The 110,867-nt window shown below is 40.6% G+C and overlaps 1 protein-coding gene across 3 annotated transcripts; it reads right to left on the reverse strand.

The window, feature by feature from the left end:
• Positions 1 to 218: 218 nt before the first annotated feature.
• ARNT2 (aryl hydrocarbon receptor nuclear translocator 2) lies at positions 219 to 103,356 on the reverse strand. 3 transcript variants are annotated; one of them, XM_069866867.1, is made up of 20 exons: positions 103,262 to 103,356; positions 78,877 to 78,988; positions 72,751 to 72,798; positions 69,617 to 69,661; positions 66,837 to 67,050; positions 64,451 to 64,664; positions 45,766 to 45,868; positions 43,768 to 43,833; positions 43,386 to 43,471; positions 33,999 to 34,075; positions 31,623 to 31,757; positions 30,698 to 30,772; positions 26,458 to 26,609; positions 18,562 to 18,634; positions 18,280 to 18,403; positions 14,372 to 14,471; positions 11,613 to 11,751; positions 9,346 to 9,511; positions 6,662 to 6,798; positions 219 to 4,215 (listed from the first exon to the last, which is right to left on the reverse strand). In XM_069866867.1, the coding sequence occupies exons 1-20, from the start codon at positions 103,290 to 103,292 to the stop codon at positions 4,117 to 4,119; spliced, it is 2,196 nt and encodes a 731-aa protein (XP_069722968.1). In that variant the 5' UTR covers positions 103,293 to 103,356; the 3' UTR covers positions 219 to 4,116. The 3 variants fall into 3 exon arrangements, with proteins under 3 accessions (XP_069722968.1, XP_069722969.1, XP_069722970.1); XM_069866868.1 differs by lacking the exon at positions 103,262 to 103,356 and adding an exon at positions 84,634 to 84,832; XM_069866869.1 differs by lacking the exon at positions 69,617 to 69,661.
• Positions 103,357 to 110,867: the final 7,511 nt, after the last annotated feature.

Consider the following 110,867-nt stretch of genomic DNA (forward strand, 5'->3'; position numbering starts at 1 on the left):
ATTAACAACAGCTCATGACATTTTTATTTTAATGAAATTTAAAAAGGCAGTTATTAGTTATACATACACACAACTGATTCTGTACTTGTTAGTCATAAATATAGAACATTCAGAAGTACAAAATACACTTTATCCACAGCACAATTTCACATCAATATGAAGAGTTTAAACAGATAAGTAACCAAGTGCCTAACAATGACAGAAGCCCATTTTTGGAGTTGTTTTATTTTCTTTTTTTTATTTTTTTTAATGACCATTAATCTACACAAAGTAATCAGTGCCCGCAGTCATCTGTTCCATGAAATGCACTCTGGTTTAGAGTAGGAAAAGACTGACATCTTAAAGACAATTAGATGCCACCACCTTTTCTTCGCTCAATTAACAGAAACAAACCCTAAGCCCACATTCTCCTCCTCTCACAGCTAACAACTGTGAAAAATGGGACTCTGGCAAAAATTACCTGAAGCCAAACTTGAGCACTGCCAGGAAAAGTGAAAATATCTGTACTAGAAATTAGTCCACTCGATACCTTGCAAACAAAGAGCAACAGCAATATGACACCGATAAGGCATTAATGACAAAATGGCTATGTTATTCTCGAAAAAAGAGTACACCTATGTATAAAAATATATGTCATAGCAATTGGGTAAATCCAACACTATTTAACACTGTGCCAAAAGTAACTGAGAGTTAAAAAGGCAGTACTGCAAGAAGTATTTACAGTTTCACACTGTACTTCAAAAGAAAAAAGAAAGGCAACAAAGCTACAAATGGAACTATCTGATTAAAGCATCACTGTAGGTACTGCAGTAGCACTTGTAACAAGTAATGTGATGGAGTCTCTCTGGTTAAACAGGATTGCTTGTCTGAATAATGAATGTAAATATTCTAGTATCTAAAATCATCTCAGTCTACACACCTGCTCATTGAAGTAACTCACCTAGATCACTACTATCTGCCGTTTCTTGCTCCATCAAGTTTAAAACCCAAAAGATTCTGTTTCAAGATGCACTGTGTTTGCAACACAGTTTGATCAGAAATCACAGCTTTATTTCCAGCTTTAAAACTATGAAAGAAACAAGAAATCCACCACCTGTGAAATTCTGGAAACAGGCAGCAAAAGCGCCAGCAAGGCTACACTTATGGCACAAAACAAAAACATCAGCATTCCAAATGCACTTTATAACTTCAGCTATAGGATAAGTAAGTTGCTTTAGCAACCAAACACGTGACAAAAAGGTACAGCACAGCCAATTCTACACAGCTTTTTTGGCCACAAGACCTGGGACGAGGCTGTTTCAGAGGAGCAAGCCACTGACACGACACAGCAGGGCAGCACAGGATGCCCAGCAGCGGTAGCAAATGCTGAACTTGTTTGTTTGCTTGGTCAGAAGCAAAAAAAGTTGCCAACCTCTTTAAGCTCAAGAAGATCCCTCCTCGCTGGCTCAGGAATGGCAACCGAATGCCTCCCACATGGGTGTGGGAAAGTGCTGCAAAGATGGGATGGCCAGGAAGGGGAGGGGAGGAAGGATGGAAACGCCAAGAAGAAAGGCTTGGGATGGCTGAACAGAAATGGGGAATGATAATAGCTCACAGGGAAAACCCAAACTTGGCACTATCGGGACTGCCCCTTATCAGAGCAGCCATCCCCTTTCCCAACCAGAAAGGCAGAAGTGGTCTGCAAGAGAAGAAGCAGTCCATGCTCTGATGCCTCAGGCATATTGGCTTCAAAAAATAATACTGTATTTAAAAAACAACAATAAAGAGATGTGCTTGGAATTCTGCTAACACTTCTAACTGCACAACCTAATTCTGTACACAACAAGCCTCCTACAGTAGTATAAAAACCCTGGCACACTGAGGAAGTTATCACTGCTGATGTCAGGAGAAAGAAAATTACTTTAAAAATTATTTTTAGATCGAATTCAGGAACAAACGTAAATTATAAATATACTTAAAGCAGCTTGTTGGGTAAAATAAAACAGAGGAGCAGCATTTTTAAGATTATTTTTTCACTTTATGGAGCAACATTTAAAAAAACGTTTTTGAAGAACTGACATCTGTCATGTCTTCTGTGCAGAGATGCAAACTGCTCATCTACTGCTCTCCCCCTTGCGATCAGCCTCCTGCAGAAGAAAAGCCCTGCTGTACATACGCTGACCACCTCACTCAGCTGGCGCAGCAGTGAGGTGCCTTTTACAGACATCAATGAATTTCATTCTGGGACAGCAGAGCTTTCTCTGCCTGTCTAATTCAATGAGCAGTCATTTAGCCAGCAGCGTGAGTGGAAAGGGAGAAGGCTCCAAGAGAATAAACATCCATGTATTTAAAAGAATAGTGCATAAGCGCATGGCTTGCTCACCTAAGAAGGTATTTTCCCAGTCTATGGGAAAGAAGAGATACAAGTTTTTTGTTTGTTCTCAGCACGGTTTTGGTGAGGCAAGTACAGACCAGGAGATCTGAAGCCTCTCCAGTATGGCATCTACAGACATAAAAAAAATCCTAAAAAACAGAGTCCCTAGCCCCACTTGCACACAGGGTAAGAGATTGGTCCCAGATTTAGCAAGAGAAACAGTAGGAAGGACTCTTCTTGGATACTGAAAACTACATGCTGCCACCATCCAACCTCAAAAGTTATGAACATCCTGCATGCGTGAACTCTGGGCTCCTTGTCCTTCCTGAGTGCTTCTTTCTCTTCCCATCCCAGAAGAAGTGATCTGGATAAAAATGCTGACCTTACAACCTAATCTCTGTAACTTGTCACGCATATGAAATACTGAATTAAAAAAACCCCTTCTGCTACATTTTCGATGAAGACATATGGTAGGTGACTCACCCAAAAGGAAGGTGATTAACTTACCTCTGCAGAAAAGCATATAGCATTCAGAAAAGTCAAGAGTCCTTAATATACTTGGTAAGCTGAAAATTCCTTATTTAACAGAATAGGGTTAACAGGATTCAATAGAAGTGATTGCTTGGGAATCCAAGCAAAAATTCAAGTTATCACTGTGTACGCAGTGGGCAGTAGTCCCATTGTCATCTATTACTAATTCACTCTAAAAAAATTATACACTACAAAACCATCTTACTGCTTGCAGCAAATGAGCTGAATGATTTCCTAGTAATAGGCCACCACCTTGCACTGTTAAAATGTGAGGTTTCACAGTATAAAAAAGTACTTCACAGAGAGGAAATGCAGCTAATATAGAAAATGCAATCTTGATGTGTTTACAGTAATTTTTTTATGAGGCAATCTTTTTGGGAAAGCAAGAACAATAGAAATTAAAGCAGCCACTGAGAAATGTATAGAGTTATAGGCCTCAATTCAGTGCAAAACCAGACTAATAGCTTATGTAAGTAAATGTTTGTTCTGAATAGAGAACCACCTGAATTAAAAGTAAGAACACCTATGTGAAGTGATGGAGACTCCCACGGTATCTAAATCCTCCACATATATCATCAACTTTTTCAGTACGCTCCAGAACAGACCCTTTGTAAAGGCAAAAGAAATCAGTACAGGAAATCACTTCATACAGCACAAGATATACATAAAGTACCGAAATGTACACACATTCAAGTTTAAGTTAGAAAAGGCGGAGCTGAATCTTCTGGTGAGAAGAGGCCTACATTACGTTGCTTAATTTCATGTTTAAAGTGACCTAAAACTACAACAATCAAAGAAAACAGAATATTGTGTCTGCTTCCAGAAACTTAAGCTTAACACAAGGCATCAAAATTGAGCAGTAGGCACTGTAACAAGACATTACCTTACCTTTTCTCTGTTAGTCTTTGTTACTTCGTTATCTATTTAAAAATTACCATTCAAAGGAAATATTAGGTATCATTCACATTCAAATATTTAAGACTCAGAGATTTTTTTCTTTTTAAATCAAGCGAAGTTATTCATCTCTGAGGTAGATGATAATAAAATGTTAAAAAAAAAAAAAAATGGAGCCGTCAATGAACACTAACAAGTGCTGGAGCTCCTCTGTCGGCACTGACGTACCCCAAGGAGGAGAGAGCGAGCCCTACACCACTATCTGAAATATGAGAAAAGCAGAGCCAAAATTACATTTAAATGGCCTCGGAGAAGAACTTCCATTTCTGCTTTGCAAGCTACTCAGAAAATGGTGGAAACATGCCCAGGTCAGCAAAATCTTCAATGTTGTAATTGCCAGTACCCTGCGTCGGATCCCCCGGCATTGGCAGCATGTCCTGCATGATAAGGAAAAATCAAAGTGAAGTGTCACTTGCTAACACGTTATCCAGACACAAACTGTTTCCTTTTCATCTTTTCAGTGTAAAACCAGAGAAGGCCAAAGGTTAGATAAACATGGTGAAAACCAGACCTGAGCAGGGGCTGGGGCTAAGGTTCATGTCCGACTTGTGCAGGAGTGTTTCTGAATGGGAGGTAGGACTTTACCAGGGCAGAAGTTTTGGATTGCTCCTCTGAATAAGGCACATTTGAGCTGCCCCATACTCCTCCAAGGCTGAAACAACTCCCCTTGGAATGCATGGCAACATATGGAGAGAAGCATCCTCTCCAATTTCACTATATGGGAAGTATTTGACATTTCACAAACTCCTGCACCCTAGAGAAAGGAGCTCCTGCTGTATAAACATGGGTTTGTGGAGGGTCTCACCTCCTCTCCAGCACTCTGTATCTGAAGATATTACTGATCTTCATCCTCTAAAGAACGCTTAAGACTGCATATCCACCCCAGCTAACAAGGTGCCCAGGCAGCCTTCATGCATGTACAAAGGCAGAGGAAATAGCAGGAACTTCTCAGAAGAAACGGGATTTCATGATAATTGCTCCCACGTGTCTTGAGCCAAGTGAGGTCCCTGCAGGAGGCTTCAAAAAATACTCAACCTTTCCTCTCAGCTGGAGACCGAAGCCACAGGGGAAAGATATCCCTTGCTGAGAAAACCAGAGTTTATGCTTGCTTTTCCTGTCAGTCCTTACAATAATAAGATCTTACTGCAAAGCCAAGTTTTGCCAGGGATGGCTCATTATCCTTACAATAAAGCAAAATCTAAAGAGCAAAAAAGAAAGCTCACAGGATCTGCTCTATGAAGGAATAACTACTGAGAGCTGCTGTGTACTGAGGAGTTACCCCAAAATAAAGACAGATAAAAACTCATCTGAGGTCTCTGTACCATCCCTGTGGATGGTGGTGAGAGGCTGTGAACATAACTGGCAGTTTCTCAGTGGCCAGGGTCAGCCTTCATTTTCTGACCAAAACTTGCACTTATTTTATGTTTTCCCACATTCCTCCCTGGCCAAGGGGAATTTGCAGCTGCCACCGTCTGTTTAAATTTCCACCTCTGAAGGCATTTCTGCTGCTGGGGCCCCTGAGCCAAGGTCTCTTCTGGTGCAGACCCAGCAGAGTAGCTCCTCTCCTAAGAGTTTGCCTCTCTCCCTTTGTCCAGGGCTGGCTTCAGGCACGAACAGTCCAAGAAGCTTCTTGGAGGCCTTTGGACTAAGTTCATCCAAGTTTCTCATCACATCCAGCTATTGTCCTAATTCCCTCCAAGCGCAGAGTCACCTCTGAGAGCTCTGCAGGTGAACCTAGTTCTCCTTTGGCCTTCCTTCTCGTTCATTTCATAAAACATTTTCTGGGACAAAGAACTTGCCTGAGACAAAAGCAGACGCTGCTTGGAGCCCCGTGGCTCTGTGGGCCATCAGACCACACTGTCATCAGCTCCGTTGGAACTACCCTGTACGTGCTTTTGGGTTAATGTGTGTGCAAAGGGATTAAACTTTGTTTAAAGAGAGGGGTGCAACAGATTAACTGTGCCTGGGCCATGGGGTAAGAGCATGCAGACAGGTTACTCCAGATGTAGTGATGTTATCCTGTATATAAAGGAATAGTTTTATTCACCCCAGAATATCTTCAGACCAACAATTCTTCCTCAGTGTTCCTGTGAGCAACTGAGCATGAGTCTGGTCTTACAGGTAAATTTAGCTTCTAAAAGATAACGAGGTGCCCCACTTCTAAACCTTGCTTGGGGCTTAAACTGTCTTTTCTGCATTTATCTCCACTGTTTTGTTGCAAACTGCCTTCTTGATCTAATTTCAAAACAAGTTATACAGAGATCCTATTAGTTAACTTGCAAATTTAAGTTATCTGTAATGAAAGCCCAAATAATGAAGTTTTGAAATTAGTTGAAGAGGATTGTTTACCAGTTATCTGATATCTGAATGGGTATAACCTTAAAAAGTTACTGGCCACTATCTTCCATGCAGTATCAGATTGGTTTCCTGCTTGAGCTATTGAAGAATATTATACCAGTGTCTAATTGGACTTGACAGGGATTTTAGAGGCCAGCACCAGCATGTGACGGACAGTCTTTTTGCAACTATTTCATGGCTTCCCAGCAAAACACACAAGCCCTAAGTACAGGGGGGCAAAAAGAATGGAAGACAGCGCTTTACAACAACAAAGACACTGTTCTTCATCAGAAAACTAAACCATCTCAGTTGTAGCTAATGGCTGCTAATAGCAGTGCAAACTCACGGCAGCACAAACCCATGGCAGCACACAGCAAGAGGTAATTGCTTTAAGCCCTGATAGCACCCTGATCATTGAGGGCCACAGTTCTTTAACTCAGCAGTGAGAAACTGTCAGGACTTTGGGCTCAAGCTTATATTCCTCACCTGGAACACCTCGGTCTGACTGGGCTGTGGGTGCGAATGCTGGTCGCTGCTCTGCTGGTTGTGATGCTGGCTCTGCCACTGGGACCAGACTTCAGAAGGTCTCCCCTGGAACTGGCTGCTGCTCTGGCCACTTTCAGCTGGATCGGGACAAAAAGGGCAGAAGTCAGAAAGCAGCTCCTACAAAATGCCTGCCTGCTTTTGAGGCGTCATCCATCAATCTCCATGTCTGCAAATGAGCCTTAGAAAAAAAACTGTGAGTGACACCCAGCCCCTGCAGGGTGGAAGCTGAAGGGAGTTTCGGCCCTGACTGCAGGGTGGGGGCCAAGCCAGAGTAAAGTTCATTGCTGTGGCTGCACAGACAGGGCAGGGGAATTGCTCAGTAAAACACACAGTGAGACCACAAGCCAGGCACTGGGCATTCGCCACCATATTTTAATCACTAGTAAGGAATATTTGCCATTTCACTTAAAAACAAAACTGCATCACCTCAATGCTCTGTCTCTTTGAAAGATTCATTCTCGCAGAGCAGTGGGTGCACAGTTACCTGCTCATCTAAGAAGCACAATCTCAGATTTTATAGGCAGACAAAAGTAAGATCTACAGACAACCGCTGTACTGTACTCAATGCAGACATTGCTGTATTCAATGCAGACTATTGTTTGCTGGACTGTCTTGCCCTCCAATTTTACAGCTGCAAAATGATTAATTTAACATGCAGTTTATAGCAAATTATTATCCTGTTTGTATGGTGATGGTTTCTTAAAAGTCTGAGTCCATTCAAATTTCACAGAGAGTAATGTGAACAGCAAGGTTTTATGGTAAATACACTTAAAATGATAATTTCAGGGAGAAGGATTTAATAGTCTACCAGAAAAAAACCATGACGCCACATATGCTAATTACATCACCTACTACACGTACACTTTGCATGAGCAGTCACTTAATCTGGACTCATTTTACCTGTATTTCTACAGATTGCCCACAAATGTAACATTATTTTTCTATAATTTTCCTTCAATTATTTATAATGTCTCCTTCTAAGAACCAGCATTTTAGAAACCCTGCCACCAGACTTATGCTTTTCCTCCAATTATTGTCTCTTTTTTTCTTTTTTTCTCCATATAACTACTCATATTATTTGTGCCTACTTTCCTTCACTGCAGGGAGCCAAGCCCTGTACATCTGGTTCTCCCCACTTCCCAAATTCCCTGTGCCAAACACGTGTGCTACGTTGGGTCTCTGATAACCAGACTCAATCACGTCACATCAGTCACTACTCATCATCATGGCTTTAGAGAGGAAAGAAACACACGCTCAATCCAATCCTTTTGGCTACCAGCTAAACCCTGCAAAAGAGATAAAGTGAACATTTTACAGGAAAATAAACAGGCTGTAGTGACACATTTCTATCACATCTGATGTAGATAATCACAGCTCCTCCCTTACTGACATTACCATAATCAATAACTCAGCTGACTCAGAAACCCTGCAGCCATTTTATACAAACAAAATTCAAATAAGTTACCCTTTAAAAGAAAGCTGCAAGTTTGGGTTTTTTTTTTTTCCTTGGAACAATATATTGAAATTAACTCAGTGAGGCAAATGATGCTTCTTTTCAACAAAAAGGGTTACTGCCAGCCAGAGGTTCAAAATATTCATCTCTGTGAAGGCTGCGTTATTAATAGAATCCAAACTGATGTAGGTCAGGAAATGTTTCTCATTAGGTTAAAGGGTTCTTGCCAAGTAGCTTAGGCCTGAAATGCAAGGCTGTCTCGTAAACAAATGTACAAAGCCTGGTGGAAATGGAAATGGAGGCATGAATAAGCTCAGTGGGAAGGGCTCCATTACAATGCGCTTCTTCTAGGCAACGCAGCGCAGGTCTGCGCTCTGTAAGGCTGATCTACAACAGATTTGCACCAATTTTATCCTCAATGCATTATAGAAAAATGATACACATTAGCACACTGCTACCTATGCTACCTATGCACACTGTTATCAGCCAGCAACATTTTCCATGGACTACACATGCACACTGAGAGATTCATAAAGTTTTTGCTTTTGAATATTATTCTGCTGGCGGAGTGCAGAAAACTTATCAAAGGGTCATGCGTCAGGTCACCGACTGAAAGCCACTAAATTAGCATGTAATAGGAAAAGAAAACCATTTCAACACATGGCACCTACTCTGATTAGGTTAGTAGCAGTGTGGGTGCAAAAAAATCCTGTTTCCAGCCAAACTCCAACAAGCCATCTCAGGGCAAGAGGACGCCAGCATGCAGTCAGGGAAGTTGAAAAACTAAAAGAATGTGAATTTGTGCCATTTAAGTGTTCTCCTGAGAAGCGAAAAGAAACTGAGCCTGCTGACCACAATTTGGGAGGACATGTGCTAGTGCTATATGCAACTTTTGAATCTTTCATGACACCATCTACTGAAAAAAAAAAAAAAGCCCTCATAGCATAAACCACCACAATATTCTGAAGCATGTTGGATGTGGAGGAGATGCAGCATGGAGGGAATAGGTCATCTCAGTCCACTCTGCTCAACAGGAGAAAGCAAAACCCTTTCATTCCCTGGGCTTCCCAACCAACCCACCAAATCAACAGGCTGGAGGAGTTTTAATTCAGTTAACGCAGGAAGTTTTCATTTTTATGTGCGCTCCTGTGTCATGTCATTTAGAACTTACCAAACCCTGCACTTCGGTTTGCTAAGCTGGAGTAGGCATTCCCACTCGGGGAAGAGGTGGCTGGGCTGGAAAGGGGGCTGTATGACGATGGATCAGCTGGGTAGGTGTGACTTGTTCCAATCCCAAAGGGAGACGACTGAGCTTTGCCAGACTGAGATGGAATTTGCTGAGGAATAAGGGGTAAAAACAAAGGAATGAGTTTTATTGTTGAGGAACAGTATGGCAGACTCACTTTTAAACAACGTAACGTAGAGACTAAATACAATCTGCAGATGTGAACAGGCACGTTATTCCTGTCTCAGCCATATTTCATTTCTGTCAGAGCCAACTTATTGCTGTGTAAGGAACACAACAGACTATAAACCAACATTCATAGCTCTCCCGCTGATTGACTTGCGCAGATTCAGTACCAGCACTATTTGGAAAAACATGATTTCCCTCACCTCTACTACAAGGATTAATCTCAAACTGAACAGGTATAAAGAATTCACCTTTATCTGCCAGGTGTTTTGATTCTGCAGTGCCACTGTAAAATCACAGTTATCTGAATGCCTTGTAGGATATATGCAGTTCTCAGATGACCAGAGGCTCCACTGCTTGGGGGAAAACAGCCAAAGAATTTTCAAAGCTAATGAGCTGCTTTCTCTCTCTGCCTAAGAAGTACAGGCAGCAGAGTTATTCTGCCTTCTAAAAGGCTTATGAGGGAGTGTGAATCACCAGCCCCAGGAGAGAAGAAACAGTCTAACTTTACTTTAACTGGGCAGCTGAGTTCAAGGGTATTAAAAACCATCTTGCTGTCACTATCACCTACATAATGGCTTCACCATGGATTCTCCAAGAATGTTACACAAATGAATAAACACTGCAGACTGCTTAGAGACATGTACAACACGTACACTGAGACTAAGAGATGTGCAGTGTCTCATCCAGTATATGTAATATAATAATAATAGATAACGCTACAGACAAACTGCTTATAAACCAGTTCCCCATCACGACACATCCAGCAGTTCCAAGAAAAACTCAGTGCCTAACCAGTTCTACAAATGGAAATTACAGTTGATTTACATCTCTGGATATTTTTAATGATGCACACTGCTATTGGCAACCAATGCACTCAAGTGAAGCTATTCTCCTGGACAAATGAAGGGGAACTGGAAGAGGAAAAGAGATCCCAACAGGCATATAGAACGGTTAAGATACTATTAAGTCTTCAGCTTGGTGCCAAACTAAGAGACCGTACATTTCTAAAGGTTTCCATAATGAAAGTGAGAGCATGACATGTCGCATCTGCAAGGCTTAACCCTATTTTACTTTATTTATGATGGACGAGTGAATTCCAATTTCCCTATGCTCACATGCAATCTTTTTTGACTTGGACAGAATTGGACAGTATGAGGGATGAGTAACTTTTTTCAGTCATTTTTTTACAATCCTCCATATCATTAAAAAAAAAAAAGTCAACGCTACAACTGGATTTCATTAAACAGGTGTGCCAGAATAACCATGGCACACAGAGGGCTGGGCAGCATAACTGTGATTAATGTGGAAATAGTCAGTGTCCTCTTCAACATGCTATTCTAGCCTAGCGTACAATGGAAAGTCAACAGTGATTAAGAACAGCATTAATGATAAATCAAACATAATTATTTAACAGTCTTTGTCTTTAACAGAGTTTTTCGTTACACAGAATAAAAGGTAATTTCTAGGCTAACGTCGAGTGCTGCGCATCTCTTGAAGAGAAGTTTTGTTTCCTCCAGCACGTGACGCAGCGTGAGCTGCATCTGGCTGCACTAACAGAGGGGCAATGGGCTCTGTACCTCTGCTCTGAATTCATGCCTGGATTTGTATGTGCCCTTTTCTAATAACTTTGCTAACTGTGGATAACATCGCTGGGTGCAAGGCAATGAAAGATTTAATGCACAAGCTTAATACTAACGCCTAGCAGCTGTCTGCTTTTATTTAATTCAGTGCACATATAAAAAGAAGTGCAGAACCAAGACCTTCAACGGGGATTTATGTCAGTGTCACAACTGCCACTGTTATGAACACTACTACAAACTAAATGCAGTTGCACATAGCGCAGCTATCTCAAGTCATTATAACATGCCAAAGAATAGAAGCAGGAGAACTGGTTTGTCTCCAACCACAAATGATAGTGACAAAGTATGTTTAATCATGTTATAAATGGGGTTTACCAATTCTTCTGTAAAATACACAGACTGCAAATCTTATGACCGTGAAAATAAAACACCTTTAATCAATACCTGTCCTGGAAATGGTGGACGATTTCCTGTCCAGGCAACCTGACTCTGATTTAGCTGGCGAGAGATCTGTGTCAGATTCTGGCCTGTTGATGAAGAAGACTGGATGTCGTTCACACCAGGCACGTGTACCACAGACGAACTAGAGGAACAGAAACAGTATTTAATTTGTATGATATATTCTCAATGCACAAATAGTATTCCAGATGCAGAAATCTTGATAATCACATTAAAACTAGTTGTTCAATCCATCTTAATGAAAAACGACTTAAGACTTTCACAAAACTACGAGACATATTTGCATTCTAAAGTGTCAGTTCCAACAGACAGTGCAAATGATTTTGAATTACACTTCTACAATCTATTATAAAGGGCTTGTAAGAATAAAATCAGCCTAACACACAGTGCGTAAACACTCAGCTCCATACTAGTCTAGTATTTAATGCATTAATATAAAAACCTGCTCGCAGAGAGCACTCAGGCAGGTACTTAATTTTAAATTTGTGCTTAAAGTCGACAGTATTTAAGCATTTGCTCAAATGCCATCCTAAATGAAGATGTGCAAAAAGATAATACTTGTAAGTACTTCTTTATTTGTTTCCTGCCTGGGAAATGAAGAAGTGTATGTTATATATTAGAAATTTCAGCTTTTAATTCCAATTTTCACCAAGTGATGCTAAAAAGAGCATGCAGTTACATACTCAAGCAAAAGAATACTCAAGACATAAACTTAAACTAGTGTAAGAGCTTTGGATTTTTTTCCTAAAGTGTTTTCAAAGGAACTTGTTTATATTTTAGCTGTTTCCTAATTACTGAAATTCACTAGAGGCATTTCCCAGAATTCCTCATTAGAAGGAAAATTTCATGAAGGAATGCTCCATTTTACCATTTTATTCTCATGGAAGTCTCGAAAAACTGTATCTCTAGAACCACACATTGTGAATTTGTTTCCATACATCTTTATATATATAAAAATATCTATCTGCTATTTTACATGTCATGTATAAATGAAGACACAACATATAAAAATGCTTTTGTGCACCAATTGAAACAGCTTGCTCTTTTCTCCAGCCCTTTTCCTATTGTCTATTTTCACAATCATTTTACAGAGAAAGAAGGGAACAGACTGAGAAAAGAAGTAAACAAAGCTGAATAGAGAGGAAAGTAGGAATCTGAATCCTCTGAGAAGACTGACAAAATCTCTCCCAGAGTGGTAAGCAAAACGTGGCAGGCATTTGAATATGGGATTTATTATCCTGTCTTTCTTAAGCTGCCTAGAAGCACAGTGCGTGTTTAGAAACTCCTTGTGGAGTTTAATTTCTATTTTGTTTTATCTTATTTTTATTTCTTACTACCACAGAGTCTCCAAAGAGGGAAATGCGGATAAGAAAATCAATTTAAATCTGGCTAAACTCAGACGCATACAACAGCTGCTGGGAAGGGCTGGTCCTACTGCTGACACCTTCCCAGCTGGACTGGCAAGTCCCATCATCTAAGGGGCTTAGGCTGCATCTGGAATACATACTTTGAAATCAGGAGCCTCCAAAGTAGTGCCTAAAGGCTGCCAGGGCTCAGTGACCAAATGGACCAGCCTGGGGAGCATTCAAGGAGGATTGTTCATGGAGAGTGGAAATGCTGGCAGATTGTGTCATAATTTTATGTAATAGTATAGCAGTTGGAAAAAAGCTTTACTTAAACATCAGGAATTAACAAAGGAAACAAACAAAACACATGCCAAACCCCAAGACGGCAAGTCAACTGTTCAGTAATATACAATATCCAATTAAAAGACATTTAAATTTACTGCCCTAATCTGCCCCCCCACCCCATTATTCTTGGTTTTAAATTGACCAAATACATGCACAGGGACTTTATTTCTCCCCACTGAGATTATTAGCAATTATAACTTTAAGAACACATTGGTTTAAATAAAATTATCGTTTGCAGATGTTTTCTAATTCCTGGAACTGACAGCCTCTGAATGGCTGTTCCCTCACTTTCAGAGTCTTGGTTGTTCTAAAGCAGAAGAATGATACTTCAGTATCGCAGTCCCAGAACAATGACAGAAAAAGCAGTAAGGTAAATATAATCACTGTTACCACAATCTCAAAAAATGACTGGAAATGCAGGCAAACTCTTAAAACTTCAAATGAGCCAAATTTGTATTGCCAGCTGGTAGGCAACAAGGTGCACCCTGAATAACTCAAAAATGCCTTAGAAAATGCCAGATCACCACCTCATGTATTTGGAAGCTGCCTTAGAAAACTGTTCATGCCCGTGTCTCAGCCCTCACCAGGCACTATGGATCAAGCACCTCCCTGTTCCCTTTAACAAGCTGTCCGCACTGGTGCCCTCAAAGGCAGCCTGCTGAAGTACTGACAGCTCTGAGTGCAAAACAAATCTTTGCACCTTCTTTGTTTAGTTGAATGTTCTTCAGATCTGAGTGTGCCCCATTACCCCTCAGATTTATTTCCCTTCATGAGTTGATGATGCTTCTTAGCTTTTTTTCTGATTACATCATCACAGCAACAAATATCTACTTACTAGCCAGTATTTTTAACAGAGATATGCAAATCATCTCAGCTTGTAAGTCTAGCCTAAGTGCCAAGACTTAGACGTAGGTGTGAAGTGTATACAAGTAAAGTTCATTCATGCAAAGAAAACCCTTGGACCTTAGGTCAGTTTTGTTTCCACCAGATCAAAGGGGAACAGTCCCCTACTACTGACAGAAGCCAATATGTTCAGCATCTGGACTACAGTACCTGAAAGTCTTCCCCGAATGTCCTGGCTGAAATGGGCTTCCCTGCGAGTAAAGCTGCTGGTTTCCTGCTGTGGATGCCGATGCCATCATTTTTTTATCTGCTACAAAAAGAAAAACAAATCACAGAAAGAGAAAACTTTAGGGGATGAGAAAACAAAGGCAAAACTATTTAATGACAATAATAACGTACATATGCAGCAAGGACTGTTCTTCCCTCCTTAAAGCTTTACGAAGAAGCCCTGTGGAATATATTAAGAACGACACAAAAGGTCTATATGACAATTCAGTATGAAACTAGAGGCAGAGCTGCTTTGTGTCTACTTCATACCCTTTTACCAGGATGTATCTCATTAATGCTATTGTTTGCATGGAACATAACACTGGTATGTGCCCTCAAGTCACGCAGCCCAGACCTTCTCTGTGCCCACTGGAAGCTGCTCCTGATCACGCAGGCAGGAGTAGAATGGAGACAGTAGGGAGTGACAGGTGCACGAGTCCCAGCTACAGATCAGAAAGGGGAACAAAGGTTTTCTAGAAGAAAGATGGGAGAGTCTGTCCCATTAGTGGCCAGAGTGGAAAAGAAGAATGCCACATGAAACAAGCCTGGTCTGATGCACATGCACCTCCGTGGCCTACCTGGGGATGGCCTGTGCTTCTGAGTGTCTGTAAGACTTGGGCACTGGAGCTGTGGCAAGGCAAGACGCTAGACTCTTACAGATTTTGCTGTCCTACCCGTGCCTAGAGGGAGCCATGAAATAGGATGCAAGCATCCCAGTGGGGTGTAAGACAGACTAGTGTAGTGAGTAACACACATGCGGAGATGCCATTAACTTTTATAGTCTACTCTTAATGCAGCAACTGGAGATCAATCTCTAATTAAATGAAATGAGATTGGGTGAATGGTGTCCTTAATTTAATTTTCTGGCACTGGATTATTCCAAAGCCCAGAGAAACCTTATTACTACTACTTTTCTTAAAATAATTTAAAGGTCTGCTCCACCATCATCTTCTCACTTTCCTCATCTTCCCTTACTACCTCCAAATGCTAAACACCCCCCAGCTCACTGGTGGCTTTGTCATCATCTGTTGCTACGCGCCTCTGACAAGCCTAGAAATCAAGTCTGCCTCTTCATTTTCCTCTTCGCATTTTTTCAAATTCCCAGTCATTTCACAGGATTCTCTCCTGGACTCAAGTCACACTCAACTCATAAGTATTTTTTCATTTTCCCTAGTTTTTAGAGACCTTGTGAGTGTGGCCCACCAAATTCTTCCAACATACATCAGCTCATCTCTGTTACCTAAGTTCTTCCTATGTTATCTTCCTAACAAGGATCTAAGCTAGCATTCTCAAAGAAAAGTCACTTCAAATAAAGTGACAGGAGCCTGGGAGAAGTAGCACACATGCCACTGGTGCACGCTCTCACTACTTTTCCTCTGTAATGCAGAAATTTGTAGAAATTCCTCACTGGCTATATATTGTCCAGCATAGACATAGAGTCTGGTCTGCAAACATACAGTCCCGTATGAAAAAACCAAGGAGAACTGTGGAAAAGATCTACAGAAGGTTGTGTATGTAGTAGTAAGAATTGAGAATGGTTTGGGATATCCCTGAGAAGAAGAACAGATGATTTGGCCTTTCTTTCACTGATGTCATTCTTGCACAAGATGTCCTATTTTTCTAAGGCCACCCTTTACAGGGATACCAAACTCTCAGGGCTGGAAGTGATGGAGCCAAAATCCTGTGGGTGCTTTAGATATTTGAGAACAACTAACCAACAAAATTGAGAGTGCCCTAAATGAACTGGAATTCCTCAAGTGGAGCAGAGTTGCCATGGCACCTACCAGCGTCTGTGCCACAGGATGAAGCCAAGATAAAGGGAACAGCTAAACTAATAGCAAGCAGTTCAATCAGCTTTAAAATCTCTTTCCTGATTGCTCGTTAGCCTCCAGATCTGGCCCACATCTCTCCCAGCTGTATTCCCACTCAGAACTTTATGCACTTTATGTACGCTTCTCTGCTCTTACCTTTGGTACAGCACTGAGAACCTATTTTGTTTTGGTGTTTAACCTGCACACTTAAACCTGTTTCTCTCTAAACCCCATCATTGTACTGGTCAATGATATACCCTCCTCCCAGCAGGACCAGTGATTCTGCCTGCAGAACAAAAATCCTCTCTAAGCAGCACACCAAGCCACGCTTCAAGGCATTTGCATGAATTGGTGAAGACAGCCTTCCTCTTCCCACTTTTTTTTTTTTTATGTGTGCCCACTGCATGCAATTACGGCAACATTCACCCTATGTGAAACCTGTATTTTTACAGAATGTAGCAGAGAATGAGGTTGGGTATCAACATAATGCAAATGTCTTGTAGGCTGCATGCAGGTTTGCCAATATTGGTTTTGGACAGCATATCTCATCTCTGACTGTGAACCATCTCTTTTTACCATTCAGAGAAGACCTTAATCACTGCTCCCATGAGAAATTCAGACAGGGTGAATGTCCCAAAAAAAGCATAGTCTGTAAATTGATAAGAATGAAAAGAGAAATGGCATTTCCAAGAACATAACCTCACAGCTACCTCACAGCTTGCTAGACCCTTAACCTCAACCCCTCCTCACAAACAGTTGAGAGCTGCCTGAAAAAGAGCCAATAAGGCAGCCAAAAAGCAAGATGTTCTTGCTTGGAAAAGCACATTCTGGTGTTTAGGGCTGGAGTCTTGCTACCTCCTAATGAGCCTCTTTTATGGCCTCAGCTGTTGACTTCACTGTTAGAGTAGACGGATAAAGACGAAGAGGAATAAGACAGAAGTCTCAGTGACAGGAGGACAGCATATCAAGTCTATTTTGCAGTTACAGTGCCTTCTCCATTTAAAAAGGCCAAGCCAGACATAAGAAACCAATGCACTGAGGTCATCTCCCAACACCCCTGGAGTCAAACCCTGTGGGTCATTTCCTTCGTGCACTGCATGACACTTGCACATTGATTTATTTAAAACAAAAGTAAAAACTTTTCTTTTTCAGTGAGGAGAGTTAAGAACAATAAACAATTAATGAGTTCTTCCCTGAGCAGTGGAATTAATGAGCCTGGTTTCCTACAGATTATCCACCCCTTCAGCTGCCAGTCTTTTCGATGATTTCTGTTTGTTAGGACAACAGGCAGCACAGGCTTGGGCCTGTTTGAGTCAGATATATCTGCTTGACTGACCAGTTGCCAGCTACGTCTTCATACAGCGCTGGGAAACCCTTCAATGAGGGCACTCAGTAAGGACTCTGTCCTCAAGAAGTATCGAAGAACATACTGTTTCCGAGACTCCCATGACTATTAGAAGAACTGGCCAGCAAGTTCAAAAGGTGTGGGAAAAAGAGCAAGAATTCATCAACAGTGATTGGAAATGCCTCAACTGATCAGAAAACAAGTATATTATTACACTTCAAGGCAGCATATGCCTCTGAAAGAATCAATGCAAAAGCTGGTGATTTGATAAAAAACCCTGCATGCCTGTCTTAGGACTACATGGTAACTTTCTTAATCCATGTTTATTTAGAGAGATGAACTTGTATCTGCTGTTAAAGAAAGAAAATATATACTTAGAAACAGCAAGTTCTGCTCAGGATGCTTAGCATCTATGCACACTGCTTAAGCTGCCTGTGTGAAATGACAAAATAATCAAAACTAGGTAGCTCTGGTGACAAAAAAAACTGTTGTTCTCTGCTTGAATTTACTACTCATCAACTTTTGGGGAAATAGCAGCTAAACCCCAAATCTAGGAAATGTCCTGAAGGCTGACTTTGCTTGGAAATTTCTCTGCCATGTTGTAGTTTCTATTCATTCTCTCAAAGCTATGTTCCACATCTTGTAACCACACTTAACACAGTATTAAAAATTAAACATCAGAGACGTTCACTTACAAGCAGTTATTCCAGCAAACATCTCAGCAAATCTAGGATCTCTCTCCTGGGAGAAGATAGCATCAGGCTTTTCCACAGACTTTCCACTCTCATGAACGTTAGCTGATATACTTGGAACAGGCACCTGTTGAGATACACAAGCGAAGGCAATTCCCTCCGTTGTATTTGATGAAAAGGAATTCAGGGACAGTTACAATATATTTTTAATTTTTGCTGAAATCTGCCATTGCTTTATGTTTTAAAAGATCAGAGGCACAAAACCAAATACTTGAGAAATTTCACCTGAGATAAGTCATAGGATGACAGCCCATCTCTCTGATGTACTTCAAGTTCTGCTTGTTGCTGCTGAAGTTGTCTGCAAAGGAGACAAAATGACTTTGTTACAAAAAACAATTAAGATACAAAAATGAAGAGCCACAGTCTCCCATTTTATACTTTGAGTGAAACATTTCTCGGATGATTTGGTAAATCCTTTCCTTTGAGATTCATCCAGTTTTAAAGCCTTCTCATTGACAAAGCTTGCACCACAGGAACAGGGCACACGAAGCATTTTGCTGTAATAGTACAGAGACATAGGTGGGTAAGTAATGGAGGAGGGAATACAACCTGCTTATAAAGGATTTAAGAGTTCACAACTGAAAACCAAGAATGTCTTCCCTGTGTTAATGAGGAATACACTGGACCCCTTCACTGATCTTACTGGAGTCAACAGGAAGCTTGCAGTAACTTTAATGTAGAATTATGCCAGTCAATAAGTGATCAAAGCTCTGTCTGAAGCACGTCAGACCAAATGGAACAACCTGTTGAGCCAGAAAGAACTGCAGATAAATTCTTCTTTGTAATAAAACCTATTCAATGTGCTTTGGTTCTACTCTCTCCTCAGGATCCAAGTCGAGATTCTATTCCGTTTCAGAAAGCTTTTAAGGCAATAAATGTCCAGAAATAAATTGCTTCTGCTACTATGTAAAATCAAGTCATTACATAAAATAATTTTGTGTTGACAAATGCTACAGAAAACATGAGTCTCCTTTTCATGATGTTCAGTCAGAACTGAACAAAAAATATCCACTGCTTAAATGAGATAAAAATCACTGGAAGTAATAGCCTTAATCCAATTATATGAATTTAGGAAAAATTACATGTGCTGCAGCAATAGAAAAATACTTCAAAAGAAACTGCCAGAGCTAATAAACACTATGGGCCATATGCCAGAATGAAGAAAGAACTTCAGTGTTGAAAACTCTACAGATCCTTGAGAAGCACTTGATTTGTGGTCAGTGTCCGGTGCTGTTACTTAGCTATAACAATCCATGAATATCAACAGATAAAAGCATTGGAAGTCATGAGAATTAACCAACAGGTGACCCGTAGGGACAGCATGCAAGAGGTAGCAAGTCAGGCATATTCACATTCTACATGTGCAAATATTGCCTAGTTATAAAAATATACAGATCTTTTATATGTTTGTAATGTATCTAGCACAGTGATCATCTGAATCAGTTTCTTCACTTGCTTTTTTTTTTTTTTTAATTCTGAAAGGACACAAATTCAAAGCTCCAACTTAAAAAAAATAAGAGACATATTAATTGCTGCTATTGGAAATTTTGAAGTTACTGTAACAAGACAACTTCTACATAAAAAGTCATTGTGCAGTGCAATTTATGAGAAACAAACCCCAAACCTTTAAAATGAAAGGCAAAAGTGCTACTCACACATTAAGACCAGAAGTTTACCATTAAAACGTGAACTTCTCCTTTCCTTGTTGGGACTTATCCCATTCCTCTCTTTGTTTGCAGACAGACAAACCCAGCTTTGTCTGAGCACTGAGCTGGGATGGCAGCACGAGAGCCACACAATCGTGCCAGCACAGCACCAGGTTCAGGCTCTGCCCAGCTCTAGCCTGATCAAGCAACAGCCCTGAACAGCACGGCCACTGCATCAGTTCTGGGCCCCTCACCACAAGAAGGATGTTGAGGCTCTGGAGAGAGTCCAGAGAAGAGCAACAAAGCTGGTGAAGGGGCTGGAGAACAGGCCTTATGAGGAACGGCTGAGAGAGCTGGGGGTGTTTAGCCTGGAGAAGAGGAGGCTGAGGGGAGACCTCATTGCTCTCTACAACTACCTGAAAGGAGGTTGTGGAGAGGAGGGTGCTGGGCTCTTCTGCCAAGTGACAGGGGACAGGACGAGAGGGAATGGCCTCAAGCTCCACCAGGGGAGGTTCAGGCTGAACATTAGGAAAAAATTTTTCACGGAAAGTGTCATTGGGCACTGGAACAGGCTGCCCAGGGAGGTGGTTGAGTCACCTTCCCTGGAAGTGTTTAAGGCATGGGTGGATGAGGTGCTGAGGGACATGGTTTAGTGTTTGATAAGAATGGTTGGACTCGATGATCCAATTCATCTTTTCCAACCCGGTGATTCTATGATTCATGTTGAAAGCAGCTTGCAGTTACGACAACTGCAGATTTCCCTGTGAAAGGAAAGGCTCTGTCATGGCCATTATCTGCAGAAGCGCTGCTGCTGTGGAGAAGGCAGAGTCTCTTGCTCTGCTATGGGCCAACATCACAAAAGGCACTGAACCAGCCTCTCGAGTGACACTGGGAGGTTGCTGGCACTGCATCTCAAGGAAGGTTGCCTGTGTAATGACAAAAAGCCTCAGCAGCTGCGAAATTATCTAAATATTTTGCACCTTCCATTAGCAGTTGCTTTCTGTCATGTGGTCACAATAAGCAAGATTACTTCTGCCCTGAGGATGTGTGGGTAGCACACTATCTCCACGAAGCTCTGCTCAGTGATGCTAAAACTCAGAGATTAGCGTAAGAGTCAAACTGACAAGAAAGTAAGCTTAATAATTGCAACCGATAGTTGTCAGTAGTTTCAGCTTCTATATGTCTCTGGCCTCTTTCTGAAGGAAAAAACCTCACCTAATAGAGAAGAGTTATACACCGCATGGGTCTTCCCCAGAGAGACACTATAATGTGATGAGCAGTCATCGATGAGATTTTGCAAAATAGCAATCATGGATTTGAAACTCTGGAAAACTAGGACACATTTTTGGTCACAGACTTGAATTTTAGATTTTTATCCAAATAATCTTTTAAATATTGAGGTAGGTCGATCCAAATGCCAAGGGACTGAGAGACAAAGTTGCAGACAAAAGACAAATTAGGCACAAACTTGATGGGAACGTGAGGAACCACTCAAACAAGCAACTACAGCCAGTAACAAATTTTTCCATCCCTTGATCCTTTTCCAGAAGACATTTTTCTCAGACAACAGTCACTAGGCTCCATCAGGACAAAAATCTGACCTGCAACAAAGAGAAGATCAGAGTAGATAGCCAAAAACCTTCTGCTAGCCTTATAGAGTGATACACACATGATACACAGAATCACTTTTGTCCTATAAGTAACATGCAAAAAAGGTCAGTCCTACAGGTTCTTAGAGAGCCACATATTTTTCCACACTATTTTAGCCAACAGAAAATTCCAAAAAATTACCTCTGGAATGCAAAGAAATCCTTTGTTCACAAGCATAAAATGCATAGTTTTCCAACAGAACTATGGGAGGTGATTTTATCATGGCAAAGCTATGGGGAGGTTTTCCTAAATACCACTCTGTGGACAATAAACACCCATTAAATCCCGTTGTTAACGTGAAAGCTAATTACACTGTTTCATTTGTTTTTATTACCAACAACTCGCTGTGTGTGTCAATAAACAGCACATTAGGTCTCTTCTGTTCCGTATAAAGTATGTTTTCTTGATTCAGCCATATGCATACAAATGAGCCAAACAAAACAACATACTTAGTAGTTATTTGTTTTGTAGGCACTTCTCTAACTTAGTGCTCCTTTGCCCTTCTCTATCTTTCATCTCTAATACTTGTTAAGCTGCAGTACAATATAAATATATATTGTGTTAACAGCACTGAACTCTGGGAATAACCTCCAAATCCATTTCCTATAAAAATCAAGTACTTAAGTGTATCTTCCCTGAACCCTGTGCAAGCTATACCACGCTTAATTAAGATTGAAATGCAAAGCCATGTTAGCATCTTCTGCTCTTGTTTTTGCTGCTACAACAGTATAAATAGTTCACATCATAGAATCATAGAATAACCAGGTTGGAAGAGACGCACCGGATCAGCGAGTCCAACCATAATGATGCTTGAAATGATGCTTGAAACCTGAAAGAAGCTGTGCAGCAAGGCATGGATGAGCCAGCCAGGGAGAGCTGAGTGCTGCTGCCATGGTTGTTTCAGACCTTACTGTCTAACCAGCCCTCTAGACTGAACAGTCCACACATGCATGTCCCTTCAGTCATTGAACTGCAAGATCAGTTTGGAAAGATGATACAGGACAATGGTTTATTATCAGCTTGGGCAAATCTCAAACTGCATTCTGACTTTGAAACCAAAACCAAACTATCCTTCGTTTCAATTACACTTTCACAGCTTCAAAGAGTAAATGAAAGAAAATTCCTGGCTCTACAGGACACCCAACATAGCAAGTTCAGGTATTGTCTGTATCAACAGAGGATTCTGCCTGTACTGCAGGAACTCTTGGCTCACTCACAGTTCTGGTATGAAACTGGGAAAGCACTTGGCTTGAACAAGGAATGGTTCAGCAAATCTGAGGGTTTTGATACTTAACTCAAATTTACTTCAGTAAATGGAAAAAACTTTTCTTTTGAAAAGGGAAGATTCTGTGAAAGTTCCTTTGACATTGAAGAGAATTTCAGCCAAATTAATCTCTCTCTATGAATGCTGAAGTCACCTGTTCCTTTTCCAGGCATCAGAGTAACCATAAAAAGGATTTGAACTTTAAAATGAGCATTCTCTATGTTGAGAGAGAAACAATACTACTGTATCTCTACCAAGATATTTTTTATGTAATACAGGCGCATGTGCTTCTTGCCTCTGGTTTGGACAAAAAGGGAGTAATAAAAGCTTTGGGGCTGCCATCGTAAAATCTTCTTTCAGAAACTCTCGAAATCTCCCTCTTTTAGCCTACAGCTTCAATTCACCCCTTGAAAGTTTCTAACACCAGGGATCAGGTAGCCTACAGATGGCATGGAGATCATGAGAAAATAAGTCTTTAGCACCACTACCATAGACTGGCATTTCAGCAGAACAGTTGATCTTCTTAATATTTTGGTCCATGAGAATCCGAAACAGAAAGCACCTCTCCCACAAGCACAGGGTGATTCATCCAGCAGCCTGCCTCCAGCAGTGACCTGTGCCAACTCACTCCCAGTCAAAAATCTTGAGATTCAGGACAACTGTAGGATTCATAAATGAATGCAGGACTGTGAGGCTTTAAAAAACCAAAACACCAGAATTTCCATAAAGGTCAGAAAAATATCTTTCTTACAGATACATGTATGTAAAGACTTTCATATAGCTTTATCTGTTACTGTGACAGATTATTTTATTCAAATGCTGCTCTATGTGTATGTTAGATAAACGATGATCACAATTATTACTTCTTTTTGGAAATCAAACAGTCCCAACTATACAGGAAGATGTGGTCAAACAGGGGACTCTTCCTTTTGGCCAAATGCAGCACAAATGCTAAACGTTAAATGCTTCATTTCTCCAGGAAGTTTCTCTTGGATGACTACACCCAAGTGAAACTGAGAGAAGTTTTGTTTTCTTTTTTTCACAAGGAACTGAGTGAACATTTGAACCTAATCTTTCATTATCCTTCTGCACCAAAAGCAAATTTGGAAAGTTGACTGAAGCTCCCAAGGAGTATCTTTATTAAATACTGCTACCCCCAAAAAAAAACAAATCCAAAACCAAACCAAGCCACCACAACCACTAAATAATCAATTAATCCCTCCACAACTGGAACTACCACTGCCCTCTCCAGGCTTTCAGGAAAACGCTGTTCACTGATGAACTTGAGAGCTATTTCGTTAACATACACACACAGACGTATGTACTGTGGTGTGAAACGATCCTAAGTTAAGAACCGATTTAAACCAAGCTCTGTTGGCTCCATTGCCTTTTCAATTTCATGCTGAATTTTTGAGTGCCTCAGACCTGTGCGTTAGGGAGTTGGCACACACAGCCACAGACAAATCAGAACTTTTCTCTATGCAGAACTGCCTACAACTGCACCATGGAAGACACCCCTGCCTGGTCTCCATGCGAAGCATTTGTGCTGGACTCAGAGCATCCAATACTTCCACGACGTGTAAAGGTGGCCACGCACACTGGGGTCAGTGCTGAACAACCGGTCCCAGCAGGAGCTTAATGAGGAGGCGGAAATCAACAGTTACCATGACGTACAACTCCCCAAGGCATCTAGGAAATCAGAAGTCAAAACATGACCCCAGATGTGATAAAAAAATAAATACATCCATGAACAGGCAGGAACAACAGTACATTACAGTAAGCTCTCCTTGGAAATCTGTCTGAGAATTGGGAGAGAACATGGGGGAAAAACAGAAAACCACTTGAATAATACATTCTTTCCATTATTCAAATGCAGACATATAATGGGCTGTAACTTGCCATAAGACTAGAACATTTTCAACATGACAGGAAAGAGGGAACATCCTCTGTCAAAGTAGCAGCAGGCAACTTCCATATTAGGTCAACTTTTCTGGGTTGCTATTCAAACCTAGCAAGAGAAACGTAACAAGAGCCAGAAGCTGGCACAGTCCTATTCATCACAGTAAATGCTGTGATGCCAAACTGAACAGTATAGTGGAGGCTTGGAAAAAAACATTCTCAGAGTCAACACAACATAGGTCTGCAGCCCAACTTTTTCATCTGTGGACTCTTGGAAACAAAGCACAATTAAGCCAGCTTCAGACAGATATCAGAATTTGCTTTTTATTTTGCAGGCCTGTTTTGATATATAAGAAATATTTGGAAAAGAAATACAGGAGAGCAGAAATATGGAAATATTTACACTGTGCGCAGTGTAGACAGGGAGATACTAAGCTATCTGATTTCAAGACACGTTTGCTTGTTTTCAATGACCATAACTATTCAGTTCTTTAGGTCCAGCTTTTAGGGTATGCAGAAAAAACTGGGCAAAACGACTACAATGTTGGGTTTCAAATGCACGAAAGCACAGCCCTTCTAGCCCAGTTATGTGTCATTTCCAAAAAAGCAAGTCAAGGAACACCCAGAGACACTTACTAGCTTTCTAAGTTCAAATGCCAAAACTCTAGGAGTTTAGTTTTGCAAATGGAGCTCTCAGCACGCATCTCCACTAGCAGGCTGCTTGTTCAGCATTTCAATTACACAGTTTAACAGATTGACATCTTAAAACCAATAAATTCCTCTGAGCTAAAAACTTGGCAAAAAAAAAAAATAAAATCTTTATTTAGACCAGAAGCAGATTTTGCCTTAGAAATAGATTAATTTTATTCTGGAAAGACGAAATATTTGTAAAAAAAGCCCCACACTATAAAGCAATGGATTCCTCAAGATTAGCTTCTGCAGTTACTGGCTCAGAACTCAAGAGGCTTTGAAAGCTTCTCAGTTATACAGTGATGAACCTCCGCTATACTCCCAGGGTGACCTCACCCTAAGAGATCCAATGACAGATTTTTGGAAAGCATTAATTCAAAGACAGGATGATTCAATTCCCCTCTTAAGAGGAAGGGTTGGATCTGTCCCCATAGTTGGGGATATTCCACCAAATCTTAACACGAGTACCAGGAACTCTTCCCATTCAAGTGTACTAGAAAATCATTTTGTCAGCTTTGATAGGCCATGAGTATGCACAGGCCAAGGAGATGAGAGAATCCAGAACTATGGGATGGCATGGTCACAATGAACATGGACATGCAGTTTCTCTTTGGCTTAGGGATCAGGCCAACCTTCCTCCAATATCAGGACAGCTGGTGTGCGGCTGGAAGCTCTGTGCTAGCTTAGGGCAGCCTGGACTGAGATCAATGGGCTTGTCTAATGATATAACAGATAAGTGACGTTTCTCTCCCAGTGCAGCCAGGCCCTGGAAGCATAACAGGATAATGACACAGAAACAGCTACGCCGTGAGAACTCATGATGCAGAAAAACCTTGTTACAGACCATATTGCTACAGAGGAAGAAACGTAGCTAGAAACAGGCTACCAATAAACGAGAACGTGCTTTACAGCAAAAAGCAATGCTCAAATTCTTTCAAAACCACGCATACGAGCATCTGAAAAGGCACATACTTTACATTAGTGTTGGTGCAGATGATGTATTCAATTTCATCAGAATAAGGGTTCTGAAATGTGAAACTGCTGGTTCTGATCAGCATCCATTCCCGGTTTTTGGTGCGAAAACGATACATCACAGACAGGACTTGACCTTTCAGTTTCACAACCTGCAAAATCATTTGGAAAGGTTAACAGAAGGAGATTGCTACCTGCTGTGCAAATCAACAGTAAATATCAGTAACTGGTGTATGTTAAACTTGAATTGCAGAAAACTACGGACACAGCAAGTAGATTCTTAATCTGAAGAGAATAAGCAAAATCTGATACATGGTTGCAGCTATTTCCTTCAGAATTAAACCCTCATATTTTGTTGTATAAAGAACCATTTTCCAGCCTACACATAAGAATGATACAGATTCAGGACAACAAACAGGTTGTGCCATTATCCCAACAGCGGAGCTTTGATGGTTTTAACATGGAATGCTTATCGAGAGACTGACAGAAACCAAACTGAGGATCTTTTAAATGTTTACATTTAACTACACATTGCAGCTGAAACAAAAGCCCACAAGAACAAAATATTTTGAGGCTGACTATCTGCTTTTCTGCTTGGATCCTTAGGTATACAATTCATATATGTGATAACCAAATTACACTTCAGCATCAAAGTTTAGGATAACATTTAAACACAATGGGCTTTTTTTTAAGAAACCATATGTGGTCAGGTTTTTTTAATTCCCCAAACAAATTAGAAGACTCCTTACGATGGCAAAGTGCTACTAACAAACACTTGCTTCTGGCTTCCAAAAGAAGAAACAGTGAGCTACATTTTGCATGGAGAGAATACCAAAAAGCCACTATCTATTTTCATACTATAAATGAAAACGGAGAGCAAATTCATTGTTTGAACAGCCTAATTGTTTATAACTAAGAATCCGATGTCTGGCAGCACTCATTCTGCTTTTGGTAGCTGAAGTTTTGCTGAAGTCGATAGCTGGGCATCAAGTGAGAATTAAGAAGCAGCCAGCTAAAGAAATATGCTCAAAACAATACTTGTACATTGGCACGGTAACTGCATTTTAAGTGTTCTCTAACAACCTTGGTTTAAGTCAGAAGAAAATTTATATAGTTTCAAGTAATTCAGTGGGCACTTACCTAGGCTATCTGTCTATTTTTTATTGCTTTTCCACCAAGCTATCTCAGAGATGCCTCAGGGAAGGAAAGGGAAGATCTACTACAAATAAACACCACATCTTGTTGTGGATACTTAATCCTTATCCACTGGAATTTACTTTTTATTAGCTATCTGCAGCTCATATTTTCTAAAGGGAGAAAACCCAGTATTTACCTCCCTGCCTTTATCGACGAGCAATTGGATTAGGAAAAATGCTCTCATCCTTTTTCCAAAAGTCTGCATTTCAAATTGATCAGCTTGATACAGGATTACATGGAAAGAACGCAGTAGAAGAAATGAAAAGATTTAGCAATGCCCAGGAAAGTTCAAAATAAACTGAGATAAATGCCTTTTTATTTTATTTCTTTTTCAAATGCTTTTGTAGTTTGAGTTCAGTGAGTGACATTCTTTTATCAGCAATTTTCTACTACCACACCCAGGGTAAAAAACCCACAGAGCTTATGTATAAAGTATCCAATCTGAATACTACTGGATATCAAATAACTGTATTCTGGATCCTTTGATACTAAACCCTATTTGTTGATCTTGGCCTTGAGACTATCGTGTTCTGGCGTGATTTTCCCACCCTGATGAATGAATTTATCTTCGCAAGGAAGTAAAAGCTTTGAGATGGATACTGGCAATTGACCAAAACCTGCAAAATTCTCCCTCCCTCCCTCCTCCTGTTATGCACCAACCTGGTTCTGACACCGTCAGCAAATTGGAAATGTCAAGTTTTCAGAGGGTTTTAGAAGAAAAAGAGTTTATTGGAAATCACAGTTACCTTTTTAATGAAGAGAATTCTAAAGGCCAAACTAACAATAATAAAACAAACTGCAGTGATCTATTGTCCTGAAGTCTGAATTAAGCAAGCATTAATTCTTCATTAATATATAAAGCACAGAGATTGCTGGTGGGAAAATCTTGAACTTAAAACAGTGCAGGCAAACAAGACAGCACGAAAAATTTCAAAGCTAATGCTTAACTTTTACTTTCTTCCATTCTTTGGAAATAAAAACCACTTGGTGCACAGCTCAACTGTTTACTTCAGTCTGTTACTGCATGATTGAAATAACAACCCCAATCACACTGCTACTGTACTGAACAAAAATACACGTAAAAAGGAATTTCCTATTAAAGACAAAGCACAATATTTTCATAGACTGGACACAGGAACTTTCATTTCCAACCTGCAATCTTTTTCTGCTGCCTTTTTGTATGACCTTGAACAAATCATGTACGTCCCTGATGCAGCAAATCACTTATACACATGCCTAACAATGAGCAGTGACACTGAAGTCCCCAGCAACTGAGCCCAGGGACAGACTGGCAGCCTCCCACGGCCTGATCTCACTCTCAGTGAACACAGTGAGGACCAAGCCATTAACTTGAACGTTAGTTAGTCAGCTCTTCTGAGCCCCAGGCAATTGTTTCAGAGACGGATGTTTGACATGTTATTATCCAGCAGCTCTCTGTCTATGTCTCTTGGAGAAATTAGCAGAATCAATCATTTGGGCATCAGTGAAAAACAACATATGTGTTCTCACTGCTCTTCTTGAGCCACTGATGCGATCAGGCACAAGTTCAGGGAGCTCAACCAGCTGAAAGCTAGTACCATGCAAAAGCAATTAGCCCCTTAGCTAGCCTACCTGGCAAGTACATCTGCACTAGTTAGTAGCAGGATGGTTAGGAAGGGTAAAGAGGAGGTCAGGGAAGAAAGAAGAGGGTGAATAGGACCTGACTGCTGGTGCCAGCTATCCATGAAGTAGGTTCAGCTGCAGCATCACACCCGTGAACAAGGTGAGGCAGAGGTGCCCGGGTGTGGTGAGCTATTTCAAGCATCTAACTTTCACGGGCTTCTACCTGTGAATCAGTATCTTGAATTTATGTCTTTAGCTGCTGTTTGAACTCAGTCCACTCAAGGAACACTGAAGTGGATGCAGAGTGTTCAGTTTTTTCTGGTAGCTCACTGGTGGGACTTGTAGTCTTGGCTTGAAGTAGGGGATGGTGGGAAATAGCGCAGGAGTAGTGGTATTTTCCACGATCTCAAATACTTCGGTCAAGACCATAAAGTCAGTTTCACATTCTAGTCTATGGATACAGAACAGCATTTAACTGTTTTCTCCAGAGAGGCTTTTAAGGTTCCATTTTTGCAAAACATGCCTGAATAAATAGTTGGGAATACAAATTATTTTACAAGTCACTTCACATCCACATTTCATAGCTGAAAACAGATATCAACATCCAACATAAGATGGATCAAAAAAACTTGGTTGAGCTGTTGTCAGAAAATCTGGAACCACTTAGATCACCTGGACCTCAGTAACTGGTTAAAGATCTTATGCCATGCTTTCTAGTGCAGCAGGGAAGGCATTAAAAAGATCAGCAACAAGCAGAAGGCTTGGGGAAAGCACTCCTACCGTATGGCCCAGACCAATCTGAAACAGTAAGCTCTACAACAGAATAAAAGCCTTTGATACAGCTCATGAAAACATGGCCCACTATAAAAATGAATCAAAATCAGAAACTTTCCATATGTTGTATTTCCTTTGTTACTTCTACTTGCATTTCCACTCTTAAGAGAGAAAAGGGCCAGATTCTCTGATGATGTAAAGTGGTGTAACTCCATCAAAGGATATGAAGCACATCATCTAGGCTAGCAGACAATTTATGTCACAAACAATCCAGCATTACAGAGGGGTGCAACTACTTTCAAATCAACAGCCCATATTGGAAGGTAAATACTTCCAGTTACCACTTAGCACAGTGGGATCTACACCCGCATCTCCAAAACAGCTCTAACTGCACAGTGAACACTCAATTTATTTTTTTGTGAAAACAAAATATGTGACTAGGTGACTTATTTCTGAAAATACTGCCAAGACACGCTGCAGTTTAAACTAACACTCATGTTGCTTAACTGACTACTAACTGATCAACAGATTTTTTGTATCTTATCAACTCCTTCTCCAGCATAACAAAGAAAATACTGTGCAATATTAAATAAAAGCTACTTCTCTGAACAAAATATTAACAAACATAATAAATAAAATGTGGAATAAAAGGAACAGGGCACAGCACCTGTTGGAAACTCTCTCTCAAATGGCTTTGATCTTCAGGGTGGCAGAATTCTAAAATATCTTTCCCCAAAAGATCCTAGAATAAAACATAAAGCTGTGTAAAAAAACAAGCCACACCACAAACCCACATGCAGATCTTCAAGTAAACCTTGCAGACACTAGATTACCACCGTTAATGGAACTACTCAGTTAATCGTGGATGAATCATATAAACAAGGATTGTAGGCATCATGTCCAACATTACGTTCGTACTGTTCAACAGACGTAACTGTTTACAAATAGACATTACCATTTACAGTCTCTCTTGAAGAGACTGACATCTGCTACTACAACCCATTTTATAACACTAATTTTTGTAAAAAGTTACTATAAAGCTACCTAAAACCAAATTAAATGGGAAAAATAAATGAGCAAGAAATTGGTTTTGCCTCTAACTCCAAGTGTTGACAGTTATCCAAAGGAGAGTTGTGGCAATCAGGACTTCATTTACTATTCTGCTCAGTTCTGTGACTAGCCTCCTACTCAGAGGAGCAGATGTAAGCCTAAAGGAAAATAGTTGCCATAAACTATGTTTGCTTATTGTTCAATAGATTGGCAAAAGTAAAATCTAGAGGACTAAAATTATCTCCAAGCACTGTTAACTTTCTATCACAGAAATTTCTTTCACTGGAAAGCTGTGCAAGGTTTAAAGCATCTCGCTGCTAGAATTGTAATTACATCCAACAGGAACAAAAAGATACTCTAGCTAACAAAGGGGAAGACTATAAATTTTACAGCAGTGTGGACAGCAAAGAAAATTAAACAGCATTTACTGCATGATGTATGAGCTATAAATATTCCATGTTTTGCTGCTTTTGTTTTTATGCACAAATAGAATTTTCTTCCTTAGCTCTAACCAGTCTCCACATTTCCAGTGCCTCACTCACCTGGGGCTGGTAGCCAATGACACTGATGCACCTTGGGTCAACAAAGGTGATGACTCCATCAGAGTTGTGTCTGGACAAGAACTCAGTGGGGACCGACATGCCATTCATGTCCATGCACACTGGAGAGCTGGTTACCTAAGACCAATAAAATCCACAGAACAGTCACCGTAAGTCAAATTTGATTATATAATTAAAGCACAAAATCTGCTGGCAGATTGCTCACTACTGAAGGAAGTCATAAATAAAACAGCACCACAGATAAATGACACGCAACAGCCTTTAGTCTAGTTTGCAGGGCAAATATCACATCCCATAGCACCCACCTAGGCTTAATAGCACAGAGGGAAAACAAATACACCAGAAGTTCCCAAGAGGGAGGGATATATTGAGGATATGAGTACAGCTGGATTAATCTCCCTTTGTGGTATCCCATTAAAGTTAGGAATCCTGGTTCCTACCTTTGTCAAACAAGAATGAGACACTTGCAGAGGACAATTCAGTCACCCACTTTAGGATGGAAAAGGCCAAGTCATTATCTGTAGACATATCCAATAGGATCACTCAGACTAAACACTCAACTTTCAGGTGAGATGAACATCACCCGAAACACCGAGAAAATCTGAACAAAGTTCTCCAGTGTGTGAGGCAGGTGATACCAGGCCAGTCTTCCTATAAATGGGACCTGATAAGATGCATCCCAGAGTCCTGAGAATAATTGGCAGGTGTGGTTGCCAAGCTGCTCTCCACAATATTTAAAAAGTCATGGCAATCCAGAGAAAAGGGCAACGTTGTGCCCATTTTTAAAAAGGGCACAAAAGACGACTCTGGGAACTACCAGCCTGTCAGCCTCACCTCTGTGCCTGGAAAGATCATAGAACAGATCCTCCTAGAAGCTCTGCTAAAGCACATGCAGGACAGGGAGGTGATTAATGGCAGCCAGCAGGCACCCATGACGCGGGTGTTGGAACTTGATGATCTTTAAGGTCCCCTCCAACCCAAACTATTCTATGATTCAAATCTCATCAGGGAGAATGATTATTGATTAATTTCCAGCTCACTGGCTGAAACCTGTGCAATGAGGTCACAGGTGCAACTTCATATCCATTCATTCCTACCATGAGAACTTACAAATGAGAACTTACACAACTTCCAGAGCTATCTCTGTTGAGAAGGTCCTAATGCAAAAAGAGCAAAATCTACTTTTTTTTTTATGCCCCTCCACAGAGCCTCCTCTTGCCCTTCCTCACATACTCTGCTGGCTCTTCTAATGTAACAGATGTTTTGACACTCTACATGTTACTAATGTGATTTTCTCAGAAATTATCTTCCTCTGGCAGCTGTAACACATGAATCCCCATAAATTCCTTCCCTCCATTAGTGGAATACATAACCCTTGATTATAAGAGCATGATTAACCTAAAAAACATCATGCAATACTTTCGTAGCTCTGCCATTCCAATGGAGACACTGCAGAAATGCTAACACTTGCCATAACGAGCAGGCTGTTCACCTCAGATAAGAGGGGTTTGGCACCTGTGCTCTAACAAATGGGACATTCTACATTGTCAGAAGGAGCGATGCCATCCTAGCAGATGGCACTGAGCGCAGGCCAACGGAAGATCAACCAGGAGGCTCAAACAGGTTCACCCATGGCAGAATTCCTAGACTGGGAAGATAAAAAATAACCTCCCTGCTGCAGAGAAGGAGATTCACTGCAACTGCTTTAGTTCCCGCTCAAAACTCCTGTCAGCAATGGACAAAGGAAGAAATTTTAATACAGCAATTGCAACTGTCTGGACAAAAAGGAAGAAGAATTTTATTCTCACAGTTCCCTTAGCTGACATCACATCTGAATGCATAATACAATAAACGTCAAGATTTAAATTGTTATTTGCGAAGTGTATCTTGACTGCCTGATCTTTAACTTTTTCAGAATAATCTCTGCAATAAGTTTTTCATGTAGCTGATTAGCCAGAGAGAGCGAATGAAAGAAAGAACAGCAAGGAGCAAGTGTATCACTGGCTTTGGAAGCCATCAGTAGGATGGGTACCCCTGTGTTTCTCAACGTCTAGAATATGCCAGCCCTATGCACTCTAGAGAACAGCACGTCTGTACATACTGATCTGCCACGAGTGCCTTTCCAGCTGTTGTTGGTTTAAATACACACATGTACCAAAATCTCATTTTCATTTTGCTCTGTTGATATGTTCTAAACAAGCCCCTGGCTGCACACCAGCATCAAGGCACTTGATGTATTTTGGAGGCACATGAAAATTTACAGTCTAGTACAAGAACTTGGCACAAGTCCTTTACAACTAAAGCAAAAGACTGATTATTATTTCAGAAGTAGTTTATATAAAGAAAGATTGGCATTACCTGAAGCCTCCCTATCGCCACAAGGCAATATTTACTACCTTGTCCCACATCAGTGTCTTCTTCTGGTATAGTCATTCCTAGAGTAAACAATAACAAATACTGTTATAATTAGGAAATTGGGATGAGCAGAGACGCTGCTGGCTGTTTCTATACTACTCTAGATGCTCAAAACCATACAAAATAACCTTACTGTCTTATCTAGGATTCAGGCATGATCTCGGGGTTCAGATCAGATGACCTTTCTCAGTTGAGCTCAATCCTACATACTTCACATGCATATACAGTACCCACAGCAGCAATTTTGGCTACCGAAGACAAAGCAGAAGCAACAATTCAATTATACACTGAGATGGACGATAACATTTCCACGAGTACTGTTCCGCAGGCATGTTACTGGAACTATGTGGTCACTTAATATGGTCAGTGAACGCACACGATATTCAGTTTTCTTTGTGAACAGTACATCATAATGAGCCTTTAAAGCAAGGCGCAGCCTAGATTTGTCATTAACCTCATGTTCATATCTAACAGCTGGTTTTACTTTTTTCTATAATGGACTAAATCTGGGTCATTACGTTGAAAGACTGAAAAAATGCGGATGCTTTGCTAATAGTGCTTGTTTCTGTTGTGTAACAGGATTTTACAAACAAGAATAATTTCAAAACATACATATGTACTGTTTTCCATTCCAGAGTTTCATAAATAGGAACGTTTAGATTAGTCTTGTTTATTTGCTGGCTGGATAAGCCCTTAGTTGAGGTTATTTCCCAATACAGTTTTAAGATACCAATTTCCTATACAGCACTTCCAAAAACTCCTTCCAAGAGTGACGCTACTGACTTATTTTAAGTGATTTGAAAACTCTTTCACAAGGCTTTTCAAGGAATTCAGTCACAACAGGCAGTGAATCACTTAAGAAGCACTAGAGCATTAATGAAATTAACTGCAGAGCAGCTACCAATTATGAAACAACAGCTACTTTATTCTTAAAAATTATAATTCCCAACGTAAATCAATCTTTGCATCATGAAGAGGATAACAGCATACAACTTTCTTGGAAGATACCTGCTGACTGAAGTGGTCTCTGAAGGAAGTTATTTCATATCAAAATAATTCAATCTTATCTGTCAGTCAGCTTCTAAACAGCACTCTACAGGTATTTTTTAGTTCCCATTGAGCTATATAATGTAAAAAAATATACAAAGTATGAAACAAAAACCTGCATATTTTTGTATAATATCTTCAAACTCTTATTTGCAATGGAATTCATAGTCTAGGGAGTCTAACTTCATTTGCAGCCCACAACAGAAAGCTAGGATTATATCAGAAGATCCCAAGAGCTTTGCAGAGAAGAATTACTGTCCCTTCTAGTAAGTGGGAAATTGAGGTGAGTACAAATTTCAACATCACACACTACAAGAGCTGAGCAGAAACCCATTGTTTTCTACACAATGATTTTGCTATCCAGATACAAATTTGGCTCTAAATAACTCCTTAGCTTCTAAACCTCTGTGATATCCTCCACCAAAACCCAGGATAGTCCTCTGAAATGTTTTATAGAAGCTGCATGAGAAGATCAAGGTGGCAGTTTGCAACCTTAGGAGTACATTTAAGAAATCAATCATCATTTTAACCTAAGTTAAAAATACCATTGGAAGTAAACACCACATTATTTTTCAATTGAACACTACTTAGTACTTTCAATCAATGTTCCTCCATGGGTTACTAGAGACCCAAAATTTCACTCAAGATCATAGAGTCACAGAACTGTTTGGTTTGAAAAAAACTTTGAGATCATCTAACCTGGTCCACAACTAACCTATATTTATGACCACCTCACCTACCTGTCTTTTAAATGCCTCCAGGGATGGTGAGTCAACCACTTCCCTAAGCAGCCTCTGCCAGGGCCTGATAACCCCTTCCAGTCAGGATTTTTTTCCTAATATCTAATCAGAACCTCCCCTTGCGCAACTTGAGGCCATTTCCTCTCATCCTATCACTTGTTACTTGGGAGAAGATCCTTCACTTGATACACAACATCCTTGAAATGAAGACAACCAGCATTTTTCCCCCCATGGGACTGTTCTGCACTGCTGCGGTTAATCCTTCAAGCCATTAAATTGCAGAGCATTCTTTTGATATTTCACACCCTGCTATTCCAGTCTCTTTTCTGTTACAAACCAGTCAAACTACAAACAAGGGCCCAAACACAAATAAGTCCGACGTTCTGCGACACCAACATACCACGGAAAGCACAAACCACTGACACGAAACTACAGTTAAGAGATTCATATTACAGAAGCGTTTTGTTTTCCTTCCTTGCTGTGTTTATACACAGTCATTTCTTCAATACAAGACTCAGTAATTAGCTAACAACAGCTCCAATAGGCAAAGGAATTGTATCTGGTTGCCTCTTGAGAAAAAGAGAGAAAGTTACCCTGAAAAAGCAGCAGCACACATCTACTCAAAACTGTGTCTGCTTTAGACAAAATTTTGGCAGGCACAAGACTGCCATCTGCTTACAAACATGTGGGGTACCTGGAAAGGTGAGCTCCCCAAACTAAACCTAGAGTCTTCCACATCAGTGATTTTAAGTAGGTAGGAAATGGTTAACTGAGAATTGTGTGCAGCTTGCAGGGGATGATAACTAGAATCCAGCAGTTTTGCCTTCCAAAGGAGTGACTACAGGTGTGAACTGAGAGCAGGACAAATTAAATGATTCAATAGTTTAGGACAAAGCATAAGGATGCTGACTGCTGGAAAAGAAATGTAGCCATGCACAGAAACAACCACGGGAGGAAAGAAAACACTGGAGTAACGTAAGAGTTAACCTAACACTTTGGCTGGAGGATGGCAGCAGGCACTGCTTTTCTTTGGGAGATGGGATGAAAATTCTCTTGCTCCTCAGTGCTGAACTCCACACTTGAACTCCAAAACCTCCAAGCTCAACTGTCAGCTGAAAGAACAAACATTTTAAGAGCTGATGCCTGAAGTAATCATGGTTACATTCAGACAGGCTGGTACAGCTGGTCTGATTTCAAAGACGGTGAGTGATTCTACGTCTCACCACCTTCAGAGGATCTTCTTGGTGGATGCCAGGTACTTCTAAGAATGAGGCAACCCAGATACAGGGGCCTAATGAGGAGCGGCTGAGAGAGCTGGGGGTGTTTAGCCTGGAGAAGAGGAGGCTGAGGGGAGACCTCATTGCTCTCTACAACTACCTGAAAGGAGGTTGTGGAGAGGAGGGTGATGGCCTCTTCTCCCAAGTGACAGGGGACAGGACAAGAGGGAATGGACTCAAGCTCCGCCAGGGGAGATTTAGGCTGGACATTAGGAAAAAATTTTTCACAGAAAGGGTCATTGGGCACTGGAACAGGCTGCCCAGGGAGGGGGTTGAGTCACCTTCCCTGGAGGTGTTTAAGACACGGGTGGACAAGGCGCTGAGAGGCATGGTTTAGTGTTTGATAGGAATGGTTGGACTTGATGATCTGGTGGGTCTCTTCCAACCTGGTTATTCTATGATTCTAAGCACTGTTTTAAGGAAATAATTCTAGGCATTCTAGCTGGATAACTTTTACCACACGGTCTCTTTAAAATGAAGTTTGCCATTTGAGAAGCATAAATTTAAAGTATCCCTTGACTTCAAAAGCTTGTTCAATCATTTCCTTAGCAGCACAGTGTATTGCAAAGGACAGCAAAGACACTCAGCTGGATGGCTTCCACTTCGCATAATCTTTTTTCTGCAGCTTTCAACAACACTTTCCTTTTTAGGAACTTGGTCCATGCTTGCTACTGCCCAAATAAACTCAAAGCAACATAAACAATCTCCAAAATTAAACCTAGCTAAGAAACACCATTTCTGATGTCACTCTGCTGGCAAGAGAGGCTGTTGTTCTAATTTTCACCTTTTTTTTTTTTTTTTGCAAGATGGATTACATTTGGTCTGTAGAACACACTGGAAGATGCATTTGTTGGGTTATCCCACAAGACACCCTATGAATAAAAAACAATCTGTCTGGAATTAATCAATACACAACCTTGTGAGTTGCTGACCCTTCCCTAAAAGGGCTTACAGTAAAAATACACCAAAAGGATTGTCTGCTTGTCTGCAACGTAGGTGTCATCACTGACAGCATTACATAGAGGGAAATTGTTTTCTTTACTCGCTTGCTGAGAACTACAAAGTCTGAACTGGGGGTTAGCTAGTATATGAGATGCATTCATACAGAGATCTACTTTTGCTTTAGCATACTTTCTCTTAAACATACTCCAGCACAGATAGATAAATAAAGAGCTGTGTACTGTGCTTAGTATTAGTTTATCCAGCTCCTAACGTAATGTAACACTACTACTTAACATCACTAAGTACCACCAGTATCTACAAAAAGGTTGCAAAAGCCTGTATGAAAGCAGCCATGAAACTGGTATTTAGGAGGCATCAACAAAATAAACATACATCAGTTATTCACATTCTTTCGCTATAACCCTGTGAAAGGCTTTATTTCTCATCACCAAATATATGCTCCTCTTGAATAATAAATACAGTGCTGTGCTTATTCAAGTTAATATCAACAATTTGCAAAGCTAACCCTGCGACTGAGCATTACAAATAGAATGCTGTGCTGTTAGAGTTTATATTTAATTCCAAGTGTCTTTTATGCCAGCAAACAGTTTCCCACAGGGTAACGGCATGTGTTTGTGTGGACATAAGGAACTTTTTAGTTTTCCCAATGAGCTTCCAGTTGGCTCTAACAACAGAACAGCTTCATTTTCTGCCTTCTCTCTCTATCCTTATGCCCCAAGTTTTCTGCAAGATGCAAAAAAATGTTAGTAGATTTCACTACAATCAAAAGTGATTTATGAGACCTTTATGAGTCCTTAGAAGGAAGTAGTTTAAGTGTCAAGTGGTCACTAGCAATCCCCTGCTAATGCTTATCTCCATCAGAACCATTACTGACAGCTACGCGCCTGTGCTGCACTGCGTCGCTTTATCTTCCATATACAAACATGGAAAAAGACTTTCACAAAAAAAAGCTGTGGATGTTTACAGCATACCAAGGAAAAAACTCATGAAAAACCCCAAGGAAAACCAAATTTTTTAATTTTTTTTTTTTAAAAAAGGACTCTTAAAAGTTACAGCACTGCAAAGAATAGTCAAGCAACTGTTTTGTTTTGTATTGGGAGTACTTTGCACAAGCATCCAGTTTCTGGCCAAAACTTTAAAATAACCTAACAGCTTTGGCATGCTGTGGTTAAGACGTTACCGTAAGTCTGACTTGGAAGACTAAAATGTTTCTTTTTTAAGATAAAAAACTAAGGAGAAAAAAAATATTTCAACATTATATAAAGTTATCTGGGAGTTTTTGTTTCAAGTTTTTGAAATGAGTATCTACATAAGCCTTTCCTTCACTACTTGCTCTCCTGCATGTCCTAGCTTTGATTTGCAGAAAACTAGCAACATCCTGACAGACTACATCTTCTCTCTCCACCAAATATTTTCCATCAATTGTTATGGCATAAAAAAACCAACACCAAACTATTAGGAAAATAACATACGGATCACATAAGATTAATTCCCTTCCAGGAATGAGATGCTCCGAGGAGTGGGGGGGGGAGAGAGAGAAGAAAAGCAAATGGTTGCTTAAGTTGAAAACTGATCAGAAGGTCAGTATTTCTCAGTTTTGTGAGCAGTTATGAACTTGAAGCACTGCCTAGGCTAAGCATCGCACCAGGAGCAGAGGGACAAAGGCTGGAATTGGTGCTCAGCCAGTTTCAAACAAGGGTCTTTTTAACTTGTTCAAAATAATCCAACACTGCACTGTAATTATTTATCCTAACATACCATCCATATAAGAAAAGAACAATGTAGCTGGTTGGAACCTTGATCTGGAATATCTGACTCCTTTTTCTTTGACTTCCACATAACGTTTATCCTGATGCAGAGTCCAATATATAATTTCTGGGCATATAAGCGTGCAGGTATCATACTGTGGGTTTTACACTTAGTTTTCTTGCAGGCACAACGGAGGAAAATGCACAAACCCAGGCTGAATGGACTCCGCTCCTCAAGGCAGCTCTGTCTTTTCCCCTTGGCTCACTCACCCAGAGGCAAACACATATTATTAAAGGAACAGCCCAAGAGCTCATTTTCCAGGGGAACACAGTGCACAGGCTGCAGCACTCCTGGGGTCTGCTTTGTTCGGAAACACAGAGGAGGCAGGTGTTGCCCATGGGTCTTGCACACTCCGAGCTCAAGTCCATGCAGAGGATGAAGCATGATGCTTCCTGTATTTTCTCTCCAGTCTCTCAGTGAAAGGGGGGCTAAAAAAGTCCAGCTGCATGTGTTAAAGTGTTTTTATGATGACCACAGACCTGAGCCACAAAAGAACTTGCTTTCTACTTCAGAGCTCTGAAAAAAAAAACCCCAGTCCTTAAAATACACCACCATACTGATGCCAGCTGTCATTTGTTTCACTTGTTTAAAGAATTCCAATTATTTAAGAGACCTAGCATAGGCTACTCAGAGCCACAGCACTGTCAAACCTGACATTCCACCACACCAAGAATGATCACAGAACAGTTCTTGTCTTGATATTCCTGTATCAATACTGACTGCGTTATACTCAGCGTGGGACACTGACCACAGACAATGCAATACAACTCAGAAAGAGAAAATACCAGGTGCTAAAGAAATCAGATTAAGTACAGATTAAGTGCATTTGCTAAATATTTCTTATTTGTTTATGAAAGTATATTTTGTGTTGTATATAAATTGTATAATGCACATGCCACATTTCATGCTCTGATAGAAAAGGACATGAAGTTTATGTTAGAGTATCTACTTGGCAACTGAAAAATAAATGAAAATTATTTTTTCCACAACTGAATCTTTAAACTACTGTGATTTAGCACAAAAATATGTATTCTCAAGAATCCAGAGATGATGCAAAGGCCACGGGCTTGCTATTCTTTACCCGATTTGAACCAAAGTAATTTTATCAGACGGTAGAAAACCCTTAGCATATTCAATTACTGCTGCAGTTATTTCATTTGCTCTGCAGACAATGGTTGAACTACCATTGGAAATGAGAAGAAATGCAGTTATGTTGCCTCTTATTTACCCAAACATATCGCAGACCAATTCAGCCCATGGTTATTCCCATTCAGCTCCGAAAATCAATGGGTACATGACACCAACACAATGTGGGGAAGACTGGGAGGGCAAATAAACACTCATGAAAGAGGCCCTGATTCGTACTATATGCCCTGAAAAAGGCATTCAGGCATAACTACTATGAGCAACAACTTGGATGTTAACATAAAAGACCACTGAAATTCCGCACAAGGCTGTCAAAATCGAAAACATCCCCTAGGATTGTGCTACAGTTTGGAGGCATTAACATTGTGGAGGCGCATTGGATCTCATAAGGGAGCACCATGTGATTTTGAGGAGTGGAGTAATAGAAATGGGATGAAATTCAACATTACTAAATGCACAAGCATGCACTTGGGGACTAACAACAGTCACAAACTAAAGCAACAGAAATGGGACGAAAATTCATATTACTAACTGAAAGATCACACGATTCAAAACTATATTTGCTATAAACTGGAAGACCCTGAGTTGATAACCGAGAAAAAGGCAGCCTTGTATATATATCAAGTGATTAGGATGCCAGCAGAATGCACTGTAAAAAAGGATGCTATATTGTACACTGCCAGTCAAGATAAGAAATATCATTTTCATTACACATCACTACAATCTCACTTGGAGCAAGAGTATACAGTGCCAGCAACCCATATTTTGAAATGTTACATGAAAACATGAACAAGTGCACAGAGAAAAACACAAGGACAAAGAAGGGAATACATTGTAAGAATGGAGATTAGAAGAAATGGGCTGGTTTAACTGAGCAAAGTTAAGGCTGATGGGATGTGACCTCCTGGAAACGCATCACAACATTGGAGAGAGACAGACATAAGGCAGGAAAATTCTTGCTTGATCTTCAGTGAGATATAGTCCAAGAATACACGGGCATAAACTTCCCATAAACTGGAAATTAAGTGAGCTTGTTAAGCATGGGAGAGCAGTGAGGTTTTGGAAGAGCTGGAAACGGGGAAAATGCCTCACTAATGTAACCTGGAATTTACAATGTGACACCTGGGAACTAGGCCCTCAAAGACACAGAGGATCCTTCTCACCTCATGCTCCTGCACTGCAGTGCCCGCTGCCCTGCAGAAAAGGCAGCCGGTTATCATACGCTGCTGACGTTGTCACCTCGCAGTGACATGAGCTCATGCATTTGCAGCTCTGCATTAGCAACATCCACCCGAGGGGTGAGATCTCTTTAAATGTCCCATTACATGCAGCAAGCTTTTCATTCAAGCTAACCAAGGAGCTGAAAGAAATCTCATTTGACATACACAGCGTTCTCATTCTTTTGAAAAGAAATGAAACATTTTGACTCCTAGAGTACACTGCAGCAAATTAAAACCTATTAGCAACATAAGGGAGGTTTTCCTCTCTTCTGAAACTGCAGTTCAGCAGGAAATCAACAGGAAGTTCACATCCACACGCTACTGCACAGACTTGGTGCAAACCACCTCTTAGCATTCCTAATCCCTGGACAAATGTGATTTATGCCTGTGGTATATGACTGCAAAAGGGCAGGACAACTCCTGATTTGATTCATGCCAGCAGGCGCTGTCAGAGCGCAAACAGCCTCTTCAACTACTGCAAACGCCAAGGTCAACTAACCCAGTTCATGCTGATGTCTGGGTCAGCTCCACTGATTCCTCTTTGAATTTTTCAAAGGTAAATATTCCCATATGTGATACTGACTTAGAGTAGGTAAATGTTTTTCTCTGTAGTTCAAAGCAATATGCCAATACTTGTTTCCCAGAAAAACAACCTCAAAACTGAACTTATCAGGAACATCGAACGTTCCCCACTAACACCATCACTGTGGAGACCTGTGTGTCTGAACTGAAATTACATGTGTTCATACATAGGTGTTTACTACACAGTATTTAAACATAACAGCACTAGCTGTTCTTTTCTAGAGGTGCTTCGTGTTTACCTTCTTAAAATGAGGCCATTTTTATGTTGGTTTATCAGATGGAAAACTTCTGTCCCCAGCTGCTGTAATCCCACGTTACTGACAGCTTCTACAGCTCTCTGTGCTAATGAAACCAAAAAGGGTTTCACGTGGAAAAATGGGGAGGCCTGGAGTGAGTAACAATAGCTGATTTCTTGATATCAAAAGCTTCCCAAGATGAGACTGAATGGGTTACATCCCTGAAATTCAGCCTGCTTCTCTACCACAAAGGCATCCCAAGCCGGATTTTCAGCTGTCTGGCAGGTAGTTCAATGAGACAGATACACACCTGCCGGTGGCCAAGCCTTGATATAGCCCGTGCAATGGACAACAGCGTACTGTGCTTCACCTTCTTTTACTGGGCCAAGGCCATTCCTAAATGACAAGAAAACACAACAACATCACATTGATTGACATGCCAAAAAGCTTTACGTTTTTTAAACCACTACAAATGACGTACAGATACTTGTAAGTTAGAAACAACCATCAGCCTAGAGTTCTGCACTGTGTCAGCTTCATTACAAAGCCATCCAAGTCTTACCTGTTTTGCACAGAACTTCTTGGAAGTGCTGTGCTGTTTGTCCAGGTAGTCCTCCTTGACTAAGCATCATCCCAATGGAAAATGAGAGTGCTTAAGACAAATATTATTGCGGTAAATTAAGTAATAGTACCTGTATCGTTTTCTCATGGTGGTTATTCTGTTCAGAGGTAAATGATCCAGAGGAGCATTTCCACACCTAAAAGTAAATTAATATTTGAAAAGGCTCAAACCCAAATATAAATATCCAAGAGGAAAATGCATTTTAAGATCTTTATTACTATATATAAGTAGACAACGATGGATACTTATATCTGATAAAAAGTCACAGGTTTGTGTTTTCTGAGAACTTGCTTCTTCCACAGGCTGAGCTTTTCGGGTGTGCTACAAATATTTTTGTTATTTTATAAAGAAAAACAGAAGCAACTACAAAAAGATTCCCTCCCATGCCCCCAGACCTGAAGACTATTTGCAACAGATATTCTAAGAGAGGTTAAAGAATAGATATACTTCAAAATACTTTAAACAAGGGTGAAAACTATAGAAGAATGTAAGTCAGACCCCCAAATATCCACACAAAACAATCTCAGCATTCCAATTGCTTCCCTGGACAGAGCATTTCCACTACCATACACCAGCTGAAATGTTAATAGATATTAATCCAGTGTCTGCAAAAACAGACTACTTACACTGCCAAGCAACTTGGTGTAACATTTGTTCATTTATATTTTGTGATATTTCTAACTATGCCTAGCTGTATAATTTTAAAAATCCATTCAATGCTAAGTAAAGAGTTTGAACGGTAAAATCAGTTCATTTTAAATGGAAAAAAAAGAACAATAAAAGCAGTAATCACAAGGAAAGTTCACATTATTTGAGGCTCATTCTGCGCACACGGTTCTTCTTAATTTTTTTTTTTTAATACTGCCAAGGAGAAGGAATGAACAATTAAAATAAAATTTAAAATTACAAAAACAATGGGGTTACTGGCACGTATAAAATCACTGTCATGCACTGGAATTTACAGAATCAGGGTGCTAGGAAGCAACTGCAGTATGAAATGTTTTTTTTAAAAGCTGGCAAACAACTGTAAACAGGACAGCTGGGGGAAGAGAAAGCAATGCTTCAAGTATTTCTCTGCTAGGTTGTATTTCCTTTCCCACAATTAAGGGGGAAAAGAGATCCAAAGCTTTCAAGTCTAACCTTGCAGGTACGAAGTATATAAACACCCTAGAAAGGCACACAAGAGCCATACATTCAATTTCCTCACATGACTGGAAGAAAATCCACCATGTAACAAGCATCTGTTGTAATGCATCAAATATTTTGATTTTGGTGTTTGATTCCATAATAAATTTTGCATCACCCGTTTTCAACACATCCACTGGATATAGGCTGCCAATGCAATGATGGACTTTCCCCTCCTTACCACAGAGAGAAATTTATTGCTACAGTAACAGGCATTTTATCCCATTAGCACTACCAACAACAGAAGTGCCCACAAGCCCCTGTCAGAAGCACCAGGCAGGCAGATTTCTTTAGAGAAACCCAAGCAATGCAGAAGCTGGAAAATTGCAAAATAAAAACCCTCTAACAATTACTCATTTATCTAGCATCAATCAGCTGACATCTGCTTAATTCATACCAGGCTTAGGTTAATTCCTACATAGCTGGCAAGTTCACAACTGAATTCCTGTTTGTCTTCAAGATTCTTTTAATATTATTGGTTTGCTGAAAGAATACACAGAGTTGGGCTTTCACTACACTTGTGAAAGCTTTGTTCCCAAAGTATTGATTTGAATAATTTGACTAAGAGACAATAGCTTACATTCCAGGGGTGAAGTTGTCATGCAGTTCTTTGGGGAAAGTATTCTACACCCCATACCGATAAAAATAACTGCAATATACAAAAGAGGTGCTGTTCTGTCATTAATCTTAAAGGAAGGCAGGTTTCAGTTTTACTCCAATTTCAAAAGCAAGCATTCTGGAAATGGGAGTATGTCAGTACTGTTTGCTTGTTTTTTGTTTGCTTGCTTGTTTTTCAGCAAGGTCAAATCAGTGCAACAAAATGCCTGAAGTCTAATCTGAGATGGGACTGGAGCTATCACAAGAATACAAGGTAAATGTGTACCTCATCCTGCAAATGAAAGAGCGCCTTGATCCCATGCACATTCTCATCGAGGACTGCTGACCCTCCTTTTTTACCGTTCCAGTCTTCAAGTCCAAGATTCGTCCTAGAAAAGCAAGGGTGAGCATTCAGTACATAAACTTAATTCCATTTACTACAAAGTTGACAGTAAGATCATAAGGCAGAGGAGGCAGAGAAGACAATGGCAACAACCACAGCTTTTTGACTTCATTTGCTTGCGCCACTCTACCAGAACTGTGGATAAAGCAACATCATTGCCCTGACTGCTGCTCCTCTTTCCCTGTATTCTTGTACATACCCAGAACACCCTCTTCACTAACACCACCTCACATATTCAGGGCTGCAATGATGACAAGAACACATAAGACCAAGCTTTTCTCCTTGATAATGAGATACAGGATATGTTGCACCAGCAGTTGTGGTGGGGCCCATTCAGAATGGATAAAAACCTGACACACCAGCATATTTTTAAAGTTAATTTTCAGCTGGATCAGTGAGATGACCTGACTCACCACACAGCAACATGAGTCTATGCAAGGACCACAGCTGGTCCCTGTTGATCAGCATAAACTGACTACAATCTTCAGAATCTCACCCCACAGACAGCACTAAAAAGGGATGAGAGCAACCAAGTCATCTCAAGAGAGGAAAGGACAGAGAGAGTGCTGACACTCCTATGTAAGTTGAGGGAGGTCTCTATTAAAAGCCAAAGGCAGCAAGGCAGTAACAGATTAATCTTTTCATTCTCCTGAGACAAAACAGAAGACTGCAATTACTACAGACAGGTTCAGAACAATGATGGCAGAGTACAGGGCATCATCTAGAATCCCGTTGTTTATCACCAAAGAACTAACAGAATGGACTTTTGCATCTATAGTTCAATCGCTAACAGATGACTATAGAATCTTGCACATTAATTACACAGACTAGAAATGAATCACTGGCCCAGATATACAATGCCTCAGGGCTGGAGACAGCCACAGAAGTGATGGCTGGCAAGAGAAATGCAGTGGAACCGCTTCTAGACAATTAAATGAGAGCCCCCAGCACTGCCATGAGCAAACCTACATGTTTAAGGTAGGTACAGTATCTTTCCATTACTGAAACCAGACGACAAGTTTACAGCAGGGTAAGATACCAAAGCCTGACTGTGCTAAGTTGAAGAAATCATGCAGAATACATTCAAAATTTCCCTCATCATATTTCCTCAAAAGTCTCTGTCCAAAAATTAAGCTCTGAAATAATCCTATTGCCAAACATTAATTTCAGGATTAGTTTAACTGAAAATACTTGCTTCTATCTGTGAATGGGTATAAATTCACAATGAAACAGTTTAAGATCAGTATCTTAGATAAGGCACTAGACAGTACCATTTTTTTTCTTAGGTATACTAAAGAGTACTTCTGGAGGAAAGCCAGTCTTGTCAACAGAAGGTTGGACTGTGCCATTTGGTGAATCCCCAAGGTGTATGTCAGACGGTTAAGAAGTTAGCAAGCCGGTGACAAATTCCTAAAAGTGCTTCAGTTCAGAGCACTCAACTATATACTAATATATGTATGATTTGGGTGTGAGCTGGTAAAAGTCATATCACCGTATTTCTCACCTCAGTTACACTGACCCTATGATGTAGGACAGAATTGAGGTTCAAACACACTTCCCTTCCCTGAATCAGAGAAGTCTGCCTCTGTCTTATCCCTATATCCAAAGTTACAGTTTCCCACCCCCTCAACTAATCAAACAATTTGGAGTAAGAAAATATCATTAGGCAGGCGGCAAAGTGACTTTCGAATGAAGGCAGAATATGATGAAGCAAATAAAGACAGAATGTATGTGCAGGACCCAAGGACTGTCCTCATGAGCATACAGGCCAAATCAAACCATAAAAAGTATTTTTCTCTTTGGATACAATAACTTTGTCATACACATAAACAAATGAAGATTTTCTGTGCACTGTACCAATTCCAATATAAATTCCTGAAGTCACACGAATAATCAAAAAGCAGTGATGGTAAAACTACCTCCGACAGCTAACAGAATTGTCTCAGTTTTCATCGTCCAAGAGCATCTACAAAAATAAGTGTACTTCACAATTATGTGGCTGCTAAGTCTACAATTGCTGACACATGTTTCTTTGGCAAGTTCGGAACCCCCGACAACAAAAGTAATAGTTTTTAAATTTAGCTTTTTGTTTGGCAATGTCTGAGAAATATGTACCAGATAACAAATAGTAGTCTAAATTTTACCCTGACTTACAAAATCACTGCAGGAGGTATGTGGGGGTATGAGTCAGAGAAACGTTTGGTACAGAAATATTATGACAAAGCTCTCTCAGCAGCTTCTTTCAATAGTCCATCGAGCACATGCAGACCTTGCAGAGCTCCAACAACATAGTGCAGATCTTGATGAAGAACAAGCAGTTTGTGTCTCCCATACTATTAGAAACTTATATTTAAGTACATCTGATGTAAAAGTTGGTAATTATATTCTTATTAATAAGAAACATTCTAGGATGCAACTTCTACAAACTGAACTGTGCATACGTGCATTTTTTCATTTCTTCTTCTAGTTTCTTCAGAAGAAGAGTTTTAACAACCCAGTGCCACCACCAGCTGGATCCCTTACGAGCTTCCCCATAAACTGGTAATTGCATGCAGTTCATTTCCATGTTAAACTTCCCCTCCTCCAGCTCCAGACACAATCCTCAGATACTGCAAGGGCAGGATGTGTCTCTCCATCACAGCATTACTGTGACTGACACTGATGTTTTATTACTATTTACAGCAGCTGCACAACCTGGAGGAAACCAGAGTTTATCCTGCTACAAAAGAGAAAGCAAATAAATGAGCACAATACTTATTAAAACCAGCACATCAGTCTCCAGTTTGTCTGGGCAGAATTGATGATTTGTTGAAATATACCAACTGCAGCCCCAATTCAGACGGCAGCATTGCTTAAACCTGTAATAAACCAACTGTCCTCTGAGCAGGAATCCATCACGCGACCCAGGAACCTGATGTCAGCTGTCATTACAGGAAAGGGCTGTCAGAAGGGACCACAGAGGTCAGGAAAACGTGCAAGAGATTCATTATTTGAGTGAAATTAGAGAAGCCATATAAAGCTCTTCCCACTGAAGAGATAGTAGCCAATTCAAGTACTGAGGACAGATGCCAAAAACATTCCCTTTGTGTTATGCTGCAGCGTGTTTCCAAAGATGCTCTAAAATCGTTCTTAAAAAGATCAATGGGACAAATGTTCACATTGGCACTGATATGCCCCTTGTGCGTGCACACAGTGAATAGATTATGCATGAACCCTCCCCTTTAGGATCTCCACTTGCTACAGTGAATGTTCAAATACCTTCTCTGTGCTTGGAATGTTTGAGATGAACCTAAGCCAAGGATTGGCCCGGACCTACCGAAGTTCCTGGGGTTTCAAATCTGGGAGTTTGGCTCAAATCCATCTTTACACAATAGCACCAGCCTGTTAGAAATTTGTTCCTCCATGTTTAAGCACTGCCTGGTAAGGTTTATTGCCTGGTAATCAAACACAGTCTGTTCTTTGTTATTTTTTTTCAGTTCTTATCTCTTTTTTGTTGTTGTTGGGATTCAAAACTCCATGAGCTTTGAACACCTAATTCTACAACAAATGCCTTCTCTGCTGGATTTCCAGTTCCTAAAAATCCTACAGTCTGTAATTAGAAAGAAGGGCAACCTTCTGCAAAAATCTCAATGCAAGCTGAAATGGCTGTCTAAAAAAAAAAAATCAGATGGCATTCACATCCAGTTTGCAGCATGGAAATTCCCTTCTTTTGCAACAGAAGACTACTCTCTGTTTACAAGGATGACAAGCAATTTGTTTTGTCCTCGAGCACACAGGAATACATGATACAATTTTTCATTTCCCTATAACTCATCAGTAGACTGGCTGTTGTTGGGCACAGAATCTTGGACCTGATAAGGTCTGAATTAATATATGGATTCTCACCTCGCCCTCAATATCTTCAGCAACACAGAAAGTGTTGTGCTGTAGCTGATAGTGTTTTGTCTTACAAAGAACAAGTCAGATATTTCATAACTATTCTCAGCCACTGGATTGTCTAAATATTTCTTGCTAGGCAAAATAAAATAAAGGATAAACTAAGTTTAGTTTGGACAAAATAACAAAAGACGACTTTTGTGTTCATCAAAAATACTCCACAGGCAACTCGGGGTAAACAAACAGGACACAGAAACAATGCACCCAAAAATCCTTATGAAAACTAAAGACATATTTTTCTTACTAGAAAAACGGAAAAAGCAAGACAGGGATGCAGGAAAACAAGAGGAAATAATTAAAAATAAAAGCAAAGTAATGGTCAAGGTACAAGTGCTTCAGGACACGGCTCCAAATGTAAGCTGACCCTCAAACCGAAGGCTCAGAGAACAAAGGACTTCTTCTCTAGTGATGCGCTATTAGTACATTAAGTCTTTAGAAAGCAGTGGCAGAAATCATCTGCTGTGCTCTCAACTAAAACTACGAGTTGCCAGCCCACCACGCAGAAGCACAACACTGCAAACGAGCTATTTATCGTTTGTACAGAGGCACCACAGAGAAGTCTTCATCACTAGTGAGTGTAGCATTGAAAGGCAACTCTGCTACTGGACCTGAGGATATGAATAACGTGCATGAAGGCAGCAATCAATGTTGGACACTGACTCCACAACAGCTTGTACAGATGTAAGATACAGGTCACTGCTCGGGATCATCAATGAAGTCCCAGAGAAGGAAATGAAACTTCTTTTCTAAAGCTTTTTCATTTATCAACTTACACATACGCACCAACTATAGCTGAACATCCAGCTTTACACCAACTGTGGTATCCGGGAGGCAGAGGTCCTCTTGATAACAACAGATCCATTATAAATACATAAACAAAATGTCTTCAATAATAAGATTAAATAGCCTAAACATGATAAATTTATGTTAAATTACTCTTGATAAGCTCATGCCAGAGCAAAGCAATTATTCTACATTGATTAAAATTAAAGGAAAATGAAAAACTTTAAAAATGTATACCCTTACAATTGTAAGGGATAAAATTGTATCTCATGTTTAATGAAGCTCAGCAAGTGCTTTAAGCTCTATTAAGTTTAATAAATATACATCCACTCTGTGGATCCTAATATAAAAAAAATTACAGACTATCTAAGAACACATTAAGAATCAAAATTGAAATGTAAACACAGTATTTGTATGCTCTCTTTCCAGGAATTCACGTCTACATAAACCAGAAGCAGCTTGCAATTTACAAATAAAACAATAGATACATTAAAAAACAATGAAATCATGGTCACACAGCTCTTGTCTCAACTTTCTGGGTTTTATTACTTACATAAAGGCAATGTCCATAAAAGCAAAGATACATTTACTATGTACATAAACATATTAGAAGACACAGTCCCTGTCCTGAAAGCCCAAGTCCCTGCCGTACAAATGACAAGGTATCTACTGCAGGGCTGGTGAGACCAAGAACGACTGCCAGAGCACAGAAGAAAGCTGCTATTCATCCAAGTATCCTCTAAAAGCAGAGCATCCCTTCAGCAGCACACCAAAGACAGGAATTATGTGGAGTGAACACACCAAACAATACAATCCCAATAAAATTGCACCCATAAAAAATGCATCTCCATGGCCCCCCAGTAAGGGGAAAGCAAACACATGAGCAGTAAGAATAGCCTGGATGCTCAAACATAGTTGGAGTTAAGATCACCCTAATGTCAAATTACAAATGAAGTGCAGAACCACATGACTGGCATCAGTCATCAGGTTATGGGGTAGCACACACATGCAATGCCTTGTAGCCTGTTAGAATCATAGAATCATCAGGTTGGAAAAGACCCATTGGATCATCAAGTCCAACCATTCCTACCAAACACTAAACCATGCCTCTCAGCACCTCATCCACCCATGCCTTAAACACCTCCAGGGAAGGTGAATCAACCACCTCCCTGGGCAGCCTGTTCCAGTGCCCAATGACCCTTTCTGGGAAAAATATTTTCCTAATGTCCAGCCTAAATCTCCCCTGGTGGAGCTTGAGGCCATTCCCTCTCGTCCCGTCCCCTGTCACTTGGGAAAAGAGCCCAGCTCCCTCCTCTCCACAACCTCCTTTCAGGTAGTTGTAGAGAGCAATGAGGTCTCCCCTCAGCCTCCTCTTCTCCAGGCTAAACACCCCCAGCTCTCTCAGCCGCTCCTCATAAGGCCTGTTCTCCAGCCCCTTCACCAGCTTTGTTGCTCTTCCCTGGACTCGCTCCAGATCCTGAACATCCTTCTTGTGGTGAGGGGCCCATAACCGAACACAGGATTCAAGGAGCGGTCTCACCAGTGCCAAGCACAGAGGGAAAATAACCTCCCTCTGTTGTTTAATAAATCTCTGTTGTTTATTTTAATAACACTACTTCATATTTGCCAACTACTTCATTCTCTACAATAATCTACAAAGACACCAATTCTTGATAACATTTAAAACACATTGAGAGACCGTGAAGAATGCACAGATCTAGAAAGTAAGAGCTCAATGAGATTGTTCTTACAGAAGACATTTGCTAACTCGTGATGCTTAACTCATTCACAAACAACCTGAGCGTGCAGGCACTGGCACCGCTAACACACTGGCCCTTCCCTGCAGCAGAGGCAGCACCGCCCCATGGGATGCTGCCAGGGCTTGCGATGATGCAGAGCAGATGGGCTCAGAACAGGCAGAAGGCTTTTCTCTTCTATACATCAGATTCATGTAAAATCAGTATCATACTTGCATTTTTAGCAGTGTACATATAGTTTTAATTCACACGTGGAAAGAGCGTTCTCTAGACGGTCTCCGTGTGGGTGCAGGAGCTCCTGGATTCTGCCTGGGAGGTGTCTGGGAGCACAGGTCATCCCTTACTGGTATCACAGCTTCGTGGACCATAATCACAACTTCAATCCCCAGCTTATGTGAAGCTCAGGACATTGCAGGGGGAAACATGGAGATGGCTGATCTAATCTAAATCCTTCTTTGTATTAAAACCGTGATCCTACTCAAGTTTTCAAGGAGCATGTCAGCAGGACTTAAAGGGAGGCAGTGCTGCAGGTGGGAACAAGGTCTCCCTGTGCACACTTTCCAACTTTGCTTCCCCATTGGTCTGACTGTACAGAGAGGATGGGACCTTCCCAAAGACAACTGCACCCTATCTGCAAGGCTGTACAGCCAGCCGATATTTATACCTTTGCCATACAGGATTTTGCACCCTGGCCCAACTTCTCCAGAAGAATGAAGCCATGGGGACACTGGTATACCAATATCTTATGAGAATGCAGTACAACTGTAAAATCAGTTAGCCTGACATAGCCTGGGGACCACACAGGACCTCCCAGCTGTCATCACACTGCATACAGATCAACCAAGAAGCTCATGGGATAGTACAAAAAAAATGCAGTCACTCTTGCTCCAAAGCTGGCAGTGCCTTCCACCCAGCTCCTCTGAGACTGCTTTAGCTCTCACAGGCTGGAGCTTTGCTGCACTCATGTGCTTGTTTTATCATGCAGAAGAATGCACCAGTGCATCCCTACCCCACTGCACGTACCACTACATCTCAAAGCATCGCTGATACACCAACAAACAACGATATGAGCGGACAAAACAAATAACTGGTTACAAGCACGTACTTGCTGATGGCAGACATTAATGCAACTTTCAGAAGAGATCCACAATTTTACTCTTATTTTAACGACAAGGACCCTGAAGCCCAGAGGAACAATTTCTCTTGCCTGCGGTCAGCCAGCAGTGGAGGCGCAGCTAGGAACAAGGTCCAAGCTCATACAGAACTGGAGCTCTCAACACACTAGCTGTACATAAAAATTACCAATAATATAAACCACACTGATTCTCAAAAACTCCATAAAAATCCCATGGCAACTATATGCTTATCTGGGCATAATCAGCTTAAATAAAAAATAACCATGATTATGCTTCCAAAAGAAAACGATAGGCTGCTTGGCTGATTTATCTCTCTTTATACACAATGACAACTTCTTGATGTATCAGTATAGAACCTGACACAAATTAGACCAAATAAGGAAAAGAAATTTCACTTGAATCGAATACCCCACTTTCAAGATGCTTACTTAGAATCAGGACATGCTCTATTGCTCATTTTTCCCTCCACACTCATGAAAAAATTCCTGAACTACCTATCCCATAACGATGGCTAATGTTCAACTTATAAATATAAACCACCAAAGCTCACTCTCCCCACTAGCCTAGCTTCTCAGGGGGACTATTTGAATCTCTCTAAATAAGTTATGGTTTACATCATCTAATTGCAAAAGGCGTTGTATAAGCATTAGAGTCAAGTTATGACATTCTTACAATAGAATGAAGAGTCGATCCAATGAACAGCAAAGTTAAAAAAACAAAAAAGAAGTAATGCAATTGAAATGTAGCTATTTTTAAATATCTGTCTGCCCCTTACTTACCAGCTGGAGACACTGACCCACAAAGGGGGAATTGAAAAGCTTTCTCACCCCCTCTTGTTTTTCAATAAGAAACCCCTCACGTTACACAGCTGTTTGCTTAATGCAAGTTGTTCTTATAAAAGCTCATGAGGCCAAAAGGTCTCTGCTATGTCTGCCTTGATGTTTGACTAAACAGTCTGCATCATGTAATTCTCCACAGTGTTAGGCAAATATGCATCACTTTAATTAAATTAAAAAGGAAAGTATGTGGGCTTTTGAGCTTTGCTCTTGAGTTAATTTCAAGGGACGATATGAAGAGGTAGTGTTACATATCACATGCAAGCCTCTCTGCTGATGGACCTGGAAAAACTGGACATAAAACCCCAAGCAAATAATTCAAATCACATGCTGAAAGTTAAGTTATAACACAAAAAAAAACCCCAAAAATATTTTAAGGACTAAATGTATTTTGAACTCTCAACAACGGTTATCTGATGTACCAGTAACATTCAGCATACCAAATAAAATAGCTTAGAGAAGCCCATACAGATGTGCAAGTTCCCCTTAGACACAAATACAACAGCATCCATCTCCATTTCCAGTTCCCTGTTTGTACAGGGGGACAATGATCCTCTCTTTTTTCCACCCTTGCACTGTCCATTTAAACTTTAGCAGCAGAAGCTTTATCTTGCTATAGGTTCGTCTAACTCCTGACAGAGCCAGATTCTGAACTCTGCAGGTACTTCCAGGCTCAGTCCCTAACCAAATAAATATCACCAAGTTCATGGTTCAATGAGCTGGACAGTTGGGGTAGCATTTCTGTTACTATTACCAGATTTATTTGAAGGAAAGTCTGAGCTGGAGAAAATTTCTGTACTACGTCCTGCCAGTGATCCAAGACACAAAGAGCTCTTCAAAAGACAGAGCAGACTCTCTACATCTAGAAAAAGGCTTGAAAACCCCAGAAACAGTTACTCCAAAGCACCATCAGCAGAGACAGATATCCAAAAAAGCTTGGCAATATCTAATTTATTCTTTAACCATTCACAGCTGTGTAATAAATCAATACATAAAAGTTGTAAGTAGCTTTTAAACTGACCTGTTTGTTTCACTTGAATGCTCAGCGGGAAGCTTTACTGAAAAACACTTCTGCTTAAAAAACTTCAGCTCCTGGCATTCTGTATTCTGTACTTCATTACCAAACTCGAATAACTGGGATACATGCTTTATTAATAAATACTAGTATCGTCTGGTTCTGAAATTTGGCTAAGGAAACAGAGCTGACAGCAGCATAGGATAAGATCCCCTTTCTAAGCAAGTGGACATGCAGGTAGAATACTATCATTTCCAGGCACCACTCTTCCCTGTGCCTCCGTAGCCTGTTGCTAAAACTCAACATGTAATAAAAAGAAATATTTTACTGCATTGTATTAACTTCACTGAGACAACACAACACTCAAGCCAGGCTAACAGAAAAGCTGATTCTCTTCAGGGCAGGTGTTAATGCTAATACTGCATCCTCCCAGCATTTGTCAAGTTCCCATCAAAGCAGTGAAGCACCTGAGATTTACAGAGTTGTAAGCAGGGCCAGTGCAAAAAGGCTGCAAGATACTCAGACTGCTTTATTTGCAATGTGTTAACAGAAGAAGTTAGTCAGGTATTTGTGAAATACTAGTATTTTCTAAACGGGGAAAAAATTCACTAACTCCATATATTCCATCATGTTTAACAAAACAGAGTAGGTTGACTAAATATTGAACATGAAAAAACCCCACTACCCTGGAAACCCAGTAACTGAAAGCGATCCAGTCAAACATCTGTGATAACAGACTTTAGCACACGGCAGCATCCAAGTGAGAGGCTCAAGGTGAAGACCAAACCACAAAACTCACTTGCATGTGCATACCCCAGCACCTGAAATTTATACTACAAGCATTCCCAAATGCTAATCAGGTGTCTCAGAGTATTCGGCTTTGGTTGTTTCCTTATTTCAGTAAAAACATGTACCGAGCTCTTTAAACCACCACTATGATTATCAAAGTAATTTTAAAAATGCAACTTATTATCACTAGTTTTCCTTCCAATACCACCCACCCACCTAGAGTGCCTCAACAGCAGGGGGACCACTGGGTCACTGTGTTTGTGTAGGAGTCGCTTTATGAACTGTTTTATACATAGCTGGCTTCTCCCCACATTTGGGATTTTTTTTTTTCCCAGAAACAGCCCTAGAGACCAAAGCAAAACAAAATTCTCTTGGAATAAATTACAGAGATTATACGTACCATACGTTTAAAATATGATCATTTGCAAGTATCTATTTTTTGACTGGGCTTGACTTATTTCTGTGGTACTATCTAGGCTGTCAAAGTGCAAGGATGGCGCTCTCAGGCCTTGAAGTCAAATTCCACCCTCTGTGTTAGCCCTGTAAGATCATGGTACTACAGTCACGGGTCACACAGCAGCAACTGAACTAAGAGTTTGTTTCATTCACTTACCTGAAAATCAGCTTCCTTGTAAAGGAAACATTAAGTCCTGCATGTGTAGTTTAACATACAATATATTTAAAATTTCCCTTATCGTCCTTCTGGAAAACCCAGCACATTCACAGACTCGGATAGCTCTCACTCACCTACTAAGCTTTTCTGTTCTGTCATGAGTTGCCAAACTGTGGTTGATGAAACGAAATGACAACAGAAGAGAAGGTGAAGACATGGAGGCTTTGAACATCACTTCTAAGCACATGCCAGTGGGACAGCCAAGATGTAGATGCCATGCAGGGACAATTTCCTTGTCTCCTGCTCTTAAGCATCTACTGCACTATCTCATTTGCTTGTAAACAGAATGGGGGTGGACGAAGCAGAACATCGATTTCCTCCATCTTACCCATAAAACCCCCACCAGCTGAACAGACAAAAGCTGAAAGCATACAAATTCCTATGCTTTGCACTGCCCAAGTTCAAAGGCCATCTCTGGCTGGCACTGTGACCTTCCTGCTATGAGAACAGTCAGCTCACAAAAACGTGCGCAGATTTTTTTCTTTGGAAAAACAGCACAACAGCAGGCTGGGTGTATGGAAAGTCTTACATCTGAAACATCCACTTCACTCTCCGCAATGCCAGTGGGACCACATAACTTTGCTGAAAAACAGGTATCACATGGTGATTTGGTAGTTGTCAGCAACGAGCCAAATTTCCAAGATTTCACACTTAAAATAAAAAAGAAGCCTTGCCAAAATTGGCTTTTTCTACAGTAAAATGAGACCGAAACCTGAAATACTCTGTTCACATGAACCACTTGTATATATTCTATACATGGTTTTAATAACTGTCCCCTCTTTTTCTGGAGAACCTCAGTGTTGAACATCTATTTTCAAAAACTACCATGTTCCCTTCCATTGCAGGTGCAATAATCCTGGCACAGCTGTCTCCTACCTCCACCCTTCTAAGGAATAAAGAGAGGGGGGGTGTCATGTATGTGCGGGTGGGTGGAAAAATCCCATAAAATATTAAAAGTCAAGTTTCAGAGAGACCTGCAGAGACATAAAAGATTTCAGGACATCTCATATCATGTAAATGGAAACTTTCTGTTCCCCCCATCCTGCGTGCTTTGGTGTGTGTTGTTTACTGGATGCCTGCTCGTCTTCATCCTACATGCTGGTACATTTCAGAGATGCTCGGTGAAAACAGCTGATGATGAACCACTGTTTTATACTTGGATAAAAAAGCTATTAACTCTCCCTATAAACAAAAAAATTATACAACTCATTCCCTACCTGCCCAGAGGCAAACAGTCTTAGTAGGGCAGTCATCCTCTGCTAAGATGTTAAAATCTAAAATACTGAGATCTGGTTTTAATTCTCTGTACTCTGACTTCCTAAGCTGCTGGGCTGGGCACGTTTCAGAGACAGATGGTTCTTTAGGGTTCATGTACTCAAAAGAGTTCACAGACAGAAATAAAATAAAAAAAAAAAAGAAATGAAGCATTGGAGTTTAAACAGCCCTTTACACGCACGGTACCTTTCCAATGCATAAACCTCCAATAAATGTGCTCTTTAGTATCAAAGGCTAGAGAACAAAGTCTCAAATGAGCTTTACTACAGCTTCTCGTTTTCTGACTGTCTCAGCAAGGACAGACTTCTCTGAACAAAAGGGATTCTTTTTTAAATTTTTTTTTTCTCCAAGGAGTTTTAACAGCTCTGAGTATAAAAAAACATACATATAGTTTTGGTATAAAATTTTGGGCACCAATACCTAAAGGAAGCTTTTTTTAATCTTTTTTAAAAAAAAAAAATAAATAGGCTGACCCAATTTTTAACTCCATGGTTTGCTAATATAGTGCAAAAGTCATCCCATTAATTAAATGCTTTGAGAATATATTACTGTTTCATTAGACATGAGTTCTTACTGTTACTGAATCGCAGAATGATAGAATCATGGAATGGTTTGGGTTGGAAGGGACCTTAAAAATCATCCAGTCCCAACTCCCCTGCCACGGGCAGGGACATCTCCCACTGGATCACGTTGCTCATAGCCTCATCCACCCTGGCCTCGAACACCTCCAGGAATGGGGCATCCATGACTTCTCTGGGCAACCTGTGCCAGGGCCTCACCACCTCTGCAGTAAATAATGTCTTCCAAATCTCTAATCTAAATCTCCCCTCTTTCAGCTTAAAACCAGTACCCTTCATCCTATCCCTGCACTCCCTGATAAAGAGCTCTCCCTGGCTTTCCTGTAGCCCCCTGGAAGGCTGCTATACAGACTCCCTGAAGCGTTCTCTTCGTGAAGATGACATCTAAGGCATATCAGAATTGTATTTGGCAGGACTGTGTTTCTGGTCATGCTTCAAGTTACTCTTTGAATTTCTTCTGAGAATTATGCACATGAAGCCAAACAGGAGGCTCATCCAGCTACTCTCCATATCAGCTGGAGTCTCTCATAAATCATCAATTCAAGTCAGAGTTCAAACAATGATCATGAATAAGAGCACATTTGCATTCTGTGGCTGGCAGTGTGTATGAGAATTCCCTTTCTTGAAGAAAGATCATGCAGAAATCAGAGTTGGAAAATCGACACGTAAGTGTAAGAAAGCTCACAGCACAAAAAATCCTGCACCGATTTTCACTTTTGTAGAGAAGTTACTCTTTCACATGGTTATTTACCATTTCTTGAATATTTCCAATCTGTTCAGTGCTGTGGAAAGCTTTATTCTGCATCTTCACTGGTCTCTGGCACTGCCCTCTTTTGAGCTCGACATTATTTTTCTCATTTTCACAGACAATTTCAACTATCTACAGCATTTGGATTTTATGGGTGTGGCTACAAGGTGTGCTTGGTAACAGAAAGCTTTGCAGTTAAGACAGAAAACTGCATATACTGATTTTACCATTGGAAGACAACACATTATTTGAAGGTTCTGTGAGACAGGTTCCCCAACCCAAATGCCTGTTTGCGTAACATGGAGTGAGGTTTCCATAAGGGGCCACTGTGAATTGTCAAACAATGGTCTTTTTAGAAAAAAATGGTACCTATCAGCTCAATTTTTTCTGTGGTCAGTCACCATTTCCATCATAAAAGTTCTCATTTTTTGTACTTATAAAATATAGCAATAAAATATTATGCCAAGATTTAACTTGGAGTAACCTCAATTAATCTTTCTCAGCTAGCAAGCAAATCGACTTAGTGATTTTTACATCACTTCGAAGTTGTGAAGGTTCTGGTTCTCATCATTTTCTTGCACTGACAACTCTGCAGTTTCAGCACCCCTTTAACTACTCAGCTAAAACAGTTTGCAAGAACTCCTGATACTGAACGTCCTGAAGAGGCTTTGTGCCATAGATGGGATTATATATGCTGCCTCCTGCCTCTTCTTAGCCATAGACAGTGAGGGTGAAGGAAGATGTTATAGCTGGATTATGACATGCTGTGCTGCTTGGAGCTCAGAACTCAATATAAAAAACGTCGCTGTTTCCCATTTACACCACTGGAGATGCTGCCTGCAGGAGGAGGGACCTCACAGCCTCGACAAACATCTCAGACACATCATGGAATCACTTGGAGTATTTCCTGGCAACCATACAGAGGTGTTTGTATTTCTCATTCTACTCTTTCATTAACTGCTTATGGAGAATTAGACTGGTAGAAATCAGTGCGGCAAAATGTTCTGGAACACCATGTTTTAATGAAAGGACAGTCTACTACAATACTTGCTCAGTCATTTTTTGGTGAGTAAATGCAGTAGAGATGTTCTTCAAAAGCTATTATCTTCTGCACTTAGATTTGAGTTCTGTTTGTTCTCTGCTCCATCAGAGATTTGTTGTGTAGCTGCTTGGAGGCTCTTGCTTCCGTTAGGATTCCACCATGCTGTGTGTTAATCAACTTCCAACTCTGAACCTGCAACATTCATCAAGTTTCGTCAGTGCACCCTAGGGGCAAAAAAGTCTTTGCTAATGGATACTACTGTAGGATCTGATCTTCATCCATATTTGAAGTGATTTGTTTTCCAATCTGCAGATTTCCAAGAATAAAGACAGAAAATTATTTATTACTCTGAATATCTGATTAATCAAGCCCATGACGCATGTAAAAACTTGGGAAGCACTGTTTGTTGCTATCATCAAGTCTCAGCTGCTGTCTTTTTTAGACTGTTTCAAACTGTACATGCTCTTCACAGTTCAGCTTTCCTGTTGTTACAATATGTTAGCAATTAATGTACAATAAACAAGCAGACAATTGTTTCATTTTCTGGGAATAAAACTTCCAAGGATATAAAATGGAATAGAAACTATCCATCCTTCCCCATATCCCAAGTTAAAAATAGAGCTAGTAATTAACTCCCCAAACACACTACATGGTTTAGGCCATAATTAAACAGCCACCTCAAATGGCATATGCTTTTACTGTTCCTGAAATCCTGTCACAGAATCAGAATCACAGAATAACCAGGTTGGAAGAGACCCACCGGATCACCGAGTCCAACCGTTCCTACCAAAGAACCGTTCCTACCTCCTGTCCTCTCCCTGTCCTTAACTCCTTGCTTCTGCAGGGTGTTAGCACAAAAGTTCAAGCAATCCTAAGACAGCCTGGGCCAAAAAGAGCCATCTCAACCAAAACCAGCTTTCAGCTCAGTGAGCCCCCTTGATGTGACTCATTGTAGTACCACACAAGTGCCAAACGAGGAAAGGGTGAGATGAGGTGAGGATTGCATAAGCCAGTGTGATTGCCAAAATACTCATGCAACCACAGTCCCAGTCTTATTCCTAGGGGCAGAAATGTGAGAGGGAGCCTGCTTTCCCCACTGACTTGTTCTCTGTCGCTCCCTTTTGGCACTGGCAGCTTCCCACGTCCTTGGGGCTTCTGGAGCAGCTTCTCTAGGTAGCAGGATTGCTAAGAGGTACTGGGAAAACCCCAGCAGCACTTGTTACAAGACAAATAAATACAATTGAAGGACATCGCTCTCATCAGATGCAAAGCAAACGAAGTTTTTCTCCTTCGTGAAAATGCTGTTAAGGGCTGAAGGAGTAAGTTACAGAGAAAACGGACCTTGGGAAGGTGAGGAAGATAAATTATGATTTTTAATTCTTCAGTCATCACATTTTCCCCTGCAAATCTCCTCTTTTCCCTAAGTAGATCCTATTCTTAGCAGCCAGAGCTCACTAGAAGATGAAGATTTCCCTGCTGCCTGCAGTGAACTTCACTTTAAGCAGGAAAAATGTCAAATGCAGCTGGCTGGTTTGTGTTTTTGCATCTCTTTCAAGCTCTTCATTGCCCTTTGTTCAGCAGGAAACAACCCTGGAAAGCCAAGAGAGACTTGGGGGCTACCTAAAGGATGTACATTTGCCTACTTGACTTCTTTCAACATGTCACTAATACACCCATTAGTTCTGTTTACAGCAATATTTCATATTATTCCTTCCTGTTACAAAGCTGCTGCTCTCAATATGGCTTGTCTGACAGGAAGGAAAGCGTAACTGGTTGAACAGACTCTGGACTTACCATGCTCCCAGAAGGGAATCTCAAAGGAGCAAGAGTGATGCTGCTGAAGTCCTGTTGCATGCTGCTTATAAGCAAATTGATGCCAGACTGACAGTCCTTATAGAAGACAGCTTCTCTTATTCAATGGTACAGGGTCAAGGAAATGCAAGTTTAATATAAGAAATCTAGAGCTTTCTGTATGTTCCACAGACTGACAAAAACAGTAGTTTACTACCTAAATGTACTTCACTGATCACATCTTTAAAACAAAACTACTCAGAATACAGGACTGTATTATGATGTCACTTGCTTTACACTAACTTTAGTAAGGAGCTAGAAAAACGCAGCAGATACCTTAAAAATTTGTTCTATGATGATCTTATGAGAGATGATGTACATGCAACCATATGTCTATGCTTGATTCAGAAGCAGGCTGATGATTGGGTTTATAGCTTGTGAGATGATCAGCCAGCCAAAAATTGCACTGTACATGTAACCACAATAACTCTGCAAAGGAGAACTTGCACAACGTCCCCATATAGCTAGGAATAATTATGCACTGTTCTTACCCACGCTTGCTTTGAATGCTTGTAACTACACACGCCCTGCAGTCCCTAAAATGCACCTTTCTATATCCAGTCTGCCTCTGCACCTTAACGAACGTAGTTAAGCAGGCCCCCTGGCTCTAAACAGGCTAATACTTTTCGCACACCGGGAAAACGTTCCGATGTTCACATACAACAGATCTAAGGGCCTCCCGTGTCCACGTGACAACTCCAAAAGACTCAGGCGAAGAAAAGATTTAGCCCTGTAAATACTATCATTTGAACTTTTTTCCCACTGGCTACAAATGCATTCAGTGTAAAAGAAAAGCACTTAATTAAAAACTGGAAAAAACACAGAGTTGGGTTGTCAGAAGTGCTCTGCATTTGTCTAGTCCTGCTCTAGTTTGAGCAGGTTAAGCCCCATAACAGAGCAGTTTTGGAAGTCAAAACATGATTGTTCAGAGGTGCTGGAGTAATTGCTTCTTGGAGATGGTACTTACGTTAAAATGTGTTACATGCTACATAATAAAAACAGAGGTTGTGCTCTTTTGCAAGTCTCGTGGTATGAAACTCAGCTGTCTTGCCCTGCACAGGTTCCTCTAACTGTTCACTTGGTTTTGATCCATCTGAATCCTCACCACAGAATTTTGCTTTGAGCTTTCAATTTGAATACATGAAAGTTCTGCCAAAACCACATCACATTCAAACCACAGGAAATCATGAATTTGGCACAGTTTTGACATGGAAGCTGTAAACAGTGTGCAGGTTTACTCAAAACTGGATCACTGTCCTTTGAGTTATGAAACACAACAAAACTTCCATTGAACCAGGTCAGAATTCTGAGTTATTAACGCGTGGAGAAATCATGTGAATTTTGCATGGATCAGGATTTTGTTAGAAATATTTTCCCACTGCTTTTTTCCTTTAGTTATAAACATACTATGTGGAAGAATAAAAAGGAAAGTTGAGTATCCTCCTTTCCAAGTCTGAGTCAAAACAGAATTTAACTAATTCTCTTAAAATCTAACTTACACGTATCCTATTAAAGGCAAGGATAGTTTCTTATTGGGAGTCTTGAGCATGAATATTTGTAAAAGCCAGAGGTATATTAAAGATATGAATACGGTTTAGTTTTATGTGCAAAATGATAGGGCGTCAACGTACAGTTAACTTACACCACTGCTAAAGCAGCAAGCCTCCCGTTCAAAATCCACTAGATTTTCAGCTGCCAAGCACTGGATTTTTTTCCCCAGGACTCCCGTTAGCAAACCGCAAAGAACTTTTATGAAAATGGAAAAGTCTAAAGTATGATTTTTGCCTTCAAAATAAACACGGCCCTAAAGAAACACATATTTGTAAAGAAGTCACAAGTTCATTAGGGACAAAAGGAAAACAATCTAGATTTCCAGACCAAGCCTGAAAACAACCCAGATTCCAAACCCACCCAAGCCAGAAGTTTGAATGCAGAGCTACGTGAAGGTGGTTTGACTGAAGTCAAACAAATAGGAAGAAAAATGTAGTCATACAAAAGATGATTTATATTATTACACTGCCTGCAAGAAAATGCAGTTTAATCTTGCTGAATTTCATTTTTACCAGATTTTCAAACAAGGCATTTTGAATGCCAGAAAAGCTCTACAGGGATCCATAACACACAGAACCATACATCAGACACATCTGACCTGTCATAGAGTTTTCGGATGTACACAGTTGCTCTCGCAGCTTTTCCACGTCATCTGGATGAACCTGTTCATACAAAGTGCTGCCAAACCATTCAGACTGTGGCTGGTTCAGCACAGGAGTCACAGAATCTGATACGTAGATGACTCTTCCCGTCTCAGCTGCAACTACAAACAGGAACCCATCTGCAGCCTCCAGGATAAGATGTTTCAGTTCCTTCCAAAGAAAGGATTTGATTAGAATGCCAGCTAGAAAAGGGATTTAAATAACACATCTGTCAGTGCAAAAGAACACTGTTTTCTTGCAAACTTAATAGCTATCACAACCTAGGCAAAGATTTTCACTTTACTATTGATATAACAACACAACCAAACCTGCCGCAAGCCATAAATCGCTAATCTTAATAATAAACAACATTTTGTTTTCCTTTATTGCTTTTCATCTGGTGAACTAAATACAATTTAGGAAAATTAAGTAACTAAAACTCACTGCATATTGCGTGATAGGCATCTAACACCAAAATAAAAAGATATTTCAGAGTACAAACAGGAAATGAACAGCTATATCTCATAGAGCAAACTCATCCCTTGATTAAACGTCCAGAATTATTTCATTGGAAAGAAACCAACAAGTCTTTCTGGTTTAGGGTTTTTTCCCCCTCTTCAGTGACAACTGTTTGTACATCAAACAATCACTGGATAAAACGTAGAAAGTGCAATGGGAACAAGGACAGGAATCCCCAGCCCTTCTTCCCATTAGGGGGCTGAGCCACTACACAAGAAGGTTGTTCCACTTCTTGCTTTCTTTTCCCAGCCTGCAAATATGAAGCCTCAGAGATCCAAAGGGTCAAGAACACTTCTGTCTTTCACCTTTTCTTTACTTGGTCCCCTGTTCATCATCTCTGCTCCTTCTGTCCTAAGAAACCTACCAAGTGACCTGAGATGCAACCCCCTGAGCCCAAAAACCCCACCTGGGCGCTGGAAAGGGGACCATAGGCTTTTACAGGAAGGTACTCCTGTCCCTCAGTTCCAGACACTGGGTTTTGACGCCTAATACCTTGAACTGCAGATGCAAACAGCTGTTTGCGTACACCACACAGACAGACTACCTTGGCTCAACAGAGCCTGGAAACCTCCCACGAAAAAGAATAACAACAACCACTCCAGTTCCTGGGAAACAAACTCAAACAGCCTCTGCTTGGTGGGTGCAGTGACCACCAGAGCTTGTTAAGATAAGATACTGCATCTGCAACTTGGACAGTGAGTTTTAGACAATTTGAGTTCCATTCCTGGTCAGACAGCTCAGCACGGCTACTGTGCAATAGGCAGATATTCACTGATAAGGTAAGGATCAACATCTGGTAAATTCTATAAATAAATGGATCGAGAAACACTTAAGACTGTCAACTTCTGCTACTTTATTGTAGTGAAAGCACATCAATTCTGAACCACTAACTAAATAAAAAACCTCTCTGCATAGCTGGCTGCACTATACAGAGGATAATGAGACCTGTTTCACATGCATTATTCATAACGATGAAGATAAACTGTCATCCTGCATGGTTCAGAAAAACCAACAAGTTGCAATGAGACGTGACTAGGGTGCCTTACCAACAACCAGCTGAATGGCACCGTCCCTCCAGAAACACACTTCAGGACAACCAGAATAAGTAGAGATGTGACAACTGAGAGGACAGCAGCAGCTGCTGTTTCTCTAATAGAAAAAAGCCCTGCCTCTAGCCATAACTTACATGTGTAAGTGCTTAAATCATTCAGACCACAAAAATGCACATTACACCCATAGGACTTCAAAAAAACAATGAAGGTGGTAGAAATTTTCAGTGTATTCAGTTAAACAACAGTTTTCCTTCAAGCACTGGGTGCATCTTCTTTCTTCCATCAAAAAAGTAACTAAGGATGTACCTCAGCCAGTACAGATGGGATTCATCTCTGCCCAGGTCAGCTGCCAGGAACTTGGGCATTAAGACTAAACAATGTTTTTAACCTTCAAACCCAGGAGGGAGAGGCAGGTTTTCCCAGATTCATTTTCAACTATTTGAAAGAATCTTTGTTAGGATGGGAAGAACCTAGTTCTAGAGGCAAAAATTCCTTTCCAGTGATGACAGGCAGCAAGTGACTTGCTTTTCAGAAGGACAGACCTCAACAATAAGAACTGCCATTCTGCTGCTTCAGAGAGAAATATCTGTCATATAGTTACGGTCAAGACCAAACAGTCACAAAAATTTGTCTCTATTCACATCTTGGATACGTAGCTTGTACCAGTTAATACACAACAGCACAGGATCAAGCCGAGACTACTCCTCTCTGCACATCCTCACGTCTTTTAAGACCACAAACCAGAGGAAACAGACATTTGCGAAAAATCTACCTGTTCTGTAAGAAATGAAGGCTTGTAAGCTCCATCAGTAGATTTGTTTCCAGTGCCCCTCATTGATTTCATGTGTGAAACGGCCATCCGAAGAATTGTCAACTTGTCAGGCTTACGAGCCAATGCACTACAAGTGGGTACCATATCAGACAGTTCGGTGATGTACTGTGTCATCTTATTTCTTCTGCGTCTCTCAATTTCACTGTGATTCTCCCTGAACATTTAAAGAAACACCAAACCAACAGAAAAGCAGACATGATCAGTGTAAGAATTTCAATTGGAAGCAAGGAATCATAATATTTCACCCTTGTTTTGCTGTTTTCACCCCAGGAGAGCAAATTGCTTTACAAAGCCAAGCGCCATTATCTCTCAGTTTCTCGACAGAAAATCCAGGCCACAGATGGATCAATATGTTTTGCCCATAGCTGTGAAAAGAACCCATATTTCTAGCTATTGGCTTGTGGTCTTAATCTCTTAGCCAGTTTAATCTCCTTTGGTTTAAGGACAAAAATTGAAGTAGAAAGATGTGAGGAACTGATAACTGCCAACTCCAGGCAAACTCCTAAATTTGCAGGGATGCATCTCACAGTTTCCAGTCCTTGCTCAAGGTATTGGATCTGCTTATAAAAGGTTCTTTTAGAGGAAATGTTTCACTAACAGCTAGATCAGGTCAGCAGTGCCAACGCTGACTTACCACAAACACTCACTCAATGACAACACAGATCTCCAATCCTGTAATGCGGTATGGAAGGTCCTGCATCCCTGTAGAGAGACACTACATGCCTACACGATCAGATCACACGACTGGGACCATATATGGTATAACAGTACATAAAAAAACAGTATATAAATAAAATGAATATGAAAGACAGCAAGCAAACATCTGGCTTGTTAGACATATGTAAGAATTTATGTTCGAGAAGAATCTAGCACAGCAATGACAGTATTTGATGCTGCCCCCCTTTGGGCTGAGCTCCAATGTTCTCACCCTTTATAGCAAACATATGACTGAGGGGGTGAGTCAAATGTGAAAATTCTAAAAAATGGACAGTCACCAAAATCTTTCAGAACTGAAGAGTTGGGAGTTCAGTTTTTCAGTCACCACTACTTAGGAAACTACAGCAGTATATACACCTGAAATGGTCCAAATGGATCCAGACTACTTCAGTGCCTAACACTTATTTTTCCATACTGTACCTGTCAAGTGGCAGCTAAATATAAGCACACAACAGGTATATGATGCTTCAGATGTCGAAGCTGCATCTTCCACTCATTTCAGTAAGCTGTGCATCACATTTTCTTGTGGGATCGCTGGCTGATCCAACAAGATATAAAAGCTGATCACTTGGAGACTCCACCAGCATTGATTGGTATGATAACACAACATTAAAAGAAACTGCAACATTCTTTGGAGCCAAATGTTATGAAGACTGATTGTGAAAGTAGAAGGTAGGCTTGATACACTTTTTGGCTATTTTTAATAATGGAGCTTTTCCTTAGAATGCAGGAAATTTTGCAGTACACTGCATCCTGAAACAGAGGAATGCATGGGCTTGCCCTGCTGTACAGTGTGTATCCTGCCCCTGCACATACAGGTGTATTGCATGAGGCATTGTCTTCAGAAATACCGCCTGTTAAGGCTACATGCAGAGTTATTATTCCCATGGAGGCCTATGCTATCTGATTTTCAGGAAATCCAGCTATGGATCCCTGCAATGATAGCCCATGGTAAATTACAGCCAGTCCCTTTGTTAAGGTCACCATCTACTTAGCTATCTACCATGCCATAATAGTGAACCTTTCCATTTCAAATGGCTGATCAAGAGCCTCTGTGTGGCTCTGCATAGATATATGAAAGAACAGTGCCTGTGGAAGTAGGATTCTGTACACATGCACAAGTACATAAGAGCACATGTGTTCATGTCAGCATATACAAGGAGATAAATATGGACAAGGGGAAGAAAAACGCATTTTTCCATGATGAAAGCTTGCTCTAAATTCAGCATTTTCACAGAAATGGTGATTAGGAAAAGAGAGAGAGAAAGAATACACATTTCCAACAAATATTTTACATTTATAAGTACATATTACATTGCCTGTCACTGTTTAATACCCCTGAATGTTGCAAACAACCATTATAAAGAGTAAGCAAAAAAATTGCAAAACTTCCTGAGAAGGAAGAGAATATCCAACAGTCCATTTCATTTATGAACATAAAAGCTGAAAAGTAACAATATTGTAATCAACTGGCCATAAAAACATTCAAGCAAACAATATCCTGAAACTTTCCTGAAACTAGTTCAAACTTAAACCCTTAAAAGAAAACAAGGGTTGTACTCCTCTTTCAAAAATGTTCGCCCTAGGAACCCTGGCATCCACAAACGTGTACAGAATGAGATCCTAATACTGTAATTTCTAACTTCGTTTTAATCTAGAAATTGTGGATGGACATTGAACTTTGGGAAACTGTGGGAGATGATCTAAACCCACATAAGTCCAGGTTTAGTATTTCTGATTTCAAGCATTTTTGGATCAGCCAACACACCTGACTTTTGGTAAATGAAAACAGCATTGCATAAAATAAAAATGGAAGCAAATCATATTTGGCTTTCCTTATTGCCACCTGGCCATCCTTTCCCTGTCAGCAGTACTTTTGATCAATATCCCATTTAGAAACAAAATAAACAGTTCTCTAAGCTAAGGCACACCTACTGAGATTCTTTGGGCATGAACATCCCCCTCTTTTCTCTCAGCAGAAGAGCTCTACAGAACACGCCTACCTTGCAAACTTTTCCTTATCACCAGAGATTTGATCACCATCATACCTAGAAACAAAAGACAGTAAGTAAATCCACAAGGGTTATGCATTGCATGAGAGTCAACACACAGCACAAAGCAAAGAAGTTCACAATTGCAAACTACTACAAATAAAAGCAAGGAAAACGGGGGCATGAGAACAATAAAGCAAAGAAAAATGTAGAGTCTGATGAAACTTTCAAGCCATGCTGATTCAAAAGCTTCATTTGTATATTTAAAAAAAGTTGGAGACACATTTCAGTGGATTTATGCAAACACTTTGACATAGACTCATTGGTTGGGAAACTTAGCCACCAGCACCATTACAGAAAACACCACTGAGCCTTTATCGAGAGCAGCCCATGAGATATTCATTGCTGTGTTGGATGTGAAAGAGCTGTAGCTTTTCCAGATTGCAACCACAACTCACTCCATTCAGCAGAGGGCACTGATGGTCTACAGATAACATGGGAGGGCAGAGACACACACTTTGGTTCAATGCATTATGTAAGAACACCTCCAAAAAAAGCTCTAGGAGGTACAGACACTGCACCGTCTGTGGGGAGGACTGGCAAAAGTCAATCAGGCAGACGAAACTGCTCAGTAAACAGAGGTTAAATTAAAACTGGCTTAAATTCCTAGAAGTAAACAGGTACCTCATTCCTACCCAAATCAACAGAAGTCAGATGCCCAAACAGGTATCTCTAGTGTATCGGCAGCAACTTTGTGGAGGAAATCCAGATCAATGGGAAATTTACACCTTGGGATTAAAGTTCTGCTGTTTCTGAAACATTATCCCAGAGACAGGCAGCAATGTGACATGTCACTAAAAAATGACATACTTCTCCTCCTTTCCCTTTCCTAAAAACATACTAATAATTTGAAATTAGACTTTACTAGCACAGTTATACAAGATTTGAAAAAGATCTTACTTCTGGAGAAACCATATTGCTTGCTCCAAAAATAAAATGTAGGTTTTTGAAAATACAAAAATAAGGGTAATGCTTTTTCTACCAGTGAAAAGCATTAATGCTCAAGGATAGCCAAGTGAGATTTTGTGTCAGAATTGCACCTTTTCAAAATGATGTAATTTACAGATAGCCTATGATGGTCTCATGTATTAGCTAACAAAATAATACAGCATAATTAAGCATCTTTTTTCTTCTATAATAATTAATAATTAACTTTTTCTTTCTTTCTTCTCAAATGATTAAACTAATTTTCAGTACTCCAACTGTGCAAGTTCCTCTATAAGGTTTCAGAGTTTCCTCCCTCATTAAGACTCATACAAATGCTGAGACAAAGCTTAAGTGAGACTCGAGCTGTATTTCTTCCTATGATGTGTTTAGCACTTGCATCCTCAAAACATTCAAGTGGAAGTGTCACTTCATTCTCCTTGACTCTGCCCAGAGAACAGACTGTGCTCAAAAAATTTTAAACAAGACAGATTCAACAAGGAATGGCCACATGCCGTCATGTGAGAAGTACATGCATATGCCTCCATGTGATGACGAGATGCCATGCAGAGATACCTGAGCTGGCCTGGAAGTCCCTGAGAAGCAAGGTGTGTTACCTCCAGTGAAGCACTGTACTAACACCACTACCTCCTGTGCTCCCACTAGCTTGGGGCTTGTTTATTCATCCTTGCCTGGCTGGCTGGGCTGAAGATGTCATTGCCTGCAACTACTGTTTTCTCCCTTCCAGGCTCCCAGCAAACCTCTCTGTGTGCACGCTTCTTTAGGCACTTCAGTCAAAGCCAGCTGGGTTAGCTTAAACATATAAACTGCAGTTCTTGGCTAAGCAAATAATTTTGACAGAGACAAGTTAGCAATCAGTCACATGAGCGATCTGGAGAAGAGAAAATTCCTAAACGGAGGGCACAGCTAGAAGAGGATGCCAGACAATGGCCCTGAATGTCTCTGTGCTGTTTTTCCATACTCTCTAAAACCAGAACAATCCATGGTTTTCACTGTATTTAAGATTTATATATCAGATTTTGATCTGACAAGTGAGTCTAAGCACAGCACAGCATACCTCTCTAGTAGAAATAATGGAACTACTGCCTCTCCCCACCACCAAACTTTGAAAGGTGTCCCTTTTGGAGAGACACCAAAACATGCACCGGCGTGCCAGGAAACTCTGATGCTTATGCAGGCACATATCAGGTCACGTTCATCACAAATCTTTTTCCCCTTGCGTGTATCTTCTAGAAAGCACTGGGACTAGCCCTCAGATCACTAGTTTTAACACCAGAGACTGGAACATCCATTCTGTAAATGGTATCAGCTGAACATGGATGCTGCTGGTCTTGTCCAGTAGGTTATGATATGGTGTTATGACTCATCTTCAGCATCATTATCTTTCAGACTGACTAGGAAGATCTTGTTAAAACCCTACGGTGACAGCTGTGTTTCAATATGGCTGCTGCTATCGAGCTGAAGTTAGAATTTGGATAATCAGCAATTATCTGTAGTCCTCAAAGGATCCAGCCCTCACTGCAGCTGCTTGGTTTCTAATGAAAAGATGCAAGCAGTGTGACCAGAAAAAAAGGAAAAGTGAAAAAAATGGCAATGATGCTTTAATGTTTGTTTTTAATTTTAGCCTAGAATATTCCACGCTAATTCACATTTATTTTGGCAATTTTTACTCTTCAGTCACACCTAGTGATACACAATGAGCTTTAATCTTAAAACACACACACCCAGCATCTGTCATACTGCCTCAACAAGCAGTTAACTTCTGAAATAAATTCAAACTAAAATTCATTTTCAGTGGCAGAAAGACAACTTCAGCAATGTCAAATAACCAAAGTTCACCTACAGCAGTTGAAATAATAAGCTAAAACCCACACATTTTCTCATTTGACATAGCTGCAGAGCAGAATTATGATACATACACACTGTCAGCTTTGTAAGCCAATAGCTACATTAGGCAGATTTCTGCCAGGATGCCTAATTTGCAGAGGAAGCTGATAAAAACAGTAAATAGACTTTAGGTCAAGTGGTTGGCATGTTCTTAAGCCCATACTCATGCCAACTTTAAAAGACCAGTAGGCTGACTGTTGTCTTTCTCCACTGAAAGAAGTCAGTGATTTGGCCAAGTCTTTGTAAATGCTCACCTTGAAAATTTGCTGGGGCCCTCCCCATCTTCATCATCGAAGTCCATTCTGTAAAAGCAACATTTCCAAATCAGTAATTGTGGTGTTGGCAATGGTGACATGAACATTCAAGCCAGCAGTTCTCAACCTTGTTTGATTCATATTTTGCCTGGAGATGTTAATGACTGTAGATTCCAGCCTTGCACATATTCTCCGGACCCCCTAAAAGGGGCTCAGCAGCTGCCAAGAATGCAAAACATTAAGTTTCAAAAAAAAAAAAGCAATAAATCACTGTTCTGCTCCACAGAAATCTGCTCTGTAAAAATTAACAAATAAATAGAAATATTAAACAAATGTTCTTGTGAGATGGTCAGAAGTATCAGAAGTAGCATCTCTTAGATTTGATAGCTCAGAAAAATAAGCGGGGCCTCTCTGTTAGAGGTCTAACATTAAGGCTAAAGAAGACAAATTTCTAAAGTTGTATATGTAATAAATACCAGGCCACTATTTTTGCCCCAGACTAAAAGAAGCACATTAGATGTAAAGCAGAATAAGCTCCCAGCCTCCCTGCCAAAAGGATTACCCACATCACTGCTACCGATTGTACCTGTGGTACATTCTTTAGACTGGCCCAGTACTATTTATCATTTCACACATATTACCAATCAGTCAGCAGATGGCAATAACTCTGTGGAATTCCTGTAGTTATTACTAAAGTCACCTGTGGGTCTACTGTGCACCTAACTTACCTGCTTTACGCCCCAAACCATCTTCTTAAGTCAGTGGAAGAGATGAGCTCTTCCTCCGGCCAAATCCCAGCCTCCCAGTTAGGCTCCTCCAGGGAGCCACAAAAAGCAGGAACCTCTTTCTTCACTTGTGACACAGCGAGACTAGGAAGATTAACTTCCTAAATAAGCCACCTAAATTAGTTTCCCATGTTAGGCAGTGTGAGTGTCTCGTTCCCATTGATATTAAGTCCCTACAAAGTTATGCAATACTATAATTTCCAAAGCATTTTATACATTTTTATATCTTTAAAAAGAAGTGGACAAATACATTTCCCAATTATAAGACTGTGACTGTGGCATTAAGGAAGCCTAAGAACCAAGCTGATATAAAATTAACATGTACAATTATTGTATTAGTATATTTTAATGAGAAAATAATTAGTCTGGTATACAGACCTTGACCAGTCACTTAAATGTAATTTGCGTAGATAGGAAATCATTTTGTTTGGCACACAGTTTTGTCAGGTTTCTTTAATGCCCTAAGCTTTCTAACGTATCAGTGTAGTAAAATTTTATACAGTTGCAGATTCCGTGCCTCTAACACTCTTCATATTGAAACCAGATATAGGTCATATTAAAGGCAAAAAACCTGCAAGGTGATAACAATATTTATTAAACAAAACCCTAATAATTAAAAACTACTATTTGTACGTTGAGACTGCGGGAACAATGATGTAAAAATGCTCTTTAAAACTACATTTGCATAGAGAAGTATGAGTGCCATTCAGGCAATACTGTCTTGTTTCCCAGCTTTGATAACCAATGCAGACCGGTCTACAACAGATGCATCTGAGTCACAGCAATCGATGTACAGTCAGGACAAGGGCAGCACGTAAGCACAGGAATCAGAAACGGTATTAGAAAAGTCACAGTAATATTTTCCAGATGGTAAGAGTGATTATTCATTTCTGGAGAAAGCTGAGGGAAAACCATTTTCCCCAGAGTCTTAAGAAAAGATGTGTATTTAATTCGGTTACGTTTGATGCAATCATCTTCTTCACTATAAATTGCATTTTTGCTCACCTAATTATCACCCGATGCAGTTTCAGAGCCATGACCTGTTAGCTGCCTCGTACAGAACACGATCGACCTCCAGCGGCCAGGACCCTCACCTCTGCCCAGGGGCTGAGGCTGAGCCAACACGCTGCTCTCCGTCACCCCAAACGTGGCCTTCAGTGCCAGCACGAGCGGCTGGCATTTCCCCAGACCTGCTGCATACACAATCCTCCCAGCAAATCAACATTCATGCATTAGCAACTAGCCAAAGGTCTCTTCTTACCTACCTGCTTCTTCCCCCCCATATAATAATACACCTGTAGGTGACATTCCAGAAAAAAACTTCTGAGTTATTCCAATTGCAATGTTTCTACCTACACCAAAAATGTGAAATTCAGTGTTACAGGAGAGCCGTTTGAGAACAAGCAGAGGGCACGTGCAGGCCAGCAGTGGGCTGGCCCCACCTGAAACCACTCACAAAAGCATCACATCAGGCACATCTTTCATTGTTTTCACTGGCAACTGAAACACAACTGAGAGAAACCTTCAGTTTCAAACTCCAGGAAACAGGCTGCAGATAACATGCATGCCTATGGGGAAAAGACAATTTGAGATGCCTTAATTTTTTTAACTCCTTTTCTTCCTCTCCAATACACTGAGATCGCAGGCCCTAGTGGATTTTCTTAGCTTCCAGCCAAACACTCCAGCTCAGCGCCAAGAGATGGATTCCCTTCACAATCAAATATAACCTCTATTGCATTTAGTCTACTTTATTATTACTAGACTACAACTAAGAGAATTACAGAGAAGCTGATGACAGTTTAAAGCTTGATCCTGCTGCCCATGCTGTATATTTGCTTCCAAAGAAATCAGTGGGACTAACACACCTATTTATTTAGATGACTGGATATCAGCTTCTGATATTACAAGATCCTGATGGGCTAATATCCATAGGTAGTATCTACCACATTTATATGGGCTCATCACGGTATAATCTTGAGCGTCTACAGTGCAATACCACCCTGTAGCAAACTAAATCTTTGCATGATGCCTTTATGCAAGATTTTTTAAAAAATAAGAAACCGAACATAAAATTAATAAAAATGTCAACGCTTGTAAAAATACAACAGCAAACGCATCTCTTTACCCTTTTCATTAACAAAGACATTTCCTAAATTCCCATTTCACTGTGCAAAATGAAAAATCCCTTTCGAAACCTGAAAAAAAAACTCAGATAGAAAGTTATTGATTATAATGCCCTGTCTGAACCACCATGTCTGCTTTACAGCAAGGCAGAGTGAAAGACAGGGAATCACTTATAACCTTTAGCAGAGCACAGGAAAACACACAGAAATAATATGCCAACAAACTCCTCATACCCTGTCAGATAAGATCTTCTATTCAGGTGGAATATATTGCACATTAGCAAAACAGTAGAAGCAGCCTCCAAGAAGACAAATGACATCATTTCAGAAGTTTCAGAAAGAGTATCTTTTATCTTCATTTAAAATTCCCATTAAAAAGAGACTTGAGAAAAGAGCTCTATTCTGCTCTTTTGTTTTGAAGAGACAGCATAAATCTTGTTTTCCACTTTCATACTGTTCACATCAATTGTGAAGAGACCTGATGTATGAGGTACTTATTAAAATGTATTTTCCTCAAAAGATGTGTGGGTACCATAAATACCAGGACAAAAAATAATGAAAAAATATTAATTTTTAATTAGAAACATTTCCATTCAGAAAAAAATCTCCAAGAATGTAGTCCTGCGCAGGTTAAAAAATTTAAATGGGGGAGGATTTCAATACTGCAACAAAATGATTATGTTAAATTCACAAGAAATGTCAAAAGATGGCTTCCCATGATTATACAGCGTAGGAGGAGGGCAGGCAGAGGCAGGAATGATCAGGAGCAGATGTAGCTGAGAGGCAGATGGAGATTTGTGCTCAGTCTTTTGTTCAGTACAAAATCAGGGATACAACTGGGGAGGGAGGCTGGCGGACTAAGGTCTCTTCTCCCCAGATCTTAGAGTTCTGGGTCAGAGAAAAAAAGAAGACCATAGGCTGAGCTGAAACAAAGCCAATGCAACTGTAAGCCAACTGATCAAAGAAACCCCATCAATCCTCCCTCCTCACATACAGATAACCTAGGAAGGTGAAAAACCCCTATATCCTTTAATACAGCAAAGCCTAAAGTAAAAACACGTTAAATAAAGAATTGACATCATGCTAACCTAAGGTAGTCACTGACCACTGCAGCGCATTATCTTATGCTGTCACTTTTTTTCTATAAAGTGGTTCGTATAATTTATAGAGAAGAAAAATATTTTCCTGAGCTGTCAATGAAGCTGAATGCCTACATGGCAGAAACACCTTCTGGAAAGCCAACGAGGTTAAACTGATCTACATTCAAGTCCATACAGCAATTATTCTGCCAGCTTGCCTCAGCAATTATGAGAAAAGAAACAATTTTCAGAGATAACAGAAGCTGGAAAAAGATGACTGTATTCACTAGCTACATTCCTTTATGTTTGACACAAAGCATTCATTTCTAAAATGCCCAAGGATTTAGGTGTACAAAGATGTATCACCAGGATAGTAATGAAAGGACCAAGTGTTGGTTGCAACTTTGTTCAAAAAGAAGCTAGGAGGAATCAGACACAGCAGGCATTCTTTCCCTCAAGGTCTGAATACATACACACTGAACAAAAAAAGAAATGCACTCTCAGCTCAGGCTTGGAGAAGGGCTATTAGTTCAGCGCTACAGTGCACAGATAAAATACCACCAGCTGGGTATAACAGCAAATCTATACTAACTTACTCATTGAATTTGCATGTTAAGCACACTTAAAATAATTTGATTTTATGTTCTTCCCACCCTCCCCCCACTCCACTTTTTGCACAGATAGATGATGACACTTAAAATGCAACAGTTAAAGCACAGCTTTCAATTAATATCACATCAGAATTTAATATAATCAAAATATTCCACAGTCAGCAGCATCAACCCTTGGTAACAGCAATTGGAAAACTGGTATTCACAGTTGACGTGGTTTATGATCAAAAAAGAGAACAACTCAGAAGTACAAAAGCTTATATATGTTATGTTGCTTTCTTTTCTCTTTTGAGTGCAAGTTTGAAAAAGCTTTTTCATTGAGCAGTTTCAAAATAAAAATGTGATGGCTGTCAAAGAGATTTCAGGAGCATCTCAGACCAGTTTCATACAGTTAGCTCAGCATATGAAGCACACAAAGTGGAGGTGAATCTTCAAATTATCCTTTCTGAAGAAATGCCCCTTGGAACAATCATCCTGAGCATTCGTGTCACACCAACTTAGCTCTGCATCCAAGGCAAGTTCCGCCTTTGCTCTTGTTAATTCGTTCCAGGATGGAGACTCCAGCACTGATACTTGAGCAGATACCTAAAATTGGCAACATACCTTGGCAAACAATCCCTAGAGTAGCTCTCACAAGGAGTAACGTCTTCTTAAGTGTCCATCAGTGAAGATTTACTCTCACTATCAATCCTGTTAAGCCCTACCACTGCCGTAGTTAGGACTAAATATAAGAGTAACTGATCTTTTGCAGACGGTCTCAGGCCAGATATTCCTGAGTAAGTATCACCTAAATACCTTTATTTGTGATTAATCTTTGATAAAAACAGGGGTAAACGTTAATACTAGAGTAGTTTTCTGTCCTTATGCAGCTCTTGCTACACTTTTCTCTACACAGAGGATTCGTGTGAGTTGACAGAGAGCAGCCTGGTGTGGAAAAACTACCCCTACACCATGACAGTCTCTGAAGTTGGATAAAACAAATTTTCTTCTTTAGCAGAGCCCTCAAGCTAGTGCAAGGGCTGAATTTGATTCAGGTCCTTTCTCCCAGAAGCAGACTCTGACGCATTTCCAGTGAGACCTACAATATTGCAAACTACAGTCTCTGAGGAGTGACTACTTGTGCTATTACTGCCCCTGGGACTGTAAAAAGCCTTTTTAACAGAATGCTTTTACTTGAGACATTCCAAGTTCAAACTCCAGCCGAAGTTGAGTAATGTGCAAGTACGAACATATTTAATTACCCTTATTCACATGATAAATCTTTTTGAGATTAAACAAATGTAGGCAATACACCAAACCTGAAAGTCTTTTGATGCATGCAAAACAAACAATAACACTTGTCAGCAAGTTTGACCTTGCAGGAAGAACAGTTATGTGGAAGAGAAAAACAAAACATCAGTGACTAATGCCACAATGTGGTTGACGTACATAAACATTACATAATAAACATACACATATAGGTACATTTTCAGTTTTTCAACACCAGTCACTTCCAGTTTCAGACCTGAAAAAAACCAAATTAGCTTACCCAGAACGACGCTTTCCTCCTCTGGAAGGCATGGATCCTGCCATTCTCACTTGTCCGCTCGCCATTGGTGCCACCGGCAAGGCCACGGAGCCAGGAATATCAGATGCCATTTCTGTAATGCAATGGCAGGGAAAGAGAGGGAGAAAAATAAAAAAAAAAAACAAAAACCTTTAATCCATTATCTTCAAGGAGAAACCTGTGATGACAACATTAGAGAAATATCCTTTCAAAAATAAGCAAAGGAAGCTTTCCTTGTTATTTCTAAGGAAAAGTAAAGTTCACCTATCAAAGACCAACAGATTCAGCCTAGATCTGCCAAAACCCATTACGAGTGCCTCGGGAGACAGAGAATAGCAGGTAGGTATCTCTGTACTTCAACCTACCTAATAGTTCTACCTTTACTTCTCAGAGGGGTTGTCAGATGAAGGCCAACAACCTTCTCAACCTTTTAAAATTACTAAACTGCCCTGTAGAGAAATGTAGAGCTGAATTCCCAAGACAAATGAAGCTGTGGATCACGGTACCAGGATACTAAGAAAAATAAAACTTCAAAAACTTCTCAGTTTACCAGCAAGGTCAGGAATTTAGAGCAGGGATGAATTCACGTGACTGTTTTTTATTATTTCTATTCTGCTGGCCTTCAGAGGACCAGACTGAACTTAGCAGAGCTTGAATGCTTTCTGTACTTCTGCGTAGTGCCTTGCAGAGCAAAAGGAGCCTGAAATCCAGGCTGATATTCATCCCTCTGCCAGAGCTCTAGGTATAGCCCCAGGTTAATGACATTTTCAAACATCAGAGGAACATCAAGAGCACACCTTACACAACAGTTTTCAGACCACTAATGGCATGTACTTTTACAACCTATTAATAGCAGTTCATTACAGTTCAAAGAAGAAAACAGGAATATAATGTATTTACATCCTTTTCTCCTATCCCATAGATTAAGCATGTTTTGCCTCCCTGCAACTCCCGTAAACTATGTAAGCAATTAAAACTTTTTTAATACAGATAAACTTTACTCACTCTAGCGGCAAAATCTACAGTCACAACACTTAATTATCTTGAAAGTAAATTCATTTTCCTTCCAGCTTTTCTTTTGCTTAGAACTTGATGGAATACCTGGAGCTACAGATGAATATATTTACTAATGGAAAACAAACCTGTTATAACATCTTGCTGGTTTTTTACCAACAGATAAGTACAAAAGGATTTCAACTATGGAAACAGACTCCATGTTCTTTCACCACTTCTGGAGAGCACTCAGTCTCTGCCACACTTTATATAAATATATTACACATTTAAAATAATAGCATTTTATCTGCTCATTGATTTCATTAATTTCTTCTAGTACATTTACTTTATTAAATCCTTTTCAACTAATAAAGCAAGAGAGCCAATAACTCATCCAGTATTTTCGATGTGCAAGGACAGACAATGAGATCTCACTCTACAACACCACACCATGGTAAGGTCCTCTGTGTCAACAGCTGCTGCTATGTGGAAACACTACATTAATGTTTATTAGCATAGTTCCATACAAAGAAAGGCACACGCATCCAAACAAGGCTTCAAGCCCTTCAAATCAGAAACTTCCCATTATGCAGCAGTCTGAAGGTGTGATAGACCCACACAGGCATTAATGTGTTAGACACCCAAACCACATTTCCACTTGAGACTTTCCCATGCCAAAGAGCCACCAGCTACCGAGTGACCTACTGCAGCTTTTGGAAGACCCTCAGGAGTGAACATGCACTGCTACCAAAAGCTGTCAGTTTTCCAAGATTTCTTTCCTGACACAAGAGAATTAGAGTTCTGTAGATGGGGAGATCGATATGGGTTGGGTTTCTTTCAAGCCACACAGCAATTATCACAATAGAAAACAACTCCACGGACACCACCACCATGGAGCATGGTGCACCCAGACCCTGACCGGCCTCAGGGAGAGCAGCCAGAGAAGCAGTGAAGCAGCTCACACACAGTCCTGGTGTACAGTGACACCAGAGCACTACAGCAGGACTCCAGGGACAGAGCTGACAAGGTGATCCCATTGCTCACCTGCAGCCAACTGTGTTCTGGAAGCCATATCAATGCCAGATGGTTGCACAGAAACATATGTACTAGATTGTGGCTGCAAAAACTCTACTCTGAAACGGAGCAGCTTCCTGCTGCAAGAACTTCAAGGGAAGAGACAGAATGGATCTGAGCTGCTTCTCAAATTATTGCCATCTCTACTCACCCACACGCACCTAAAAGGACCAGATCTTTGATGATATTTTAACATTTATAAGAAAGGTCTAGTGAGAAAAGTAGAAAAGCGTTATCTCCAAATACGAGGGCCAATCTGGGAAGGCAGAGCCAGAAAAAAAATCTGCTGGAACAGCCAGCTGCTCTTCTGGCTAAGCACCTGAGAAGTTGCCTGTCTATGCATGCTCTGGGAAGAAAACAAAAGAGATGGAGGAAAAAAGACACTATAGACTGGAATGTCATATTATAAATATTGTGGTAGAAAAGTACTCCAGGGAGTCTATTACCATGAACAAAAAAAAAAACAAAAGCACCGTACATCAGATACAGACCTAAAACTAAATATATATAAAAAAATCAATAGGGTATCCTGCAATTATGTAAAATCATAGAATAACCAGGTTGGAAGAGACACACCGGTTTATCGAGTTCCTGTCAAACATTAAACCATGCCCCTCAGCACCTCACCCACCCGTCCCTTAAACACCTCCAGGGAAGGTGAATCAACCACCTCCCTGGGCAGCCTGTTCCAGTGCCCAATGACCCTTTCTGTGAAAATTTTTTTCTTATGTCCAGCCTAAATCTCCCTGGCGGAGCTTGAGGCCATTCCCTCTTGTCCTGTGCCCTGTCGCTTGGGAGAAGAGCCCAGCACCCTCCTCTCTACAACCTCCTTTCAGGGAGTTGGAGAGAGCAATGAGGTCTCCCCTCAGCCTCCTCTTCTCCAGGCTAAACACCCCCAGCTCTCTCAGCCGTTCCTCATAAGGCCTGTTCTCCAGCCCCCTCACCAGCTTTGTTGCTCTTCTCTGGACTCACTCCAGAGCCCCAACATCCTTCTTGTGGTGAGGGGCCCAGAACTGAACACAGGATTCGAGGAGCGGTCTCACCAGTGCCGAGTACAGAGGGAGAAGAACCTCCCTGGACCTGCTGGTCACACCGTTTCTGATCCAAGCCAAGATGCCATTGGCCTTCTTGGCCACCTGGGCCCCTGCTGGCTCACGTTCAGTTGCTGTCAACCAACACACCCAGGTCCCTCTCCTCCAGGCAGTTTCCAGCCAGACTTCTCCTAGTCTGTAGCTGCTCAGGGTTGTTGTGCCCCAAGTGCAGGACCCGGCACTTGGCCTTGTTAAACCTCATGCCAACATAAATCAACATAAATTTGGGGCAGCTCCTTTGAAGTAAATTAAGCTATTCTGTTCTAGCATAAACTAGTATGAACGCCCAGCATTGGAGAAGCAATTGTTTGCTTGGTTATACATATTTTTAATAAGGACATGCTGGGTCAACAACCACAAAGATCATGTTTCCAGGCTCATCTACATCCAAGTACAGACACATGTTAACACTGATGTTCACAGAAGTGTTTCAGCAGCAATGAACACCAGGAAACAAGCTGTTTTCTTTTTGACATTAGACCTTCTGAGAGTGGACTTTCCTTTTGCCAACAGAAATAAAACAAGTGTTGCTTACTTTACTCAAAATTAAAACATTAGCATAAGGGTATAATGTTCAGAAAGTAAAACAAGGTCAAGCTGAATGTTCATGAAAATCATCAATAACCATCAAGGCAGTGTTCTGAAAAAAACAGGATTTAAATCAAGTTCCTCAGTATCGAATAGAAATCACATTTCTATTGCAAAAATACACACAGTATTTAATTTTAGAGTTAGAAAGTTACTTAGAGATCTGCCAAAGAATACAGAATTGCTATTAAAATAAAGCCCAGCAAAACACTCTCAGTCTTCAGTGGATATTCTTCCAGTTAGATGACACCTAACAGCTCTTGTTTTACTGCTGTCATGCCTGGGCACTGAACTCATCCTGCCTCTAACACTCGTGTTCATCTTGGCTCCCTGAGGAGCCACACTAATCCAGGGACAATGTCAGTGCTCGATGTAAAAGCAGCAGAATTAGCCCCTCCATTTCTGCCCAGAATTAATTTCACTGCTAGCACTCCAAGCTTGGATATTACACTACCCTGCCTACCTTGCATGTAGGTCACCCCCAAAATATTCAGGAATAAAAGACAATTTGCAACTGTTTATTAAAAATGTAGAGATGAAACATAGGGATTTATTCCAAACAAATCTGAAGTTCACCTCAAACTTTGTTATAGAGATCTGACAAAAAACCAGCTACTATGCACTTCACAGAGTAAAACATGACAAGCAAGATAAATGCTGCAGAAAGATATCTTGGAAGGGCACATGATCCATAATCACAGCAAGAATTACTGGACAGTGCAGGATCAACATGGACTTCTGTTTTTAGGCAGGGAATTATTAAACTATGGCTCTTAAGCCCAAACTTTAAATCCTGAGCCCCACCCTAGATCCACTGCCTGAAATGCAGCTCTAACTCATCTCTACAAATGTGTGAGTTGCTGAGACACCCCCAGAGAGGCACAGCTCCCTGGTATGTTCACAGCCTGCATTTCACCACTCCAGGGACAGCGTTTCTCCTCTCCCGAAACCACAGCTGTACATCTCGCTGCGAAGCTGAGATACAATCAGATGCTGTACATGACAAGACTTTCTAAGTCCATCATACAGCAGGTCTTATTAACCACGCTGTTTTCAGCCACTCGGGCAGCTCATGCTGCACTCCTCTCAACCCCACACACCAGACACAGACAGGGTTGGGTTTAACTCTGAAGCCTATTAGAGAAATGCTTTTGCCAACTTCAATGGACTTTGAACACCCAGCATTAACTTGAACGACCAGTTCCAGGTTTGCTATTACACGTCGGGTACCACTGAGCATGCTCTCCGCAAGGCTCTTTTATCCTTCAGTATCTACTCCAATAAATGGGATTAAAGTCAGATACCAGCATCTGATTAAACAAATGAGATTCTACTTTTATCAATACAAATGCGACAGATTTCCAACCGCTAATCCATAGAACGACTGAGATGTCAATAATCTCCAAGTAAACGTGGATCTAAGGTTAATACAGAATTACGAACATGCCCTCTCCCATGAACAGCATTGTACACTGAGATTTTAAATGTTCTAAGAAAACAGGTTTCAAAAACTTCTTTGGAAACTATTTTTCTATACCCTAAGGTCATATGGGTGTTACATGCACCTCAGCAAAAAGATTCTGATTGCAGTGAATTGCAAAGGAGATTTTCTGTCTAGCACAGAGGTAGAATAAACTAAACCATACCTCTTCAGAATATGCCAATGAAAATACAAAGCCATCACATAGCAAAAAAATATTTCACAAAAACACCTGTGCTAAAAATCTAGCTGTATATTCAGTCATTGCTTTTAAATGTTAACACAGAGATAATAAAACAGAGCTCACTCTCAGAGAATATAAAAAACAAAACATTGTTCCCAATAACTCTGTTTTACTTGCATTCCATTGCCAGATACTTTAAATAGACTCCACATCAGAAAGATCTACTGTACAGAAGGGATGTGAAAGAAAAAAAAAAGCAAAAACATTCCTTTCCATGCTCCGAATAGAATTACAATAACAAACCTATCAGGAAATATAAGAAATCCCACCTTTAAGGAAGACTCTTAGATGCTGTCTCTTTCCTGCAAAGAAAACCTCTCAGAGAGAAATTTTATCCGCATAAAAGAAGTGTCAGAAACCTCTGGGAAGAAATGTAGCAGCATTGGTATTCTGCTCAGAAAATGTCATCACAGATCTGTTTACCTTAACTGTGGACCATGATTCAGCCGGTGACAACCGTCTTGCATACTGATCAATTTATTTGCAGCAAAATTACTAACATTTTCTACTTTAACCGTTTAGGTTCTGGAAACAGCTACTAAGATAGGGAGGGCTTTTATGAATAACATATAAATCCTACCTAATATAAAAATTTCCCCTCCACCAAGATGCCCTGTACTTTGGGGAGGGAGGAGGTATCCCCAATAATCTTGAAGAAAAATGGGGGTGTACTGTAAATAGTTACTAGAGAAACGCTCCCTTTTTTAAAATTAAAATCAGACATTTCTCATCCCTCTGCATCACAGGTGAATGTTAAGTATACAAGAAGGGGGGATGGGGATGATACAATTAAGCTCATTATTCTGGGGGGACTGACTGTTCAGCAAAGGCAACGACCAGACATCCAAGAGGGTGGACTCACTGGCAGTCTAGAGACCAAATCATATATCTTGCTGACCACCTTTTCAGCTGTGACTCCAAAGGAGATGCCAAAGTTAGTGCGATGTAAGAAATCTTAAAGACATCTACCATATGCCCCATCAGTATACTGGGAGAGCAGGTTTTGAAGCCAAAGAGGTGAAATCCTTCATGGTGCCTCCACACTTCACTGTTGTGTCTGCACAACCCATCTGTGGAGTCCTGAAATCTCAGTACAAACTAGACTTCTTTTGCGTGCCCTGTAGTTCCAACACCATCAAGGGAATGTGCAAAAGAAGGTGGGAGGCAAACACAGAATTAGAAGCAGACCTTGACAAAGAGAGTTTTGGTCTACTTTAGGGGAAACTCTAGCTTTAAGTGCTGAGCTTGAGAGACAATATGAGACAGAACCCTGCAGGATAAGCAGCCAACAGTGAAAATCAGGGTCCTCTGAAGTGATTTTGAATGCTACTTTGACAATACGTCTTATTTTTAATTCCAATTTTCAAGCTAATCACCTTGTTCATTCCAGTCATGTCTGGTAATGCCATTCATCCAGATCTACCCCACGGTTGAGGCACAACAATTTCCACAGTCCTCAGAGCACAAGAAAAAGATGTGGACCACATTCATGCTTGCTGCCTATGCCTTCTCAGCCTGAACGACCAACAACCCACATGCAACCGAATAAATCCAGAATGACCTCTAGCACGATCCAGAAAAAGACCTGGAGTCACATCTCTGCAGTTGGTGCAGGGATTGTTCCACACTTCAACTTGAAGCACAGACAGAAGATAATACATTTCTATCTAAGGTTAGGCTGGGAAGAATGGAAAGGGTAGCTGCTTCTTCATTCCTCCTATCTTCCTGATAAACGACATGGCATCAATTCACCTTCTCATGTATGCCCACACATTTTTTACCAGCTACTTCTCATTCATAATTCCTTGTTATCTCTTCTCAACCTATTCAGCCTGTGGCTTAGATGAACTATTTCTTGAACTCCCTCTAATAAACCAACACATCCAACCACTGGCAAGCCCTGCCAAACTATGACCATTCCCTTCAAAAAAAAGAAGTTGCTGGAATTCAAACTACAGAAGAAAGATGTAAAAGAGGCCCTAAGGGCTCTTGTTCTCTAGTGTCTAGAGACACTAGAATGTCTCTCTAGTCTTGTAAAATAATAACCCCCCCTCAGGAGTAAAACCAGGCTTCTGTCTTCACTGTAAAATGAAGAAGTCACCTGAACCTAAGCACCTCCTCCGTCTCTAAAATTGGATATATCTTTCTCACTGTAGTATTGGGGGCTTTAACTAAAGCAGAACAGCACCTAGGTCTCCATCACGATTATGACGGACAGATGCATTAGAGGAAATGCAGATCTCGCATTCTAAGTCTGTAAGTGCACCAAAAAGTGGGCTAGAAGCAAATCCAAGGACCTGGACTAGCCTTGTGTTGAAAACAACCTGAGCTTCCAACACTTGGCAAGCGTCTCAGGCACAAACAGTCACAAGTGGGAAAGTTCACATGCAAATCGGGCAGGGAAGTAGGGCAGCTACTGCAAAAGGCCAGTTTGCAGAGAGGATGAAAATCTGGCTTTGAGTGGTTGTTTCAGGACTGATGGAACCTTCACTAAAAGAAGAGAGGCAGGTCCTTAGTGTACATGAAGGGCCACAATGACACAGCAGTGAACAGCAGGAGGATCATTTATGCTGCCAGAAAGCGACCCTACCTGGTCGCACACTGGTACAATGTAGTTCTTCACTTAACTGTTCTCTGCCTTAACTTGCCCTAGTAACAGGCAGCAAAATTACTAAATAAATTACAAAAAATTTAGGCTCCTCAAACTATGCATCATTTCCATTTGAAATGAATGGCGATCCTCCCTCCTCCTTTGACATTTTGTACTTGCCAAAAATAACTGCATAATTAGAAGTTGTGTGCAAGAAACAGGAGGTAACATTCAAAGTTATTTTCCATAATTTTTACTTAGCATCAGAAGTAGCAAATGCCCTATATGGCTGTTTTGTTATGCAGAAGTGGCCAAAGCTAACCCATTAATGAACTCACAGAAACTGTAGGAGCACACACCCAGCCTGGGCAAACAAACATGATGAAAAAATAATAAAGTGTAATGACTTTCCTTCAAGTTTCTCAGAGACAGATCAGATCAGTCCATTAACTCTTCATTTAACAAGTCCGTTTCATTTAGCTTGTTTTGGTTGGCATTCAATTAGAAATTCACGTACAGGGCAGTTTCTTCCTTTTTTAAAACAGAACACTTGCTGTATTTCATCCAGTAAAACACCAGGAGGTGAAGTGGAAGCTGTAAGACAAGCTAAAGCTACCAAAAACCAGGCACAATAATAGTGAATTAGGCAAAACAATTGCACACGGCCCTTCTGCAAGATTATCACTAATTATTTGTTAGAAGGGCTTGGTAAGATTTGTTGCTTGGTAGGAAAGCAAAGAGTCAATTGGGTAACTTTCAATTTGTTGCAACAAGTTAAAAAAAACAACGCACACCACCATACCATCAGCTTTACTGTGATTCCAGTTATGGCCAAGTTGTGTCACATCTGGCTCTGCGTTGCTATGACTGGACTTCTTTCTGCACAGAAAGAAAAACTCACTTATCCAACCATTCCTCATTTCCTGCCTTACTCGGTGCCATGTCCCTGACTGGCCATCCTCATGACTACACAGAATCATAGAACAGTTAGGGCTGGAAGGGACCTTAAAGATCACCTAGTTCCAATCCCCCCTGCCATGGGCAGGGACCTTCCACTAAATCAGGCTGCTGGAGGCCCCATCCAACCTGGCCTTGAACACCAGAACAGCTAAACCTAGACTTCCCTCATTACGTTGCCCATCCCGTCTTGGGAGCCACCCCAAGCCTGTTCACTCCTCAAGACACTGTGAAACTCTTTCAGCTACCATCGAACTGTCCCACAACTTGCTCCTTTTTCCTTTTGGGACAGGACAGCCAGTTTTTACATCATCAGCAGGAGAGACAACCTTTCTCGAGTGTGCTGATTCTACAAATGAAAGAAATAAGCCAACTATCACTATTAATTTATTACATGAACAATCAAATCAAGCATTGTCCATAGTATGTCCTTGCTTTAGGTCACCGATTACTGGTTTTATGCCATCATTGCCATCTGTCCTTCCCCAAATTCTTCATCTTGTTTCATTCCCTCTTCTATGAGATAATTGTCCAAAGATGTTTACAAGCTGATGTCCTCTTATAAATTCCTATGAAACTGTTTGATGATCAATAAACAGTAATGACTGCCAATAAACCACTGAGCAGTTACTACGTCATCATTTGAGACTTCATTTTTATTCACTCATCTTCAAGTCGTTTGTTTTAAAATAATATTTCCATTACCTTCTATCACAAAGTCTGTCTTTTTACAATCTACCTAACTAGCAACTTTCTTCCAGCAACAGAAGCTGGTTTAGATTTCGACCAAATATCAGTGCTTGACCATAAATCTATTTCATTCATGTACAAGTGTCAATTTGCAGAAATCATTTTGAAACTGCTATTGAAACACAATGGTATACAGGAGAAAAACCCCACCAAGATCGATACTGCCATCCTCCAGAGTTAACATCAAACAAGATAACACTGCCATAAATTTCAACTACATAAAACATACTGAATTGCCGTAAATATGCAATGAAATAATGGCCTACAGCATTGACCAAAACTGATCTTAACCAAATGCACATCAGGGGTAGCCTAGCCTTTCCCTCCATGAAAGATCTGCAGAAAGTATTTCTGAGGAAGTGGTGACTGTCAAACTACATCAAACTAAACTGACCACTACTGCTGTGGTGGTGGCCCATGAGCTGCCCTGCGAGCCACTGACCAAGCTGGGGTCAAAGATCTGAGGCTTCTGTGATGCACCCACACACAGGAAAACAACCATTCCTCATCAGCTGCAGAAAGCCCAGCAACAACATAGTCCAACTACAAAGGTGTAAGACTTAGACCACTCTCATTTAAATTATTCATTGAAAATTACTTACTCATGTCCTTCAAATGCCTTTATTATTTATCACGAGGTTGTTTTTTTAAGTGTGCCTCGGAAGGCTATGTTAATTCTAAATTTCATTCAGAACAGCAACTTGCATTACCAAATACTTAATTATCAGTATATTTACAGTGTCCTTAGGCACTACTGGGTAATCAGAATGCTATTGTTTTCATTAAACAGTATTTTATTGATAGCACTAATGACTTCAGTTCTGCTTGATCAACAAGCAAATGATGCTTATTTGATGTTATGATAATTAATTGGCCTTTCAGGTGTTTCCACACCCCTATTTATTAGCAAGAATAAGGCTATTAATGTGAAACACCCTAAAAAGAATGGCACCATGCATGCATCACAAAACATGATTTCTAAAAATAGGGTGTGGCCTAGTACCTCTCCCTTTCCTCACAATTTCTAATGCAACGTTCTCTGTCTAAAATATTTTGTGGGGAAAAAAATGCCACATTTAACTCCATTTTGAAAACCCAGCCTAAGTTTTGTACATTAAATACTCAGTTCATTTTATCCCTTACTGAACTTCCAGTAAATCAAAGGAGATTTTCTGATTAACTTTGTTTTCTCTAGAGATGGGAGAAAATAGCCAACCATTTGCCACAGTAGTGACAAAATCAAAAACTTCATATAACTTAAACGAGATATACACGTGAACAGAGGGCTTGTGTTATCTATTACTCCAAACCATTATTTTTCCAGACCCTAGGCTCAGTTTAGAAAGCACCATGGTCCAGCCTTCAGACCATGGAGAAAGGCTGTGGATACGACATTCAAGACTCAATCAAACTGGACCTTGAAAAGCCATCTGAAAAGAGAACACCAGTTTTCTCATAACATTCAACTAGAGCCTGTCGGAAATCAGGACCTGTTCAGCTTAACCTCCTGTAGAAGACAACCTTCAGAACATCTTTTGAAGTCTTAACTGCTGTGACACACCAACCCGTATTAGCAGCTATCTTCATCTTTGAAACTGAGTTTCCCAAATGCTGAATTTTTCTGCAAGCAAAACAAAAGTCTTGGCGATTTTTCAATCTTTCATTGCCTCAGGATCATTAATTACACTTTTTAGAATATTCTGCCTTTTAGATAATTTCACGTGTTATATCTTTCGTGTTTGCAAATAACTACAACATCAATAACAACGCCCACACGGCTTTGGAAGTTCAAAGATAACTGCATTTGCTTTTTTTTTCTCATTATTTTCGAGCATTTTTCATTTCCACAAATGCTCCAAATAGAACAATTCAACATTATGGCATAAGGGACATCTCCATAGGCATAGAGTAAATACAAAATACTGCTATACTCCTCTGCGGAATGTGGGAAGATTCTTTAGCGTTACTTTAGGTTTACTACCTACTCAAGAACTTGTCAGGAATTTTGAACACTTCTTTTCCTCTTAACTTCTTCACAGAGCTATTTCCTGAAAGGTCTTCACAATACTGAACCTCCTACTTGGCTTTTTAAAATTATCCATTTTAAAAGAAGAGAGAAAATTATGTTTCCAGGTGAGCTGTGCTAGGCTTTCAAGAAACGATCAGCTGTAATGGCCAAGCTCTCACTGCTTTTTCAGAATTACCAAATACAAGAACTCATGGGATGTTGTACCAGTGAACTACCAAATAAATGAAAACATATAAAACCAAAACATTATTTTCCCATGTCCCCATATTCATACTAAGCATGACTTGACATTCATTACAAGCCACTTGTTCCCAAAAGTACGCAGACAATTCTGTGAACACATCAAATAGAGTGAAGAATGATACTGAAAAAATCCTCACAATAAACAAACTGGATGTTTGTAAAAAAACAAGTAGAGTATTTGTCTGTAAATATTGACCAAACTAAGTTTTTTGCTTTGATATTTGTTGACTGAAGAGCTGCACAGACAAGTACAAGGGACATATAAATAGTCCAAATGCCTAACTTGGCGCTAAGGTTCCAGCTACTACAGGGACCCTGTGAACCAAAGCAAACAACTGGTAGCCAAATGTGCTTACCAAGAAATCACTACAAATACTTCATCATTACATTTCAACATTAGAAAGAACGATATGATTTCTGAAAATGGATTTACTTCCAGTGACAGCTCATTGACTTGATTTAAAGAGCAGTTTAATAACCTAACCAAATACTCCCATGCAATGCATTTTCCTACTTTTTAAATTCAACTCTCAAGCACACAGCAAACACTTGAAAGCCATCTCATAATTTTCACACTGTGTAACTGTATTTTCCACATAGTTTGATTATTTCTTTTGTGTGTGATGCAATAAATATTTTGCTCTCAATCTTCGAATTCAAACTGTAACTGGCTGTGAAGAAACTAACGTGTTTTCAAAGGCAAACTAAGAGACAAAAGCAACCATAAGTCAAGACAGCAATAAGTTATAAAGCCTATATTAAAACTTTAAAGCTAGGGGGATCATTGATCGTTCAGCATTGAAGCAGCTATCCATCTATGCTCATATATATATTTTTTCAAGACTCTTAAAAAACACATTATGTCAATGCCATACCTACTGTATAAAGAAAATACAAATTAATGGTTATTCATGTGCCTGGAATAAATAACATCTGCTGTTTCCAAGGAGAAAGAAGCTGTATACACTGCTTTTTTATGTTCCCAAAGGGAGAAAAAAAATCTTTGCTAATGCAACATAAATGTGGTTGCAATAAAAGTCCTATTAAAACATCATCCATTAGCACATCAAAATGAAAAAAAAATATATTCTCTGCTCGCTCCAGGATAGTCACTTCACCTTCTCCTACAAATATGTCATGTTACCCCAGGCACATATGAAAAAAGCATCCCAGAATATACACTTTTATAAACAGGACATGCAAAACAGAGGTAAGAGAAAACTTGAGCGCTGTCCACTGCCTGTAGCACAAGACTGTCTTCTTTCTCCGGTCACTTCTCAGACATGAGGTAGCCAGCGATAAAAATGAAAAATGCAGACAGCTTGTAACAGCCAAAAATCTTCCTGCACAGTGAAAACGTACTGGTCTCTAAAATTCTTACTCATAATTACCACAGTTGTTTTAAATTTAGCAATGATGAAAGAACATTTTGTCCTTAAAGACGGTCTTGAAAAACAAATACCAACAAAGCGGTATAGGTGGAGACACAAAGAGCTCTGGAGCCAAACTTGGATATAACATTATTAACCTCCACACGTAACACTCCAAGAGATGGAGCCATGACGCTGCGTACCCTGAAACATTCACCACCTGTACGTATACCCTTCCTAGAGCAAAATGAGGACTAGCACACTGGCTGTGTCTCACTCAGTTCTGCCAAGGGCAGAAAGGCTTTAGCGCATCATCAGTAGATGGAGGCAGAACAGATTCCTTCATGTCATATCAACCTTTACATCAAAGTAGTCAAATACTACTTTAGAGAAGGAATAAAAAGGCATATGCCAGCTATGAGACTAATGAATAGTTTTCCTCAAGAAAAACATAATTCAGTATGAACTTCATGCTAATGTTCTTTCCACCCACTCACACATCTCCAACTGATTCCACTCAACCAAAATGTCAACAAGTAAAACCACCTATCTTTCAATTCAGTTATTGTAACCCAGCAGTAAAATTTTGTTTTACAGTGCCATCCCACAGCTGCCTGACCTCAAACATTGCTTACATATTTACATGGCCTCCTTTCGTAAAACATGCAGGTAACCTGGAGGGAAAAACACAAGTAACAAAAGGGAAAACTTCGGAAAGAAAAAGATATTCCAACTGGCTGCTTTCGCTAAAATGTTAAAATCCATCATAAACCTCAGTCCCATTTACAGTTCAGAATCAAAGGGCTTAAGAAGCAGAAGGCAGACACAATTGAAAAAAAAGGAAGATTTTGAGTCAGGAAACAATCTGGAAATGTGTGATGGTAGCTTGTTTGACTAGTGAAGGTGAATCAAGATATACTTCACCAGAAGACTACCGCCTCTCAGAAATGTACAGGTTGTATCAGGAAGAAATCACAGAGCACAGCAAGTCCAGAAGAACTTGGTTTAATCTAGAAGAAACAAAACCAAGAGCTGTGATCATTCAAGAACCAAGTTTCAAGCTGAATAAATTACCAGGAGCCTCAAAGACTCCTATAAACCTAAGTACTTCCCAAAGCCCAGAAACAATAAAGAAGAAACTACTGCTGTCTTATTCTATAAATAACCATAATGGAAATTTTATATTTTATGCTAAAGTGTCTATGATGGGCTATTTAACATAAGTCTGACGTAGCACGCTAGTGAAAATCCAGTCCAGCATCACCTACCTAAGAGAGAAACAGTTTCACTTAGAATAACCTTAACTCGTAGATGCAGAAAGCTGCTGGCCCAGAATCTACAGAGACACTACACGTTTTTTAAGGACTCGTGTAGGAAATGGAAAATTTGGATTCTGCAAGCCTCAACACATGGCTTTTGGGGAAGACTGTTGCGTTCATTTAAGACATCCTGAATTCCAGCAGTGCCCTATCCTCTTTGCTGGAGATCACTACCAGCCAGGAGAACAGAACATGCCCTCAGCACCTCAACCGCTAATGGTCACCACTCGGAGATGTAGCTCAAACTTGTTTGGTTTTTTTTAGTGAAGGTTCATTTACTTCAATTTCAACAACAAAAATGCATGGCTGCTAAGCAAAAATACAATGTCGCTAAGATGCAATTGCTGTTCCCACAAACCTGACTGCACAGCAATTCAAACTTTCTATTTTTTAATACTTCCTTTTTAAATACACCAGTAAAAATGTCTGTTTTACATGATAACATCAACTAAACAAATTAGCAGGAGAACATTCATCCCAGAAACACGAAACCTTTAAAATTTGCCATTCCTAAGGGCACCGAAAATGTCAAAAATATAGGGAAGTTTTCATCATACAGCCTTGTTTCCTAATGGTCAAAGCACTACTCACTACAGAAAGTACAGAATATTTTCATGGTGACAGAGCTGTATGCAGAAGGCCAGGTGATCTCTTAGTGATGCTTTAAAAAAATAATTAAATCCGAGGAAAGCACTGGTGTCCCATGCACTATAACATGACCATCACTCACAGGGGTACTCATCAGGCTGACCTCTGTCTTCCCAAAGTCTCTCACCAGCTTGCACAGGCTGCTGTTAAAAGAGCTGCCTCTCAGTGGCTGGGAACGCAAGAATTTAGCATTTCAAACCAAGCTTTTCTAGCTAGCAGTCTTTCAAGTTGGACTTGAAATGGAAACCCAGCATGCCCATGGCCATGCTGGCTCTGCAGTACCAACAGCGATACAATTTTTTGTCAATAAAGAAATCAAACATAACTGAGAGGGCAGTGATACACAGTAGCTAGTGCCATTTTATGGTTAATTTTATGACTGTAATCCACTTCCCGCAGCTACTGTTACAATCAGCACCTAATTTCAGCGGCTGATTTCCAGCATGTGTTGAGGGTCACTGTGCACTGGGCAGATTAAACATTTTCCATGCAACAGGAGCTCAGTAAATTCAAACACCAGCCTCATCCTGACACACTAGGCAGCCACATAACTTCACGAGCCTGCTTATTCCTCAGGCTTGACGTTACAGAGGCAAACATATGCAGTATGTTTTTATTTACTGCAGGAATATCTGGAAACTGAGGATGCACTCTGCAAAGCACCATTCAAATAACAGAAGACAATATGCATTCTCAAAGGAATCAAACTATAAGTTAAATAAGATCCGAGACTAAATACGTGATGTATTCATAAGAAGCTATCTTAATTCTCCTTGCATTCAAATAACCAGTTCTGTCCTGAGTTTTAAAAGCGTTTCCAGTTCAGTTTGATTTTTCAATCCAGTTTTAAAAATACGCGCACTCCAAGGGCATTTAACAGCATCGAGGCGTCCACCTACCTGTACTAACAGAAGAGACACCAGTAACAACTCCTTGAAATTACCCACCTGCATGAAATTGTGCTCTGGACTATTACTGGGAAAGTACTGGAGACCGTTTTTCAAAATCAGGCCTGTATATTCCACAGAAACAGGTTTTGCTTTTACCCCCGAGGAATACAAATATGCAGTGTTTTTGTTCTTCGCAGCTCAGTGATTTACTGGCATGCCTCTTCCCATAAAATATTTGCATATATCTGAGAGTCAAACTGTTCCGATACATTCTGTGTTTGCCAGGAAGTGAATGCTTCGGCTCAGTGTAACTGAACATTAAACAAGGAGAGAGAGGCAGCAGGACAAATGGCAGCGTAATTAACATACCAATGAAGAGCCAGTTGTTAATTACTATCCATTTCAGACATTTTGTATGAGCAACTTACCTGAAAAGCCTTTCCATCTGCATGCTGGCAAAGCCAGCAATTAAATAATTCAACGCTTCTTTTGCTTGATTAGAGAAAAAATGATATTATTCTATTTGTCACATGCAGTTGACATTTAGATGAGAAAAAATGCAGCAGCCCAAATCTAAACGTTTGAAATGAATGTTATGAGCTGTCCTTGAACAAAACAGCAACATATATACATCTAGGGGAGATGTAAGCTCATAGAGGGTCCTCAGCTGAGCCAACTGATGATAACTTGCAGGACCTGCTGGGTTACATGGAAGGCAGCACAGTCGCTACTTACAACACAAACAGTACCACTTTTATGAAAGGGAGACTTCAGATGCTACCTACAGAATGGAATCTGAATTTCTAAGCCGTTGAAAGGCTTGGGAGAAGCACCAGTACAATTACAGGACTCATTTACATTTAAACAACAGAGAAACCAACATACAGTTCTGCATGACACCACCCTTACAACAGGGCAGTTAAGAGGAGTTGTGAGAAAGGCAGAGCCACCTAAGAAACATAGGACACAAATACTCAAGACAGGGAAAATGCAAATAAAAGCTAATAAAAAAGACAGGAAGGAAAAAGTTTAGAAACATCCATCAATATGTAGAGTATCCAAAACAAAGGACTTCTCTTTTGCCCTGTGCAGATGGCTTTGCTCAAGGAAGACTAGCGTGCTTTGGGTACAAAAAAAGGAAATTACATCTGTCTTGAAAACAGCTTCTAATTCATTACCCATGGCATGACTACAGCCATTAATCCATGTAAACAATAAAGCAAGAAGCATTTGAAATTTTGACTATCCAAATCAAAGTCTGAAACAGCTCTTGTTTAAAAACAGGCATTCTATGTTTGGTACCAAAGTTTCAAATCATATAATTTATGCCAGATTTTAGTGAAATCTTGCATCATTTTGCGACAAAGTAGTTTTTTCTGGTGTAGCCAAAAAGAAGGCATTTAGTCCACGTAGATTTACATAATCAATTAATTTTCATTTTGATTTTTATTTTAAACAATGGAAGACTGATTCATTTTTTTAAGTTTTTTCGTTGATAACAATGTGATTCTTTTTCGAATTATAATCACAAGCTAACTAACATATAAACACAGCTTTATAAAATTTCTCTTTTTGTCATTTGACAGCATGATTGATACAGATGGGGTGACAGGAAATGCTTTACATCTGAACAAAGGAAATGCTGTTAGCAAGAAGTAAACTGTACCAATTGTTTATACTGCAAGCTCCCACACAAGATATCTGAAATTTCAAATCTTTTGCCTGTATTGTCCGGCAAATCTATTTTTTTGTCCCACAGATTATCTTATAGAATGAGCGATGGAGCATCTTTGCAGTTTTCTTTCCTACATAACCTTAATTGAGCACACTCTAACAGTCAAGAAAAGAACGTAGCTTGAGTTGGTATCGGCATGTTTCTGCACCCAAGGCAGCATCTCTGAACTCCACAGCGCTGGCTAGACAGAACAACTCATCCAGAGCTGGTTCATCCATCTCTAAATACTGCTGGCCACCCAAAGCCACTCTGCTATAGACAAGACTAGAAAATCTGCCAGAGACCTATGATAAGCCCTGAGATCTAAATTCCTGTGTGTTAACCTCGAGACCCCTCTTTCCCTTTTCTAATGCAAATTTTAATAACATTATACTTTTTGCAGGTAGCATCAAATTAAGGCTTTTTCCATTCTTACTTGTCAGTCATGAAGCAGTAAGCCCCCCAAAATTACCCTAAATGACATACGTAGCTGATCTTCACAAGCCATTTAAGCATAATCCTCGAATATATCTTCATAATGACAGCCCCATTTCTGTTCTCTTAATAACAATAATCACTACATCAACAGTGTTATTTTGCCCTGACTGTTTTGAAAACGCTATTTTTTTCCTTTGCTGCCTATCTCTATAGTAATTTTTTCTTACTGGAAAGAAAAACTAGCAATACCATCTGGTAGTACAGAAATCAGCAATATCTGCTTTGTTTTGCGTTTTTTATTAAGAAGCATAGGGAAACAATTCTATTTGAAAAAACACTTGGAACTAATCACAAGTTACACATGCAAATTTTAAAAAAATACCCTGAGATAGTAGAGATATTCTGAAATTAATTTTATTGTATGGTCTGTACATTAGAAATGTGAAAAAGAAGTCATTTCTTCAATGCAACTTGCTGTTTGGTACACAGTCCTGAAGGAGACAACATTATCACAAAACAACTCAAGAAGCACTATCATCTTATACCACAGTCTGACTAAAATAAGGAGCAATTCTGCAGTAAGAAAGACAGAAAAACATGAGAAGAAAAAGATCTGCAATTTAAACTTCCCACTGGCTAATGACTCTTCCATTTTTGAGATCTTTGTTTTAACATTATCCTAAAAAGAAGACTACATTTTGTATGCCAGAAACATCCCAGCTCATTTTAACCCTCATTGCTAGAACGCTCCTTTTACTCACTAGGATACCATGAAATGGATTTTGGAGTTTACTGGGTAGTCTTTATTGCAACTTAAGGACAAAGCGTTACTACTGTAGCAATAAAACACAACAAGTCTTGGGCTCAGAATTGACAATTTTGAAATCTAAAACACTTAAGTAGATGGGGTTTATCTAATCATCAATTACAAAGCTGTATGAAAGCTGAAGAATGGCCAGACTGCCAACTTCAGAAAGATTTTTGGGGACACAAAATGGGCAGCATCAAGAAAATTCATCCACAGCACTTGACATCTCAGTAACTCGAGTGCAAACCTAAGACTGGCTAACAGAGGATTTCGTTCGCAGATTTTCCAGCTGAGATGGAAGAATGATTTATCTCCATTCAACTTCCAATTCAAACTAACAAAACCAGCTCCCAGAACCCAAGACACTTTCCTAAAAAAAAAAAAAGGTCCAGGCACAGGGTTCCGTTAAAACTTTTCACTCATATGACATAAAATGTGCCATTCACTCATTACAAATTGACAGTAAAGAAAGTTTACTTGATCATCTTTCTTTAAAGTTCAACCACAATTTCCTTTATATCTTAGATTAGCCATTAGCTAAAACTACCCCCATCAGCTACTGTAGTTGTAAAAGTAATATCTTAATCCACAGCAACTCCTTTCTCTCATGACCCACCATCCCATCTCAACACAGCTCTAGCAGATGCACTTTTGGGAACATGTTGTTCTCCATAACTTTAGACTTTGGGTTCTCTGTTTTAAAAGAAATCATTAAAGGAGCTTTAGTGATTATGTGAACCCACCTAGTTATTATGTTTCTTTCAATTAAATATAAAAATACAATCCTAAAGAACTACAAAATCTTAAAACGTAGCCAAAAATGCATCCTAAGGGATCTGCCCTCTACTGCAACTCTAGATAAACCCTGAAATCTCATGATTTCTTCTGACTAGACTTAAAGAGTTTGTGGCAATACATCTGTGGGGACCACCCAGAGGAGGCATTCCCTCCACGGATACCTCACCAGGAGGAACTGAAAGGATACAACCAGTTTATTTCACATCACCCCATCAGAGCACGAAGTCCCCACTCTGGGACCCCCCATCAGACCAAGCCAGACTGGAACTTGTCACTCAAGACCGAGTAACGCCTCAAGCAAAAGAAAATATTGAATTAATTTTTATGTTTCCATCCCAACTTGGCCAGTACAAGAATGACTACATCATGTACTGCACTCAAGTCAAGCAAAATTTGACCCCGAAGTAGCAACAGCTATGGGCAAGTTTTTATTCCAGAAATAAACACATTTAAAACAGAAATGGCACTAAGTTACTTTGCTGCAAGTTGTAATTTATGAAATGCTTGTTACACCTCCACAATTTTTTTGTTCTTAAACTCCATTTAATATGCCAATCTTATTTCAGGAGGAAATAAATTAACTCCGATGCTTTGTGCCAATGCAGATGAGCTTCCCACACACCTGTATTGTGTTCCACACTTCACTTAGTCATCCAGATTACGACAGATGAACAAAGTACTTCTAACCAAATCCCATTCCCAAGGCTAAGCACGCAGGAAGGGGAAGAAAGAAGACTACCTCACAGGACCCCCCAGTTTTGTCACTGCAATGCTGCAGCTATGGACAAACACCTTCACCAAAAAGAACTACAAGTTTAGAATCATAGAATCACTTGGTCAGAAAAGACCTTTGAGATCGTTGAGTCCAACTGTACCTGTCCACTACTAAACCATATCCCTGAGCACATCATCTACTCATCTTTTTAATTCCTCCAGGGATAGTGACTCAACCACCTCCCTTGCAGCCTGTTCCAGTGTCCGATAAACCTTTTGGTGAAGAAATTTTTCTTCATGTCTAATCTGAACCTCCCCTGACACAATTTGAAGCCATTTCCTCTCGTCCTACTGCCTATCACTTGGGAAAAGAGATCAAGTCTCTAAATCTAACACAGACCAAGAAGCACACGGGTGGCTGCACCCCCACCACAATTCAGTCCCTGATACTGATAGAGTCCCCACAAGCCCCAGCCAGGCTGCAAACTGCTCCCACTGCCCTAAACTTCCATAACTCAAACTTTCCACTAAAAAAAAAAGATCAGTGGGAAAATGGATAAATCCACATCTATCGTGAGAACAAAGATGATGCTGCAGAGCAGCGCATGGTTCTGTACCAAGAGATCCCACCCAGTTTTTCTGTCTGCAATAATCCCCATTCCACTATCTAGAATATGACTAAAATCACTTGTATTTGTACTGTAGTAGCTGCAAGTTAATGTCCTGCCTAAATTATCAACTGTTATTAGAACCCCAGACAATTGCTTAATAAAAATTTAATCATATTGTAATTTCTAATCATCATTAAAGATGCTTAACAAGTTAATCTCTCTGTTGTGCTTCCCTAACATCACAGATCAGAAAGTCAACTGGCGTAAGGCAGCGTGGCTTCACCAATACTAATAGGGCTACTTTCACCTCACTCCAGTTGAGGGTCTGGCCCTAAGAGAAAATAGAAGTATTAAAATTCTCTCACTACAGTTTTCAATTGCTCCTCTGCATCGTCTTGCAATTAATAAAAAAAAATAAAATAACATAAGCAATAGATGATGACTCTAAAAGAACACAGCATAAATCAAGGCATTTCACACAGCTCTACCCTGTCCTCACCTCTTCACACCTCTAAAGCTCCTCATTTTGACTTGTCCGTGCGTAGTTACATTTGTCTGACAGCAACGCTCATGCACAGAAAATGTGGGAGGATCATTTAACAGACACTGAATTTGTCTTTCAGCTCAGATCTGTTCCAATTGCTTAGACGAGGAGTGAAACGATGCTCTGTAACCTCAGCCTTGCAGAAGTAAGTTCTGATTCGCTTCAGGAAACCAACATATTTCCTCATCCTGCCGGCGGACCAGCAATCTGTGTTTAAAAGAGTTCGAGGACCGCACTGCAAGTTAACTTCAACTGCATACAACCAACACACTCGGCTCTCACTTCCCTCACATTTATTTCACATTTCTTCAACAATCCCATAACGCTCTCTCAATTCACAAAGAGAGTATTCCCTGGGTCACAGGAGAGCAACTGTGAAGCCTTCCTCTGAGGATGCTCTCTTACAATTCAGCAGTTTCAGTATAGATCTTCCCATGGTCAGGGGTGATCCTTCTATGCACAGCTTGGGAGGGGCAGACAGGAGATCAAACCAAATCAAAGTCAAAAAAGCCTGTTTGTATCCTTCTTTGGCTTCAGAAAAACTCAACGATTCTAGCTACGCGTGCATGCAATGAAATTCTCCGTTATCATGCATGGTGTCCTGGAAATATTATTTAATATTTATTTAATAACCTTCCATTAAATATTAATTTTTATTTAATATGTAGAATTCTGATATTAAAATTTAATCCGATTGCCAAAGATCTGTTCCTGCTTACTTTCTTCATACTTACTAAACAAAATTAACTGTTTATACCACATCACTCACTTTCAGTACATCAACTACATGCTCAACTACAGCAGGACTTAATCTAAAGAACAGCCTTTAAACATCAGTCGACGTTTACTCCAGCAAGCCCTCAACTGTGAATATTGCCCTTGATATTACGAATAAGGTCAAAATGTGGTCACATATTAAAACGAGCAAGATCGGAATCCACCTTTGATAAAAATATTCTTCCTTAATGTTGAGCCCAGTGCAAGATCTGTCGTCCCGCTTATTTTTAGTGCGGGATACTTGTTGATCCAACACTAAATTGAGAAAGTGCATTGCTAAAATTGCATCCAAACCCATTTCGCTCCATCACACTCTCAACAAATCTGATGTTGTATCTCATAAGACACATAACACAACATCAGGGAATGTCTCCACTCACAAAAAAACCCTCAAAGACAACATTTTAGTAAGTTTCTTCTCTTAACAAATGTGTTATTAACAGGAAATGTTTATTAACGTCCACTGGCAACGCAATACACATGCGGCAAAGGTGACACATGCCGGAGGCGCCCTCGCTCAGTTTTGACGCCCCGTTTTGGTTTCAAGCAACGTTTTGCAAGCCGGTTTTAGTGCCCAACAATAACTCTGCCCAAAGCACAGATGTGAAAACCCGACAGCCCCACCAGTCCCCAGGGCAGACATGAGGTGAGTGCGGTGCAGCCGCCCCGATCCACAGCTCTGGCCGGGGAACACGTCCCTTCTCTTTCCATGCGGTGACTGCATGTGCTTCTGCGAAACCACTCATTTCTGCACCCGGAGAAGCCCCACGGACAGCTCCTCGCGCCACCGGGGCGAGTGTGGGGATGCGGGGTGAGAGGCGTAAAGGGGAGCGGCGGGGGATGCCGGGCGAGAACGTGGAGGATGCGGGACGAGAGCAGCAGGGGGATGCGGGACGAGAATGAGGAGATATGGGGATGCGGGGCGAGAACACAGAGGGGGATGCGGGGCGAGAACACGAAGATGCGGGGCGAGAGCGCGGAGATGCGGGGCGAGAGCGCGGAGATGCGGGGCGAGAGCGCGGAGGGGGATGCGGGGCGAGAGCGCGGAGGGGGATGCGGGGCGAGAGCGCGGAGGGGGATGCGGGGCGAGAGCGCGGAGGGGGATGCGGGGCGAGAGCGCGGAGGGGGATGCGGGGCGAGAGCGCGGAGGGGGATGCGGGGCGAGAGCGCGGAGGGGGATGCGGGGCGAGAGCGCGGAGGGGGATGCGGGGCGAGAGCGCGGAGGGGGATGCGGGGCGAGAGCGCGGAGGGGGATGCGGGGCGAGAGCGCGGAGGGGGATGCGGGGCGAGAGCGCGGAGGGGGATGCGAAGGAGAATGTGGGGCGAGAACATGAAGATGCGGGGCGACAGCGCGGAGGGGGATGCGGGGCGAGACCGCGGAGACGCGGGGATGTGGGGCGACACCAGGGGATGCAGGGACGTGGGACGAGACCGCAGAGATACGGGGATGCGGGGCGAGAGCGCGGAGGGGGATGCGGGGCGAGAGCGCGGAGGGGGATGCGGGGATACCAAGGGATGCAAGGCGATACCACGGGCTCTAGGGACGCGGGGCGAGAACGCGGAGATACGGGGTGAGAACCTGGGGGCTGCGGGGCGATACCAGGGTTCGCGCCCGGCGCGGGGCCACGTGTTGTGCTGCGGGGCCACACGGGGCGAGACGGGGCTCGGTGCGGGGCTCAGGCAGCGCGGGTACTCACCGGGAGGATTCACCGCCGCCGGCGTCGCCATGGCGCCTCCGAGAGGAGTTCAAACAAACGCTGAAGCGGGGGAGGAGCGGTGCGCGGGGGAGGCAGCCGGGTGCGCGCTGGTCCCGCCGCGGGGCCCGGCTGCCCGCTCGGTGCGGGGCGGCCCAAGATGTCCGAAGGCCCCCGCGTCTGCTCATGCGCCGCTCGCAGTGAGCATGTGCCGGGAACCGCACATGTGCGCTCAAGGCCGCGGCCAGCGAGCCCCGCGCCGCTCCCGGGCCCGCGCCCCCCGCGGGGCTCGAACCGGCGGCGCCGGGGGAGCGGGTGCCCCGAGCGGCCTAGAGCGAGGGCGCTGCCCGCCGCGGCCCGGAACCGAGCGGTGGTGGTTGGGGCGCTGCCTGCAGCCACACAAACTGACCAGTGGTGGTTGGGGTGCTGCTCTCCGCCACCTGAAACAGAGAGGGGGTGGTTGAGGTGCTGTCAGCCGCCCAAAACTGAGAAATAGTGATTGAGGTGCTGCCTTCCGCCACCTAAAACAGAGCGGGGGGGTTGAGGTGCTGCCCTCCACCACCTCACAAAACTGAGAAGAGGTGGTGAGGGTGCTGCTCTCCACCACGCCAAATGGGTAGGTAATGCTTGAAGTGCTGCCCTCGTCCACCCAAAACTGAGAAGGGGAGGTTGGAGTGCAGCTTACGACCACCCAAAACTGAAGGCTGCGCTGAGAGGCTGGAGGCAGGGAACCATTAGATGATGTCACCACGGTCCTTGTCATCCCAACAAGGCATCTCTTCTCCCTCAAGGTGGGGATGTCCTCTGGGAGATAGAATCACAGAATCACTAGGTTGGAAAGGACCCACTGGATCATTGAGTCCAACCATTCCCATCAATTGCTAAACCATGCCCCTCAGCACCTCATCCAGCCGTCTTTTAAACACCTCCAGGGAAGGTGACTTAACCACCGCCCTGGGCAGCCTGTTCCAGTGCCCAATGACCCTTTCTGTGAAAAATTTTTTCCTGATGTCAAGCCTGAACCTCCCCTGGCAGAGCTGGAGGCCATTCCCTCTCATCCTGTCCCCTGTCATTTGGGAGAAGAAGCCAGCACCCTCCTCTCTACAACCTCCTTTCAGGTAGTTGTAGAGAGAAGTGGGATGAAGCCCCATGAGGCCATACACCTCCAAGGCTTCCTCTGCTCTGGGTTCAGGAGTGCCATTTCTGTGGGTCCCTGGGATCAACACACACTGTGACATGGGGCTGGCGTTCAGCTCAGTCAAGTGTGAAGCAAGCCCTGGAGGTTTTTAGGGGAAAACAGGAGCCACGGTATTATCTTCACGTTTCAAATACATTTAAGCCCATGTCTGACTGTAAGGTGGTGGACTTGATGCTTCAGATGGGTAGCACTGTACAGAAACATCTTAGTCCTTTGATAATAATACTGAATTCCTGGAATTACAAAGGAAAGTGTAATAACACTTGGAGTCCTTTAAAAAAATATCAGGAATTCAGAGACATTCTGTGCTCCTCCGGGTGGGGAATAAGAATTGTATCATATCCCTCTAAGATCTGTATTTACCTCACTCTATGCTCATGTTGAAGCTAAGCAGTGCAACTGAACAACTGATCCTTTGTAACTTACTCTGCTCTCATTTTAAGGCTTTTGATTACAAACACAAGGACCAAAAACATGCTTTGAATGAAATCTGAGATTTTTCACGTCATCTCATAACTTGAGACTATAAGGGAAAAAAAAAAATCCAGTATCAGAGAATTAACAAACCGCAAGATTTGTGAAAAGCCACCAATGTAGTAACTGCAGCAGTCACATGTAGTATGTACATAATACTGAAAACAAACTAAATTTGATGGCTTTTTCACACCCCTGGAATGCTGCAAAGGCCTGTTAATCTTTAATGTCTCCCCATAGTTGTGCTCACTTGCTCTGAACAGCCCTGCAGAAGTTAATGGAAACACTCAAAATGAGAAGTTGCAAATCAATCCCTTGCTTGGCTGAATAAGTAACCTGAAACAGTTTAGCTGTTACGATGTAAATTGGCAGAAAGATGGAGAAAGCATGGAGGCTGTGTTTACTCATTTCCTCTAGATGGGTTTAATCTGAGTGGCATTAAATGCTCCTGCTTATCTAGAAAGTTTACTTTATCTTTGATTTATTGTGCTTTTGCCTATCAGATGTTGAGCTGTTTTTCTAAGCATCTTAATGCTTTAGTGCCTCCTGATGCTGTGGAGTTTTGGAGCTCAGCAGGCATTCTTAATTCTTATCTTGAGGCATTTACCCTGTTAATACTAGCAGATTGTGTTAATATCAGCAATTTGGTAAATACAGCTTATTTTATTAAGATAAAACTACACTTTTGTGATTTTAGAGAACCTTGGTCACAGTATTTCTAGATTCTTACCTTCCATGAGGAAAGCAACATTCAGAGCAGCTGACCCTGCTGCAGGAAACGGGTCATAGCTCAGTTTCTTTGAGTTTCTATAAAGACTTATGTTCTAACTGCAGAGGTAATACTGATTATGAAAGCTTTTCCGTGAGCCTACATTATGTCAAGCTACATACATGCATACAGGTTAAAGGGCCAAACCCCTAATACTGTAATGTATGTGAAATGCCTTATAAAACTGTAATTTATAGCATCAAGCTATAAATTCTGAGATGTCCTCTGAAGGCACTTACAAGTATTCATGCATCAAGCCTTATCTCTCTCTTATCAGAAAAACATTAATATTTCTTGTTTCATTTCTGTTTTACAGATAAGGAAGCCACCCTGGAAGAAACAAACCCAGAAAGATATGACTCTGTACTCTCATAGCTTTCAACAGACATATGGAATAAGCCAAACAATGACTGAGTATAAACCAATGAAACCTTTCTACTCTGTATGCTGTCCCCTGTGCCCCAAGAGACATAAGATTAGCCCAGAAAGAGCACATTACAGCCAGTGTATTTGCTAATGTGCTGCACCTAAGTAAGACCTAAGGGCTTAGAATGGAACACGTTCTGTAAAATCTACTGTGACTCAGACATAATTATGCAAATAAAGCTTTTATTTTTTTGTTTGGTGTGAGCTTTGTTGACTTGCTCCATTCAGTTCCACACACGATTCTTTGTTCACTTAAATAGACTGAGAGATAAGATTGGGGTTTTTTTCTCTTCCTCAGCTTCTCTATCTTAATAGGCAGCATTAGCAGGGTCTTTTAGCATCCTTGAAACAATCCATAAATGAATTGAACTATTCTCTGTTTATCTGTAATAAACTACTTCCTTGCTAACTTGTTCTGAGCCTTTCAGTATCTGTTGTGAGATCTGTAACACTTTTGATGGTGGAAGTGCATAGTCTGTGTTTTGCTTTTATGCAAAGAACATATGTGCAGCAAAGCATGAAATCAATCTGCTTACTGAATTCATGTTTCACCAAGCTGTGTACCTTGAAAGCCTAATTCCTATGGAACAGGGTTCTTCATAACAAAAACAGGGACAGCACTGGACTCTACCCTTGCACTTGCTGAGAGATTAAACAGTGCTGTATCAATACTAAGTGCAAAATATAATGTAAACGCAAGATAGCAATGTGCAAGATTTTTGCTCTTTATGTGGCACAAGAGGGGGTGCTTCACTTTTCACAGTAATATAATTACAAACAAGTGTTGACACAATGTGCAACAAGAGGAAAGGAAAGGCATTAAGAAAAGTGATTTTTATCACAATCTTGTTACTGTGTACCAGAGAATGTCTGTTACGTGTCTTTACAGTGATTGTTTCCAATTTAGAGGGCTATTATCACTGATACCAGCACTCAGCATACCTGTTTATTCTACATCTTGGCACTAGAAGTAGAAATAGATCAGTTGAGCCCTGCAGCACAGTGTAGCTGCTTTGCATTAATACCTTTCCTTTGAAAGTTCAGACCTAGCCTGCATATTCAAAAGCCTGAATTTGTAACTTTCTATGTGTTTCCATCTCATGCCATGCACTAATAATTTCTAAGATATTTTAATGTCTATTAAATGGGGAAAAGTCGGACGGTTTTATTATTTCCTTTGAAAACATGGAAGTCTTTACAAAATGGTTTACTCCATTGAATGGGTGAAGTCCAGAAACAAAAATAACAAAAGAAAAAGGTAATAAATTGAAGTGAACGAGGAAATATGTTCGTTGTCAAAAATGGATAAAAAGCTCTTTGGCTTTTCTTAGCAATTTATGACAATTCCACTTTAACAGGATTGAAAATCAAGGTCTGAAGCCTTGAACCTACACTTCCCCAGTAGATTCTTTTCTTTTCAGATGATATGAAGAAGCTAATTTAGGCTTCAGACATTTTAATCCTCTATGACCCAAACCAGGGACATTAATGAAGTCTCATACTTTAATAAGACCTCCCAGCTACATTCTTTGATCTGTGTTTCTATTGTAATTGAGTTAATATATTGCACCCAATTCATCCAGAAGTCTTAGATAGTTTGAAACGTTTATGATATATGTATATTAAGCAATCCCATCCACCGAAGTACTTGGAACTGGAACATTATGTGCCCTTTATAAAATTGGTTCATCATGTATGGATGACCACAGTTGCCTAAATAAGCTCTAGAGAAAATGATGACATTTAAAACATGAACTATCATAGGAAGGTCTTAAAAGCATTTGTTAAGGAAATTACAATCTTGTTCTTTAAACTATACTATATAATTTAAAAGAAAATTGTATTCTTCCTGTAAAATGCAATAAAATACCTTGATAAGAATGTGGAAGTTATATTAATCTCTGTTCAAACCTGGAGGTATAGAAATGTAATTTCTCTAATGTTCTCTGCAGTTATTGCTGTTAAATTCTGCAGTGCTTTTCCTTTAGGGAAAATGACATTGAGTATTAGAGACACCTCCTAGAGGTGAAATGTCTGTGGCAGAAGTCTTCTTACCTAAGAAATGTAACCGAGATCAGACAAGTGTTCCTATGCTAGCAAAAGTATGGACTAGGGATCCAACACGGAGGCATCTTTCCTCTCTCAACTCAAGCTTGTTCTAGATTTGTACAAATCTAGCCACATATCAACAACTGAAATTTAAACAATTAAACTCGTTTATCGAGTCTAAGAGAGGAATAGCTGGTACAAACACATTAAAGCAGAACTTGTTTTCTTTACAATGTTTACTAAGCAGATTTTATTTTATTTTTTTTTCCCGATATTGAAACCGCTCACTGGAAGAAGCTCTGCCAATAACAGACACCATCAAGGTGACAGAGCTACTGGTGGTTAGCTCAGGCAGAACTGACCACAAAGCATACGGGAATATGATTTTCACAGTGCATACATAATTATATCCCTGAAACTATTCTGTGAAGCAACCGGATATAAACCAAAAAGCTGTAAATGATACTGGTTTACTAACCAAAAACCCAAGACACGAACAAAAAGATAAATCCTGGAAAGAGCACTGGGGCCTGAATCAGCAAACTGACACAGAAGTCACAACTACATGAGTAAAGCCCTTCCCCGAAAATGCCACATTTGTCTCTTTAAAATAAAATAAAAGTTTATTCATTTTAAGGCATGTGTTTCTGGTGTATCACAATCAGGATAGTATGATTTAAAGCATAATAACAGAGACCTGTTAGATTGGATACAAGGAAATGGAGTTCCATGTTCACTAGACAGTGCCGTACAGGTTTATCCCTTTCCATCTTCAGAAAGCTAAATAATGCTTATTGCAAATATGCACATTTCTATGACCTCCACCAAGATGAAGGCTTTCTTTAACAGTTTTACCACTGCATGACATCTCTTCAACTCATTAGCCCTATAGTACTAGGTGGAGTAAAAAAATTACTCAGTTTAATAAAAAACAGAACTGGTCTTTTGAGTGGAAAAAGACCTTTTTTCACTCACTGCTCAGTGCGGAACCAAACTGCCAGTTTCTCAGATTCCTGCTGCCTCATCTGCTCTATTACAAAGCCTATAAATGCAATAAAATGTAAAGATTCAAATAATGTAACATCCACACAACTTAACAGAAGTATTTCATTTCTTGGATCATGATTTCTTGGTTTACAACTATATTTCTAGAACTGACTTTTCCGTAATTCACAGAAGATTGATATATTCTGACATAAAATAGAACTAACAGTAGAACTAGGACACATTTTACATTTATGGCAATGCATATTGAAAAGTATACTTTAAGAATATTGTATATAAGAAAAAGGGCATTGCCAGTTTGTGGAGGTCTTTGCCTTTTTTGAAATGAGAATGTATGAAAAGCATTTATGCAAGTTTTATAAACAACATTTTATTGTCTTTATAGAGGTTTCTTTATCTCATCAGAGAGATTTACTGAGGGTCATGAGCTGCAAAAAAGAATAAAATGGCAGAAAATCTCTCAAAGTTAATTGCAACACAACCATCTGAGTTCCATGAGACAGAGAAGGTAATCTGTATCCTAAGGAAAATAAGAAACTATGAGGAATCTGACACATGCCATGCTAGTTCAGCCAAGCACAGGACAGCTGGAAAAAATAAATCTGTGAAGGATGTGGCTGTCTGATATTTGTCCTCTATTCTAATGTGCTCCTTCTCTGCTTTCTTTAGCCCCTCTTTTCCAGCTACAGAGGATAATAATTTCCAAGAACCATAAAAGAGAACAGAAACACATGCATTTAATTGTCTTATAAATTGAATTATGATTTATGACAGGCTTTACATTTCATGAGTAAGATATTATGCAAATTCTCAGCAGACTCTTTCATTTAAAAGCTCACACAAAGTATTTTTGGTAGCTTCCCACTTGATTTTATTTCTGAAATAGGCAAACTGAAGATGTGTACCTGTATCTCAAAGACCAGACAGTGCATGCTTAATTATGTTCAAAAATCTAATCCCGGAATTATGAAATACATCATAATTCATTTCTACATTAGCAAAAGTATGCTTTAAAAGTGATGGAGCATCCCTTACCATATGCTTTATGATTCTTGCATTTGCATTTACAAAGAAGGAACAACCATCTTGAATATTTTAAGAGCTGGATATATAGCCACACACCCTTTTTCTTTCTTATCCACCCTACCAGACCACCTTGAATATAAGCTAATTATTTTACTGCATCTGCTCACATATAAAAATAGAAGTGTATTCTGTTAAAAACTGTTGCCAATACATAAGAACTAATCAGAAGATCCATCTGGCCAAGCATTTTGTTTCTGACAATGTCCACTAACTCTGCAATGCTTGAGAAAAGAGGGTAAAACCAAGGCTAATACTGAGTTATACTTCCCTCTGCTGTACTTTTGCAGCTTCCAGCAAACTGCATCTAAGGGAATTCATGAAGTAGGAGGTTTCATCTGCATAATTAAAACCCTTCTTAGCATTAGCCCGGTGTTCTGAATTAATTGTAAAATGTCACATCAATTAATTTTTATCCATCTGGGCTGGATAATGTATTGATCCCCTCAAACAGGAGGCTGAGTGTCAGGATTTTAAACAGTGGAATGATAGAGCTGGCAGAGATTACTGTTTTGTAGCACATCTTTTAGGGTAGGAGATCATGGTACAGTGCAAATAACACTGAAAGGCACACTGAGATAAGAAAAAGACTGGAAGAGCAATGC

This window comes from Phaenicophaeus curvirostris, chromosome 12, assembly GCF_032191515.1.
Source record: "Phaenicophaeus curvirostris isolate KB17595 chromosome 12, BPBGC_Pcur_1.0, whole genome shotgun sequence".
NCBI lineage: Eukaryota > Metazoa > Chordata > Aves > Cuculiformes > Cuculidae > Phaenicophaeus > Phaenicophaeus curvirostris.

What these genes read in the sequence shown, in the direction of transcription:
- ARNT2 (XM_069866867.1), bottom strand. Translation starts at nt 103,292, where the DNA reads ATGGCGACGCCGGCGGCGGTGAATCCTCCCG. An exon ending in CATTCGGGGAAGACTTTCAG is followed by an intron (nt 11,752 to 14,371) that starts GTACTGTAGTCC and finishes CTGTTCCTCTAG; the next exon opens with TTCGTCTGTGGTACACGTGC. An exon ending in AAACCGAAGTGCAGGGTTTG is followed by an intron (nt 6,799 to 9,345) that starts GTAAGTTCTAAA and finishes GTCCCGATCCAG; the next exon opens with CTGAAAGTGGCCAGAGCAGC.